General features: G+C 43.5%; 1 protein-coding gene across 1 annotated transcript; it reads right to left on the bottom strand.

Annotated features, from left to right (window-relative positions):
- On the bottom strand, positions 35,992-137,239 carry TPH2 (tryptophan hydroxylase 2). The gene is made up of 11 exons (XM_005679722.3): positions 137,135-137,239; positions 134,528-134,680; positions 131,711-131,894; positions 131,514-131,614; positions 126,184-126,251; positions 104,261-104,457; positions 98,607-98,742; positions 82,421-82,547; positions 48,323-48,418; positions 37,480-37,613; positions 35,992-37,350 (listed from the first exon to the last, which is right to left on the bottom strand). Exons 1-11 carry the CDS (start codon positions 137,237-137,239, stop codon positions 37,176-37,178), a joined length of 1,476 nt encoding a protein of 491 aa, XP_005679779.2. The 3' UTR covers positions 35,992-37,175.

The following is a 144,179-nucleotide window of genomic DNA, read 5'->3' as shown; positions in this document are numbered from 1 at the left end:
CTCCCACATGGCATGTGGAGTCTTCCCAGACCAGGAATCAAACCCACGTCTCCTACACTGGCAGGCCAATTCTTAACCACTAGACCATCAGGGAAGTCCCAGGAGCACTTGCCTAATCCACCTCCCCCAGAATAATCTACTGCATTACCTGTGCTCCCCCACCTCCCTGTAAAGCTTTTAGCCTGTTGAAGCCCAGCGCAGAGACCCCTGACCTGTCTCTTCACTCAGTTCTCCTCCCATCAGTTGAGTGCTTGCCAAGACTCCGTTGTTTGTTCTCAACTCTGTTTATGTCTCTTATGCTTGTTTATTTAGTTGCATAATTGCATGATTTAACAAAATATCCTTCCAGGCAATGATATGTGATTGCACAAAGAGAGTAGTGGCTTCTTCAAAACCCGTATTGAATGCTTGAGAAAAATGTTATAAAGGTGAGTCACTAAAACATACACTATCAGATTAGATGTGAGTGAGACCATTGTAAAACATTTTTAAACTATCATAGAAATGTCGAGAAGACTCTTGACAGTCCCTTGAACTGCAAGGAGATCAACTCAGTCAATCCTAAAGGAAATCAATCCTGAATATTCATTGGAAGGACTGATGCTGAAGCTGAAGCTCCAATACTTTGGCCACCTGATGCGAAGAACCGACTCATTGGAAAAGACCCTGGTGCTGGGAAAGGTTGAAGGCAGGAGGAGAGGGGGACAGCAGAGGATGAAATGGTTGGATGGCATCACCGACTCAATGGACATGAGTTTGAGCAAGGTCTGGAAGTTGGTGATGGACAGGGAAGCCCGGCGTGCTTCAATCCATGGGGTCGCAAAGAGTCAGACACGACTGAGCGACTGAACAGAAAAATGTGGAGGATGTCAGCACTTGGGTGGCTGTGCTCATGTCTTCAGGCTATTATTCCACTTGAAAAAGGCATACCAGAACTTACAATGAATTACAGGTGTGGTTGGTACAAAAAAGATGCAAAACTCCAGCAAGGGAACCATACGAAAAATGAAACAGGGGGTCTACACTAAAAATATTGGTTGCTGTGGTTCAGTTGCTCAGTTGTGTCAACTCTTTGTGACTCCATGAACTGCAGCATGCCAGGCTTCCCTGTCCGTCACCATCTCTCAGAGCTTGCTCAAACCCATGTCCTTGAGTCGGTGATGCCATCCAATCATCTCATCCTCTGTCGTCCCCTTATTGGTGAATGAGCATAAGTTTATGTTTTTTGAGGTAAGCAAAATCCTTAAGATGTTTTTTCAAAATAATTCCCTGCTTTAATCAACTTTTCCTATTAAACATTTTAACTACTGCCCTGATGTCATTAGATTAAAAGGCTTCTGATGTTATTTTAAACTAGACCAGAAAGCAAACCATAGAGATCAAATGATTCATTCCTAAAGTAAGTCCTTTATATACACAGAAAAAAAATTACCTGGTTGAACTGGACAATGACTTTGATTTTCGTTGTTATTTTTGTCATCTTATCATTACTGGAATGGGAACAGTGTTACGAAAGTATTGAGGCCACTGCCTTTAAGGCAGGCTGCTCCTGTGAATTCCTAAATAAATGAGAATCTCTGCATTGAAGTTTCCCTTTGATTCCTTTTATATCTGAATAAGAGTTTTGATGTAATAAATTATATGTTGTAACTTAACATTTACCATTCAACAGTGTGGGATGCATGCCTGTAATTATGAAGTAGGCAAATAAATAATTAAACTGACCTACTCCAGTCCAGAGGATATATGACAGTGTGACAGAGAAAGCAGAGCAGTGATTATGCCGCTGTACAGTTCGACCCAGCATTTCTATCCGAACCCAGAACATTAGATAAAACCACCATAACCAGGCAATCCACCAAACAGAGGTACTCTAAAACCAGGGCAACCACTGCTAGGGTAGTCAGGAATACCTATGGTATGGAAGAAGGGGAAAACAGTTTCATATATATTTTTTCTTGGTAATTATACCTCAATAAAGCTGGAGAATAAACAACATACTCTCTCAGAAGTTGGTGCTTTTTGCTATGGGAATAGCTTGGGTGCTATGAGAATATGGTTCAATGAGAATTTAGAGGAATATTAGCTAAATGTGAGGGATTCCCAGGTGGTGCTAGAGGTAAAGAACCTGCCTGCCAGTGTGGGAAATGTAAGAGACAACGGGTTCAATCCCTGGGGCAGGAGGAGGGCATGGCAACCCACTCCAGTATCTTGCCTGGAGAATCCCATGGACAGAGGAGCCTGGCGGCTATAGTTCATAGAGTAGCAAAGAGTTGGACAAGACTAAAGTGACTTAGCACATACGCTAAGTGAACTATATTTTTCCTTTCCTATTTACACACATAAAAAAGCAGGAAAAGGTCATTTTTCAAGGATGCAATTATAGTTAGTTTTGCCACAAGAATAGGCTCATTAGGAACTCTTAGTAGTGAAGCCGATCAGTAACAAAAACTAAAACTAAGTCCCATAAGGGTAACAAGTTAGGATGTCAACACTAAAGACATGATCTTTGACAGCAATCTCTTTTGAAGACTGAGATGGATTCTGTGTTTTGAGTAGCAGAAGGAAACTAAAAATTGGCTCCAAAGAGTAAGACATGTCCTGTTCAAAGGAAGGAGCCTTCTGATGTGCAACAGGAACATCGTGAGATACATAGAAAAAGATCCCCAAATTTCTCTGCTCCAGCAGAGAAAACTGGAGCGAAAACTGCTCTTCTCAAAAATATTTAGCGGAGGTCTGTCCTCATTCCTTAGTGAAGAGGAATTGAAATTCTAGTCTCGCTGACATCCTTTGAAGTTTGTCATCTATGATGATGCTGAGGTTATATGAATGGCAGTAAGGCATGCAACTTACAGATTGTCTGCTGCCTGAAAGATCAGCTCTTTCTCCTGCACTAGTCCTGCCCCTCACTCTCTCTTAAGAATTGGAACTCAGATATGTCCATGAACCAGCTTCAGCCAGGCAGAAAAAGACATGCTCTAGGGAACAGCAGAGCAAAAAGATGGAAGAATCCTGGATGCCACAGTGAATGCATGGGGCAGACCCGCCCCGTTACCTGGAGTGGGACATACATAACTTCATTTAAACCACTTGAATTTGGAACTCTTCAACACAGCAGTTCCCAGCCTTTCCTGAAACTTTACAAAGATCATGAACTGGAATAACCACATGCATATCCAAAGCTGAGAAAGCTGACCTTCAAGAAACACCAAAAGGAAGCGAAAATAAGAAAACTTCGTGCCTTAAAGAACTGAAGACACTAAGTGTTATTGCTGTCTTCTCAGTTACTTGTACCATTCTTTCTTAGTATTCTCAACTAATTTCATGGATGTCCTTTCAATAATCTCCATTTATGCTTGAGCTAGTTTGAGTTTCTGTTACTTATATCTCTAAACCTCTAACTAAGACTGAGTTGGAGGAAGTAAGAGGGAACATGAGTAAGAGGAAGTACATCAAAACGTCACAAGCAGTTGTGTCAACAAAGCAGGTATACATGTCATTTTTAAAAATGTATCTATTTATTTTAATTGGAGGCTAACTCTTGAGAGTCCCCTGGACTGCAAGGAGATCCAACCAGTCCATTCTAAAGGAGATCAGCCCTGGGTGTTCTTTGGAAGGAATGATGCTAAAGCTGAAACTCCAGTACTTTGGCCACCTCATGCGAAGAGTTGACTCATTGGAAAAGAGCCTGATGCTGGGAGGGATTGGGGGCAGGAGGAGAAGAGGATGACCGAGGATGAGATGGCTGGATGGCATCACCGACTTGATGGACGTGAGTTTGAGTGAACTCCAGGAGTTGGTGATGGACAGGGAGGCCTGGAGTGCTGCGATTCATGGGGTCGCAAAGAGTCGGACACGACTGAGTGACTGAACTGAACTGAACTGAATTACTTTACAATATTATAGTGGTTTTGCCATAGATTGACATGAATCAGCCACGGGTGCACATGTGTTCCCCATCCTGAACCCCCCTCCCACCTCCCCTGCCCCATCCCTCAGGGTCATCCCAGTGCACGGGCTTTGAGTGCCCTGTTTCAGGCATCAAACAACTTGGACTGGTCATCTCTTTCGCATATGGTGACATATTTTATTTACTTTTTTTTAAGTTTCCAAACTTTATATAATGGAAAGATATGACTTTTCTAATAGAGACTTTTCTGAACTTTCTAAAAGTTTATACCAAAAAATGTTTCCAGTGCAAAAGAGAACAAATCAGGAAAATAATCTTTCTAAAAGCCTTCTCTATTAGTCATATTTCATGGTTGGGTGTGCCAGGTGTTCCATTAGTAACAGTAACTTTATCAAACCTCTATCATGTGCAAGGCACTGTACTTGGAATTTCTAACATGTTATTTCTTGAATGTTTCTACCAAAGTATAAGAAAAATATTACCTCGATTTTAAGGATAAAGCAATTGAGGCTCTGAGAGGTTAAGGATCTTTCCCAAGGTCCCTAGATGAATCACGGAGAAAATTGAGACTTAGGTTTGTCTAACTCCAAAGCCCATCTCTTGTCACTAGGCAATAAATTATATATATATATATATAATATATATATATACATATACATACACGCATTCTTTGTTTTTAATTGCTTTACGATGTTGTGTCTGCCATGCAACAACATGAGTCAGCCATAGGGATGCATATCGCCCCTCCCTCTTGAACCTCCCTACCGCCCCTTACCATAGCATCCCACCCCTCTAGGTCATCACAGAGCTCCAGGTTGAGCTCCTTGCATCATACAGCAAATTCCCACTGGCTGTTTTATTTATGGAATTGTATATGAGTTTCAATGCTACTCTCTCAATTCATCCGACCCTCTCCTCCCCCCACTGTGTCCATAAGTCTGTTCTCTGTCTGTGTCTCTATTGCTGCCCTGCAAATAGGTTCATCAAGTACATTTTTCTAGATTCCATACATATGTGCTAATATACAATTAAATAAAAAATATTTTAAAGAAAGAAAATCACATGCTAAGAGCCCACCCAATTTTTTTTTTCTTTTAACAGCAAAGAACTACTTTGCTGCTATTGTGATTGACAAGGGAACTTCGATGTTACTTGCCTGAAAAGTGTTAGTTGCTCAGTCGTGCCCAACTCTTTGTGACCCCATGGACTACAGCCCACAAGGCTCCTCTGTCCATAGGATTTTCCAGGCAAAGATACTGGAGTGAGTTTCCATTTCCTTCTCCAGGGAATCTTCCTGAGCCAGGATTGAACCCAGGACTCTTGCAGGGCAGGCAGATTGTTTATGACTGAGCTACCAGGGAAAGACTCTACTTGCCTAGAGTCCTCCCATTAACATAGGGCACCTGGGAAGTGGGAAGTTGTCTTAGTTTTCTCTGAACATCAGACCTGTAGAACACACCTGGCCAAGAAGCAATGACTTTAGGAGGTGATATGGTGATAATTTGCCATTATCCACACATAGTGCTCTAGTTAATAATTTGGGGGCATGTAGTACTCCTTTCGGAGAAGGCAATGGCATCCCACTCCAGTACTCTTGACTGGGAAATCCATGGATGGAGGAGCCTGGTAGGCTGCAGTCCATGGGGTCACGAAGAGTCGGACACGACTGAGCAACTTCACTTTCACTCTCATGCATTGGAGGAGGAAATGGCAACCTACTCCAGTGTTCTTGCCTGGAGAATCCCAGGGACGGGGGAGCCTGGTGGGCTGCCGTCTATGGGGTCGCACAGAGTCGGACACGACTGAAGTGACTTAGCAGCAGCAGCAGCAGCACTCCTTTACTCAGCATTAATTACGAAGAAACTGAAGAACATCAACCTGAAAAGCCCAAGGATACTCAAATGAAGGGTTTTTTTCCATTAACTAATGAGGACTCTGCAATCTTTAAGGCTACTAAACATGAGAAACATTGCTCAACACATACAATGTGTTGTTGGCTATTCTAGAGGAGAGTGGGTGATTGAAAAACAAGGGAGTCTTACTGGAAATTTGTTCATTTTGTAAATTGTAAGAGGTATTGGGAGGGCTTTGTATCTAAACCTAACACTGCCAACCTGGATTTGTTTGTAACTCTTAGCCAGTGCACACTTGAACCCTTCAAATCTCCTCACTATTTGACCTTGTGAGGAAGGACACAGTGTGGATTGTGTAGAAAGTCTGGATGGTGGTGCTACAATGTGCAAAAATTTCTTCTTGTGGTAAGCAAAAGAATGCCCCCCAGGGACTTCCCTGGTGGTTCAGTGGCTAAGACTCCATCCTCTCAATTCAGGGGGCTCAGGTTTGATCCCTAGTCAAGGAACTAGATCCCCCACGCCGCAACTAAGTATTCACATGCTGCTACTAGACCTGGCGCAGCCAAATACAAACAAACAGACAATATTTTTTAAAAATAATAATGCCCCTCAAAATGTCCTTGTTCTAATCTGCAGAATCTGTAAATATTTGGAGTTACATGACAAAGAACTAAGGTGGTAGATGGAATGAAGGTGGCTAATCAGCTGGCCTCAAATTATGGAGATTATCCTGAATTGTCCAGGTGGACCTAGTGTGTTCACAAGAGTCCATAAAGTGGGGAAATGAAAACAGATGGGAAAGAGAAGCAGATGCAATCGTAGAAGCATGGTCAGAGCCATGCAGGATAGGACTCAGCCTGCCATTGTTGGCTTTGAAGACAGAGTAGCCACAAGCCAAAAATGCCACAGTCTTTAGAAGCTGGAAAAGGCAACGAAGCAGATTCTCCCCTGGAGCCAGCAGAAAGGACACAACCCTGTCAACACCTTGATTTTAGCAGTTAGAGTGGTGTCAGACTTCTAGCCTAGAGAACTTTAAAAATTTGGGTTGCCTTAGCCACTAAGTTTGAAATGATATATTACAGCAGCAATAGAAAAAGACTGTACTACTAGTGTGAGAGAGCTGCTTGTGGACATGGGTAGATTAAAAAGCAGAAATTGAAAAGAGGCTGAGGTGAAGAAAATCTGTCTGCCTCTCTGGCTCAAACTGGCCTCTGGAACGGTTTTCTGAAAGTGATTAGAGGGAACTACGATTAGTAATTGCGATGTGAAAGAGAAACAATTGCTATGATATGGTGGCAGGATGCTGAGAACTGTCCAGTACACTTTCTGCCAGATTAATCAGATCTGAAAACCCTCAGAAACCTTTAATAACATAACAGAGGGGTAGACAAGTCTTATGGAATCTGGGGAAAATCTGCCCTGTGGTCACTGACCCAGAATCAGAAGCACAGAATCATATGTTAAATGAATTTTGGAAATGGATGAGTTAGAAATTATATAATCCAGTCCTCCTTTTTTTCTATTTATTTTTCATTTGTGAACAATGTTATTGAGGTATACTTGATACACAAAAAACTGCACAAATTTAATATACATAATTCATGAGTTTGTAGATGCACAAACACCCATGAAACCATCACCACAATCAAGGTGATGAAGATATCCATCACCTCTCAAAGTTTTCTATGCCCCTTTGTTTTCGAGGCTTTTTTCTGATAACGCTTAATATGAGATCCACCCTCTTAACAAATTTTTTAATTGCACGATACAGTACTGTTAAATATAGGCAGTATCTTATACTCAGACTTTTGGAAGTTATTCACCTGACATAACTGAAACATTATACCCACTGAGAAGCTCCCTATTTTCCCTCCCCTGGCCCCTGGTAACCACCATTCTACTGTCTGCTTCTACGAATTTGATTATTTTAAACACCTCGTGTAAGTAGAAATAGGTAGTATTTGTCTTTCTGCAACTGGTTTATTTCACTTAATATAAGTCCTTCAGGTTCAAACTTGTTGTTGCTGAAGACAAGATTTCCTTCTTTTTACTGCTGGACCATATTTTCTTTATCCATTCATTCATCAGTTGACATTTAGGTTGTTTCCATACCTTGGTTATTGTGAATAGTGCTGTAGTGAACACAGGAGTGCAAGTATCTTTTTGATATCCTGACTCCAAATCTTTTGAATATATATACAAAAGTAGAATTGCTGGATCATATGATAGTTCTATTTTTAATTTTCTGAGGAAACATAGTGTTTTCCATATGTATGGAAATATTTCAGTAAATATATTACATGAATGAGTTCAATTGCATCTTTGAATCTTAAAACAATGGTCCATAGTGGCTGCATTACTTTACACTGGGCTTCCCAGGTGGTTGTTCATAGTAAAGAACCCACCTGCAATGCAGGAGACACAAGAGACTCGGGTTCAGTCCCTGGGTGGGGAAGATCCCCGGGAGGAGGGCATAGCAACCCACTCCAGTATTCTTGCCTGGAGAATTCCATGGACAGAGGAGCCTGGAGTACTACAGTGCCTGGGGTCGCAGAGAGTCAGACACGACTGAAGCGACTTAGCACTCAGTTTACATTCCCACCAATGGTGTATGTACAGGGGTTCCAATTTCCCCACATCCTCACCAACCCATTCAATCCTCTTTTTATACTGGAAAGAAACTAAGGCTCATGAGATGAAATGGCTTGCCCAAAGTAGTTAATGTCACAGCCAATACAAGAACACAGCCATCCTAATCAGAACATTTGCCTAAAAAGTATAGAAGCTGGCCACAGCTCCAGCTTCTATACTCTATTTCTTGATAAGCTGTAAAAGTAAACTATAGAAGCAAAATAGTTGTCTTTTAGTAGTGAGAAAATATAAATTATTCTAAATCCCAGCCAAAATTAAATATTAATATTGGCCAGGAAAGAGATACTCTAAAATTAAAAAGCACCACACCTTCAGGAAAAAAACAATTTTTTCAGAATCTTGGTAGCAAAGTACCCTGGAAACACCAAGTAATACTCCCAAACAAAGTCCCTTCATCTAACCACATTTTGGGAAGCATGGAGAGCCTCTTTGAGACCCCAGAACTAATCTTTTTCCTTCAGTGTGTGTTACGGCCCAGTCTTAACCAACCTCAATGATAATGATAAAGAAAGTGAAACTGTTAGTCGCTCAGTCGTGTCTGACTCTGCAATGCCATGGGCTGTAGCCCACCACTCTCCTCTGTCCACGGAATTCTCCAGGCAAGAATACTAGAATGGGTTGCCATTCCCTTCTCCAAGGGATCTTCCTGATCCAGGGATGGAGGCTGGGTCTCCTGCATTGCAGGCAGATTCTTTACCATCTGAGCCCCCAGGAAGCCCAATAATGATAAGAGGAAGAAGAATAACAGCTCACATCACTGAGCACTCACTGCATGCCAAGGACTACTCCAGTGCTTCACAAGGATCACCTCATTTAATTTTCACAGTAACGAGATCTTGTTATCCTCGTTTTACACACAAGAAAACCAAGGCACAGGAAAGTTAAGTCACTTGGCAAAAGTCATTCAGCAACTGAATCTGAACCAAGCTAGCCTGTGGCCCGTGGTTTAGCTCTTGTTTAAACAAAGGGTTACAGAGGGGAAAGAATCAGATCTTTATCGGTGCATTTCAGGTGCCTGGCACAGCTTCAGCACAAACAGGGCAGAGGAGCCCTAAAGTTCAGAGCCTGGGCTATGAGGTCAGACACTCCAGGTTTTAAATGACACCAACACTCAACATGTTCTACGGTAAGTTATTTATTTTCTCTCAATTTTCAGATTATTTAGCTAAAAAAAGAAAAGAGTATAATAAACATATCTGCCTCATGAGATTGTTATAAAGATTAATGAGGGCTTAGCCCTCATTGAAAGGGCTTAGCCTAGCACCTGTATTTGATAAATAATAAGCAAGACGGCATAACTGGGAGTTATTTTGTTATCTCTCTTTGCCTTTCAAAAAAATCTTTTAAATCTTCCAAAAACCTGAATGTTTCCAAAATTCTCTCCCAAGTATGGTGAAAAGTCCATTTAAAGAAGAATAAAAATTTTTTTTTACTTAAAAATCATACAAAAACACTCAAAAGAGGTTTGACTCAACACTCAGAAGGGAAGCCAGGCTAAAATTTGGTAAACATGGCAATGGCAGTGGGAAAGAACTAGTAAAACACAGAATTTTGTGAATAGATACAGGAGTATATTCAGGTCAGCAAACCTTAGAATTCACTCGGACAGTTTTCCAGTTACTCACCGGTAGGTATTCTTTTGGATAATTCTCCCTTTTCCATCTAGTACTGCTTCTGTGACATCGGTTTCCAAACCTACTTTTCTTGGCCTTCCATCAACAAATATTAATTTTTTTATTAAAAGAATTTTTATGGTGGTAAAAATCACATAATGTAAAACATACTATTTTAACCATATTTACATTTCAATGGCATTAAGTACATTCGCATTGTGGTACAGCTCTCACCATTATCTATTTCCTGAATTTTTTACTTTCCTAAACTTAAACTCTGTCCCCATTTAAAAAAAGAGGGGAGGGGAGTATCACTGAGCTCCAAGCTGTGTTTGCTTAGAACTTTGCATAAACTGAAAAAATAGAAAGTGTCACTGTCAAAGTATGGCATGGAGGATTGCTAGAGATTATGGGAGGACTGTAATCTCCCTAAACAAAAGCTTGATGATTGAGTTTGTGGAGGGCAGGGATGGGGTGACTTACAAAGGGGAATCGTTATAATTTGTTCTTTGTTTTTTTGTGTTCTACACTCTTAACCAAAATTTTAATATACTGATGTATTTGTTGTATAATAAAAGACAGGTTATGAAGGTAGAACCAGGTGGTTAAAAAAAAACAATGTATTCCCTGGTGGCTCAGACAGTAAAGCGTCTGCCCACAATGCAGGAGACCAGGGTTCGATCCCTGGGTTGGGAAGGTCCCCTGGAGAAGGAAATGGCAACCCACTCCAATACTCTCTCCTAGAGAATTCCATGGATGGAGGAGCCTGGTGGGCTACAGTTCTTGGGGTCACAAAGAGTCGGACATGACTGAGCGACATCACTCACTTATAAAATAATAAAGCTTCCATTTATTAGGTGTCAACAAATGTCATGGGGCAGGCATTGAGCCAAATACCTTTTATATATTTTTCAATTTCGAAGAACTCTGAGATGGGTGAGAGCCGCTCTTCTGTGGACTTTAACTGCATCATTTCATATAATGTCCACAACCACGCTATGAGATCACTACTATTACTATGTCCCATTTCACAGGCACAAGAGACTGATTAAGCCAATTATCCTCATTAGTAGCAAAACTGGGCTCTCTGACCCCAGCCTCTACACTCTGAGTACTACATTTTAGAGAAAAGAAAAATCTATATAGCTGCTAGGCCTATGCATCCACATTTTGAAGAATACCAACTGTATTACAAACTCTCACCCTGATTCAGGGAGAAGAACAAGGAATGAGTCTGTAAAGTGAAAGAGAGATGTTTTAAATTTTCTCACATGCATGCCTCTAAAAAATAGGGCAATGTGATGTCACATTTAGACAAATCCACCATTATGTTCTCTTTGGTTTCACTGTGAGAGTCAGTTCCTAGGCAGGTTGATAAGAAGTCCTGGGGTCCCCAAGGAGAGAGGGGTCTGGAATTCTCACGGAGGAGGGAAGGACAAACCCTCTACATTCCTTAGGATTATATAACAATAATGTATCCTGCATGAGGACAGTTTCTGGAAAAAACCTTCTGGCTAATCCTGTTATCTTAAAATGTAAATTATGGGAGTGGGTCTAGTAAGGTCTTTACAACCTCTAGACATTCTTGAGATGGATAGCGCAGAAGCATGACCGAGAGGAGCTACCCCTCACCCAATGTCAGGGGCGGCGACTGAGAGTGCCAGGCTGCATCAGCACAGGAGTGGCCAAGAGGAGCTACCCCAAGTCCAAGGTCAGGGGCGGCGGCCGGGAGGAACAACCCCACATCCAAGGAGTGGAGGCTGCACGGGCAAAGGAGGGCCGAGAGGAGCTACTCCACCTTCAAGGTCAGGAGGAGCGGCGGTGAGGAGATACCCCTCATCCAAGGTAAGGAGCAGTGGCTGCGCTTTGCTGGAACAGCTGTGAAGAGATACCCCATGTCCAAGGTAAGAGAAATCCAAGCAAGACAGTAGGTGTTGCAAGAGGGCATCAGAGGGCAGACACACTGAAACCATAATCACAGAAATCTAGCCAATCTGATCACACGGACCACAGCCTTGTCTAACTCAATGAAACTAAGCCATGCCATGTGGGGCCACCCCAGACGGGAGGGTCATGGTGGAGAGGTCTGACAGAATGTGGTCCACTGGAGAAGGGAATGGCAAACCACTTCAGTATTCTTGCCTTGAGAACCTCATGAACAGTATGAAAAGGCAAAATGATAGGACACTGAGAGGGGAACTCCCCAGGTCGCTAGGTGCCCAATATACTACTGGAGATCAGTGGAGAAATAACTCCAGAATGAATGAAGGGATGGAGCCAAAGCAAAAACAATACACAGCTGTGGATGTGACTGATGATAGCAGCAAGGTCTGATACTGTAAGAGCAGTATTGCATAGGAACCTGGAATGTCTGGTCCATGAATCAAGGCAAATTGGAAGTGGTCAAACAGGAGATGGCAAGGGTGAACATCGACATTCTAGGAATCAGCAAACTAAAATGGACTGGAATGGGTGAATTTAACTCAGATGACCATTATATCTACTACTGCGGGCAGGAATCCCTTAGAAGAAATGGAGTAGCCATCATGGTCAACGAAAGAGTCCAGAATGCAGTACTTGGATACAATCTCAAAAATGACAAGATGATCACCGTTCTTTTCCAAGGCAAACCATTCAATATCACGGTAATCCAAGCCTATGCCCCAACCAGTAACACTGAAGAAGCTGAAGTTGAACTGTTCTATGAAGACCTACAAGACCTTCTAGAACTAACACTCCCAAAAGATGTCCTTTTCATTATAGGGGACTGGAATGCAAAAATAGGAAGTCAAGAAACACCTGGAGTAACAGGCAAATTTGGCCTTGGAATATGGAATGAAGCAGGGTAATGGCTAATAGAGTTTTGCCAAGAGAATGCACTGGTCATAGCAAACACCCTTTTCCAACAACACAAGAGAAGACTCTACACATGGACATCACCAGATGGTCAACACCAAAATCAGATTGATCATATTCTTTGCAAGCCAAAGATGGAGAAGCTCTATACAGTCAGCAAAACAAGACTGGGAGCTGCCTGTGGCTCAGATCATGAACTCCTTATTACCAAATTCAGACTTAAATTGAAGAAAGTAGGGAAAACCACTAGACCATTCAAGTATGACCTAAATCAAATCCCTTATGATTATACAATGGAAGTGAGAAATAGATTTAAGGGACTAGTTCTGATAGACAGGAGTGCCTGATGAACTATGAAATGAGGTTCATGACATTGTACAGGAGACAGGGATCAAGACCATCCCTATGGAAAAGAAATGCAGAAAAGCAAAATGGCTGTCTGGGGAGGCATTACAAATAGTTGTGAAAAGAAGAGGAGCAAAAACCAAAGGAGAAAAGGAAAGATATAAGCATCTGAATGCAGAGTTCCAAAGAATAGCAAGGAGAGATAAGAAAGCCTTCCTCAGCAATCAATGAAAAGAAATAGAGGGAAACAACAGGATGGGAAAGACTAGAGATCTCTTCAAGAAAATTAGAGATACCAAGGGAAGATTTCATGTAAAGATGGGCTCAATAAAGGACAGAAATAGTATGGACCTAACAGAAGATATTAAGAAGCAGAAGATAGTAACAAGAGGTGGCAAGAATACACAGAAGAACTGTGCAAAAAAGAGCTTCACAACCAAGATAATCATGGTGGTGTGACCACTCACCTAGAGCCAGACATCCTAGAATGTGAAGTCAAGTGGGCCTTAGAAAGCATCACTATGAACAAAGCTAGTGGAGGTGATGGAATTCCAGTTGAGCTATTTCAAATCCTGAAAGATGATGCTGTGAAAATGTTGCACTTAATATGCCAGCACATTTGGAAAACTCAGCAGTAGCCACAGGACTGGAAATGGTCAGTTTTCATTTCAATCCCAAAGAAAGGCAATGCCAAAAAATACTCAAACTACCACACAATTGCACTCATCTCACACACTAGTAAACTAATGCTCAAAGTTCTCCAAGCCATGCTTCAGTATGTGAACCGTGAACTTTCAGATGTTCAAGCTGGATTTAGTAAAGGCAGAGGATCCAGAGATCAAATTGCCAACATCCATTGGCTCATTGAAAAGACGAAAGAGTTCCAGAAAAACATTTACTTCTGCCTTATTGACTATGCCAAAGCTTTTGACTGTGTGGATCACAACTAACTGTGGGAAATTCTTCAAGAGATGGGAACACCAGACCACCTGACCTGCCTCTTGAGAAACCTATATGCAGGTCAGGAAGCAACAGTTAGAACTGGACATGGAACAGCAGACTGGTTCCAAATAGGGAAAGGAGTACATCAAGGCTGTGTATTGTCACCCTGCTTATTTAACTTCTATGCAGAGTACATCATGAGAAATGCTGGACTGGAAGAAGCACAAGCTGGAATCAAGATTGTCGGGAGAAACATCAATAACCTCAGATATGCAGATGAGGTTATGGCACCACCCTTATGGCAGAAAGTGAAGAGGAACTAAAGAGCCTCTTGATGAAAGTGAAAGAGGAGAGTGAAAAAGTTGGCTTAAAGCTCAACATTCAGAAAACAAAGATCATGGCATCTGGTCCCATCACTTCATGGCAGATAGATGGGGAAAGAGTGGAAACAGTGTCAGACTTTATTTGGGGGGGCTCAAAAATCACTGCAGATAGTGATTGCAGCCATGAAATTAAAAGACGTTTACTCCTTGGAAGGAAAGTTATGACCAACCTAGATAGCATATTGAAAAGCAGAGACATTACTTTGCCAACAAAGGTCCGTCTAGTCAAGGCTATGGTTTTTCCAGTAGTCATGTATGGATGTGAGATTTGGACTATGAAGAAAGTTGAGCACCAAAGAATTGATGCTTTTGAGCTGTGGTGTTGGAGAAGACTCTTGAGAGTCCCTTGGACTGCAAGGAGATCCAACCAGTCCATCCTGAAGGAGATCAGTCCTGGGTGTTCACTGAAAGAACTGATGCTGAAGCTGAAACTCCAATACTTTGGCCATCTGATGCAAAGAGTTGACTCATTGGAAAACAGCCTGATGCTGGGAGGGATTGGGGGCAGGAGGAGAAGGGGACAACAGAGGATGAGATGGCTGGATGGCATCACCAACTCAATGCACATGAGTTTGAGTGAACTCCAGGAGTTGGTGATGGACAGGGAGGCCTGGTGTGCTGTGATTCACGGGGTCGCAGAGTCAGACATGACTGAGTGATTGAACTGAACTGAATAAGTAGTTAAAAAGTATATAACTCCATTGCTAACACTAGCAAGGGGGCAGTCTTTCTGCCCCCCTTTCTGATGTCTATGTCAGAAGCTTTGTTTATCTCTTTATACTTATAAAACTTTATTACACAAAAGCTCTGAGCAATCAAGCCTCATCAGTGGCCCCAAGTTGAATTCTTCTCCCCCGGAGGCCAAGAATCCCAGCATCTTTCATGGTTCAGCAACAACCTTTCAATTGTATGTATAGCAATTATACTAAATATAATGGATATTAAACTAAACCTGACAAAAGAATCTAATTAATAACAATGCTCAGTTGTCTAATTTTCCCTAGATTGAGGAAGGTAATTCTAAAGGATAAACTATGATTAGCTAGTGGAACACTAATTCATTTTTAAAATCTACATCTCAAAAGAAAGCGAAGGAAGCTATAAATAATGTTAAAAATAAAGTGTGGTCATTCAAAAGCAACATTTTTAGTGAAGGGAAAGTCTTCTACTCTGAAGTGTTAGTGAAACTAAATAGGCAAGTTTCTTCTACAGTTAAGGGAGGCATTTGACACTGTATACACCTCTTAGTGGAGAAGGCAATAGCACCCCACTCCAGTGCTCTTGCCTGGAGAATCCCATTGGCAGAGGAGCCTGGTAGGCTGCAGTCCATGGGGTGGCTAAGAGTCGGACACGACTGAGCGACTTCACTTTCACTTTTCACTTTCATGCATTGGAGAAGGAAATGGCAACCCACTCCAGTGTTCTTGCCTGGAGAATCCCAGGGGGGAGCCTGGTGGGCTGCCATCTATGGGGTCGCACAGAGTCGGACACGACTGAAGCTACTTAGCAGCAGCAGCAGACCTCTTAGACTTCACATTCTGCCTTTATTTTTCTAGGTTCAGTTCAGTTCAGTTCAGTCGCTCAGTCCTGTCTGACTCTTTGTGACCCCATGAATCGCAGCACGCCAGGCCTCCCTGTCCATCACCATCTCCCGGAGTTCACTCAGACTCACGTCCATTGAGTCCGTGATGCCACCCAGCCATCTCATTCTCGGTCGTCCCCTTCTTCTCCTGCCCCCAATCCCTCCCAGCATCAGAGTCTTTTCCAATGAGTCAACTCTTCGCATCAGGTGGCCAAAGTACTGGAGCTTCAGCTTTAGCATCATTCCTTCCAAAGAAATCCCAGGACTGATCTCCTTCAGAATGGACTGGTTGGATCTCCTTGCAGTCCAAGGGGCTCTCAAGAGTCTTCTCCAACACCACAGTTCAAAAGCATCAATTCTTCGGTGCTCAGCCTTCTTCACAGTCCAACTCTCACATCCATACATGACCACAGGAAAAACCATAGCCTTGACTAGACGGAGGACCTTAGTCGGCAAAATAATGTCTCTGCTTTTGAATATACTTTCTAGGTTATATACCCCAGATCATCACAGGTCACAGCATATCAAGAAAAAATATCCTGGGAAAGTTTGAGGCAGAAAAAAAGGAAGCAGGCCCCATTTTCCCATAGTAGGGACCACAGCATCTCACATATGTGTCATCTCGGTAGTTAAATGAGATTTGATTCACTGTATCAGCCTGCCTTTCCATTAGTATCTTGATACTTGATAGAAAGTAAGTCACAATAAAATTTACCTTACTTTCCAAAGAAAGATTTCACAATCTAGGCTTTGCCAGTGATACGGCTCTGTGCTCAGGGGCTCTACTCATACCTGAGGACTACGGATGGGGGTTGGGGGGGGGGGCGGGTAGGGGTGTTGAGGCTCAGCCCTTTGGAGTCCACAGGTCCTCAGCCCTTAAAGCTCTTCTCCTTCAGCTTCTGAAACCACACATCCCTGACCCTTCTATCACTCTTGACCCTCCTCTTCCATTTCCACCAGGGTGCCTCCTCTCTGCCCACCACTTTACCATAAGAGCTCCTCACAAGGCCTTCCAGCCTGCATGTGAGATGATGTCAAGTGCAAAGTGATTACAGAGCAGAGGTGGGCAGAAGAATGGGTTGATCCAAGGTGGTGTTTACCACTCGCATGGGTAGCAAGAAACAGGATGTTAACAAGTCCAAAAAAAAAAAAAAAAAAAACCCACAAACTGATAAAAACAGAACACAGTGGATAAAAACCCACCACAAGTCTGATCATTTAGGATCCAAGGACAAGCTCCATTAGCATGATGATTTCTTTAAACAAGACGACAGTGTAGTCTGGAGTATCATTTGGATTTCTGCCCACCTATCGTTTCCCAAAACTGCCTCCCTACCCACAAGACAGGGTGTCTGCAGCCGTATTTAAACTGCCTTTCCCTTCCACTCTGACCTCAGTCAATCGGACCAGGTAGGAACAGCTGACCCACACTGGATCAATCAGCTTCTCTTTCCCAAAAGTTTGAAATTTCAACTCAGAGGCAGTGCGTCTATCTTTGGCTAAAACTACAAGATATAAACTCAGGAGTTTTAGAGCCAACCATATATCCACCATGCAGATGGGTACATAGATAAATCCCATCTGCAGAGAAAGGGGAAGAATAAAACAGAGTCCCAGAGAGCAGAATGAATGGATGTGCAGAGAAAGCAGAGGTGACAACAGAAACGTCCAGAAGCCCTTCAGGTGATCAGCTCCGATCTCTTCTGAAAGCTCCCTACATCCCCACCCATTGGTTCATGCTCATGCTGTGCTCAGTCCCTCAGTTGTGATTCCATGGACTGTACCCATCAGGCACCTCTGTCCATGGGACTTTTTCAGGCAGGAATACTGGAGTGGATTGCCTTTCCACTTCAATGGGATCTCCCCAGCCCAGGGATCAAACCCACACCTCCTGCATTTCTGCACTGCAAGAAGACTCTTTACTGCCGAGCCATCATGAGTCCTGGGCTTCCCTGGTAGTTCAGTTGGCAAACAGTCAGCCTACAATGTGGGAAAACAGGGTTCGCTCCCTGGGTGGGATAGATCCTCTGGAGAAGGAAATGGCAACCCACTCCAGTATTCTTGCCTGGAGAATTCCATGGACAGAGGAGCCTGGTGGGCTACAGTCCATGGGGTCACAAAGAGTCGGACACGACTGAGTGACTAACACCCATCCATCTTAAGTCCTATGTAATAAAGCTCCTGTGTGTGTTAGTCATGACTCGAGGGTGACTGGCCCTTGTTTCTAGGCTGGTGATTAGAATCAGCCCTCCATTCAAGATTGTTCAATTTACAAGAACGACAAAAAGGAGGCAAGAATAAAGCTCAAAGTAAAACTGAACCCAGCTACTGTTTTCCTTCCCATATTAGAATATTTCTCTAAAAGTGGATTCTCCAGGGAAGAGAACATCACAAAGGAAACAGATGGCTAGTTTAAGGCAAGCAGGAGATACTCCATATTGCCTTTAGCAGGAAGGGCTTGATCAGTTGTGGTTATTCCTCACGTATATTCCAACCTCCCTGTTTATGCAGTGCAATAGATAAGCAGATAATTGTACTCCTGAACTATCAAACCAGCAGCTGAATGCGGAAAGGGACTCAGAAATGGAAACTTTGTCAGTTAGTTAGTGAATTATCACATGAAACAAATTGTGCACTTTTTGTTCAGTCCATTAGCTGCAAGGATGAAAGGAATTGCTCTCCCAACACATAATATTCCAATTTCATATTTTCAGTTAGCACTTCGCTTTCCTGCTCTGCAGATAAAATGTATTTATATTCTGCACGAAATTGTTCCCTCTGACCAGGACGTTATTTTCATCAGAGACAACTGTAAACTCAATTGCTCTCTGAAAGGGAGCCTTGGGAGTGCAGTACCTCCGACACGAGAGCAGGTTGGCTGGGCCTGCCTTTTAGTAGCTGGATGGTGACTGGAATGTACACCCACCAGCCACTCTGCCTCCTATTTCTGTGCTTCTGAGATAGACAGTGGCAGAATGGCTCAGAGTCAACTTGCCACAATTCAATGAACTATGAATAATAGTTCAATTTGCTCAGTTTCGTTCTTTCAGGAAACTCCAACCTTTATATTGTTTCATTAATTTGAACAGGGTTTTATATTTTTATTCCCATTTCATAGATATAAATTTTGATGTCCAGAGAGAAATGCAAACCATCTCTGAGGTCACTGAATCAGTTAGTGTCCATTGCTTTTGAATTTCTAGGTAATGATTTAAGACTATCATGTAAATGACCGCAAGCCTACAGATTCACGTCTCAGTGAGATGCAATCAGTTCTACTAAAGCCTGGTCAAATACAAGTATGAAAAGTCATTGAAATAAAAACAATGACCCATAACAATGGGGCCATTAAGGTACAAACATTTTTATCATTTAGAAGTGTGGGGAAAGCTGGGGATGGTTAAGGGCATTTAAATTTAAAAACAGGAAGAGAAGGAAATTAACATTTGCTAAGTAATCTTTATGGTTAGACATGTATAATATTTAATTTTCATAACAATTATATAAATGAAGTATTTTTATTCCCATTTTACAGAAAACTAAACTCTCAAGCTCAGAAAATGTCTCCAGTAAATCTGTAAACATCACCTGGCTTGTAAGTAGAAAAATGAGCATTTGTACCTCTGTGAAGAACTGACTCATTTGAAAAGACTCTGATGCTGGGAAAGATTGAAGGTGGGAGGAAAAGGGGATGACAGAGGATGAGATAGTTAGATGGCATCAGTGACTCAATGGACATGAATTTGAGTAAACACTGGGAGCTGGTGATGGACAGGGAGGCCTTGTGTGCTGCGGTCCATGGGGTTGCAAAGAGTCGGACATGACAGAGCCACTGAACTGAACTGACCTCCATTTACCTGATTTCAAAGCCCATGTTCTTTGCTAGAGTCCGAGAGAGAATTTTTGTTTCAGAGAGCCTAATTCTAATGAAAATCAGATCCTCCTAATACTAGTCTCAGTAAAAAACTGGAACAGAAAACATTTTATATAGTTATCTTAAGTTTAATTTGCTTTGATATTCCTTTCTCAAGGATGAAATCAGTGGCCTACAGCTTGAGTCTCCGTCTCCTAGAACCCAGTTAAACCCTTCTATTGAGCAGTTATGCTGGCCACATCTCACCAGAAGAAGCCATACCATTACCAGCATTAGGGGAAGGTAAAGGGGTCAGGTATCCTGAACTTCTATGGCAAAGACTAAGCCAAAAAGAAATACATAGTACTTCTTCAAGAAGTTGAAATTGCTAAAACCAAGAGGAAAAATGTGAGGGAAAAAAAGGCAAATATAAAATCTCCTGTCTCTCCTCTTGTGCTTTTATCCTGGGTATCAGCACTTTTTTGGTGCTGGTGACACTAAAAGAAAATGACAGTGGGGAAGGGAGAACCATGTATTAGCTCCCAGACCTGGAGAATCCAAAGTTACATAGAGCATCAGCACAGCACATCCATGAGTTTACAATGAGACACTGTCCCACCTCTTACTCTTGGCCCTGCATCCCCTCTACAGATGCCCCCTGACAGCTCCAGACTTACACGCTACCATTTTCCAACCACAGAAGAAAGCACCCCTCTCTCCTCAGTGGTTCCAGAAAAGTCCAGGTGCTGACCTTCTTCAGCCCAGCTCAGAACATGGCCCAGCCTTGCACAAGTCATTTAGGGCAGGGAGACACAACATCTCATCAAAGTCTTGGTCAGAAGTCCAGCCCTTGGAACTGGGAGGGAGAGTCAGCCTCACCCCAGGTATAGACTGAAAGTAGGAGCATATTCACAAAAGAAAATTGGGGGTGTAGTTATTGGCCCAGAAAAAGGTGTACATGCTGGGCAAACAGCACTGTATGCAGAGAGACAACCATCCTCCAAGACATATTTCCAACGTGGGAAAAACACCTCCACCAGGCTAGGTAGGAGCCATGGTGATTTTTCCTCTCTGTTCCCACGCAGAAGCTCAAGAGGCACACTCGCTCTGGCAATTAGCTGTCAGCTGATCACCAATTCAAATGTGCTGGGGTGAGCCACGCTGATGATCTGTACTTGCAGCAATCACTTGGCCGGGTGAATCAAATTATGCTTTCCAATGCCACTTCAAATCAGGATTGCTATATCTGAACTCATTTTTAGCAGTAAGGATTAACCTGCAAGTTATTTTCTTTGATATTGACTATACGTGGGCAAGGGAGGAATTTAGGCTTCTTTTAAGTTCTGCTCAACAGGCAAGACCAAAAAGTCTTAGAGATTTGTAAGGTGGCTAATTAGAATCTATTCCAACTTAATGGATATGTTTTCACACTGAAATGGATAGGGGACATGTTCTGCCCTAGCAAGGTAGAGATTTTTCTTCCAAGTAAGTATCTGAATTAGGAACCTCATTCTCTCATAATGCCAGGTTCAGTGATCAATCAGATGTAATGATCAGAAAGACGTTTGCCTCAGTCAATCCCAATAAACAAATAACTGCTATTGTGGCAAACCTCACGTGCTCTTCACTTCAAATTCACTTGCCAATAATTGGCCTCATTAACGTCTGTGAACTTAGTTGTTCACTAAAATTGGGCAAGCTGTACATTAGATGTGTTCAGTGGTTTGCCAGCCTTTGGGAATAATAGACATACTGAATCAGCATCCAGCAAGTTCCATGAAAATGAACAAACTAAAAAAGTTAGGAGACTGTAAGAGAACTGGAAGGAGTGAAGGAGACGTTAGGAAAGTCCTACACCCTTCCTATAATTAATATTAACGCTTCTCTGGTGGCTCAGACGATAAAGCATCTCCCGCAATGCGGGAGACCCAGCTTTGATCCCTGGGTGGGGAAGATCCCCTGGAGAAGGAAATGGTAACCCATTCCAGTATTCTTTATCTTTTTTTTTTTAAATATAATTGGAGGTTAATTTTAAATTTAATTGGAGGTTAATTACTGTACAATATTGTATTGGTTTTGCCATACATCAACATGAATCTGCCACAGGTATACACATGTTCCCCATCCTGAACTTCCCTCCCTCCTCCCTCCCCATACCATCCCTCTGGGTCGTCTCAGTGCACCAGCCCCAAGCATCCTGTATCCGGCATTGAATCTGGACTGGCTATTCGTTTCATATATGATATTATACATGTTTCAATGCCATTCTCCCAAATCATCCCACCCTCTCCCTCTCCCACAGAGTCCAAAAGACTGTCCTAGACATCTGTGTCTCTTTTGCTTTCTCGCATATAGGGTTATCGTTACCATCTTTCTAAATTCCATATATATACATTAGTATACTGTATTGGTGTTTTTCGTTCTGGCTTACTTCACTCTGTATAATAGGCTCCAGTTTCATCCACCTCATTAGAACTGATTCAAATGTATTCTTTTTAATGGCTGAGTAACACTCCATTGTGTATATGTACCACAGCTTTCTTATCCATTCATCTGCTGATGGACATCTAGGTTGCTTCCATATCCTGGCTATTATAAACAGTGCTGCAATGAACATTGGGGTACATGTGTCTCTTTCAATTCTGGTTTCCTTGGTGTCTATGCCCAGCAGTGGGATTGCTGTGTCATATGGCAGTCCTATTTCCAGTTTTTTAAGGAATCTCCACACTGTTCTCCATAGTGGCTGTACTAGTTTGCATTCCCACCAACAGTGTAAGAGGGTTCCCTTTTCTCCACACCCTCTCCAGCATTTATTGCTTGTAGACTTTTAGATCGCAGCCATTCTGACTGGCGTGAAATGGTACCTCATTGTGGTTTTGATTTGCATTTCTCTGATAATGAGTGATGTTGAGCATCTTTTCATGTGTTTGTTAGCCATCTGTATGTCTTCTTTGGAGAAATGTCTATTTGTTTTCTTTGGCCCATTTTCTGATTGGGTCATTTATTTTTCTGGAATTGAGCTGCATAAGTTGCTTGTATATTTTTGAGATTAGTTGTTTGTCAGTTGCTTCATTTGCTATTATTTTCTCCCATTCTGAAGACTGTCTTTTCACCTTGGTTATAGTTTCCTTTGTTGTGCAGAAGCTTTTAAGTTTAATTAAGTCCCATTTATTTATTTTTGCTTTTATTTCCAATATTCTGGGAGGTGGGTCTTAGAGGATCCTGCTGTGATGTATGTCAGAGAGTGTTTTGCCTATGTTCTCCTCTAGGAGTTTTATAGTTTCTGGTCTTGCATTTAGATCTTTAATCCATTTTGAGTTTATTTTTGTGTATGGTGTTAGAAAGTGTTCTAGTTTCATTCTTTTACAAGTGGTTGACCAGTTTTAGCATCACCACTTGTTAAAGAGATTGTCTTTAATCCATTGTATATTCTTGCCTCCTTTGTCAAAGATAAGGTGTCCATAGGTGCATGGATTTATCTCTGGGCTTTCTATTTTGTTCCATTGATCTATATTTCTGTCTTTATGCCAGTACCATACTGTCTTGATGACTGTGGCTTTGTAGTAGAGCCTGAAGTCAGGCAGGTTGATTCCTCCAGTTCCATTCTTCTTTCTCAAGATTGCTTTGGCTATTCGAGGTTTTTTTGTATTTCCATACAAATTGTGAAATTATTTGTTCTAGTTCTGTGAAAAATACCGTTGGTAGCTTGATAGGGATTGCATTGAATCTATAGATTGCTTTGGGTAGTATACTCATTTCACTATATTGATTCTTCCAATCCATGAACATGGTATATTTCTCCATCTATTAGTGTCCTCTTTGATTTCTTTCACCAGTGTTTTATAGTTTTCTTTAGTTTATTTAGGTAGATATATCCCTAAGTATTTTATTATTTTCGTTGCAATGGTGAATGGAATTGTTTCCTTAATTTCTCTATTTTCTCATTATTAATGTATAGGAATGCAAGGGATTTCTGTGTGTTGATTTTATATCCTGCAACTTTACTATATTCATTGATTAGTTCTAGTAATTTTCTGGTGGCGTATTTAGCATTTTCTATGTAGAGAATCATGTCATCTGCAAACAGTGAGAGTTTTACTTCTTCTTCTCCAATTTGGATTCCTTTTATTTCTTTTTCTGCTCTGATTGCTGTGGCCAAAACTTCCAAAACTATGTTGAATAGTAGTGGTGAAAGTGGGCACCCTTGTCTTGTTCCTGACTTTAGGGGAAATGCTTTCAATTTTTCACCATTGAGGATAATGTTTGCTGTGGGTTTGTCATATATAGCTTTTATTATGTGAGGTATCTTCCTTCTATTCCTGCTTTCTGGAGAGTTTTTATCATAAATGGATGTTGAATTTTGTCAATGGCTTTCTCTGCATCTATTGAGATAATCATACGGCTTTTATTTTTCAATTTGTTAATGTGGTGTATTATATTGATTGATTTGCGGATATTGAAGAATCCTTGCATCCCTGGGATAAAGCCCACTTGGTCATGGTGTATGATCTTTTTAATGCGTTGTTGGATTCTGATTGCTAGAATTTGTTAGGGATTTTTGCATCTATGTTCATCAATGATATTGGCCTGTAGTTTTCTTTTTTTGTGGCATCTTTGTCACGTTTTGGTATTAGAGTTATGGTGGTCTCATACAATGAGTTTGGAAGTTTACCTTCCTCTGCAATTTTCTGGAAGAGTTTGAGTAGGATAGGTGTTAGCTCTTCTTGAAATTTTTGGTAGAATTCAGCTGTGAAGCCATCTGGACCTGGGCTTTTGTTTGCTGGAAGACTTCTGATTACAGTTTCAATTTCCGTGCTTGTGATGGGTCTGTTAAGATTTTCTATTGCTTCCTGGTTCAGTTTTGGAAAGTTGTACTTTTCTAAGAATTTGTCCATTTCTTCCACCTTGTCCATTTTATTGGCATATAATTGCTGATAGTAGTCTCTTATGATCCTTTGTATTTCTGTGTTGTCTGTTGTGATCTCTCCATTTTCATTTCTAATTTTATTGATTTGATTTTTCTCCCTTTGTTTCTTGATGAGTCTGGCTAATGTTTTGTAAATTTTATTTATCCTTTCAAAGAACCAGCTTTTGGCTTTGTTAATTTTTGCTATGGTCTCTTCTGTTTCTTTTGCATTTATTTCTCCCTAATTTTTAAGATTTCTTTCCTTCTACTAACCCTGGGGTTCTTCGTGTCTTCCTTTTCTAGTTGCTTTAGGTGTAGAGTTAGGTTATTTATTTGACTTTTTTCTTGTTTCTTGAGGTGTGCCTGTATTGCTATGGACCTTCCCCTTAGCACTGCTTTTACAGTGTCCCACAGGTGGGGTTGTTGTGTTTTCATTTTCATGTTTCTATGCATATTTTGATTTCTTTTTTGATTTCTTCTGTGATTAGTTGGTTATTCAGCAGCGTGTTGTTCAGCCTCCATGTGTTGGAATTTTTAATAGTTTTTCTCCTGTAACTGAGATCTAATCTTTCTGCAATGTGGTCAGAAAAGATGCTTGGAATGATTTCAATTTTTTTGAATTTACCAAGGCTAGATTTATGGCCCAGGATATGATCTATCTTGGAGAAGGTTCTGAGTGCACTTGAGAAAAAGATGAAATTCATTGCTTTGGGGTGAAATGTCCTATAGATATCAATTAGGTCTAACTGGTCTATTGTATCATTTAAAGTTTGTGTTTCCTTGTTAATTTTCTGTTTATTTGATCTATCCATAGGTGTGAGTGGGGTATTAAAGTCTCCCAATATTATTGTGTTATTGTTAATTTCCCCTTTCATGCTTGTTAGCATTTGTCTTACATATTGCGGTGCTCCTATGTTGGGTGCATATATATTTATAATTGTTATATCTTGTTCTCGGATTGATCCTTTGATCATTAGGTAGTGTCCTACTTTGTCTCTTTTCACAGCCTTTGTTTTAGAGTCTATTTTATCTGATATGAGTATTGCTCCTCCTGCTTTCTTTTGGTCTCTATTTACATGGAATATCTTTTTCCAGCCCTTCACTTTCAGTCTGTATGTGTCCCCTGTTTTGAGGTGGGTCTCTTGTAGACAACATATATAGGGATCTTGTTTTTGTATCCATTCAGCCAGTTTTTGTCCTTTCGTGGGGGCATTCAACCCATTTACGTTTAAGGCAATTATTCAAAATTCTCCAAGCCAGACTTCAGCAATACGTGAACCGTGAACTCACTGATGTTCAAGCTGGTTTTAGAAAAGGCAGAGGAACCAGAGATCAAATTGCCAACATCTGCTGGATCATGGAAAAAGCAAGAGAGTTCCAGAAAAACATCTATTTCTGCTTGATTGACTATGCCAAAGCCTTTGACTGTGTGGATCACAATAAACTGTGGGAAATTTTTAAAGAGATGGGAATACCAGACCACCTGACCTGCCTCTTGAGAAATCTGTATGCAGGTCAGGAAGCAATAGTTAGAACTGGACATGGAACAACAGACTGGTTCCAAATAGGAAAAGGAGTACCTCAAGGCTGTATATTGTCACCCTGCTTATTTAACTTCTATGCAGAGTACATCATGAGAAACGCTGGACTGGAAGAAACACAAGCTGGAATCAAGATTGCCAGGAGAAATATCAATAACCTCAGATATGCAGATGATACCACCCTTATGGCAGAAAGTGAAGAGGAGCTAAAAAGCCTCTTGATGAAAGTGAAAGAGGAGAGTGAAAAAGTTGGCTTAAAGCTCAACATTCAGAAAACGAAGATCATGGCATTCGGTCCCATCACTTCATGGGAAATAGATGGGGAAACAGTGGAAACAGTGGCAGACTTTATTTTGGGGGGCTCCAAAATCACTGCAGATAGTGACTGCAGCCATGAAATTAAAAGACGCTTACTCCTTGGATGGAAAGTTATGACCAACCTAGATAGTATATTCAAAAGCAGAGACATTACTTTGCCGACTAAGGTCCGTCTAGTCAAGGCTATGGTTTTTCCTGTGGTCATGTATGGATGTGAGAGTTGGACTGTGAAGAAGGCTGAGCGCTGAAGAATTGATGCTTTTGAACTGTGGTGTTGGAGAAGACTCTTGAGGGTCCCTTGGACTGCAAGGAGATCCAACCAGTCCATACTGAAGGAGATCAACCCTGGGATTTCTTTGGAAGGAATGATGCTAAAGCTGAAGCTCCAGTACTTTGGCCACCTCATGTGAAGAGTTAACTCATTGGAAAAGACTCTGATGCTGGGAGGGATTGGGGGCAGGAGGAGAAGGGGATGACTGAGGATGAGATGGCTGGATGGCATCACAGATTCGATGGACATGAGTCTGAGTGAACTCCAGGAGATGGTGATGGACAGGGAGGCCTGGCGTGCTGCGATTCATGGGGTTGCAAAGAGTCGGACACGACTGAGCGACTGAACTGAACTGAACTGATGATCCCATTGCCATTTACTTTATTGTTTTGGGTTCGAGTTTATACACTCTTTTTGTTTTTCCTGTCTAGAGAATATCCTTTAGCATTTGTTGGAGAGCTGGTTTGGTGGTGTTGAATTCCCTCAGCTTTTGCTTGTCTGTAAAGCTTTTGATTTCTCCTTCATATTTGAATGAGATCCTTGCTGGGTACAGTAATCTGGGCTGTAGGTTATTTTCTTTCATCACTTTAAGTATGTCTTGCCATTCCCTCCTGGCCTGAAGAGTTTCTATTGAAAGATCAACTGTTATCCTTATGGGAATCCCCTTGTGTGTTATTTGTTGTTTTTCCCTCCTGCTTTTAATATTTGTTCTTTGTGTTTGATCTTTGTTAATTTGATTAATATGTGTCTTGGGGTGTTTTGCCTTGGGTTTATCCTGTTTGGGACTCTCTGGGTTTCTTGGACTTGGGTGATTATTTCCTTCCCCATTTTAGGGAATTTTTCAACTATTATCTCCTCAAGCATTTTCTCATGGTCTTTCTTATCTTCTTCTTCTGGGACTCCTTGATTCGAATGTCGGGGCGTTTAACACTGTCCTGGAGGTCTCTAAGATTGTCCTCATTTCTTTTAATTCATTTTCCTTTTTTCCTCTCTGATTCATTTATTTCTACCATTCTATCTTCTAATTCACTAATCCTACCTTCTGCCTCTGTTATTCTACTATTTGTTGCCTCCAGAGTGTTTCTGATCTCATTTATTGCATTATTCATTATAGAATGACTCTTTTTTATTTCTTCTTGGTCCTTGTTAAACCTTTCTTGCATCTTCTCAGTCCTTGTCTCCAGGCTATTTGTCTGTGATTCCATTTTGATTTCAAGATTTTGGATCATTTTCACTATCATTATTTGGAATTCTTTATCAGGTAGATTCCCTATTTCTTCCTCTTTTGTTTGGTTTGGTTGGCATTTATCCTGTTCCTTTACCTGCTGGGTATTCCTCTGTCTCTTCATCTTGGTTATATTGCTGTGTTTGAGGTGTCCTTTCTGTATTCTGGCAGTTTGTGGAGTTCTCTTTATTGTGGAGTTTCCTCGCTGTGGGTGGGGTTGTGTACCACCCCTGCAGGTGGCTTGTCAAGGCTTCTTGGTTAGGGAAGCTTGTGTCGGTGTTCTGGTGGGTGGAGCTGGATTTCTTCTCTCTGGAGTGCAATGAAGTGTCCAGTAATGAGTTATGAGTTGTCAGTGGTTTTGGAGTAACTTTGGGCAGCATGTATATTGGAGCTCAGGGCTGTGTTCCTGTGTTGCTGGAGAATTTGTGTAGTATGTCTTGCTCTGGAACTTGTTGGCCCTTGGGTGGTGCTTGGTTTCAGTGTAGGTATGGAGGCGTTTGATGAGCTCCTGTCAATTAATGTTCCCTGGAGTCAGTAGTTCTCTGGTGTTCTCAGGGTTTGTACTTAAGCCTCCTGCTTCTGGTTTTCAGTCTTATTTTTACAGTAGTCTCAAGACTTCTCCTTCTATTGATAAAACATTGATAAAAACATTGATAAAACACCTAGCACCATTGATAAAACATCTAGGTTAAAGATGAAAAGTTTCTCCATGGTGAGGGACACCCAGAGAGGTTCACAGAGTTACATGGAGAAGAGAAGAGGGAGAAGGGAGTTAGAGGTGATCCGAATGAGATGAGGTGGAATCAATAGAGGAGAGAGCAAGCTAGCCAGTAATCACTTCCTTATGTGCAGTCCACAACTGGACCACTCAGAGATGTTCAGGAAGTTATACAGAGAAGAGAAGAGGGAGGAAGGAGACAGAGGTGGCCAGGAGGATAAAAGGGGGGAATCAAAAGGAGCGAGACAGATCCAGCCAGTAATCCATTCCCTAAGTGTTCACCACCGTCTGGAACACACAGAAATTCACAGAGTTGGGTAGAGAAGAGAGGGGATAGGGAGGAGACACAGGTGACCTGGTGGAGAAAAAGGAGAGTCCAAAGGGGGAGAGAGCAGTCAAGCCAGTAATCTCGCTCCCAAGTAAAAATGTGTACTGAAGATTGGGTTCTTAAAGGTACAAAATTGATAACAAATACCAAAAAGCAAAGATTAAAAATCTAGAGTAGAGTTTGGAATTTCAAAAATACAATGTTAAAGAAAAGAAGAAAAAAATAAAGAGAAAAAAAGTCACAAAAATTATAAAATATATATATATATGAAGTTTGCTTTTATAAAAATAGGGTCTTCTTTTTGCAAAGTAATAGTAGGTTATAAAAGTGAAAATTAAAGGAGTAATAGAGGACTTAAATTTTTTTAATTAAAAAAAAAGAATGATCCTAAAAATAGTAAAAATATATCTAGAACTTTCTCTGGTATTGTTGTGGGTATTGTGGGGTCAGTTCATTTTCGGATAGTTCCTTGGTCTGGTTTATATTTCTCAATATCTATAGGCCCCTTCCTATGTAGTCAGTACTAATGACAGGGTTTTAATCTATTGCACCTGTCACTTCCAAGGCGGTTCCCTCTGTTTTAGCTTCTTCTGTTTGCTGGTCTCTTCAGTGTCTGATTTCAGCCCTGACACAAAGTGGGCAGTGGTGGACACTTTTTTTAGGCTCCCTTGTTCAGTCGCGCTGTGGAGTGGGAGGGACACTGCAAACAAATAACACTGGTGTGTGCTTGCAGTGCCTCAGCCACACTGGCCTGCCCCCGCTCACGGCGTGCGTACCCTCCCTGCCCACACTGCTCAGGCTCTAGGTTGCTCCACTGGGAACCATCCGAGGCCAGCCCTGGGCTGCATGCACCTCCCAGGTGTAAGCCGCTCAGGCTCAGGCACTCGGGTAGTCCTCAGAGGTGCAGACTCGGTTGGGCCTGTGTTTTGTGCCCTTGCCAGGTCCGAGCAGCTCAGGTGATGAGGTGTCTGGCGAGCGCGGTCGCTGCGACTTCTTGCCTCCCCTGTCCCTGCTGCCCAGTCTTCTGGGTGTACCACCGGCGCCCCTTCTCAGGCGGATGGTGACCGTCCAGGACCCAAGAAGTCTTAGTTAGCAAAGAAGCCTGCTTGCAGATTGGTAGATAATGTCTCTCTGGGGCTGAGATTGCCCCCTTCCAGCTCTGGCTGCCTGTCACCGGAGGGGTATGGTCTGCAGCAGGCTAGTTCTGTTCAGTCCTTTGTTCTGTGCGTGGGCCTGGCAGTGTCTTTGGGCTTTTCGCGTGGTAGCTATCCCACAGTCTGGTTTGCTAGCCCAAGTTAGTTCGCTCAGATTGCCCTCGGGGCATTCAGGCCAGATCCTCACTCTAAGCAATGCAGCCCGGGCCTCCCTGCCCAGCCCCCGCTTGCTAGTGGTGGGTGCAGGCGTCTGTGCTGCTTCTCCACTGGGGGAGTTACCGTTGGGCTTGTAGTCTGTGGGGTTTTAATTGTTTATTTATTTTTCCTCCCTGTTATGTTGCCCTCTGTGCTTCCAAGGCTCGCCACAGACTCAGCAGTGAGAGTGTTTCCTGGTGTTTGGAAACGTCTCTCTTTTTAAGACTCCCTTCCCAGGACGGAGCTCCGTCCCTACTTCTTTTGTCTCTTTGTCTTTTTTTTTTTCCTACCTGTTTTCGAAGACAATGGGCTGCTTTTCTGGGTGCCTGATGTACTCTGCCGGCATTCAGAAGTTGTTTTGTGGAATTTACTCAGTGTTTAAATGTTCTTTTGATTAATTTGTGGGGGAAAAAGTGGTCTCCCCATCCTATTCCTCTGCCATCTTAGGACCTCCCCCCCCCACTCCCCGCCACTCCAGTATTCTTGCCTGGAAAATCCCATGGACAGAGGACCCTGGTAGGCTACAGTCCATGGGGTCGCAAAAAGTCAGACACGACTGAATGACTTCACTTTCACTTTCAACCTATAAAATGAGGGTTAGCTTTGCATCTTTTTTTAAAGATTTGATCTTGACAGAAAATGAACTTGATTTCTTTTGCCACTAGTTTTCAAATTACCCTGCCCGCATCTATCAGTTCGTTCTGTTGTTCAGTTATAAAAACTGTATCCAGACTGGATTATGAAAAAGCTGTTTGCTTGCACCATCACCATAGATGCCCTTGGGTTGAACATCAGGCTCACTACAATCCTCCCCTTCAGCTGCTGCACCAGACCCATCCTTCTTAGAGAGAGGAAGACGCCTCAGCAAGTGAAACACTCAGGGGCATTTCAGATACATGTTGGGCAGATGGACAGCAGCGAGAAGAGTTAAAGCAGACTTAATTAACTCCCTTGAACCTATATGATCTACTCCTATAGAAATGACCAGGGGACCGTGAATATGACTATTTCAGTTTGCCCAGGGGCGAGGTTGCTGTTTTGTCTTGAATTATCCCATATACCAGCACCTCAATAATCCCCATTCCTTACTTCATTTCTGCTTATGCAGTGACTATGAATCTCTAGAGAAAAAAAAAAAAAATGTGTTTGCTCTCCAGTCTGCTTTCTTACCCTTAAAAGCTATCCAGGGAAAACTAAATATGAGGTGATATTTTGTTAAAGGAAGCGTTAATTATTTGCATAAGACACAGGATATCATTGGACATCTGCTTTTCCAGTCAGATGATAATCCACCCAGGTACTGGTTATTCCAGTTTCCCCTGGCGTTTCAGTTGACAGTTCTGAGTCACTTAGTAATTTATTTAATTATAACTATTTTTAATGATGTCCACCATGACCCAGTAAGATATTGATTTTTTAGAGTCTCAGTATTGCAACGGTCTCCTAATTGGTTTTCCAGCACTCTCCAATCCCCCGACAATTCATTTCCACACAGCAGCCTGAGTCACCTTTAAAAATGTAACTCAGATCTTGTTTACAACCCTCCAGTGACTCCACTGCATTGAGAGTCCACCCGACCTGCTCTGGAACCCTGTATTATCTCATCCTTGCTTCCCAGGCTGTCATTTTATCCTTCCTCTCCAGCCCACTGGCAATCTGTCTTCCGTGAACACATCCATTTCTGCCTATGATCTTGCTGTTCCCTCTTTCAGAGGACACTCTTTCCATGGCTCTCTTCATGCCTGGCTTCTGCTTATCCCATGGTTCTTAGTCAAATGCCATCTGCTCAGAAATGCTTTCCCTGGCCGGCTTATTCCCTCCCCATTCCATTGCTCTGTATCACATCACTCCAACTATTTTCTTCATAAAATCTGTCATGATCTCAATCTGGTTTTTTGCTGATATCTCTCTATTAGAATATAAGTTTGAAGTGGGCATAAACCTCTCTGCCTAATTCATCACTATATACTCAGTGTTGAGAACAGTGCCTGATGCAGCCCCTGATATGGTCTAAGCCATATCTGAACATTTTGAGACCATGAGTGACATTATATAGACTCACCATTTCATGTTTCAGAACTGGTTTATTTTGAACACGTGCAAATCTAATATGAGAAGAGCAATATATTACTATTAATTCCCTTGCCTCTTCCCAGAAAATGGCAATCTGCATAAGAATAATTTTCCCAAATAAGAGAATGTCTTTGGAAATTGAAGAAGAAGGGGGGGGGGGGGGAAAAAACACTCAGACACACTAGAAAACTCTGGACTGCTTTCTTTTTCATTATAAGTAAGACAAGGTTCACGAGAGTAAGCATCAGGGCTTGATTCTTTAGAAGTTGAAAATTAGATCAAATGAATTAGAGGACAACTACATCTTGTGTTAATGTTTTCCTTCTCAAATGAAGAAAATGAGATGATGTGAGCCATGACTGCATTTGAAAATGAAACTTTGTATTTCTATTTGCTTTCACGTTAAAGCACACTGTTTTTCATTTTCAAACTTTTCATGTTGGAAAATGTTGCAATACATTACATTCATTAGGCGCAGGCCCATTTACCATGTGCAAGAAAGACAGGCATGAATATATCATTCCCATAAAGCATCATCTCTAAATTACACAGTAAATAAATGAGACTAAGCCAGACACTCGTTTCACAATTCTTAACACTAATGTAAAAAAAAATTTTTTTAACCAGCCTGGGTCACAGTTACCCACTCTTAAAACCAGCAATTTATGGAGAGGGAGATGGGATGGAGGTTCAAGAGAGAGGGGACATATGTATACCTATGGCTGATTGATGCTGATATTTGGCAGAAGCTAACACAATTTTGTAAAGCAATTATCCTTCAACTAAAAAATATTTTTTTAAAAAAACCTGCAATTTACGAACAATCTATTAGGGCAAATAAACTGATCATCCAGGAATACACTGGTTGACTGACCCCAACTCATAACAGATAAGAACGCTTTAAGGAAAAACTGAACTAATCAGATTCTGGCTGGTTTTTGCAAAGGATGATACATAAGAAACCTGGTCTTACTAGGAACCTTGGGCTGATTTCTGATTAGCTGATTACAGAAGACAGCAGCAAAGCCACAATAAAGTAGCGATTCACAGCGAGATGACAGTGAGCAAGTATCTTTAAATTTATAATTGCCCTTGGATCTATATAATTTAGCTTTAAGTCAGGAGGCATAATTGAGACAAATGGTTGCACTGAGCAGGTATCAGATATGACAAGAATCTGGCTGTGATTATTTTGTTGTACTATTTCCATTTGGGGACTTTTTCTGCCAACACTTCTCCTCTGATGGCTATTAAACTTTACAGGACTTTTCCCATTATTAGTTGTAGTGGCATTTGCATGTTAAATGCTCACAACAAATGAAAACCACGATTCCATTGTTTCACATGCCGAGAACCATGGTTACTGCTATTCCAAATGGAGAACAAATCTAAAAAGAATCAAGTAATTCCTCCTCCTTTGTATGATACCCCTATAAGCCTGTGGGAAAGCCTTGCAACTCTTCTATTTTTGAAACAACATAGGTTTTTGCCCATGTAAGAAAACTAAGGATGCCACTATAGCTGGTCAGAAGACAGATCAACTGTTATTTTTGTTGAGGGAGTTTCTCTATAATTAAGTACAGTTCTTCCTTCAGTACATTTAACTAAGAAACTCCCCTTTCACTGGGGCTAGAAGGGAAAAGCTTGATGGCTACTTTTGGGTTTTTGGTCTTTTACTGAATTACAGTGACTGTAATATAAGTGTAGGTATATAGTATTCACAACTTTTAAAGATTACGCTCCCTTTATAGGTAATGTAAAATATTGCCTATATTCCCCTTGTTGCACAGTATATCCTTGCAGCTTATTTTGAACTTACTGCTCTGTACCTCTTAATCCTCTACCCCTATCTTGCCCCTCCCATCTTGCCCTCTCCCCTGGTAACCACTATTTTGTTCTCTATGTAAGTCTGCTCCTTTGTTGTCATATTTACTAGTTGATTGCATTTTCTCATTTCACATATAAGTGATATCACACAGCATTTGTTTTTCTCTGGCTGGCTGATTTCACTTAACATAATGCCCTCCAAGTCATCCCTATTGCCACAAAAGGTAAAATATTATCTAAAGCAACACCAAATTATGGGAACAACAGGAAAAGCAGAGATTAAGAGTGCCTTAGCCAATTTTCTCCTTTGAGAAAATTCAGCAACCAGTTCCGGAAATTTCTTACTGTTCCTAGTCTCTCTTAACTGTTTATGGGAAATTTCTGGATTCATTGATCTGGGTTATCATTCTAGATTAGTATTTATAAGTAATTATTCAGGGTCATCTAGATCTAACAAAACAAGATGTAAGAAACTAGGTCTTTATGGATTTAGAAAATGATTGGAATTTACAACTACTTGATCATTTCAGATTTTATTTGGGTTCAGCTTGCTCATCATTTCTCTACCACTGATAATTTTTCAAGGCACTACTCTTTCAGCTCAGATAGCATTTAAACTGCATGATTCTCACATTCTAACCATCAAATCCCTTCTCAAAAACTTCATTGTTTTGAGAATCCTTCAAAAATGAAAGAGCCTCAATCATCAAGATAACCAAGAGTCAAACGTCTGATTTCTCATTGTAATTTTACCTCACTCTGATGTATATTTTAATTTTCTCACATTCTTCTTGAATATATTTATTCCCAAAATTTCTGACTTGTAACAGGCCATGCAACAGTATGAATTAGTCTAAAATTTTATGAAATTTCCTATTTAAAGAACATACTTGCTGCTAAGTCGCTTCAGTCGTGTCCGACTCTGTGCGACCCCATAGACGGCAGCCCACCAGGCTCCCCCATCCCTGGGATTCTCCAGGCAAGAACACTGGAGTGGGTTGCCATTTCCTTCTCCAATGCATAAAAGTGAAGAGTGAAAGGGAGGTCGCTCAGTCATGTCCGACTCTTTGCGACCCCATGGACCGCAGCCTACCAGGATCCTCTGTCCACGGGATTTTCCAGGCACGAGTACTGGAGTGGGGTGCCATCACCTTAGAAGTAAATATTTTAGAATTGCTAACTTAAAAGTTATTCTGTAGCCTTATTCTTCTCTACTTTTTCTCATCCTCTCTCTCCTCAACCCAGTATTCTGCGCTCCTAACGCAGATTAGAGGAACAATGGCTGCATTTGTTAAGGGAATCAGAAGCTAAAATTCATTCACTCATTCAGCAATTATTTGTTCACTTAATCACCTCTTATAGCAAGAGATGACTGAAATTTACAGTGCATCATTATTTTTTTTCATTATTGGAGTATAGCTGCTTTACAATGTTGTATCAGTTTCTGCTGTACAGGAAAGTGAATCAGTTGTAGGTATACATATATCCCCTCTTCCTTAGATTTCCTTCCTGTGGTATATCACTATCACTTACCTAAATTTGCCCAAACTTTGGGCCAGTGGCCAGACTCCCAGAGACCTAGCATGATTTGGGGTTGTGAGAGGAAACATCTGTACTGTGGTCAACCCTTGATAACAAGCCAAGTCCTATTTACTGATAAACATTAGTTCTGATAAGCATTACTTTCCCTTCTATGACTACACATCCTAGGTACATACATACACCAAGCTGAATGTCTTAGCAATCCAAAAGTGAGATGTGATGGGCTGTTAACATTGATGCTCGACTAACCGTGCTACTCCGAGCAAATCACTTAACTCTCTGTGACTCAATTTCTACACCACTGAAATCAAAGCTCTATGAATATTATTATTCTACAAGAGAAATGGGTTAAACACCTGAGCAGAGTAATCACTTTATTTCAGCATAAAATTCACACTTCCAAGATTTATTCTCTACTGTTTAGTCTTTCCTAATGTCCATTCTGGAAGTATTTTCTTCCAAAATATTTTGGGAAGCATGCCACAACTCAGTTTCTATAAGGTCAATGCAATCTATATATTCTATGTGTGAAAAGTTTACTTTTCTTACATTGTATAAATAATCATCCTGAAAACCATTCCAACTAGTGTGTTCACTATCCATTTTTGAAAGAGAATACTGAATCTTTTAGTAATGTGATAGGAAGTTTCATACAATTCTGAGTTTATCTCAAATAGTGCTGTGAAAACACTCACACTGGAGAAAATAGAAACAGTTTACTGCTATTTTCATTTTATCTAATGAACACAAGGAAAGGCTCTGATCTCAGAAAGAAAAAGTCACAAGCTAGAGTCAGAAGAGGGCTATTTGTTACTAATTTTCAATAGCTACAGTTTAGCTAAGGACACTAAGCTGGAATGTCAAATTTATTTAAGACATTTAAACCTGCTCCATACGAGTGGCTATCTGCCATTGGGTTCTTTATGGTGTTTCGCACATTATCACAGTAAGTTACAAGTAGGTAGGAATACACAGAATTTCGTGCTTACTAGCCAAGCCATGACACAGAAAGCTATTGGTGTTATATGACACTGAATTGTTGTTAATTCCCCAAAAGATCATGCTGGCAGTGACACGGGTCCCAGGCATCAAATCCCCAGATACTGGTTCATTTTGTTCAAGGCATCACACACGGTGTTCAAATCGCTGCGGAGGTCCTGCACGACATTTTCAATACTCCTGGTGTCCTTCAGAATTTCAATACTCTGAGTGTAGGGATTGAAGTAGACTGAGAAGGGACGGGTAATTGACTTTGCAAAGTCCCTGCAAAATAAACAGAACAGAGGAGAATATGAGATCAACCCTAACAGGTTCAGGAGACAGATATAAGGAAGGAACAGAACCAGCAAAATAAAAAGGCATGTTCTCTAGATGGAAGCAAAAGAAATTTACCTCATCTTTTCTTTGGCTTCTTCAAAACTTTCTGAAACAAAGTAGGCTTCCTGGAAGGTGGTGATAAGGCATTCCTGCAAGCAGGTTGTTTTGGGGTCAAAGGCTTTCACACACGCCTTGTCAGAAAGAGCATGCTGCAAAACACACCGTGAAGCCTGTTAAAGTCCCTGATGAGACTGCCGAAGGGCCACCAGCTCACACTCCTCCAGAGCAGCTCCATCCTGCCACAGAACTGCCCAGTTACTCATCCACCATGGCACGGGGGACTCTCCCCAAGGCAGGGGAAACGGACTGTGAAGGGTTTGGAAGTCTGTTAGTAGCTGAGGGGGCAAAAAGGAGATAATGGCATTATTTTATTTACTATTAACCAAATTCACACTGAAGGACCGTTCAGAGCTGGAACCCCACAGAATGTGCATGCGTGCATGGTCATGTCAGGCTCTGTGACCCCACAGTCTGTGGCCCACCAGGCTCCTCTGTCCGTGGGATTTCCCAAGCAAGAACACTGGAGTGGGTTGCCATTTCCTTCTCCAGGGGATCTTCCCGACCCGGGGCCAGAACTGCCTCTCCTGCATCTCCTGTGCTGGCAGGCGGATTCTTTACCTCCACATCACCTGGGGAGCCCAAGTCCACAGAAATGGAATTTTAAATCTGTGCTATGAATAGAAGCAGGAGAGAGAACAAATACGGTCTTAAATTTATTGCTATAAGCAATGGACTGGAATTTCCCTTAAATGGCAGAAGTAATAATTACCTGCGTGGAGAGGTAATTGGGACTCTTGACTGAACTATTTGTGGACTCATTGTGAGACATTTTGAGGCCAGGTACTACGTATCAGCAGAGGCTGGAGTGGGCCTGTATATTTGAGGATACATGCAAAGCATTCATTTACCTTCCCTCAAGCACAGCAGAGCAATATACACCAGATAAATATTGCCAGGTGGGGAAAAAAAAAAAAAGCTAATATTAATAGCTATACTTATGCTCAGAGCAGACATGACGGACACAGGAAAGCTAATGCAGGTACCCTGTGAACCATCATTAGCCCTGTTCAGTTCACTCCATGACTGGCACTAAGAACAGCAAGCAACAATGAATGATTGTATTCAAGATAAATCCAGTGATGCTAAAAGTCAGCACTCATTTCCTGCCACCTGCCTATTTATAGACCCTGGATCTGTGGTTCTCACACAGAATGTGCCTAAGAGTCACTGAGGAGCTTGTAGAAAATGCAGAAACCCAGGCCTCAATTTTATTTGGAAGGTCTGGATAAATCCCAGAAGTCAGCATTTTAAAGGCATCCAAGGTGATTCAGACAGGTGGATATAAATTATATTTTGAGAAACACCCCTTTAGATTCCTTCCTTCTTAATTTAAATGATAAACTGGTTGGGAGAGAGAGGCAGAGAGAGAAAAGGTAGCAGAAACAGCCTTGAACCGAGAGTTAGAAAACCTATTTGCAGGGCAGGAACAGAGACGTAGACATGGAGATTGGACTTGTGGACACAGAGCGGGCAGAAAGGGTGGGATGACTTGGGAGGTTAGGATCAGCGTGTATACACCACCATGTGTGAAATAAATAGCTAGTGGGCAGCTGCTGGGTAGCACAGGGGCCTCAGCTTGATGCTCTGTGCTGACTCGGAGGGGTAGCATAGGGTGGGGAGATGCGAGGGATGCTCAGGAGGGAGGGGTGTGTGTGTGTGTGTGTGTGTGTGTGTGTGTGTGTGTCTGTGTGTGTGTGTGTAGTGTAGTGTAGTGTGAGAGAGCTGATTCACATTGTTGTACAGCAGAAATCAACTCAACACTGTAAAGCATTTACACTCCAATAAAATGGGCTTCCCTTGTAGCTCAGGTGGTAAAGAATCTGCCTGCAGTCCAGGAGACCCGGGTTCGATCCCTGGGTTGGGAAGATCCCCTGGAGAAGGAAATGGCAACCCACTCCAGTATCCTTGCCTGGAAAATCTCATGGACAGAGGGGCCTGGAGTGCTGCAGTCCATGGGATCGCAAAGAGTCAGGCATGACTTAGCAACTAACACTTACTACTTAAAATAAATAAATAAGAATAAGTGGTAAATTACAGAAAAGAAGGAAAGAAAAGAAAACGTGGACTCTAGTCCAGGTGTTGCTGCTAACTGGATAAACTTGGCAGATGATTTCACCTCTCTGGACCCCCGTTTCCTGAGTGTCCATGAGAAGTCTGGGCTGGCTGATTTCTGAAGGCACTCTATTCCAGCCTCTGGTCCACCCAAAGCACTTCTCAATCTCTAACTGCTAAGGTTTTCCCGGAGAAACACAGAAAAACCTTTCCTGTTCAATACTCCTGCTGCATTCCCCCAACAATTTCACACTGCTTGGAATGATTTGTAGCCTTCTGTGAAGAAGGCTGTGGTTCCCTAAGTGTGAAAATACAATAGTGAACGCAAGGACTGACGGGTGAGAGAAAGGGCACACAGTCCGACCCGGGGTGAGATTTGCTTTCCCGCCAAGGCCCATTGTCCAGATCAATGCGGGTGTGAATCAGGGAATGCAGAGGGCCCCATAGAGTGAACTAACTTTTTCTTGGCCCACAGAACCACTTCATCATATGTGCAAGGTCACTACACCAGCACACGCATTTGTGCTATACTCAGTGCAGTGCAGTAAACATCAGGGGATTCAGGGCTCCACATGACTAACAATTCTGTCCACATTTTCAAAACAACTTCACAGTTTCAAGAAACAAAATGTGCTTTGATGAGAGCTGTTGCTCCTCTTGGGGATGGTCTTGATCCGTGTCTCCTGTACAATATCATGAACCTTCGTCCATAGTTCATCAGGCACTCTGTCTATCAGATCTAGTCCCTTAAATCTATTTCTCACTTCCACTGTATAGTCATAAGGGATTTGATTTAGGTCATACCTAACCTAAATCACTTTTCTCCACTTTCTTCAATTTAAGTCTGAATTTGGCAATAAGGAGTTCATGATCTGAGCCACAGTCAGCTCCTGGTCTTGTTTTTGCTGACTGTATAGAGCTTCTCCATCTTTGGCTGCAAAGAATATAATCAGTCTGATTTTGGTGTTGACCATCTGGTGATGTCCATGTGTAGAGTCTTCTCTTGTGTTGCTGGAAGAGGGTGTTTTCTGTGACCAATGCGTTCTCTTGGCAAAACTCTATTAGCCTTTTCCCTGCTTCATTCTGTACTCCAAGGCCAAATTTGCCTGTTACTCCAGGTGTTTCTTGACTTCCTACTTTTGCATTCCAGTCCCTTATAATGAAAAGGAGATCTTTTTTGGGTGTTAGTTCTAGAAGCTCTTGTAGGTCTTCATAGAACCGTTCAACTTCAGCTTCTTCAGTGTTACTGGTCAGGGTATAGGCTTGGATTACCATGATATTGAATGGTTTGACTTGGAAACGAACAGAAATCATCCTGTCATTTTTGAGACTGCATCCAAGTACTGCATTCTGGACTCTTTTGTTGACTATGATGGCCACTCCATTTCTTCTAAGGGATTCCTGCCCACAGTAGTAGATATAATGGTCATCTGAGTTAAATTCACCCATTCCAGTCCATTTTAGTTCGCTGATTCCTAGAATGTTGATGTTCACTCTTGCCATCTCCTGTTTGACCACTTCCAATTTGCCTTGATTCATGGACCAGACATTCCAGGTTCCTATGCAATACTGCTCTTTACAGCATTGGACCTTGCTTCTCACCAGTCCCATCCACAACTCGGTGTTGTTTTTGCTTTGGCTGCATCCCTTCATTCTTTATGGAGCTATTTCTCCACTGATCTCCATCCTAAAGGAGATCAGTCCTGGGTGTTCATTGGTAGGACTGATTTTGAAGCTGAAACTCCAATAGTTTGGCCACCTGATGCAAAGAGCTGACTCATTTGAAAAGACCCTGGTGCTGGGAAAGATTGAGGGCAGGAGGAGAAGGGGATGACAGAGAATGAAATGGTTGGATGGCATCACCGACTCAATGGACATGGGTTTGGGTGGACTCCGGGAGTTGGTGATGCACAGGGATGCCTGGCATGCTGCGGTTCATGGGGTCGCAGAGTCAGACATGACTGAGCAACTGAACTGAACTGAACTGTTGCTCCTCTGCAAAGAATAGGCCTCCTATTGGTTCCCCATGACTTTTGGAACTAGAAGTTGCTTCCTTTGCAGCCATACACTCTGCGTGCATTTTATTTAGTATGTTGCTCTATCTGTCCATTTATCCATCTGTACATACAAACAGGAAGACGGTGCCTGACTTAGTGTCCCTGATGTCTGCATGTTCTCACTCTCTCCCTGAGGGGCACAGGCAGAGAGGGGGCAGAACAGGCTGTATGAACGTTCAGGGCACGGCTCCCTCAGGGCTCCCTGCTGAGCCAGACTTCTCACCGGGCCAAGGACAAGCAAGGGAAGAGGAGAAAACTTATCCACCTAGGTCCGCAATGTGACAGACCTCGGCTGCGACAGGACAGTAGCACCTTTAGCAGTCACCATGTGTAGAGGATGCCTCTGGTATATAATAACAGAAACCAAAATTAGTGTAGCTTTAGAAAAATGTATCATATGATGATTCTACTAGATACGCAAATGAGCTCATTTTGTCATTTTAACAGATAAATGAGATAAGAGTGGACCAAGAAAAAACCCAGAGGGCAAAGTGCTCTGCCTTTAAGAAAAGTCAGTGTATTCACAGCATATGATGTGAAGCAAAGACCATTAGATAATATATCTCACACTTGACTAATGCAATCATCAAAAGGACAGTTGGAAGTCCATTGTTCTAAGCTCTCAACAATGTAGTCTATCCTCAAGATCCTGCTGCATCCAACAGCTGGTTATATGCTGGCGACCGCTCCATCCATGGAGTATGAGACCAGTGCTACCCCTTGGCTGTTAAAAATATAGGAATGATAATGGTACCCAAGGATTAGCCTGGAGAATGAAGAGTCTAGAGTTGGGGGAATAGCCACTGAGTGAGGCCAACACAGGAGGTTGCGATCACACCAGTAAGCGTCTCATTTACTGATGGGAAGTTCTGCGCGATGACGGCCAGGAACATCCATGCAGCCCATGAAGGAGCCCTGCTTCTGAAAACTAAAGCACAGCTCAAGGGTTATAGAATATCGCTCATATCTCCACTGGTTCCACTGCTCAGCGGAGCAAAGCCCTACTGAGTTTGCTTCTCAACTCCCACCCATGTCTCTCTGTAAGCCACCTTGGTTTTAGGGAACAAGTTTCACACTCTCTCCTCTGTGTCCAGAGTCGATTCTCTGTAAACATACAACCAAACTGCTTGATGTCCCCAGGGAGCTCTGTGGTGAATCCTTTCCAAAGTGTTAAGAGTCTGATATCCTGAAGTCTGCAAAAATTAATCCAATTTCCTGCAGAGAGAGGCTTTCTAATGCTGAGAGAATCTGGCTGAGAGCTTTTTACTCTGAAGCCATTTTTAAAGTGCAGGAATGCTTGAGAATCACCTGCTCTCATCTACATACTCTCTAAAAGGGCTGTTTTGGATTTATCCACAGGGCAAAAGGCAAGGACACAGGACTAGGAACCAGGAGACCTGGATTCTAAACATAGCTGTTCCAAAGGTTTACCAGATGAGTGAAAATTCCCCAGGTTAGGATGCAATTTCCTCTTTGAGAAACTGCAAAGATTATATATCTACCTGAACTCTAAAGCTCTTCTTGTAATACAGTTCTAACAGGGCCTGCAATACACAGGACTTCCCTACTGGTTCAGATGGTAAAGAAACTGACTGCAATGTGAGGAAACTGGGTTCCATCTCTGGGTCAGGTAAATACACAGCCCTCAGTCCACGGTTCCCTCCCTCCACCCCAACCTGCATAAATTCACCATAGCAATCTTTCCCACTGGGCCTGGGTATGGTCTTCCCTCCCTCCCCAACAGAGATGGCCATTACCAATTAATTGACTTTTTAGTGCACGAATTTAAGGCTTTTTTTTGCCTGTTCCAGTCTTTTAAATAGAAATTTCTGTTCAGCATCAAAATTTCTCAGAGTTGTTCCACCTCTGTAAGCCTATTCCAGTGTTCATCTGGAAAACGGGAATAGTTACAGTGTCTATAACCCAGGAATGTGGTAAGGATTAAACGAGAAAATGCATGCAAAGTGTCGGGCAAGTGGGAAGCGCTCTGTAAATCTGGTTATCATGGCTGCTTCAGGCTCCCAGTGATGCCTGGTGTACACATCCACTGAGCCACGCCTTCCTTCACTGGGGCAACTCTGCTGGAACCATCGAGAAAGAAGGATGGCCCTAGCTATGAGACTGCCAGTTCCTAGACTGCAACAGCGCCGGGCCTGGATTTATCAGTTTAAAATCTTCCTTCCTCCCAGCCACCTGCACCTGCCTTTGCAATAACACGGAGTTATTATCTCAGCTCTTCTAGATGTCAACCTGTGATCCTCACCCTCTATATTAGGACTGGTTAAACTTGGGGAAAAACTCAAGTGTGAAGTCTAGGTAGTTTGGGCCCTAGATCCTAAATAAAAACTTACAAACACCCTTACATTCACACTACAATCATCTTTTCCTGCATCAGAACAATAAACACATATGTTTGTATAATAAGTATGTATGCATATCTATATTTTTTGAACCTCCCTCAAATGTTTTTCCTTCTAACTGAGCACAGGATGGTCACAACATCCCTGTTGCCAAACTGGGTGATGATGGTATCACACATTTTTCATCAGTGATGTTGAAAGTTTCAACAGTTTGAACAAGATTCTGGGGCAGGAGGGGGCATTGGGACAAACTCCCTCAACAAGAAATCCCTGTGCAAAAGCCAAAGACCCTTCTCCAGCACCCATTGTCTGATCTTTGCTCTGTTCTTACTAACAGTGCTGCTTCGGGAAAGGAAGGGGTGGGAAGAAGGGAGCTGGGAGCCATCTGAACACAGTACAGGTGGAGCAGCTCAGAGGCTGTCGGAGTCCTAACTGCAGCCACCCTGCCGACACACTGGAAGACCTCAGGGAACACGCGGGGGCCCTGGGCCGCCTCCATAGCCTGGCCGTAATGGCCAGCCTCTGACCACCTCACAGAGCCACTGCAAGTGGCTGTAAACACAAATGATTGTAGTAAATATAAAGCTGTTATAGAAATGCTGATAAACGGCTACGTAAAAGCAGAGCCATAAATTCACCATGCAAGGATATCCTAAAACTAAAGCCAAAATATAATAATCAGTAAATTTTCAAAAACCACCAGCTTTATCAAAACCTGAAAAGCAGAACAAATGTATTTGTTTGTAATATTCCAGCGACTCTTATGAGGTAGATGCTAAGGCCATTTGCCAAAAAAAGTATAATCTCTGCCCTTAAGGAAACAAAGAACTAGATTATGCTCTTACCTATAAAAGGCAAGGAGAAATTACCTTTCATTTTTGAGATGGATTAAGATGGTTGGATGGTATCACAACTCAGTGGACATGATTTTGAGCAAATTTCAGGGGATAGTGAAGGACAGGGAAGCCTGGCGCGCTGCAGTTCATGGGGTCGCAAAGAGTCAGACATGACTTAACGACGAAACAATAGCAAACTTTCTGAGATAAGACTCAGCCAATTCATCAACTAGCAAGCAGTCCTTTACCAGCTAACAAGAACAAACCGCGCTGTTGCTTCTCCAGGAGGACTGGATTCAGCAAAAACCCATATCCATCCCTTTGTTAGATTTTACCCCCTTTAGGCACAAACTTTCTTGGAAACTGAGACTTTCAGTTTTGAGTTTTCTGAGTAAAATAAGTGAAGGAATGAATGAATAATAAATTTTCTAAATGACAGTCATACAGTTAAGTCAACTCTGATAGAAAAAGACTAGAAAAAGGACAGAAACAGGCTAGACTGTGAGTGAATAGCAAGAATTATCCCATTTTCAACCTTTGGTAAAGTCAGTTTTCCAGATGATCTAGCTCATTATTAACTGCTCCCCACAGTGATGAAGGTTTAGAAAGGTCCTTCCCAAACACACTTCTGGAATTCCAAAAAGCACATCACAGAAAAAATGATTCAAACAAGAGAGGGAGAGCAGTCATTGCTGAGATGTTTTTGATATTCTTTATAGTTAGCAGATGTATGGTAGTTTTTATAAGCATTTCTGTATTTATTTCCTTTATATCTTCAAAGACAAAAAATAAGAAGGAAAAATGAAAGATATCCTTCAAACTATAGAGACACTGCTTGGAAGTACTTGGGCAACTCTAAAGTGCAACATTTATTCCTGAAAACTGAGCCTCTTGGAGCACACATTCTAAAATGTGCTCAGTTCAAGAAAAGACGAATCGTGGAGAGTTCTGTAAAAGTTAGAAGGACTACACCAGAACTTCTGACAACTTATCCGGAACCTACAAATGGACTGTAATCGGAACAGCAAAAGCAGAGTTTACCGCAAAAGGTAGCCACATTCAAAACTGCAGCAATAGGCGGGTTTATACAGAAATTATTATAATGCTGTTAATAAAGTTATCCCCACCTGGGCTCAAAACTATCATCTGTTCATTCAAATAAAAGTTGAACAGATGTATTCACAAGAGCTGTGAAAGGGCCCCAGACACTCAGGCCAAGGTGAGCCGGGATGGGGTAAAGGGTAGGGCAAAGCTAAGACGCTAGGGAAAGCTCTTGTGTTATGTATTCTCTGCGAACAGTCAGAAGACATTTCAGAGAGAAAGAATTTCTGAGTTGTAAAAATGGTCCAAAGTAGCAATCATTGGGATGTTGGAGTGTTGAAATATGGGAATGGAAGAATGCTAATGATCAGAGCTGATGGACCAGAACAAGAAGATTCACGGCAGACAATGCCCTTCAGTGTCCATGTTTCTGGCTGATTTCCATTTCCAGATGACTCGATCCGTACCAACAGGAACAAAAACAACAGATTCACCCCAGTGCTGCCTACACATGCCTCATTAACCAGACCAGAGGACCCTGTCAAAAGTTGGGGCAATAAGAGATTGGTTTCCTTTTTTCATTCTGGTGTCATTTGTAAGCCCTCTGAGAAGAATGCAAATAGATATAACTCAAGAGCTACATCATTTTCTGACTAATTCGTTTTTCTAGGAAATCAAGAAAGAGTTTATAGGAGGCATGGGTCACACAGGGAGATGACGTCACGCTATGGCTGTGAGCTTTGAGATTAACCCCAAATGGACTTTTTTGGTGTTGAAAACTTAGAAAAACAAAATTTTCACCACATCACATCAGGCCTTTGTTATGTTGAATATTATCATCTGTTGCAGAGAGGCCTAGCCTCACAGCTCGCGTAACGGGCCAGGCTCCGAGGAGGGGACGCTCACGCCGTGGTCAGCGGGCTGATCCAGCATCTCACCTCTCTTCCCACTCCTCGCGAGCCACCCTTCGCTCTCCTCCAGAGTCCGCGTGGGCAGCAGCACCTCGTCAGGAAGGCCTCCCAGGCGCGGCCGAAAATGTGACGGGTCTCGCCACTGTCTGTGTTACCTCGGTCGTTCGCCTCCTGTGCCAGAATGTCACCTGCCTTTAACAGGGATCCCAGGCAGCGGGCTCAGGTCCTGGAGCTCACACCGCCTGGACTCGGGACCACCTCCGACACTTACTGGCTGTGGGACCATAGACACGCTCCTACTGTCCTTCACACCTCAGTTCCTTACCTGTGAGGACGATGTTACTTATCCTACTGGGTTGCTAGGAGAATTAAGTGGGTTAATGTGTTGCACCTAAAATTCTAAGGTTTACTGAACTGTCTTTTGAGAGAGCTGTTATCTTCTTCATACTCTTATTCTTCATCATGACTATTTGTCTTTGTACCCTCAGTGCCTGGCACAAGTACGTGGTGCATAGTAGGTGCTCAACTAAATATCTGAGAATTGAATGAAGTCATAAAGTGAGTGGACTCAATAAAACTACAGCTAAATTGCATCTTTCAAAAGTACAAACATCTGAAAAGCTCTAGTAAACATATATATCCCAGGATAATAAATATCCTGTAAGGATAATGAATATCAATATTCAAAATAAAAACCCTAGGACTGTCCATAATCCTGACCTCAGTCTGAGTAATCAAAGAAAGATTAAATTATTTTCAGTACCATTTCCAGATTAGATATCACAATGCATTCTAAACTCATCAAAACTTGCTATCCCCCAGTGGTATACAGATAGAAATTCTTAATTAACCAGAATAGTTAAATGATCAGAATGTCCCAGACCTCAACATTTCTGAACAAATCATTCTACTGTATTTTAAAGCAAAAAAAAAAAAAATATATATATATATATATATATACACACACATATACACACACCATCCATTAGACATCACTGCTTGTGTTAGATACCTCTCTGAACACATGCACATTTAAGTGTGTTTTTCTTAATTGTACATGCCCATAACTATTTTAATTTACATCAGTTGTGAAGAAGCTAAAATAAGCTCAAATTCCCCTTTGGAAAGTAGATGGTAGGGAATCCATGGGTGCTATGGGGGTGACAGATTTGAGAGTAGCCAAGCCACCCTCACAAAGACATTTTATATCAGTAGGGTCCCTGCTAGCTCAGTGCGCACTTTACAGCACCAGACTGAGGCTGGTCATTTGTTACCCAACATCTGAGCATACGCTTGTCACTCCTGTTGGTTCAGGCACATGGCTGCTCATCCATTTGAGTCACACCACAAACCCAGAAAGGCATGACCCATTTTCCAAAGTGTAAAAAGTTAGGTCAGCACCCACATACGAGGTGCCAAGTCCTCTGTACTAAATATTTATGGGGTATCTGTGAGTAGAGAGGCTCAGACAGATGAATCAATATTTTCTGTGACCTTGAACCAGTTTGCTTGGGAAGGATATTTTGCTCACAGCTTCATACCTTTAATTCTCCAATGGAGGAAAGCAGTCCAGCGCCATATGCCCGCAGCTGCCCTTCTTGTTTGCAAAGGCCAAACTCAATCGTGAAGAAATAGCACTGCAAAAAAAAATTTTTTAATGGACACACATCCAGTGAACTGGGCAACAAATTCTTCTGTAAAATAAAAGGGCACCAAAATAAAATGGTGCACTGTGCATAATTTCTTCAGCACTGTCAATGTAAATGAATTTGAATCAAGATTTATTGACATCATTCTCTTGCCTAATAATCCCTCCCTAGGTTAAAGGTATACGGGAAAAGCATTAACTGCTAAGAGTCTTATTTTTCCTAGATTCAGAAACTCTATGAGTCAAATCATATCCCTTGCAATGATTTAAAATTTTTTTTAAACAGATTTATAAAAAATGAATCTGTCACAGTGATAATGTCATAAGAACATGCTACTATATTTCCTAAGTTGTGGTTCAGTAACATAAATAAATCTGTGTAAATGTGGAAAAATAACTTGAAATTCAATAATCCCAAACTGATTTTTACAGTTGGTTTACTCATTTAGCAAACGTTTACTGAGTTCCTACTATGTGCCAGTGCTTGTAAAGAATTGTGGTGAAGACACCAGCCGAGTCCAAGAAAACAAGTGTGTGCCTACCAAATTACCATTTTCTTAGCAAAAGCTTAAACGGATGCCAACGTGTGCACTTCTATGTGTGTGTGCACGCATGTTAAATCACTTCAGTCGTGTCTGACTCTTTGCGACCACGTGGAATGTAGCCCGCCAGGCTCCTCTGTCCATGGAATTTCCCAGGCAAGAATCCTGGAGTGGGCTGCCATTTCCTTCTCCAGAGGATCTTCCCGATCCAGGGATCAAACCCATGTCTCCTGTACTGGCAGGCGGATTCTTTACCACTGAGCCACCTGGGAAGCCCACATATTTACACACGGATACATTAAACATATATAGTAAGGACCATTTCATTGACCAATGTTTTAACTTCATCAACTACTGCAGTTTCCCCAAGATACTAAAATCTACACTTACTTCTGTTAAGTTCCTACAAAATCAACCTAGATAAACAGAAATCTCTGTACAACCAAATGACTCACCATGCTCTTGAGAGGAGCTGCAGTTACATTATTTTTGCTCTGAAAGTAAAGTAAGAGGCTGACAATGAGCAATAAAAAAATGCATCAAATTAACGCTGTCCTGTATCATTAATGATGGAGCAATGAAGGTGCTGAGAAAGAGAATTTAAACCCCCTGAAAGGGGGCAGAAAATCATCATTATTTCTAGCCTATGGCAGTTTGCTGTATTTTTATTTGGAGGTTAAGATGTCCCTTGGCTCCCAAGCATTTTATATTTTTATTACATGTGGATGACCTCTGAATTTGAATGGCTAATATGCTGGAGCCCTGGACTGCACCTAAAGGACTGGTCATTCCAGGTCACAGTGCTGAACCTCTGGAGGCAAAACTTACTTTCCTGACTTATCTCCCCAAGAAGCTAAAATCACAGCCCTTCCTACCTCTTCACCACCCACAGCACCTACCAGCCTCCTTACCCTGTTCTGACTGGGCTTTCTTTTCAATCACATCACTTTTTGACATGGATTTTCATTTGTGTATGAAGCGTACTATTTGTCGTCTGTTTCCCCCGTGACATTATCAGCTCCATGAGAGCAGTATCTCTGTCTGTTCATCTAGAGCAGAGGTTCCCAATCTCAGCAGGATTGATGCATTAGGATGGCTAGCTCTGTGTTCTGGGGGGGCTGTTCTGTACATTGCAGGATGCTCAGCAGCGTCCCTGGCCTCTGTCCCCAGTGGTCCTCTGACGCCAGTAGCACCCCCACCCCATTTGTAACAACCAATAATGTCTCTAGACATTGAGTAATGTTCCCAGAAGGTCAAAATTGCTCCTGGTTGAGAACAACTGACATAGAATAGTGTCAGAAACATGAATAGTTGGTGAATAAATAAACAAATAGTGACTGAATTACGTCTAAATTAGGCTTATTGTAAGGCAGCAGAATCTAAAGGAAAGAAACACACGAGGAGACCCGAGTCTTATACTCATTTCTAATTGGCTATGTGGCCACAACCTCTCTGGGCTGTAGTTTTCCTGCCTGTGACATCCATCCATTCATTCATCTACTTATTCTACAAACACTCGGACAAACCTGCGTATGCCAAACTCTGCTCCAGCAGGGAACAAGGGAACAAGGTACCCCATCCCACAAAGCAGGTATGCTACATGGGTGAGAAAAAGAAAACAAAATCAACATACAGGGGACTTCCCTGATGGTCCAGTGGTTAAGAACCCTCCTTGCAATTCAGGGGATATAGGTTCGATTCCTGGTTGGGGACCTAATATCCCACGTGGAGCACTAAGCTCATGCACTATAACTGTTGAGCCCACTCACCACAACTAGAGAATCCACTTGCCACCAATGAAAGATCTCACATGAGGTGACTGAGACCAAATGCAGAATATAAATAAATAAATAAAATATTAAAAATATGTTAGAGGATAATGTCGGGTGAAATCTGCTATATAAATCATAAAATCATGTAACATCAGATATCAAGCAGAGGTTATGGCTGTTTTAGATGGAGGGGTCAGGAAAGGCCTCCTTGCAGGAGGGATGTTTAAGCTGCAACTTGCTTGCAAGTGGCCCTTTCTTTAGGATATGAAAAAGCCAGTTGTATAAAGACCTAGGAGAAAGAGTATTCCCAATAAACAGCCAGTGCAAAGGGCCTGAGGCAGAGATATATCTGTATTTCCAAGAGTGTCAGGAAGCTATTGGAAGGTCTGAGGCAGGAGAAAGATGTGTTCTGATTTCCTTTTCCAAAGATCATGTTGGTGTTGGGTAAAGAACGGACTGTAGGGAGGCAACAGTGGAAGCAGAGAGACTAGTTGGAAGGCAGTTGCAGCCAAGAGACAAAGGTGGTAAGCCACTTAGAACCTGACTTCGGCCAGGGGTAGCAGGAGGTTGGGAGAAGTCAGTGTCACAGAGGCCTCAGGAGAAGATCCCAAACAAGAGATGTTAAGATGCGTCATGAGAAGAATCAAAATAAAAGGATGTAATGTACAGCATAGGAAATACAGTCAATAATACTGTAATAACTTTATATGCTGGCATATGGTAATTAGACTTGTGATGCATAGAAACACTGAACCATTACATTGTATATATGAAACTAATATAAAACTGTAAGTCAAATACACTTCAATTGCAAAGGAGAAAGAATAGTTAAAATACAGTCCTCAAGTGAGTCCTCAAAAATCTTTGTACAACCCTGGGCACAATGGCGATGCGATCACACAGTCATAGAATGGGAGGACTGGAAGTTCAGCCTCTTTAACAAAAGGAAAACTCAAGTTTAAGGAGATGAAGTGATTTATCCTGGATCAGTCTAGATGATGATATTTAACAGATCCAGAGCTCAGTGTTTTACGAGCTCAACATCTGTCACATTTTAAAGTTTCCAGGTAAAAGATTAATAGATGCATGATTTTCCCTTACAACCAGAAAAAAAAATAATAAATGGGGAAATGAAAGGCTAAATCAGGAAAACTAGAATCTCATGACATCTTCTTAGTATGTTTTTGGCTTATTTCTCTAATTTATGCTGCATCTATAGCGCATGATGTGAAATCCTTGGAGTCTTAACACTAACTACAGAAGAGTTTGTGAAAACAAAATAAAAATGTGGAGCCAGCTACAGGAGCACTGAGGTCGGCCTGCAACAAGCATTTTTAATTTTCTGCACACTACATCAGTGCATACATAATCCATCGTCATGATCATGGTTTACCAAACCATGATTATGGTTTACTCTGGTTTACCAAAGTAGACTGAGAGCGCCCCTGAGAAAATCTGGTCCACCATCCACATGGTTTTCACATAGACCTGGCATCCCAGTCTAGCACGAGGCAGGAACTGAAAGGTCTGCATCAACTCACCTAAAAATTCTAAGCTACGTCTATCAGTGTGTCTTTGGTCCCTGTGCTTCTAGAATTGGGGTAGCCTCAGAGGAAAGAACCCCTGAGTTTCTTCCTCCTTGTTGCTTAGAACGCTGTCTGGCCCCATCCCTTATCTGGGAATCCTTCCAGAAACTCTGACCTTACACAGTTCCATCTGCTCATTCCCCATCTGCCTTTTCCTCTGGCTTCCTGCTCTCCTCGACCAAGGAATGAGCCTAGATGCTGCTTCTGCAGCCTTTGCTCGCTAGCTTTCCGTCTGCAGCTCCATGTTGGCTAACAGATAAAGAGGAAGGGTAAAATGGACCTGAAGCTGAGATGTTGGTAACATCTGAATTATGGACTTGCTCACGGTAATTTTTCTCTTTCTGTTTCTAAGGCCTCACAATTCATTAGGTGGAGATCTCAAAATGCAGAAGACCCTGAGCACATCACCAGTGAGGAGAAGAGGGCAACGACGCATGTCTTCTGCCTAGTGGTTTTTTCCTTTTTTGTGGCCAAGCCATACGGCACATGGGATCTTAGTTCCCCTACCAGGAATCGAACCTGCTCCCCTGCGTTGGAAGCGTGTAGTCTGAACCGCTGGACCACCGGGGAAGCCCCTGCTTGTGTTTTAAATGCAAAGCTGATTTAGAGTTGGACTGGATGACCCCTGGGGACCCTTCAGAATTCAAGGGTAGCTAATTGCTTCTTGAAACTTAAGGAACTAGAATTTGTTTTCCTCAGCGCACTCACCAGATGAGGATCTGTAACATATTCCCTAGAGACTTACCAAATAAATATCCTACCTATTATTAAAAAAACAAAAACTGCGCCCTGAAAGAACTCCTGTAAAAGAGAGAATGGCAGAGTCTTGGCCACTAATGCCTTTTAAACAGAAACAAATAATAATACTAAGACTAACACCTCCCAAATTGAAGGGTACCTTTCATCAACGAATTCAAGTTTTACATACCACTAATTATACGTAATTATTTATAAATATTTTATTTGAATATAATTACACATAATCATTAACTGAAAACCAAAACAAGAATGATAGATCGGGCCTCTTCCCTAAAAGAAAAGCAGAGTCATTTACACACACATAGTCATTAAGCAGAAGAGGGTCTGAGTGACAGTGTGAAGTCCAAACGCAGCCAGGGGATGAGCTAGCAGCGAGGCGCTTTGGAATATGAGATAGGTCGCCCAATGCTGCCATCTTCAGATCACGACTGGTAGGACACCATTCTGGCAAATGTTCTGGCCTCAAACAAAGAGCTGCAGTGAGAGCAGGAAGCAGCAAAGCCCACTGACACGGAACACATCGGCAAAACCCACCTGATCCCACACGTGCGTGTGTGCTCATGCTCGGCCATGCCCGACTCTTTGTGACCCCACGGACTGCAGCCCGCCAGGCTCCTCTGCTCGTGGGATCCTCCAGGCAAGGATACTGGAGTGGGTTTCCAATTCCTCCTCCAGGGGACCTTCCCAACCCAGGGATCAAACCCATGCTTCCCTGTGTTTCCTGCGTTGGCAAATGGGTTCCTTACCACCAAGCCGCCTGGAGAGCCCTGATCCCACACGATGATTTACAAAAGGACACGCCGCAATAGCCTTCTTATGTTTGGTGTTAGACATCTGAAGCTCTCGCTAAGGCACATGCTCCAATTAAAGAGTCTACATCTGTGCAAGCTCGATCGTTTCTGACTCTTTGTGACCCCATGGACTGTAGCCCACCAGGCTCCTCTGTCCATGGAATTTTCCAAGCAAGAATACTGGAGTGTGTTGCCATTTCCTGCTTTAGGGGATTAAAGAGATGTACACCTTTTTCAAGGGGCTTCCCAGGTGGTGCAGTGGTAAAGAATCTGCCTGCTGATTCAGGAGACCCTAGAGATGTAGGTTGAAGAGACATTTCCTGGGTCAAGAAGATCCCCTGGAGGAGGAAATGGCAACCCATTCTGGTATTCTTGCCTGGAAAATTCCATGGACAGAGGAGCCTGGCATGCTACAGTCCATGGAGTCACAAAGAGTCAGACATGACAGAGCATGCATGCACACGTTTCTCTTTTGAAAAAGAAATTTATTGTTCTGATCTTTCTCTGGAAGAGTTCTTTTGCCTCCTACTTTCCCATCTCTCTGCATCTCTTGAAATAGTTATATAACCTCTTCCTGAGACTCAGTCTGCATTCTTAGATTTAAATGGTGCACAAAGTCATAGAAAGATGCCCAAATATCCTACTTCTTTCGTTTTGTTCAGGAAATGTGTTTATACACATCATTTAATAAATGCTTGAGAGGGCTTCCCTGGTAGCTCAACGGTGAAGACCTTGCCAATGCACCCGTGCACAGGTTCGATCCCTGGTCCAGGAAGATCCCACATGCTGAGCAACTAAGCCCACGCACCACAACTACTGAGCCTGTACTCTGAAGCCCAGGGAGCCGCAACTACTGAACGCCAAGCACCTAGAGGCCATGCCGCAACGAGAAAAGTCACCACCGTGAGAACATGTGCACTGCAACTAGCGGAAAGTCCATGCAGGAAGGAAGACCTGGCACAGCCGAGAAATTGTTAAATAACTGCCCAAGTGAGTGATGTACATTCTCTACCACCTTCACTGAAAATCGGGGGCGTTTATTGAGCTGGTAGCACATACTTCTAAGTAATCACATACATCATTTCACGCCTGGATTCCATCATCCACATATACAGCACAGACAAGAAGCAGGAGGCAAGCAAAGAAGGTCTAAAACAGCCCTAACTGAGATGTGCTAAACGTAACAAAAAGTTACGTGCTAAATTTGATTTGCTTTACATATAAAAGAATCCCTCAGGCCCTCACTCAGATGCCATTTATCCATATCTAGTACACAGTTCAAACAAACTGCAGATATGTAGCTTCTAAGTCCACACCCTGACATGAGAGGGGAACAAGAATATACAAAATGCAGATCTGACACAGAACACAATATTTGGTGCTTGGATAAACAACCCTAAACACTTTCGTAATCGAAGTTTCACCTAACAGCAGAGTTCAATCATGACAGTAACAGCGGGAGAAGAGAGTGGAATGAATTGAGACAGCGGCATTAGAACATGTACATCCCCATGTGTAAAGCAGATAGCCAAGAGGAAGCTGCTGTGTAACACGGGGAGCGCAACACGTGCTCTGTGACAGCCTGGGGGGAGGGAGGGGGAGGGAGGGGGAGGGGGAGGGAGGCTCAAGAGGGAGAGGATATGTTTTCCCTTGTGGCTGATCCACGTTGCTGTATGGCAGAAGCCAACACAACATTGTAAAGCAATTATCCTCCAATTAAAGATAAATTTTTTAAAAGAAAAAGATAATAGGGAAACTTAGCCAGTGGACCTCCCGTTTAACAACGTGTCCACACATACGTCATCTTGCTACAAATCTGCTACCTTACTACTAACTGAATAGAGTAGCTATTATTATTTCCATGGTACAGAGGGGAAAGCTGAGTCTCAGTGATCCAGGAATCTTCCCAGATTCCTGAACCCACGGCTGGCAGAGCTAGGAGTCACGCTCAAGCTTCCTAACTTCAGATCCCACATTCTTTCCTCATCAACAAGTGCACCCACAGAGGCAGGGCCACTACCAGTACACCACACTAGCACAGCAGTCCTTGTTGAGATACTGAGACACGTCCAGAACAGGTATAAACACCTGTGAACACTCTCCAAGTGCCCCCCGCCAGCCACGCTGCCCCAGCCCTCTTTCGAGCTCTGACCCCCCACCCTTCCCCTCACTACCGCTTCTTCATGATCTGGAAAATAAGGTCTCAATACCTATGAAGCTTGAACCTACTGTACCCTGATCCCACACAAGTCTGATGAGCGTCATTCTCTTTGGTACCTACGTCATCACAAAAAGATCAGTCCCAGAAAGGAAGGCCACACAAAGATGCTCTTATACCGGGGGTCTGCACCTCTGTAAGTGCAGATGAAAATGCAGAAAAAGAGCCCTGTGTTTCACAGCCTCCCTTTCTCTAACATCTTTCCATCGAACAACTAGCACGTCAAAGAAGACATTTGAAAAACTGCTGAAAAAGTGAAGAGGATCCAGGTCCCAGTCACTCCTCTGCCCCTTGTTGCCAGCTGCTAGAGTCTGGATTTTAACCACATTGAATTTCAGTCTACAGGCAGCAAGTACCTGCACACCTATACCCCAAATTCCCTTAATCTTGAATAAATTGCAAATAATAATAGGATTGGGACAGGAATGAGGTTTGATAGATAAGGGGGAAGCTTTGAGATGGACATACGAAAGCAATACAAATCCACACTGGGGAACAAAAGCAGAAGTGGAGGCTTCCCTGCTTAAGCCGTACGGGTCATCTGTCAAATGCCACAAGGTAGAAAACTCCCCAGACATCCATTTTTATTGCAGTTTCTTTGACCACTTAAACTGTCAACACTCCAAGAGTCACATATAAAGTCAAATCACACTAGGGTGCAATGATTATTACCCCCAGGCTTTGTTTGCAGAGCAAGTGTTCCTGGCTGGGCACAATCTCTGGAACTGAGCTTCAGAAAAGCAGAAAGTGGGGGAAGTGGTGGTTTGCTGTCCTCATTAGCTGACCCTGGGCTACTCCTGTGTGAAACAAAAGTGTAAGAAATGCTAGACACTTAGAGCTGGAAGACACTGGTCTTTTGCAGTCCCAGGCTACAGCCACTCTGTAACCACAAGCCATCCGCACCCCATCTCAAAGCCTCCTGGTGGTAAAAGGAGTGTTTTGGCAAAAGTCTTCCACCCTGTGTTCACAGATTTGAGGGCCAGCTGCTAGATTCTAATATCATCATCCAGATGACTGCAGGATTATAACCACCCTTAGATCTCCACACTCATATTTAACCACAAGCCCCTTAATGAAAACTTCTATAGCAGATCACAACTTAATACATTTTTTAAATTTACATTTGCCCAGTTCTACTGTGTCAAGCTCTACTGGAGATTACAAAAGTAGTTAAAGATATGGTCTCGAGAAAGGTACAACACAAACAGGTAGACAAGACCTATAATAAAAACAACAACAATAATAATAAAGTTCTGCTGTTTCAATGCCATCACAAATTTCTGTCTTGAAACTGCAGCGTGGCTTATCTGTCTCAGAAGACGAGGAACATGAAGCTTCTGCTGGACTTTGAAGGATAAATGGGATCTCAGACGAGCTTCAGGAAAAGAAGAAACTGCTGGAAAGAGCAACTAACATCAAGGGCCTGGGGGCTGGTGATATTTGGGAACCCAAAATGTGAATAACAGGAAGTTAAAGGTAAATCAGATCATGGAAAGGATCGGCTCACGGGCTCCACTGAAGTAGTAGAGACTGCCTCTTTTGCCAGTGGTTCCCCTCAAACCAAGACAGACAAAAAGAAATTGAGAAAAAGAGGAAGGTTGGGGTTTGAGTCTCATCTTGTCAGCTAGAAAAGAGTGACCCTGAATTGTGAAAACAGCATACTCTGTCTTAGGTTAACAGCAGCCACAGAATGAATTAAAATGTAAACCCTAAGCTCTGAGGAAACATTATGGCAAACCTTGTGGAAAATTGATCATCAAATATAAGAGGCACATCCATAGGGAGGATTAAAAAAACGTCAGCAGAAAACAACTTCTATTGAAAACTACATTGACATGGGCGATTTTCAAGCAGCTCTGTTTGCGGCAAGATTTTTCTGTCTGTTTAACTACCCTTGCCTCTGTCTCTTGGGTTGCTTATAACAAATGGATGCTTTGTTTAAGTGCCCTCTGACCGTTTCAGTCTTATGGCCCCTTGTTCAGCTTATCTGAGAGCATTTTCAACTTCAAATACCACGTGACTTAGTATCGTTTTACATTTACAAGTTTTTATATCAGGCTTTAATGGTATTTTTTAATTAGAAAAAGAAAAAAAAAAATCTCTCATCCTCTGCCTCCTGCTCATGGACTAACAGGAATGAGAAGCATTCACCCAACATCTGGGCCACCTGAGCCACTGGTCCATGCCTAAACTCCAACAGGATCCACTCCACAGCCTCCACCCCCAGGGCTCAATATCAGGTCACAAGGGCCACGTGGTGACCCAGTTTCAAATCAGCACCGTCCCCACCAGCCTAGCGTACAGGTCATACTTCATATGGCATAAAAGACCCTTGGGACTTCCCTGCTGGGCCAGTGGTTAAGAATCCACCTGTCAGTGCAGGGGACACAGGTTTAACCCCGGTCCGGAAACTAAGATCCCACATGCCCTGGGGCAACTAAGCCCACGCATGTGCCACAAATATACCATCCAGGCCCCAGAGCCCACCAACATCAACTACTGGCCCTCAAATAGCAACTACTGAAGTCTGAGCGCCCCAGAACCCACGCTCTGCAATAGGAGAAGCCACCACGATGAGCAGTCCACATGCCATTAGCAGAGAAAGCCCACCCAGCAAGAAGGTCCAGCACAGCCCAAAACAAATAAAGACAGAAGAAAAGACCCTCAAGGACTTAGGGCCCTGCCTCACGCAGCCTCTTCTGCAGCCTGCCCTCACTCCCTGCCGCCCACCCTGCTACCACTCTGGGCCCCAAAAACTATTTGCAGCTGTGTGGATGGATGTGCTCTTTCCAGCTTGCCACCTAAGCCTTAGAAGACTGCCCTCCCTCTGCCAGGGATGCTCTCGTCATGTTCAGCCCCTCTGCCTACTTCCTGTTGGTCTGCCCGAAGAAGATGCGCTTACAGAGCCAGACAGAAACTTCCAGTCTTCCTGCGGCTCCCTCCTCCAGACTCAGGGCAAGGCTAGTCTGCCTTGTGTTTGGCGTTGCTGCCGTTTCACGGCTGGTCTCCTGCCCCCCACCTGACATGTAGCGGGTGCCTGGCAAATACTGAAGGCAGGGAGGAAAAGTGAATGGAGAAGAATTTCCCAGCAGACAGGGTCCACACCAATCCCCCAGATCAGTAAGTACTCCCCTCAGCACCCTTTCCAACATTACAGACTCTTTGAAAAGATGAAAATCCCACGACTGTAGCCATCGAGTCATTTTTAACCTATACCTTCAGAAATGCATCGGCCCCTTGACCTCTCTCTACACCTCATTCACCAAAAGCCGAGGGTCCCCCGAGCCAGTGAGGAAGGAGGGGGCCTTCGGGACCCGGCATGCAGGCTGATTGGCAGGTGTCTCCTTCTGGAAGCTGAACAGTCCTGTGGCTATGTGGCTTCTGGCCTCCGTGATGACTAGGAACAATTCACTGATTCTGACATCTGAGAGGAAAGCTTTTCAGTTTACTGTTTCTAAGACTGGCCAACTGGAAAGAAGCCAAGAAAAACACTGACTGTGCTTGGTGAGAGTATGGAGGGGTTTGTGCTCAATCCAGCCCCTGAAGTACCCTCAGCACCCGCGAGGAGCGTCTATCAGCACCCCTGCCTGGACCTTCACTGACCAGCTGAAACACACAAGATCAGACACTATTTTCTTCTGGAAATAAACTTGTGAGATGATCATCCGTCCAATTCTGCTTTACAAAATTCTGTAACACTTTGAAAGGGGCATGAGGAATACACATAGGCTCCTTTTCAGTGTCTTCTGAACCTTCAGGGCTTTGGGTTCACAAATGAAAAGCTGGTCTTACATTCAGTATTACTGCTTGGACCCTAGATTACTGCGTGAGCCTCAGTGAACCATCTCCAAAATAAAGTGATCCACAGAGTTTGGCTCTCCTCTTTTAGGGCAATTCCATCTTTTTTCCAAATGACCCTTTTTGAACTTACTATATCACTGTGCGTCCATGCTCAGTGGCTCACTCATGTCCGACTCCTTGTGACCACACGGACCAGAGCCTGCCAGGCTTCTCTGTCCATGGGATTTCCCAGGCAAGAATACTGGAGTGGGTTGTCATTTCCTTCTCCAGGGGATCTTCCCGGCCCAGGGATCGAACTAGTGTCTCTTACGTCTTCTGCACTGTCAGGCGTATTCTTCACCACTGAGCCACCTGGGAAGCACTGCTACATAACTAGCCACCTTGAAACGGCTAAACGTCGCTCTGAGTTTAGCCACCACACACCCACCATTTCATACCAGGTGGAGGATCAACACTCCATTTATGTATGCGCTTAATCTACTGTGCACGGAAGACCTACTTAAGCAAAAGCTATAGGTTTGGAAGTGCCGAAGAACTGACTTTTATAACCTAAGCAATTCTGAGCTCCTTGAAGGAGAAGAAAACTGATGAGCACATTATCAGCCACACATCCTTCTGCATGCCCGAGAACGTTCTGCCTCAGATCACACATTCTCCCAAGACGTGGCGATTCTGAGATAGGCTCTCAGATGCTCGTAGGAGAATAAGCTTTTTACTGCCTCCCAAGTAAGCTGAGGGTAGTCACCACCACCTTTAAAGGGTCACTTTATTTTTATCCGTGTGTTAGGAAAAGCAACACCCTCCCAGACATCACGACTAGAGAGCTGGCATTTTCTCACCTATTTTTTTCCAGGCAAGGCCAAGGATCCTGGGAAATGATTATGTGTCTGAAAACTGAAGAGAAAAGTACATTGAGTGGAGAGAGCCATTTTCACTGCCCCGTTGCACCGAGCTGTCCTCTATATTAAGTTTTTATTAATGAAGTCATGTTTCTTTTCCAGTCACTAACCAAGACCATGACCATCATCATCGCTCACACTCAGAGTCGACACTAACCATCTCTATGTGCAAATGGGGTTGAAAAGATTTACCTATGAATTGGGGTCCCTGCCACAATGAAGGTCTATAGGTAACTGAACCTCTAAGTAGAATTTCAGCTTAGCTGAGCTCCCCTACCTCTAATAACAATCACTGCCACCCTTGCAGCTCAGACGGTAAAGCGTCTGCCTACAATGCAGAAGACCCAGGTTCGAGCCCTGGGTCAGGAAGTTCCCCTGGAGAAGGAAATGGCAACCCACTCCAGTATTCTTGTCTGGAAAATCCCACAGATGGAGGAGCCCAGTAGGCTACAGTCCATGGGATCGCAAAGAGTCGGACATGACTGAGCGACTTCACTTCACTTCACTTCACTTCACACCCTACCACCATACTAAACGCATTACATGGCGCTCACCGCAACCCGCAGAGGCAGGCAATGTGACAGTAACATGACAGGGCGGTTTGAGGGTTTAACTTTGGAGCGAAAGGCCAAAGTTCAAAGGCAGGCGCTGCCATTTCCTTGACTTTAGGAAAGTTATGTAGCCTCTCTGAGTCTTAGGTTTCTTGTCTGTAAAATGGAGAAAAATAAATGAATAACATTTACTGAACTCTTACTATGTACCAGTGCTAATTCACTGGAAGGACGGATGCTGAAACTGAAGCTCCAATACTTTGGCCACCTGATGCAAAGAGCTGACTCACTGGAAAAGACCCTGATGGAAGGCAGGAGGAGAAGGGGACGATAGAGGATGAGATGGTTGGATGGCATCATCAACTCAACGGACACGAGTTTGAGCAAACTCTGGGAGATGGTGAAGGACAGGGAAGCCTGGCGTGCTGCAGTCCATCCATGGGGTTACAGAGTTGGGCACAACTGAGTGACTGAACTGAACAGCCACCAGAGCTAAATCCCCCCATTTTAAAGACAGGAAACAGGTGGCATTACTCGGGCGAGGTCAGGGGTAACAGAACTGGCTGGACAAGTTGTGCCTGACCCCCACTGTCCGCGCTGTTTGTGCTACACCATACTGCTCGCCTCTGTTCCTGGTGGCGGCAGGCCCTAGAGTTGATGTGTATGTCACCTTGGTGGCACTTGAGCTTAGTGGGTTCCTGGAAAGATGGATGCCCGTCCAGCTTGCCTACAGATATCCTGGCCTGGCTTGCAGTGGGTCTCACTGACGCGCACCACAGACATATCCGGAGCCAGTAGGAGCACACGCTAGAAACCGGCCATGTCAGGAAGCCCAGGCTTTTGAGTCTTGCCAAGAAACAAAAGCACTACAGCTAAGCTCAGGAGAGCCGAGACTACGACAAGACAGGCTGCGTTGGAAATGAAATATATCATGTTTATGTTAAAAAATCATATTACAAAGCCCCAAACCAAATACTACATTGTATTGCTTTAAACTACAGCAATCTATTTACACTGGATATAGATGCGTTATTTCATGGGCACAAAATAGATCTGCCAAAGGATCATCAAAAAAGCACGAGAGTTCCAGAAAAACATCTATTTCTGCTTTATTGACTATGCTAAAGCCTTTGAATGTGTGGATCACAATAAACTGTGGGAAGTTCTGAAAGAGATGGGAATACCAGACCACCTGACCTGCCTCTTGAGAAACCTATATGCAGGTCAGGAAGCAATAGTTAGAACTGGACATGGAACAACAGATTGGTTCCAAATAGGAAAAGGAGTACGTCAAGGCTGTATATTGTCACCTGCTTATTTAACTTCTATGCACAGTAGTACATCATGAGAAACGCTGGGCTGAAAGAAGTACGAGCTGGAATCAAGATTGCCAGGAGAAATATCTATAACCTCAGATATGCAGATGACACCACCTTAAGGCAGAAAGTGAAGAGGAACTAAAAAGCCTCTTGATGAAAGTGGAAGAGGAGAGTGAAAAAGTTGGCTTAAAGCTCAACATTCAGAAAACAAAGATCATGGCATCTGGTCCCATCACTTCATGGGAAATAGATGGGGAAACAGCGGAAACAGTGTCAGACTTTATTTCTGGGGGCTCCAAAATCACTGCAGATGGTGACTGCAGCCATGAAATTAAAAGACGCTTACTCCTTGGATGGAAAGTTATGACCAACCTAGATAGCATATTGAAAAGCAGGGACATTACTTTGCCAACAAAGGTCTGTCTAGTCAAAGCTATGGTTTTTCCAGTGGTCACGTATGGATGTGAGAGTTGGACTGTGAAGAAAGCTAAGCACCAAAGAATTGATGCTTTTGAACTGTGGTGTTGGAGAAGACTATTGAGAGTCCCTTGGACTGCAAGGAGATCCAAACAGTTTATCCTAAAGGATATCAGTCCTGGGTGTTCATTGGAAGGACTGATGCTGAGGCTGAAACTCCAATACTTTGGCCACTTCATACAAAGAGTTGACTCACTAGAAAAGACCCTGATGCTGGGAGGGATTGGGGGCAGGAGGAGAAGGGGACGACGGAGAATGAGATGGCTAGATGGCATCACCGACACAAAGCACATGAGTTTGGGTGAACTCCAGGAGTTGGTGATGGACAGGGAGGCCTGGCCTGCTGCAATTCATGGGGTCGCAAAGTTGGACACGACTGAGTGACTGAACTGAACTGAATGAGAATTCATGAGACAGTAAAGAAAGTGTGACCTGAAATACTTTGATGCCTCATGACAAGCTATTAAACCAAACTTATCCTCTGGCTCTGGCTACCAAGAGAACTGGCATGTTTGCTGCTGCCTAGAATATCGATCCTTCTCTTCTCTCTCCATTCCCCTGACCAATAAAGGATGGACAGGCAGGTGACTGGAAACGAAATTTCATTTCTCAACTCAGGATCATGTACCCCATCTAATGGGGACAGCAACTCAAGTATGGCCACGTGCATCCTTGGATAAAGACAGTCCGACAGCCAGAGGCACTGGTCTTTTCAAGAGCAGGTGGCAATCTGGATTTCCATGTGATGGCCTCTGAAGTGGAAACACAGGGCATTTTTTAAAGCTTCATCAAGGTGTAGACTATATTTTTTCCCACTGACATTAACCAGAAGACTCTGACTTGTAACCCCGTTAGAGAAGAGCATGATTTAACCCTGTATGCGAGACTGCAAAAGAGACACAGATGTATAGAACAGTCTTTTGGACTCTGTGGGAGAGGGAGAGGGTGGGATGATTTGGGAGAATGGCATTGAAACATGTATAATATCATATATGAAACGAGTCACCAACCCAGGTTCAGTGCATGATACTGGATGCTCGGGGCTGGTGCGTTGGGGATGACCCAGAGGGATGGTACGGGGAGGGAGGAGGAAGGGGGGTTCAGGATGGGGAACACGTGTACACCCGTGGCGGATTCCTGTTGCTGTATGACAAAACCAATACAATATTGTAAAGTAATTAACCTCCAATTAAAATAAATAAATTTTAAAAAAAAATAAAGAGCCCAAATCCCACTTCCGTACCCATAACTTGCCTCCAGGACACCAGGCACATGGCCCTGCTGTCTCAGCCGGTCACACCTTGCCTTGACATCTAAACTCTTGAGAAGTGGGCTGGCACACCAGATCAGGACACAGAAAGCCCAGAAGCTCAGCCTCTGCCATTACTGTGATGCGTGATCTTGGACGAGTCATTTCCCTTGTTTCAGTCTCATTTACAAATGGGGACTCCTTTCCTTGCCAAATTGTTATTAGGCACCAATTGTATTTATAGCAACATGTGAATACCAGGAAGTGTGCCAGCAGGTAATAACATGAGTCCCATCTGTCTCAAAGTACTACTGCGACTCAAATGAATAAATACATGTCAAATGCTAAATAAATGAAGAGTTTAAGTTTAGGTGAAGGTTCCCTGCTCTGAGGTTATTAAGACCATAGTCATATTCACATTGACTCATCCCTTGTCCCAGGACTCTGATTCTACAGAGAATCCCCTCTGGATAGGTGACAGCAGATTTAACTACAGGTCAACAGTTCCTGAAACCCAGTCTAAGGAGCTCTGCAATATGAAGATAGCCTGTTGAGAAGCAAAAGTTCCCTGAAGTATTAACATTTATTCTGTCAGTAAGTATATATCACAGCAAATTAAAAAATAACAATTAGACTGCTAAGAAAGTCTTCCTCAGAAAACCACTTCTGATCATCCATTCCCCTTCCCGAACCTGATCCAAGCACCTTCCTTTCCATATCTTTGCACTTGTTATATTCGAATCTTTATCTGTATCCCTCAGTAGACTGTAAGGCCCCAAGAAACAGGACCATGGCTGCCTGTTTCACAGTTGAATTCCTGATGCTTGACATGTCGTAGAGGACCAATCACTGAATGAATATGTGAATGGGCCACAGTTGATTCCATCAGAGCTAGGGAAAAGATGCCGTAGGAATCCAGCAAGGTCATCCCTTTACTAAACATCTTTGCAAAGAAGCAGAGTCCAGTGCCCCTTTCCTAGCCAGTTATAGCCTTGACTTTTATCTTGGAGGAACTCTTCTTAATTAGAGTTGAGAGAGGAAAAGGTGAACAGCCCCCAAAAAAGTGTTTGTGAGAGCTAAACATTTAAACGCTTCTAAAGCATGTCATTTAAGGGCATCTCCCCTGGTTCTATTACAGAGAACTTTCATGCCTTGCTTTTTCGTTGTTCAGTCGCTCAGTGGTGTCCCACCCCGCAGCCCTAAGGACTGCACCACACCAGTCCTCCCTGTCCTTCACCATCTCCCAGAGCTTGCTCAAACTCCTGCCCATTGAGTCAGTGATGCCATCCAACCATCTCATCCTCCATCGTCCCCTTCTCCTCCTGTCTTCAGTCTTTCCCAGCATCAGGCTCTTTTCTAATGAGTCTTGCTAGTTAGACACTACATAGGCTCTCTGTGTATAAGTATGGAGACACATCCAAAATGCATCAAAACTAGAGCAAACCCCTTTTGGAATTCTTCCAATGGCATACTTTTCTGTTAATACAGCCATCTTACAGCCAAACTGCAAACACCTGGCTTAAATTCTCAGGAACGTGAACTCAAGGAGGGAGCAATCAAGATTAGAAACCCCAAATTTATTGCTTTCTTGAGTTATTAAGAAAGCGATAAATTGGATGCAATCTCAAACAAGACAGAATGATCTCTGTTCATTTCCAAGGCAAACCATTCAATATCACAGTAATCCAAGTCTATGCCCCGACCAGTAATGCTGAAGAACCTGAAGTTGAACAGTTCTATGAAAACCTACAAGACCTTCTAGAACTAATGCCCAAAAAAGATGTCCTTTTCATTATAAGGGACTGGAATGCAAAAGTAGGAAGTCAAGAAACACCTAGAGTAACAGGCAAATTTGGCCTTGGAGTACAGAATGAAGCAGGGCAAAGGCTAACAAAATTTTGCCAAGAGAATGCACTGGACACAGCAAACATCCTCTTCCAACAACACAAGAAAAGGCTCTACACATGGACATCACCAGATGGTCAACACTGAAATCAGACTGATTATATTCTTTGCAGCCAAAGATGGAGAAGCTCTATACAGCCAGCAAAAACAAGACCAGGAGCAGACTGTGGCTCAGATCGTGAACTCCTTATTGCTAAATTCAGATTGAAATTGAAGAAAGTGGGGAAAACCACTAGACCATTCAGGTAAGATCTAAATCAAATCCCTTACAGTAGAAGTGACAAATAGATTCAAGGGATTAGATCTGATAGACAGAGTGCCTGAAGAACTATGGCAGAGGTGTGACGTTGTACAGGAGGCAATGATCAAGACCACCCCCAATAAAAGAAATGCAACAAGGCAAAATGGTTGTCCGAAGAGGCCTTACAAATAGCTGAGAAAAGAAAAGACGTGAAAGGCAAAGGAGAAAAGGAAAGAATTACCCAAAGAATAGCAAGGAAGGATAAGAAAGCCTTCCTCAGCTATCAATGCAAAGAAATAGAGGAAAACAATAGAATCGGAAAGACTGGAGATCTCTTCAAGAAAATTAGAGATACCAAGGGAACATTTCATGCAAAGATGGGAAGAAACTGTATGGACCTAACAGAAGCAGAAGATATTAAGAAGAGGTGGCAAGAATATACAGAAGAACTATACAAAAAAGATTTTCAAGAGTCAGATAACCACAATGGTGTGATCACTCACCTAGAGCCAGTGAGCCTTAGGAAACATCACTACGAACAAAGCTAGTGGAGGTGACGGAATTCCAGTTGAGCTATTTCAAATCCTGAAAGATGATGCTGTGAAAGTGCTGCACCCAATATGCCAGCGAATTTGGAAAACTCAGCAGTGGCCACAGGACTGGAAATGGTCAGTTTTCATTCCAATCTCAAAGAAAGGTAATGCCAAAGGATGCTCAAACTACTGCACAATTGCACTCATCTCACACGCTAGTAAAGTAATCCTCAAAATTCTCGAACCCAGGCTTCAACAGTACATGAACCATGAACTTCCAGATGTTCAAGCTGAATTTAGTAAAGGCAGAGGATCCAGAGATCAAATTGCCACCATCTGTTTGATCATTGAAAAGGCAAGAGACTCCCAGTAAAACATCTACTTCTGCTTTATTGATTATGCCAAAGCCTTTGACTGTGCGGATCACAACAAACTGTGGAAAATTCTGAAAGAGATAGGAATACCAGACCACCTGACCTGCCTCCTGAGAAATCTGTATGCAGGTCAAGAAGTAACAGTTAGAACTGAACATAGAACAACAGACTGGTTCCAAATCAGGAAAGGAATACATCAAGGATGTATATTGTCACCCTGCTTATTTAACTTATATGCAGAGTACATCATGAGAAATGCTGGGCTGGATGAAGCACAAGCTGGAATCAAGATTGCCAGGAGAAATATCAATAACTTCAGATATGCAGATGACACCACCCTTATGGCAGAAAGCGAAGAAGAACTAAAGAGCCTCTTGATGAAAGTGAAAGAGGAAAGTGAAAAAGTTGGCTTAAAACTCAACATTCAGAAAACTAAGATCATGGCATCCAGTCCCATCACTTCATGGGAAATAGATAGGGAAACAACGGAAACAGTAAGAGACTTTATTTGGGGGGGCTTAAAAATCACTGCAGAAGGTGACTGCAGCCATGAAATTAAAAGACACTTGTTCCTTGGAAGAAAAGTTATGACCAACCTAGATAGCATATTGAAAAGCAGAGACATTACTTTGCCAACAAAGGTCCGTCTAGTCAAAGCTATGGTTTTTCCAGTATTCATGTATACATGTGAGAGTTAGACTCTCACTGAGCACCAAAGAACTGATGCTCTTGAACTGTGGTGTTGGAGAAGACTCTTGAGAGTCCCTTGGACTGCAAGGAGATACAATCAGTCCATCCTAAAGGAAATCAGTCCTGAATTTTCATTGGCAGGACTGATGCTGAAGCTGAAACTCCAATACTTTGGTCATCTGATGCAAAGAGTTGATTCATTTGAAAAGATCCTGATGCTGGCAAAGATTGAGGGCAGGACGAGAAGGTGACAACAGAGGATGAGATGGTTGGATGGCATCACCAACTCGATGGACGTGAGTTTGAGGAAACTCCAGGAGGTGGTGATGGACAGGGAAGCCTGACTTGCTACAGTCCACGGGGTCGCAGAGTCAGAGACGACTGAATGGCTGAATTGAACTGAGCTATTAAGGGAGTGCTGCATGCACCAATGAACAGCATCGCTCCTAATCTGCTTGAGAAGGTCAAGTCAGGAATTCATTATTTCATGTGCTCTCATTGGCACAGACAGTATTTATTCACTTGTTCTCCCCAGCTGTTCCCTGCAACTTGCCTTTCTCTACGCTCACTCAGGGGAGGTGTGCTATTAGCTCCGTGGAGGCCTCTTCCATCTCCAGGGAGAAGTTTGACATAATTTGGAGGAGGCCTTCCCTTTATTATTTATGGTTAAAATACCTTACATTGCCAAGCAGCATGCTGGTCCATCTACACCCCTTTGTAATATAAACTGCACAGCCTGCATTTCAGAAGGGAAAACCTGAGTTCAGTTGAAAGTTAGAGAACTAACCAAGATCACCAGAAGAGTCACAGTTCTCTCCAGGGGTCTTTCCTGCACTTGAGTTTGACTGACTTGACCACCTAGCGCAATTTGAGTGCAATTTGTCAAATACTCTAGCTGGTATTTATCGAATATCTAGCTCTGTGCTAAGCAGCTTTACAATGCCTTATCTTGTGAATCCCCAATAGCGCTGCAAGACTTGATAGTATTACTATTCTCATTTTAATGTTGAAGAAACTAGGGCACAGAGAGGTAACTAATTTATCCAAGGTTATCCAACCAGTAAGCAATACAGCCAGACGTGAAGTCACATAATTTGACCTTGAAGCCTGCAGTCCGAATACCTACTACACTATACTGCCTTGCTAGCAAGTCCCTAAAGTACTCAAGAAAAACCCTCATATATAGGAACGTTCACTCTATTTCATTCCAGCTTTCTGTTTCCGCCTTACCTGTATGATTATCTGAGATTAAGGGCTCTGGGTAAAGATGTTCATGATCTTATCAAAAAACAAAAACAGTGGGAGGGGTGAATATTGGTTAGATAAAAGTAGCAATCACTAATTTGGGGACAAGAATAATGCAAATTTTGAAGACTGAAGTTTAAAAGATATATGAAAACCAATTTTCTTATTTTAAAAAGTGCTAACTTTTTTCATGAGCTGCATCTGATGTTCACTAAGGCACTTTGCAAATTAGCTGAGTGAAAAATCACAATCTCTAATTTCTAGAGTACTTCCAATTTACTTTTTCTTCTGTTGATGTAAAAGGTAAAGTCTCTCCTGACAGCACAAGTGTTTGATCAATGGATCAACATCTTGCTGCTTCTTTTTCCAAGGCCAGGACTCCCCTTTACCAAGTTCTTATTTGCCGTGGCTAAATAACTTTTCAGAAAAACTAGGAGGTTATACGCCAAATTGTTAACACTGGTTATTGCTGCTGTGATATTACAAATGATCTTTAAATTATTTTCCTTGCTTATCCATTTTTTAAAATTTTCTACAGTGAATATGTGTCACTTGTATAATAAGAAAGAGAAACAAAGGTTTTTGTAAAGACTTCTCAATAGAGGAGTCCCTAATTCACACCCCCCCCTTCATTGTTGAGGGAATGGGTGTTTTTCCCAGTTTTATTGAGACGTAATCAACATATTTAACTGTATACATTTAAGGGGTACAGCCAAACGGTTTGACTTACATATATTGTGAATGATTACTATAAGAAGTTAGTTAGCATCTCATCTATCTTCTCATTCGTATGTATGTATGTGAAAGTTGCTCAGTCACGTGTGACTCCTTGCAACCCCATCTCATATAGACACAATAAAAAGAAAAAAGAAAAAAGTGTTTTTCCTTGTGATGAGAATTCTTAGGGTTTGCCATCTTAGCAATTTTCATGATGTTTTATAGACACTGTAAAGGACAGACTTTAAGACTGTTTAAAGAAGGATGAGGGCCCGCTGTGATTTATTCCTTCCCAGCCTCCTGGCAATTCTTACGTGACACCTACCCCGCCCTCAAATGATAGTATTTCCATTTTCTGGGAGCCTTCTCCCCAGGATGAAATCCACCCATCAGAAATGTTCCAGAAATGCCCACTCTCACAGTGACAAATATATAAAATTCTAAGCCAATTACAATATTTCTACAAAGGGCTCAAAGAGACTTTTAATCACCATGTGTTCAGTCTCACGTCGCGTTTCTTATTATGCTTTCTTTCACCATGGATCATAATGTACAGTAATGCATTTTACATCTACTAAATGCATTCTGGGTTTTTATATCACTGTTCAGAAGAATAGCTCTGGAAAATCTTTTGACTCCTTTATTTGGAAACTACATTTGTGGAATGGGGTAATTAAATTCCTATAGTTCAATATAACATTACTTTTGCTATTCTTCTTCATAAAAAAAAAATCCCAATCACCTCTCTCTGCTTTTGCTGGAAATGGAATTACACCACCAATATTTCTGTTAATATAAGCCTAAGATTTTGAAAACCTACTTTATTGTTGTTAAACTAGAAAATTCCTTCTTCTCTACATCTTTATGGGAATTAAAATGACTGTACAAATCTGTGCCGAAGAACGCATTCCAGCTTACTTTGAGCAGAAAAAGTAAGACGGACTCAATGTCAGAGCTTTTGAATCACAGGAAGACGTTAGCTCTGTGTGAGGAACTAGAGGATTTAGGGGCTTGAAATGACTTTGAAATTAATCAACAATATAACTCCTCTGGTGCAGTTTGGATTTGGGGAGTGACCTGGTGGGCTGCCATCTATGGGGTCGCACAGAGTTGGACACGACTGAAGCGACTTAGCAGCAGCTGCAGTGAGATTAATATATGTCGATATACTATATTAGACAATACAGCATACATCACAGAAGTATTTCATCTCATATGATCTTCATTCGGCATAGAGTGGTAGAAGAATATCTCCATTTTAAAGGAGACATTTGAGGTACAAATAGGGAACATAGTTGGCCCCTGAGTATAAGATCAAGAAGTAACAGAGCTGGTACTCAGGTCACCAAAAGATAAGACCCAGGTGTTCACAAGGACGTGGAGAAAAGAGAACCATTCTGCGCTCCTGGTGGAAATGTAAACTGGTGCAGACACTGTGAAAAACATTATGAAGTTACCTCAAAAAACTGAAAACAGAACTACTATATGATCCAGACGTTCTTCTGGGCATATTATCAAAGGAAATGAAAGCAAGATTTCAAGAGGTATCTGCACTCCATGTTTATCACAGCATTATTTGAAATAGCCAAAATAGGAAAACAATCTAAATGTCCATTTGTGGACTAATGGATAAAAATGTGAGATGTATATATATATTTACAGTAAGTCACTTCAGTCATGTCTAACTCTCTACGACCCTATGGACTGTAGCCCACTAGGCTCCTCTGTCCATGGGATTCTTCAGGCAAGAATACTGAAATGGGCTGCCATGCCCTCCTCCAGGGGATCTTTCCAACCCAGGGATCTGCATCTCTTACATGTCCTGCATTGTCAGGCAGGTTCTTTATCACTAGTGCCACCTGGGAAGTCACACACACACACACACACACACACACACACACACAGTGAAATACTATTCAGCCGTGAGAAAGGAGGAAATCCTGCCATTTGCAACAACATCGATGGACCATGAAGGTATCACATTAAGTAAAATAACTCAGAGAAAGACAAATATCTATAATGTCACTTATATGTGGATTTTAAAAAAGCTGAACTCACCAAAACACAAATTAGAATGGTAGTTGCTTCCCTGGTGGCTCAGCTGATAAAGAATCCACATGCAATCAGGGAGACCCAGGTTCAATCTCCAGGTTGGGAAGATCCCCTGGAGAAGGGAATGGCTACCTACTCCAGTGTTCTGGCCTGGAGAATTCCATGGACAGTATAGTCCTATAGTCCATGGGGTCGCAAAGAGTCAGACACAACTGAGCGACTTGCACTTTTTCACTTCACTTTACCAGAAGATGGGAATTGGGGGAAAGGGAGATATAGATCAAAGGATAGAAACCTCCAGCCGTAAGACAAGCAAGTCCTGGGGATCTAATGCATAGAATAGTGATAATAGTTAATAATACTGTGTTATGTACTTGAAAGTTGCTAAGAGAGTAGATCTTAAACATTCTCATCACAAAAAAGAAATGGCAATTATATGAAGAGATTCAGGTGTTAGCCATCACTATCGTGGACACCATTTTGCAACAGATAAGTATATCACTTATGCAAGGTTGTAAGTCAATTACATCTCAATATAGTTAGAAAAAAACAAAGCTGGCACCCAAACCCCATCAGGCTCACTTCAGGTTCAGACCCTTCCCACAACATTACCCCACACCATGCACTGCCCATCAAACCATCCATCTAGTAACTTCATCAAGTTCTGAGACCCCCAACTGCTGGCTTGCAGTGATCCTTGAGGGTAAAGTCAAGTGGGCACAGAGCTTAACACACAAACAGGATGAACAGTTATTGAAGCAGCTCTAACTTTATGAGCTTCCAAATATCTAAAATAAGACGTTGGGTTGGTTTTTTTTTATTTTTTTCCTCATCTGCAGTTATATGATGGCTCTCTGAGGCCCCTAGGATACAGTTATAAAATGATGAACAAAGATTTGAGTTGCAAAAATGGATGACTATTCCGAACTGCAAATAGATTTGTTTCTAAACATAGTGAGCAATGTAGAGCTCACTTTTTAATTCCCAGTAACAATGGTGTTCTCATCATAATATAAATAGATGACGAACACCTATAATAGCAACCATGAAAATTATAAGTGAAATATATACAGATAGTGCAGAATAGCCTTAGCTCCAGTATCAACAATCTCAGGAGAGAGTACAGTCAGAAGAAAGAATGGCCTTGGAGCACTCAGGTAAGAAAAAGACCAAGGGCAGGGGTGGAAAAAAAAAAACAAAAACAAAGACAAATGACAGAAGTGAAGCTCTAAGGGGCTGGTTAAAGAAATATAGAGCTCCTTGCAGGGCAAGACCACTCTTCTCTGCACAGAATACATAAAAGTGAAAGTAATGAGTTGGAATAGATATTATTAATTTTTAATTAAGTTACTCTCAGAAATAGCACACTAACTTATCATCCACCCAAACATCTCAATTAAGAACATGCAAATGTGCATTCCTTCCAGCTTTTTGTCAGCTTTGTATCAAATGATCCAAATGCCTAAACTAGCTCAAAGACTCTACATGGAATAAATAAGCCTGGGGCTTATCTCAAGCTTTCTGTAGAGCTATTAAATGGTCATTTTTAATGTAATACATTTCAGAAAGAAGTAGAACTGGGCATAAGCTTTTTAAAAGCTGCAAGTTCCCATGCCCAGCCAGGTAGGCAAACTCATAAGAGATGGGGTAACAAGCTAATGTCCTCCATAGACAGGAAAATATTCATTAGCAATTCATAAACTAATGTTCCCTTTACGATTATACTTCTAATGTGAATTACAGTCAGTTGTTAGTTTAAAGCTGACCGTACATTTCATTACCACTCTCAGCAAGAGAAAGTCCTAGATATACCTGGAAATTCAAACACACTTCATTTACAGCCATCAAAAGCCCCAAATAATGCAAACTTTTTACTTGGAACAAATAAATTATTTGTTTTTATAAAGTATAAACAGCACCCTATATTGTTCATTTTTTGACAGTCCTTTCTTACAAAAAAAAATTAGCTGGTGATTTTTTTTTCATTCAGAGATTCTGCTGACAATGAATCACATCCTTTCAAAAGAACATCTAGACTTGTATCTCCTAAACTGTGCTCCTTGGAATGTTAATAGCTTGGGATGCTAATATGTCTTCCATGAAAAGAGACTTTAGCAACCATCTAATTACTGGGTTGGCCAAAAAGTTTGTTCAGGTTTTTCTGTAAAATGGAGAAAACCCAAATGAATTTTTTGGTCAACCCAGTACTTTCTTAATTTTCAAGTTCACATTTTAACATTTCTAAAATAGAGCTTCTTACCAAAAATATTTTAAATTTTGCTAACTGAATCTTCTTTCCCCTTTAAAAAAAAAAGCTATTTATGATATGTCTTACTACCAATGTCATCTTAAGATGGAAGAAACTTCAGTTTGTAAAAATAAAATTTTTATCACTTATAAGATTCACTCTGCACATTATTTTGGGAAAGGCCCTGAAAACTCAATACTTTGAAAACAAAGTTGTTTATTTCATTTAATCTAGTTTTCCCCAAATATATTTGTCTATGGATCCCTTCTGTCACAGAGCTCATAATAACATTTCATGAGACTAATATTCTGGGAACGCATTATGGAAACAACTGGCTGTTCCTTCCTTACCCTTGGCCAAGACTCTGTGCTCACCAGCCTCACCAAGACTCAGGGACAGAAGCTCTTCATCAGGAAATGAAGGGAAACATGTTTTGGAGTTGACAGAACTGAATGGATGACCTAAAACTCTCTGTAAAGGGAAAATTCTAACTGGGCCAGAGGCCGATTTATTCTGCTTGGGAAACATCTGTGGTGCGTTTCTGCTGATTGCTTTCTCCAACAAATGATGCAGAGCTTCGCCTGTTTGAAATGCCCTTATGACGTGAGAAATGAACAGACTGAACTGAAGCCGTCTGCACCGCGGGCTGCGATGCACTGCATGGTGCAGCATCCCTTTACACTTCCTAACAGGTGGGGAAAGAGAAGTCAGTAATCCTTCTGGGACTGGCTCCTCAGTTTACCTGCTCAGCAAGTTTCTGTGTGTGCATTCCTGTAAAACTGAACGGCATAAGTCATATGGCAAGCGAGCACGTGGCAGAAGAGTGTGAGAGCAGACACACAAAATGGGACCGGTGACAGGCACTCAGAGACACAAGGCTCCATTTTCAGGCTCAGGAGAAGTCCTAAATAAACTCAGGTCACACTGCACAGTATTTATCTGGCAATACCCTGTGAACCCAGTTTTTAGGAAAAGTATTGAATCTGGAACTAAGGCTAAAGGATTGCCATATGCCTTCTGAAAAACATACCCGAGCCTTGCCTAACAGGCAGACCTGTGTACCAGGTCACCTGCTTCTCTGGACCACCAGTGTATCAGCAGCACCTGGGATCTCATCAGAAATGCCAGATTTCAGGCCCCATTCCAGACCTAGTTGCCCAGAGTCTGCCTTGTAATGAGATCTCTAGGTTATTTTATACACATTACCATTTGAAAAGCACTGACATAGGGAATATACCCTCTGTCTGTCTTCCTATTTATATTGATTGAGGCCCAGATGCCAGGAAGTCAGGTGTCAATTTTGTGAGGATTGATAAATTTCAAGTTATTTTTGTCCACTAGACATGCAAATGATTTCTGCCTTGTAGAAAAGATAACTTCAAGGTTACTGTTCTTTGCTCCACAGAACATAAAACATGTTGCACCTTGTTTCAGAATTCCTTCTTCCAGGGACTAGACAGTCTCAGTCTGTGAAATTCTTCTCTGAGCGAAATTTACCATTTTGCTTTTACCTCATGAGTGAGTTAAATAAATCGTCAACACATGCTGAGCACATATGTATGACAGTCATGCCTGTGACTGTTTAAAGTTGTAATTCAAAACCAGCCACCTCTCAACGGCAATAAGATATGCATTTCTAGTGAACACAGTAATAGCCGTCTTTCCTTGGGAAAAATAGCCAGTTGTCCAGTAAGTGGTAATTCAGTATGTCCAATATGAAATAGAAGTGAATCCAGCATGGGCTGGTCCCTCTGCATGGTATAATACAATCCAACTTTCAATACAAGGGCTGGCAATTGAGAGCCTATAGTTCTGTTTTAGCTTGCAAACAAAGATTTGTAGTTAAAGAATATTTTGTTTTATTTTTATTTTTGGATGTGAAGGCTTTTAGGTATAAGATGTATTCTCTGGTTCTCCACAGGCTCCAATACTCCTTATTATCCTATATCAGGCTATTTCAGACATCCTTGCTACTATCTGGCTCCTGAAGGCATTTAAGTTTACAGCCCTTAAAGAAGACACTAATCTATTAAACCCATGTAAGCCAGCACTACTGTGGGAGACGGCTGGTCTGAAAATTACAGCACATGCTAGGCAGGCATTATTGGGAATATTTTTGCATATCTATCATGCACAGACCCTGGACAGCTATGATGAGTATGAAGAGTACTGCTGCCAAATCCAGTGACCTTATTCATTATCCACCAGAGGGCAAATTATTTACATGTATAACAGTGCATTTCAAACACAGTTACTGAGCATCATCAATTTATTCAGATACAAAAGAGTTTCATTTAAACAGTTCTCAGGGAGCTGCAACCATTGCCCACATAAAACAGCAGAGATAGCTTCATTCTCAAAAATGAGCGTTATTAAAATGTCAAAATAAATATCATGCAGAAATATAGCAAAAAGAGGCAGTAGCTATAGGCAATAACCTGGTCCCTCTGAAATCATACCCAGAATTTCAGAAGCAGCTTGTTTTAAACAAAACAAGAGTTTGGTGGCGTCCACCAGGCTTAGCAGAGGTTGCTTTCTTCCTTAGACAATTTGTTGATGGCACATCACGGAAAGTTATTAAGTATCTGCTTTTACCAGGTGTGACTCTCCTTTTCCTAAGTGCTTAAATTCACTAAACCAGGAAAGGGAGGCAGTATATAAACAGAGTCATTAATAATATAAATCTTACCTAGAGTAAAAGAATAATAAGGGCTGTCTCATTTTTCTGCATAAATAGTGATTTCTGTGCTTTTCCATTTGTCCTCTCTATGGATTTTTCTCCTTTGGTACATCTCATCTCTCATTTTGCTCTAATACTTTTTCAGGAGACTTAATGGAAACTACTTGGAGGAAATCGGCTAATAATACCTCCGTTTCTCATCTGGACAGCTAAGAGGCCTCACTAACCACCACTCTTCCTCCACTATTGGTCTTTTTACCCTTCTCATTGAGGCTTTACCTCTTAATCTCTTAGTCCTTGCAACAGAGTCATTAAATTGAGCTTCTAGCTTCAGCATATGGCTTGATAGTCCTTAATACGTGTGCCATCCAATAGGTTATTTATTCCCAGGTTTACTATGAACTTGCCTAGCTGGAATCTGTTTTCTTTCAAGCCAAATTCCAGCAGTTTTTGATTCATTTTGTTTTAACTGAGGGATAAGATGTGGTGTTGGAAGTCAATGGAAGTACAGTATTATTTCGGCACAAAACCTTGCTAGTCTCCTCACACTGGGAGTCTGTCTTCCTCTATATTCTCCCCATTATGTGGGTAAAACTTTCCAAATTTTTCCTTGGTCCACAAAATACTTTTCAACGTAAGTGGGCAGTCTATAAAATTGAGAAAAATGGAACTGCAAGGCTTGTGAGAGACAGAAAATCAAAGAGAATTGCTCATGCAAGATCTGCTCCAGCAAGGTCAGGAAAAGAGGAGCTCAGGCTCCATCTCTCCACTGTGTTTAAAGAAATGCATAATCTTTAAGTTGAAGTCTTTTGAAAGTTAATGGTCTCCTTGGTTTTTATAACCGTCAAAGCCACTATGAGGTTCCAGACTTATTCTCTCCCTTGAGAGGCTTTTGATCCTCCACAACCTGACTCTGCATCCTAGTCTCCAACAATGAGCTCAGAACTCAGACACACTTAAAGGACTTAAATGTACTTCTACTATGTATCTGCTTATGCATATAAATGAAAGCTAACACTGACTCGGGGGTTGCTGTATTTTTGTGTACTGGATTGTGAGTTTTTTGAAGTAAGTACTACTTCATTGCCTTTCCCCTATTCCCACCCATGGAACCTGGGATTCTTTAGCCACTTAAAGACTGTCTGTTGACTTGAATTGGCTCCTGCAGAAAAGTGGTATCTTCTAGGCAAAGAACAATTGAAAAAGAGGAAGAAAGAGAACAAGAGAAACATGATTAGTGATCTCTAATAGATGGAATTGTTTCCAGCCACTGGAACTAAAGCAATCCATGGCCAAGGGTATTGGAACCATGCAAAGGAATACAAGTTCCAAAGGAAAACTTATTCTACAAATTCACTGGCCCGAGTGAAAAAGGTTTCAAGCTTCAATTGTTGGTCTTACCTTGCAAGCATAAAAACAGAAACAAAGAAGAATGCCCTCTCAAAGATATCCAGAACCTACGAATATGCTATCTATGCAGACGTGGCGTTTGAATGGGGAAATTCGTGAATTATCAGGTAGGCCCCACATTGGCCCTTAAAAGCAACAGTGGATGAGAGACAGAGAGAGATGTGACAACAGCAGGAAGGCCAGAGAGATGCACCATGGCCATGTTGCTGGCGGATGAAGGGGGCCACGAGCCAAGCTATGCAGGCAGCCTTTAACAGCGGGAAAACGGCCAGAAGACAGAGTCTCCCCCAGGGCCTCCAGAGAGGGACACAGCCCAGCAAGATGTGTGTCAGACTTCTAACTCTATGAAACTGCATTTACCCTGTTTTAGATGAGGAGTAATTTGTTCACTGTAATGACAGAAAAGGTGATCCTTGGTTTCAGCATGGTCCTCTAAACTGGTGAGCAGGCCTTCCCTGTCGAGCCTCCAAACCAGAGGGATTTCTTCTAAATGAAACCATCCTTCAGCTCTTCCTTCCCCACTCCCACCTTTCAAGACTCAACACAAAGTCTCTCTCCTCTGACAAGCCTTAGTTTTATCTATATAGCCTATGACTTTCGGAAAGGTGAGGATCCTGTCATATTGTTTGTAAATGTTAGTTTGAAAGATGGAATTAATTGATCATCGCTCAATGGAAGAGAGAATAAAACTGGTTTATTGTCACTGCTTTTAAAAGAGAAATTAGATCACTCACTAGGACCCACCTACATTCACATCCGTGAAGTCCTGCCTCAGTCCTCTCCTCCTCTCTTTGGACACAGACACACACACACACACACACAGAACCTGGCAGGGTGGACTCCTAGTTTGCAGCTGTTCCGAGTAAGACAAGCAAGCAAACCGTCCATCTCTGATCCAGAGTATAAGCTACAGGGGTCAAAGGAAATTTCAGGAATTTTCAGACAATTTCAAGGAATTTGCAGGGCACAATAAAGTTCTGAAATGCAGCATTTAAAGCCAGAGCTAAGGTTTGAGAATTAACTAACAGGACTTACGGTGCGGGGGTTTTAAAATACATCTACAGGGCTTCCCTGGTGCCTCAGCGGTAAAGAATCACCAGCCAGTACTGGAGACATGAATTCAACCCCTGATCTTGGAAGACTCCACATGTTGCCGAGCAACTAACCCCATGCGTCACAACTACTGAGCGCGTGCTCGAGCCCATGCGTCACAACTACTGTTCCCACGTGACTTAGAGCCCATGCTCCACAACAAGAAAAGCCACCACAATGAGAAGCCCATGGACCGCAACGAGCAGGCAGCCCCTGCTCGCTGCCACTAGAGAAAGTCCACGCAACAGCAAAGACCCAGCACAACTATAAATAAATAAAAGAAAATACACCAACAAACACTCTGATGCTCCTTTCTCCAAACAATAGAGGTGAATTGTCCTCCCCTTGAGTGTGCACTGGAGTGAGTCCCTTCTAATGAACAGAACGTGGCTGAGGTGATTAGCACATGATCAAGTCACAAAAGGCATTACAACTTCCTCAATACCCACCTCTGAACTGACTTGCGGACACAGCGGGGGAAGGAAAGGGTGGGATGAATGGAGAAAGTAGCGCTGACGTATATACAGTATCCTGTGTATACATGTCATCACGTGCGATCTCGTGTAAAATGGAGAAAGTAGCGCTGACGTATATACAGTATCCTGTGTATACATGTCATCACGTGCGATCACGTGTAAAATGGAGAGCTAGTGGGGAGCTGCTGTATAACATAGGGAGCTCTGTGATGACCGAGAGGGCGGGGCTGAGGGGAGGGGACATATGTATAATTATGACCGATTTGTATTGTTGTACTGCAGAAACCAACACACCATGGTAAAGCAATTTTCCTCCAATTAAAAACTAAATTCAAAAATTAGCTATCTCTATCTCTTCCCTTTTCTCTCTTTCTTCCCCTCTCTCTCTCCTCTTCCTCTCTCCCTCTCTCTCTTCTGAAGGAAGCCAGTTGCCAATATCCACATGGCTGAGCCATCTTGGGAGAACTTTCCCAAATCTGAAGACATCTATAGGTCTAGCCCACATCTTAATAGCAACAACAGAGATTCCCTGAGACAAAACCACTCAGCTAAGCTGCTCCCAAATCTCCAAACAGAGAAACTATGAGATAACAAATGTTCATTGTTTTAAGCCACCAAGTTTTGGGATTACTTGTTACATAGTAATAGATAACCAAAACACATGAGATACAATTCCTAGAGCAGAGGTTACAAATTGGAAGAACAGATCCTAATTCAGTCTACAAATATATTTTCCTCAGCTCATAATGGTAGATTTTTTTTCATGAGCTAAAATTTTTAAATCATTAAATTTCACTTAGAAATCCAGATTTCCAATCTCTCTCAAATTTAGAAGATCCAGCAACACAAAGGCCTACATTCCCATCTGGCAGCCTTCTGCTGTAAAAGACACACACTCTCCCGAGCTCATGGCAGCCCCCACCAACCCCTGTTCATCGCCACACTGACACCAGCAGCATGGCTATTCCACTATTTCTCTTCAAGCAGAATAATATTTCTCAGTTTCTATGTCTCTATCAAAATTAGGAAACAAAAGATATACTGAAAGGGCTTTGCATCTTAAGAAATCTAGGAGACCGTTTATTTCCTGGTGGGAGTGAAGAATATTCCTGCATGCCTAATATTTCACCAATGTATGTCTGTCAAACACACAATCTAGGATCCTATTTTTCCTTCCTCCAATAGCTTTGCTCATTGTTGTCAACAGACTGTCTCCTGTAGGTAAGTGAGTCTGTTACTCTGGCTTCTTCATACGGGGCTAGGATAAAGCATATGAGTTTGCTGGATTGGGCTCTTCAGCAGCTTAAAGGTAGCTGCAACATTACACCTTTCTTCTCATATGACTTGTTTTGCAAAGAACCTTGCTGAGATTATAGTATCTATTCAACCCTTCTCTGGTTTTGTACTTATAATAATTGTTTAGCATGAGCTGCTTAATGCTGGCTCAAATTGAGTCTGAAAAACCCATACTGACTAGTCAGAAATGATCCCAAGTACAGCTCCTGCATGCATGCTAAGTCACTTCAGTCCTGTCCAACTCTGTGTGACCCCATGTGGCCCACCAGGCTCCTCTGTCCACGGGATTCTCCAGGCAAGAGTACTGGAGGGGGTTGCCATGCCCTCCTCCAGGGGATTTTCCTGACCCAGGGACCAAACCCATGTCTCACGTCTCCTGAGCACAACTCCTACTTAAATGCATACTTTTCACTATTACAGACAATTCTAGAAAACAAACATTGAACTGGAACAAGGGGCTCCCAGGTGGTGCTGGTGGTAAAGAATCTGCCTGCCAATGCAGGAGATGTAAGAGATGAGGGCTCAGTCCCGGGGTCGGGAAGATCCCCTGGAGAAGGACATGACAACCCACTCCAGCATTCTTGCCTGAAGAAATCCCATGGACAGGGGAGCCTGGAGAGCTACAGCTCACGGGGTCACAAGGAGCTGGACACGACTGAAGCACCTGAGCAGCAGCAGCAGCACGAGAGCCAGCAAACGGGCCAAGTCCGGCCACTGCCAGCTTTCATACACAGTCTTCCTGAAATCCAACCACGCGTTCACTTGCATGCTGTCTGTGGCTGCGTTTACATCACCCTAGCTGAGCTAAGCAGTTATGAAAGAGACCTCCGGACCTACAAGCCTAAACGGGTACTAGCTAGCTAGCCCCTGAATGAGAAGGATGAAATACAAAGATTTTGGCAGTTAATAAACCAAGTACCCATTGTGCTACAGAGGAACCCACGTGGGGGAAATAAAGTTGCCATGTCTTCTCCAGAATGTGCCCTATTATTCACAGTACCTCCAAAGCTTTCCTCATCTTACAAATGGACATAAACAGAAAGGGTTTCGGGTTGAAAAGGAACTCACTGTGGCTAGTTTCTGAACATCTTCATCCGATGCTCCCAGAGATGCCAGGCCTATTTCTTGCGAAAACTGAGCAAACTTAGGATCTGCCAGCAGAGGGACATGTCCCAGGAGTTCATGACATGTGTCTCTGACAAGAAAAACATCACAGAGAAATGTCAGATGAGTTAAATTATCACTGGTAAAAAAAGACCTAAATTCTAAATATAACTTTGTTACTATAATTAATTACTGTTACTAAGTTTTATCAACCCTAAGATTTTTTTTATCACATTTTAACAACTGAAATCCATATGCATGCTACAACAAATGGCATCTTAAAGTACATGATATACAGCACTTAAATATTTTTCTATTAATATTAAAATATCTACTATTTTCAAGTAGTAGATATTTGGCAGTAGTAGATACTTGGCATTTTGTCATATGCCAAGCATGCGTTAAGTGTTTTGTTAACATACATTGTCTCTTTTAATATTCAGAAGAAACTTGAATTAAAGTAATTTATAGTGCAACATTCTCTAGATCATGGGTGGGCAAACTGCAGCTGTTGGCCAAATCTCGTCTATTGGCTATTTCTGTAAAGAAAGTTTTATTGGAACACAGCCACGCCTAGTCATTAATGTACTGTGTGTGGCTCCTTTTCACTAAAACAGCAGAGTTGAGTAGTTGTCACTGAGATCATATGGCCCGCAAAGCCTAAAATATTTACTGTCTGGCCCTTTACTGAAAAAAGGTTGACTTGCTACAAACAGTCATAAAGCCAAAATCTGAATCCAGCTTATGGTGATTTCTAAGCGCTTGCTCTCAACCCTTAGGTCACACTGCATCTCATGTCACCCTTTTCCAGCCCTGGGAAAGGGCAGAGGATCATAGCGTCATCGAGAGGCTCTTCCCATAGACAAAGTTTTATGTCTATAACACAGGCAACTTCCTGGAGCCTGCACATTGGAAGACCCCCAGTCCTCTGCCTTGTCCAGCCTGAACTGGGTCATAACAGAACTTTGGATCCTCTCTCATTTGCGTGGGCTTCCACTTGGAGCCAGATGACCAGGGAAAGGCAGGTAGGTGCCGCAATGAAACAAACTGTTTCCTGATACCAAACAACACTGCAATGCTTTCCCCTATGATTCTCCGAAAATGAGTCAAAAGGCAGACCATATTTCATTTTCTTGACAAAACTAATGAGCCAGGTAGTAATTGAAAGATGTTTCCTGATATCGCCTGGCCTTCTCTTAAGTGTTACTACTTCAAACAGATGCTACAAAATAAATGCCAGGTACTGCCACCATCAATACAGGTATAAAGTAAGCCAGAGGGTTATGAGGTTGAGGCAAGGGAATGGTGGTCAAGGGGAGATGATGGATACCAACGTAAAACAGACAGCACTCCTCAGTCAAAAAACCTCATTCCCACAACTCAAAGCACACGTCCAGCCCCGGCCAGCCACTTCCCAGATATATCAGGTTGAGAGGACAGCCAAACGAGAACGTGTAGACATGATACTAAAAGAAAATCCAAACTCATTCCCCATCAACTATGTGCCGAGAGTCTCCTTTTTTTGCACAGAAATTGAATTTGTGGGAAAGACTATGGCGGTTACTCTCCAATCACACTGCTTAAGGCAGACAATCAGACTCACTGGACTTGAGTGCATAAGAGGAATTTAAATGTTATTAGAACCCCTCATTTTACCTGCAAAGAAGTCAGAGACAGAAGGAGGAAATAAAGAAAGCTAACATATAGTAGGCTCCTGTTATGTGCTGAGTATGATGCTAAATGTTTTCATATCCCATTAGTAATTTCATCTTCACTTCCAAAGAAGTCTTACTAATGCGAGAAGAAGTCTTTGTAACGTGAGACCAGGGTAGGTCATGGTTGCTGTGGTGGTGGATTTTTGGTGCAAAACTGGGTTCACTTTTGAGCTTGTTAAACGCTTGATGAGGACAGTCTTCTATTAATATCTGCCGAGGTACCAATGGAGTCCAAACACTTATAGGCAGCAGGGAAAGTGAAAAGCAGCAGTTAAAAAGGAATGAAGGAACATGTGAGAGGTCCAAAGTCTTTAAGGAGCCAATTCCCTGTGGTAGAAAAGGAGCTCTCACCTGGGTTTCAAGTTAAGGTGTCATTATCAGAAACCTATAACTCAGAGTCAACGTTACAATGATAAGGTAATCCAACCATACATAGAAGAGAAAAGAAATTAAAGTTTGAAAGAAAAAAATCATACAACACAGCAGAATAAGTTATATTGTTTCATTAAGAATGCAGGCCTGAAGCGAGAAGTCTCACAGATTCACTGATGACACACTCTGAATGCCTTTCTGTTCTGAGCAGAAATGATTGCTCTGTGCTCTGCTGGTCTAACCCTTCTTCACTGCTCAGTTTCCACATAGAGACCCCTGAAGAAACTGCTGTTCAGATCAAGCAGAGATGCAGCTTACATAGTGACCCACTTCTCACCGAGTCAAGGCTCTAAGCAACGAAATTCCAAGACCATAAATAGAGCTGTTATCTTTTATGACTTTGGTGGAATATTCTCAGAAATAAACACTGGATTGGTCTCATTCCAGGCTCTTTGGCTAAGGCACATTGTGTAGAGAAAGGTAACTAAAGTGCCTGGAAACTCTTCAACCAGCAAAGAGAGATGTTCCATGTTGCTAATGTAAAAGTTGTTATTTTCTTTAGTTTCTCTGAGACCAAAGGACTTGGAAGCTGCATTGACTTCCCACTCAGAGGCTGAAAGAGGTTCCAGACTATTGGAATCTGAGGGAGAAGGCTGAGCCTTCTCTCCAAACTTTGTATCAGTTAAGTTCTGTAGGGCTGATATCATGCTATTTCACACTACTTTACAAAGCGCAATCCCTTTTATGTCCTGCAGCTGAAGTAGTTCATGGTCCCAACACTGGTTGTGTCATCCACAGCAGGATCCCTGAATATCTAATTATGAATGGATTTCCGATGCGAGTTCATAACTATTGCCTGATCGCACCACATCTCTCTTAAAACATTCAATTATCTGGCTATAATTGCACCTGTCAGCACATGCTGCCTTCAATCTCCACATCGGCAAACTTCTATCTTTTCAACTCGCATCCCTTTGATGCATTTTCGCCTGAATAATGCTTCTCAGAGCCCTTTTCACAAAAGCACTCTGTTCACTGGAAATATAGGAACTTTCAAAAGTGTTAACACTGTAAAACATCATGTCTCCTTTTGAAAAAGAGAAGAAGAAAAAGAAAAGCTAGAGCTGATAACAGACACTAAACTTTTTGCTGCTCTAAATTGGAATCTTCTCTGATAAGCCCTGTTAGGAGTCTAAAGCTTACAAAGGGACCTGGGCAAAACGCCCCCAGGGAATTCTTAAATCATTCTAAGAAGGTTGTGATCACTGCTGCTGGGAAAAAAGAAATTCAAAACAAATCTAGCTTCTTCTCCGCTTATCAGTCAGTTTTTCAGAGCTGACTCCTCCTGTCTGGTGTTGAACAACTTTTTATTTTTGCTGCAAATTAAAGCTTTTAGGAAGTGAGTGAGCATGCCGCATTTGCTTCCCATCCCCAATCAGCACATCTGTCTTTGAAACCCTATTTTGATAGGTTTTGTTTGTTCTAAATAACACAGGCGCCAACACTTCAGCTAAATCCTGAAGAGAAGGAAAGGAAGATGGGGGTGGGGGAGGGTCGCATTGACGAAAAGAGCAGGAGGATGAGCTGGGAGCCAAAATAGTGGTGGTGGTGGTGTGGTTGTTGTTGTTTTTCCGGCTTTCACACAACATTTGGTGGGTAAGTGCTAGTACTCCGGGATAACACACTGGGACACACTGAGGGAGGTGGAGGGGTGACTTTGTTTTCACTTCACTACAGAGATAATAATAGGCACTAATTTGGTATTGAGGCAATTTTTCTCCGTTCTCATTTTAGAGCCACATACAGAGTTTCTGTAGTTTTAAAATAGCAGACTGTAAAATCTGGCCCAGATCAGAGTTTAGGCAGCTCTTATGATCACTCCCTCTTATGTCCCTGTCAGAGCACAGATATATTCATATGGGGCCCTCTTTTCATGAGCCTGAGCATCTGGATATTGCCCTTGAGGAAATCTTTCCTTTTTTCCCCCTAGGAATCATTACTCTTCTTCACAACAATTCTTCTGAGACGGGCAAAAGATATTACAGATAATTTTTTTTAATTTAGTTCAAGAAGCATTTATTGTTCAGCTATTAAATATCAAGTAATATGTTAGGAACTGAGGGTTAAAAGTAAATAAGACAAAATCCTAGGATAACTCTTAGCAAAAGTCCCTTCATGGTTCCATAAACAGCAAGTACTAACTTTCCTGATCCAGTAAAAAAAATCTTTCCTAGTTCTTCAGGTAGCACAAGAGAGCTTCAGGGGGAATCTGTACTTACGTCCCCATCATCTTAAATATTTCTTAATTCCTGAATAAAAAGAGATTTCTAACTCTTCCCCTTCTGCTTCCTCTCCCCAAATTTTCACTAGATATTAGGGACGCAATGTAACATAATGGTTATCAGTTTATAACCTGGAGTTAGAACAAGCCCATGTTGCACGTTTCTGTGCTGACAAAGTGGCTTAGAGCAGCGTGGTACAACAGGGTTTCCTGCAGTGACGGAAATATTCTGTGTCTGCATCACCCTGTACGGCAGCCACTTGTTACAGGGGACTACTGAACATCCTAAACGTGACCAGCACTACTGAGGAACTAAACTCATGGTTCTATTTCATTTTAATTAATAAACTTAGATAGTGACATCTCTACCACGTTGGACAGCACAGATGTATTGTTTTTTCATCTATAAACTGGAGGTTATAAGGGTCCTTATCTCCTGGAGTTCTTAGGTTTTGTCCTTATTGAATCTATTTTATCACCTCGACAAGCAGCAGTAAGTTTCTCCAGGACAGAGGTCACGCCATGTTCATTTTTGGGTTCCTGGTGCGTAGGAAAGCCAGGCACATATTAGATGTTCAGCAACTGCTTTCTGACCTTAACAGAATAAAGCAAAGCTGGTGGGGCCCTATTGCACCACAGAGAGGTAAATCCACAGGAACCCCAAGCATAGTTTTCCTAATCTCCAAGGTATCATAAGGATTCTGGACTTAATCTTGGTTTTGCTATTTTCTAGTCAACTGTCCTGATGCTGAAGCTTTAATACTTTGGCCACCTGATGCAAAGAGCTGACTCATTGGAAAAGACCCTGATGCTGGGAAAGACTGAGGGCAGGAGGAGAAGGGGACGACAGAGGATGAGATGGTTGGATGGCATCACTGACTCAATGGACATGAGTTTGAGCAACTCTGGGAGACAGAAAGGATAGGGAAGCCTAGCATGCTGCAGTCCATGGGGTCACAAAGAGCTGGACACGTCTTAGCAAGCAAACAGCAAGTTGTGCGTACATAGGGGAATGACCTGACCTCACTGATCTCTGGAATTACCACCTGTAAAACGGCGACAATCCTGCCTACCTCACAGCCACAAGCAGAATGACGCAAGCTGACAGGAGAAATGTCAGATCTCTCTTTCCCTCTGGGGCTTCTCCACCTGTTTCTCTACACGGTCGTGAAGAGGTGCAACTAGTGAAGAGGTACACGGTTACCTCTTCCTTGCCTAAAATTCACTCACTTTGAATTTGTTCTGAATGTGCAATCTTAAAAAGCAAATATTCCTTAAAAATTTTTTCCCAGATCATCTCCATCTTCCACGCCGGAGGTAAATAAATGAGCTTCTCCCTGTGACCCGGCACTGAGGGAGTATGACTTCTGAGTCTGCTGTGGGTGCTTTATGAGCGCTAATTTCGGATGACACACACCACACAAGGAAGGCAAACCTTGGTCGGGGTGGAGTGATGGGGAAAAAAGAAATCCCGCTTTGAATCTGCTAAAATATATACATTCTTACAACTGAAAGCTTTACCCCCAAAAGTCACTACCATTAATAGCCTAAGAGACCAAGAGCGTTCTAGCAGGCACTCAGGCACAAGCTTGGTTTCAGAACGCACAGGTTTTGAATAATGTACAGGGTTGTGTGGGGTGGTGGTGGAGTTCATAGGATGTCTATTGTTAGAATTCTCAGAGCTTTCGAGACAAAAGGCTTGCATAAAGATTCCTGGGGCTTATTTTTTGCTTTGAGGCACCTCACAAAATCAGACAAAATACAATGACTGAGAACTTGGGAGGCTGGGTCTAGGAACATGTCCTTGTAACTAAGAGTGACTGGAATGTTGCAGAACACATCAGTCTCCACGTGAATTTAAGAGGTGCCAAGGGAAGAGTGGACCTATTTGGTACTTTCTATAAAGCCTTTTTCTCTGCGAAGATCAAAGCCTTACTTCATCAGCCCTCATACAGGGGGGTTAAGTGGTTTCCCAACAGTCACACTGAGAGCTGACCGTGGGGCCTGGATTGCGGGCACGTGGTCCGTAGGCCCTTCTGCCTCAGGATGTACACAGCGTTGTCCCATCTGCAACACTGCTCTGGAGTGAGGCAATTCCCCTCCTGCTTCCTCGTGAAATAAAAGATGCCCCCCTGGATAAAGGGGTGGGCTAACTGGCCCCGTGAAGATCAAAGGAGAGAGTGGGCTCCTGACAAAGCCTGCTAGCTGGGTCCCCACTGGATGAAAGAGCAAGGCACAGACCATCCAGTAGACACAGCCAGCACTTAGGGTCCCAGCACAGCAGGGCCTCCAGAGCAAAGAAAGAAAGCGTCACTCTCAACTAGCTATATGAAACCTGTAACTGGAAAATCGAGAGAGAAACTACTCAACTTTAGTACACATACAAGTTTTGAGTTTTCTTCCGGGCTTGTGTGCTAAGTCGCCTCAGTCGTGTCCGACTCTTTGTGACCCTGTGGACTGTAGTCCACCAGCTCCTCTGTCCATGGGATTCTCCAGGCAAGAATGCTGGAGTGGATTGCCATGCTCTCCTCCAGGGGATCTTCCCGACCGAGGGATCAAAGCCACGTCTCTTATGTCTCCTGACATAAGAACCCGTATTGGCAGGTGGGTTCTTTAACAGTAGTGCCCCCTCTTGTGGGGTTAGCTTAATACAGAATGGTGGTTATTCCCACAGATGCTGGCACTACTCCCTGAGTTCAAATCCTGACTCCCCTACTTACCAGCTGTGTGACCTTGAACAAGTTACTTAACCTTTCTGTGCCTCAATTGCCTCATCCCTACATTCAGAGTAATAAAAGTAACTCAGAACTTAGAGGGTGGTTGTGAGTACTGAGTTCATCCACTTACAATGCTTAAAATAGTGCCTGGCATATAATAGTTGATATACACATGTTTGCTGTCAGTAATAATATACACATACATATATATATGTGTATATATATATATTTAATTGCTTCTGCTGCTATTGCGTTTGAACTTGTCTATGTTGGAGAATGGAAGGGGCCAGGTTTTAGGGCCTCTAACATTCTACCTGACCCCGACTGTGTGTTAGTTGCTCAGTCATGTCCAGCTCTTTGCGACCCCATGAACTATAGCCCATCAGGCTCCTCTGTCCATAGAACGCTCCAGGCAAGAACACTGGAGTGGGTTGCCATGCCCTCCTCCAGGGGATCTTCCCGACCCAGGGACTGAACCCAGGTCTCCCGCACTGCAGGCAGATTCTTTACCATCTGAGCCCCCAGGGAAGCCTTGTGTATAGCCCAAACCAAATTTCTTCTGAGGGAGGAGATGGTTGCTAAGCTCGGAGTGTGAGCTCCTGGTTAAAACTCAGGGAAGGAAGGCCAGATGGGCTCAGCTTTCTGAGAACGAGCCGTTCTCTGAGAATCACTGGTGCGATGCTGCTCGACTATCCTGGACAGCAAAAACGATGACAGAACTGTGGAGGGAGCCAGTTGGCGGGGCAGGAAGCTTGGCATCACACTTGGCAGAGATGAGGCTGATCTGTGGGGGAGGGCAATTGGAAGCTAAACAAGAGCTCACAGGCATGAAGGTTCAGTCCTATAAAGCTCTGGCTCATCTTCCCAGCTCACCAGGAAGACCATGCCCAGACTTGACTTCAGCAAGCCCCGATATTAAACACACCCAGGACAGTCAGGCCTTAAATCAGACAAACTCACAGACCCAGGATGTCTCAGACAGCAAGGAGGGAAAGCTGGGAAAGGAAAGGTCCAATGAAAGGAAGCTGTTTGATCCAGAGAGGGGTGGTCAAGTTTCCTGTCAGTGTGAAAGCCTATGTCTTCAGCTGCTGATACCGTTAGTTAACAAATGAGGATTGACGTCTGAGCCACAAGAACAGAGATGAATGCCATCTGCCCGTGTGCCCGTGTTAGAGAGGGTTCTGTTGTAACACACAAGGGCTAAGCATAAAGTTCACTGACTCGGCTTGGAAACAGATGAAAACCAGCATTAGAAATAATTCACTTTTATTTTTCTTATAAAATTAAAACACAGTAGCAATTATAAGAAAAATCACCTGACTGCAAAACCTTTTTTAAACTTTAAAACAGTTATATTTTAAAACAACATTAACTGCCCCTGATATGTTCAACTGTGACAAGAAATATTTTTCTGAATGCAAATGCGTTGAGCAATATTATGACAATAAACGCTGCAGTGTGAGTCCATGGTGTCATGAATTATTTCCTAGCAGGGAAGGTTTGCTCTCTGATTTGAAAAGGGACACACGGGGAAAGAGCAGGACAGACTCACGTCAGCATGTGCTGACTCATCAGTCATCAACGCAGCCCTGAATGGGGGCTCCCTGACTGAATAAGCTTATACTATGCTGTGCCAAGGATATTTTTGTTACTAGTATATTCAGCACAACATTTGAAAACAAAATAGAAGAAATCTTTTTAAATGTCTTCATTAAAACATTTTTTAAAGGGATTTCTGGTGCAAAAACTGCACTATTACTTTGGCAAGACAGACACTGTACTGGTTCGACCTCTAAGAACTGACAATGAAGAACGTATGTTATGCTGAAAACGCTGATCTTCTCCCTGAGCAAAGGAGAAGGGGTCAGAGTGCTGTGCTATGGATCTGCGCTTCAGCATTGCTCTGGGCAACACTTTAGGTTTCTAACATACAGAGCCTTGAATTATCGGGCCACCTCTGGTCTCCATCCAGAAATGCAGATGGGTGGGTTTGGCCTATACTGGAGAAAACAGGACTAAGTCATAATACTTTAGAAAATAGGACCTTCTTGGGCCTTACCTGGTGGCCCAGTCATTAAGAGTCCACCTTGCAATACAGGGGACACAGGCTTGATCCCTAGTTGGGGAACTAAGATTCCACCTGCCATGGGGAAACTAAGCCCTCTCAGGGCAACTACAGAGCCCACGAGCCTCAAGAAAGATCTCACACGATGTAATGATCCCACATAACAAAGCCAAATAAATATTTTGTAAAAAACAAACAAAAAAATAGGCCCTTCTTGCTTTTCCTTCCTTCATTTCCTAGACCTCAGTCAGTCCACACAGTTTCATGAGATATGGCCCCACGAGAATATGGTTTTATTAAACCATATTTCTCATTAAAGAGCTCTACATTTCTGAGATACCACTGGCCATCAGGACTACAGATAAAATTGAAGATCATATAGACAAGTATAGATGCACAAGCAAATTCAGTGAGCAAGAACTCAACATCACCTGGCATAAGACACAGTCAAGAAGTCTGTTTCAACTATGAAGAACAGAAGCCACAGATCCCCCAAAAGGAAGTGACTGGGGAAGAAAAACCAAATGCACTGAGGCAGAGCTAGGAAGAAGGGCGAGACATACAGCAGCTGAAAACCCACAACGCCTCTGAAAGCTGCCATCAGAGACGCGACCAGGGCCAGATCCCTCCCTCCAGCTCGCTTCTCCCTGCAGCGTGCCCTAGACTTTCCTGCACTGCGTCTCCACCGCCCCTCTCCAGCAAGAATCTTCTAGAGACAAATGCAGAGATGCTCCTCCACTCACTTCAAACGCGGCCAGCACTACCCAAGACTTTCCTGCACTGAACCTTCAGTGTCCCTCTCCAGCAAGAATCTTCTAGAAACAAGTCCAGAGATGTCTCTAATGCTCTATCCAGTCACTTAGACGTAGACAACACGTCCACACGCAGGACAGTCCTGCTGGGACCTACACCGACACTTGCAGACACAATCTCAGAGCATCTCTTCCTCATGTCACATTTCAGATGTTCATAGAGAACTCAGAGCCCTTCACAGACTGACGCTGTTTTTTAAAGGAGGGCAGTGAGCTTTCCTGCCTTAAGGTGAAACTAAATTCGGGGTTTTTTTTACCCAAAGGGGGAAATATCTTCTTAGCACATGTGGTTGGGTCTCCTTTTCTTTCTCTTCCTCTCTCTCTGTCCCATTTTCATGAAGGGGAGATGGGAACAACCTTCACATCTCCTTTACCTCCACTCCAGCTGCGCAGTGAACAACCAGTGTTGTCATGTGAAACAATGTACATTCTCAAAGCAAAACTGATGAACAGAGCAAGCTGCCCATCCTGGGTGTGATTTAGAGAGAAGGCTCTTCCAAATGGTCCAAATGGGCTACCTTCAAAGCTTCAAGTGATGTCTAAAATTCCCTCATTAATGGTTCATGAGCTTACCCGAAGACACTGACTATATAAAAATGACTTATTGAGGGAGGGGAGTCCAGCTACAGTTCCTGAAATCAGAGTGAAGCTGCGGGAGGGGGTGGAGGATCTGCAGCCTTGCAGAGGGGGGCGCTCTCAGCACACGGGGCACCGCCAGGCCTGCCCTGGGCCCCTCTCTCCACAGATCTTGGACGGAGCCTGGCATTCTGCATATGTCTGCCTAATCGGGCACCTCCTGGTAGCAGCGGCACTCATGGCTCCAGCCCACTTTGGCCTCAGCTTTCACTCTACATGCCAGGTTTGGGGATCTACTCCAAACTCAGTCTGGATCTCTTGTTCCTCTGTTGCCTTTGCCAGCTGGCCTTGAGTTAATTACAGTCTGATGAAGGAGACCAACACATGAACAAATAATTCCCATGCAGTGCTGTGAGCGCTAGAACAGAAGTAAGGCAAAACGCTACAGGAATACCCAGTGCTGCCTGGGAAAGTCTTCACAGAAAAGCGTGCAATCGAGTCTTAATCCTGAGACCTAAAATGATCTCGCAAGAATCATTCCAGGGCTAATGAACCACCTGTGCAAAGAGATGGAGGCAAGAGCCAGCAGGGCCCCAGGATGGTGAGAAGTCTAGTGCGGCTGGAGCATAAGGTTTTAGAAGGGGCAGAAAGAGAGACAGAAGATGTGATTTGATGATCACAGACATTTTCCCCCTGAATGTAACAGGGAACCAACAGAGGTTAAACATGAGAATGCTCTACTCACATTGGTGTTTTAGAAAGGGAACAAAGCATACAGTAATTGTCAGACAGAGTAGCCATGTTAACATGACCTGTCAAATATCTCCTTCTCAAACAGTGGCTCCCACTGGGCAAGATGTTGCCCCCTGGGGACATTTGGCAATGTCTGGAGACAACTGTGGTTGTCACATCTGGCAGGGGTGGGAGCCTACGCTTGACATTTAGCGGGCAGAGGCAAGGGATGTTGCTAAACATTCTACAATACACAGGACAGCCGCCCACAACAAAGCATTATTCAGCTCAAAATATCAATACTGCCAAGGTCAAGAAACCCTCTTCTAAAAGATGAGATGGCCAGAGGGTGCAAGGTGACACAGCCCACAGGGACTCCTCAGAGAGGCAAAGAGGAGGCCAGGTGATCGTGGGGCTTCTCACATTTTGTCCTGCCCCCACCCGCAGGTGTGATGCTCACACACCCATGCAACTTGGAGCTCGGCTTCTTTCACTCGTTCCATGGAGTGAGAAGGGCACTATTACTGCAATAACCTTGAATTTGACCCAACTGATTTTTTTAAGGAAATCGTTTGTAAACATCAATACTAGATTAGTGACAAAGGTGCTTGCTGATCAAAATAGGCTGATCAAGGAGGTGCAGAATCCCTGCCTGGGGCAGTGCTCCAAGGGAGAAAGAGCCAGAACACTGCCTCCCTTCAGGTAGAATCAGTGGCCTTTCAGTCCAGGTAGAAATGCATGGAAAAGCAGCTCCTCCCTCCTCTTCCTGAACTGGAATCGCTGATTCTCCAGGCCCCTCTCCTCTACTGTCCCCCAGGCCAGAACACTCCCCAAGGGACAAACCCAAATTGCTGTTGCCATTTTAAATTCAAGTCCCAGTTCCTGGTGGGCTTAGAGCCACTGGAGTTTTAAAATGTAAAATGGTAAAAACAAGCCATGCTTGAAGCCCAATAATGTGCTGGGAGTGGGGATATCAAAGTACAGTCTACCCAGACCAAAAAGGAAAACAAAGCTTTTTTTCAGATACCGTATTTTTGCTGCTTTCATTCTCTTTGCTAGCTGTGTCTTCCGGGCTCACCTTCATCTCATTAGCGCTGCCTCCACCACAACAGTTCAGCAGCTAGAAGCAGTTATTTGGAAGCAGGGTACAAGCACCAAACACAGAAGTCACGCTGAACTCCGCAAATTGGAAAACTGCCCTCTTGTCGGTTCTCAACTGAGGAAATGGGATTGTATTTAAAAGACAATGCCTGTGAAAGTGCTTGGGCAGTGTTAGGTAGGTGGAATAGGAAACAGGAGTCCAAAATGGTGGTGGCTAAAAGACAAGGAAGGGAAAAGCTCGCAAAAATAGAACAAAAGAAGGTCCGGGGACTGGAGTGAGGACTTCAGGTAGATCAGCACTCCTGGCCAAGCCCATTTGCATAGGGCAGGCCCAGGGGAAGGGAAAAACATAAAAAGAGGAGCCAAAGGGCTCTCTCCCCCTCTCCCTCCTTCCCACTTCCCCAAAACCCCAACCCCCCCCCCACACACACCCATGTGCTGGCACGCTCTCCCGCTCTCTTCTCTTCGCATCTTTGAGTCGGCATGCCCTCACACCTCAAGGATGGATTCTCTTGCTATTATCCAAATAAAACAGAGCTGTAACACTGATTTGTCTAAGAGCTGTAACACAGTCTGTCCAAGACCCGAGAGCTGTGACACGCCAAGGGCTTCAATGTCCGTCACTCCAAATCTTTGTTGTGGCAAGACAGAACCAAGGAACATACATTCTCTTGACAGGCAGGAAATAGAATTTCATAGATTCAAACTACAGCATGTGGCTGGGAAGAGCTCTGGGACTCTGCAAGACGTGAGGATTGAAGGGATCTTTGCAGAGCACTGTGTCTGCACAGTGTATTCCTGGAAGGATGCAGTGGAAAGAGGCAGCAGTGGCTGCTGCTGGGGAGGACGCAGCGGGGGTCAAGGAGCAGGGGAAGGGAAACAGTCACTGTTCACACTGGGCCCTTCTGTAAGCTCTGAATGCTGGATTGTGGACATGCACCACCTACACATAAATCATCATCGTCATCTAAGAGACAAATGCATGATATAAAACCCACGAAATAGGGGACTTCCCTGGTGGGCCAGTGGTTAAGACCGTGAGCTTCCAATGCAAGTGTGCAGGTTCGATCCCTGCTCAGGGAACTAAGATCCACATGCTATGTGGCTTGGCTAAAAAAAAAAAAAAAAATTAAAAATACGAGTAACTTAAAAAATAAATAAAACTCACAAAAATGAGCCTGTACAAACAATCCCACGTTAGCGAATCTCAAGCGTCCATGCTTTCATTTAGCAGTTGTGAAAGAGGAGAACACCGAGATCAACAGCGGGAATTAAATTCACTTCTGACCTCTCAGCTCTGACTCCCAACCACCAGGAGCTCCTCTGTCTGGAGGTCCCTTCCAAGGGCCTCTCCAAGAGAGGACGCTCCAAATTCAAATCTCCCTCTTGTTTTCCTCTTTCCTCCCCTCTTTCCTCCAAGCCTAAGCCCCTTCTGATATTTTCCAGTATTAGTAGAAACAACTACCCACCCAGCTTCCCAATCGAAAAGCCTGAGCAGTGCCTTAGGGACCGTCTCACCCTCATTACAGTCGCAAATACTGTAAATTCCATCTTAACGATGCGTTCCACGCAGCTGTCCTCTCCTGCTGTCCTACTGCTGCCTTCCACACGTGCTCCTTCCCTGCAACGGGACCTCCCGCCAGTCTCCCAGCGAGTTCATGCTCCATGTGTCCCAGCCCTCACCCCCGTCAGCTTCTTTAAACACGATGACTTCATCAGGCTGAGGAGCCTTGGATAGCTCCCTGCTGCCTACAGAATTAAGTCCAAATGCCCTATTTTGACAAATGACTGTTTACATTGTGGACCAGTTGATCCTATCCATCCTAAAGGAAAGCAACCCTGAATATTCATTGAAAGGACTGATGTTGAAGCTGAAACTCCAATACTCTGGCCACCTGATGTGAAGAGCCGAATCATTGGAAAAGACCCTGATGCTGGGAAAGACTGAAGGTAAAAGGAGAAGAGGGTGGCAGAGGATGAGATGTTGGATGGCATCATCCAATAAGAGGACATGAGTTTGGGCAAACCCTGGGAGATGATGAAGTACAGGGAAGCCTGGTGTGCTGCAGTCCATGGGGTCGCAAAGAAACACAGGACCACCCTGGTGCACTGCTCTGTGGGGGTCAGCCGCTCCGCCACGCCCTGTATCACGTACCTGATGAAATTTCACAACGTGTGCCTGCTGGAGGCCTACAACTGGGTGAAAGCCCAGAGGCCTGTCATCAGGCCCAACATCGGCTTCTGGAGGCAGCTGATAGACTACGAGCGCCAGCTTTTTGGGAAGTCGACAGTTAAAATGGTACGGACACCGTACAGCATAGTGCCAGACATTTTTAAGGAGTCCCGACACCTGATGCCTTACTGGGGGATCTGAGCCACCAGCGCCCGCAGCAGCAGCCCCTCGAGCAGGGCCAGCATCTGCTACACGCTGTCTGCTCCCCTCTTCACCTTTCTCTCCAAATGGTGGACAAATGCTCCTCCCTGAAGTTTTTTTTTTTTTTTTACACTCGGTGTTCATGTTTTATTTTGAGAGAGAGAGAGGGGAGGGGAGGAAGACACAGGGAATGCTCACATTGCTACTAACATTTTAGGTAGTGGCTTCAGGACTGAGCGACTGAACATCAAAATTGTGAACAGAAGACTAATTTCACCCCTAACACATGCCTGCGCTGTGACCACTCTGAAGGAATCAGCCTTGCTCATTTCTGCCTCTTCCTGCCTCCACATCAAGGAAAAGGCAGCTGTTTCCTGACTTGAAAGCTTCCCCCTCACCCCTCTTTGCTTATCCAAAGAGAAATTCCTGTCCACTCTTCTGGACCCCTACTCATCTCACATTTCCTCTGAAAAGCCTCTCAGGATGGCTCCCTCCTCTTTGCTCCTCTGACACTCTCCACATATACCCCCTCACCATACTCTTTCATAATTGTTTATGTTTCTATCTCTCCTGCCAGAAAAGTCAGAGGCTTTAACAAAAAAATAAAGAAGCAGCTGCTATATTTCATTCATCTTTGAATCCACTGCACCTCCCTGCTAGCATTGCACATAAATGTTTGCTGAATGAATTGGCAGCAAGTACTTTGGTAAAAATATAACACATTATTCCCCCAATTCTATAGACGTCTGTGGCTAAAATCTCATTTCTTTGGCCTCTCTCTGCATACCTATTGGCACGCTACCGCAGGTCTCAGGAGGGCCGGTTATTCAAACAGAGCTAACAAAGTGCCTGCTATTTGTAAACAGGGCCATTTGTAAACCCTCTGGGCTAGATTTAGAGATTGCCTATCCAACTCGAACAGCAATTCTTTGAGCACTTACCCACTCTAACAAGTGTTTCTTTCCCAAATGTCTGGAGTCCTATAAGTAACCTTTGTTTACCCTGAAAACATTTTCAGGGAAGCTGAAAGGAGCTAAAAATAAAACATAAAAATAAACACCATGTAGTGACCCTAGAGGGACCCACCCGTCAGTGAGCGGCAGGCCCCCTGCGGGGCGGGGCGCTTCAGAGGCTCAGCGCTGACCCCTGGCACTTCCGCTGTCATCAGCCGCTTTAGTGCCTGAACCTCCGAGGCCCTCTGCTCCCTAGCCAAGACCTTGACAGTCCGTTAATCACAAGACTATTCAGGTAAAACAGCATCAAAAGCAAAGTGATAAGCTTGGTGGCCCGAGGAACAGTGGTCTGTAGGGTTCCTGGACCCAGCCCTCTCAGATAGAGTGGGCGCTGCCCGCCGTCCCAGCGCGGTGGTGTCCGCCCCGCCCGGGCGTCCCGCGCGAGTACTCACGGCTCCGGGGTGTAGAGCGGGTCCGAGCCGTGGCGGACGTACTGCGTGCAGTGGAACACTCTGTAGGCCAGTCCCGCCAGGAAGTCCCGAGGACTCAGGTACCCGGCCACGGGCCTCACCGTGAAGCCTGATCTTTCTAAAGAGGTAACAGAAAGAGTCAACTAAGTATTAAGGCGACAGGACTTTTCAGCCCAAGCAGGGCTTCCTTTTATTTTTAAGGACGTTCCAGAAACAATGGAATCAAGGTTCTAAAACTCTTGACAATTGAATGACAGACACTGTTAACAGCGATCACATTTGTGGCTTCTGATAACTAGAATATACTCATGAATGATGGTTTCCAGGGGAACAAGACATTCATTAAAATGGAAAGAAAGGTGAACAAACTTTAAGGGTTTAAATTCAGAGCCCAAATTAGGATAAGAAAGTTCAAATGCACGGAAGACTACAATGTAAACTTTTGGTGGTGAGCACACCAGACTGCATACAGAAATAGAAATGTAAGGTTGTACACACAAAACTTACCTAATATTCCAAACCAAATGTGGCCTTGATAAGAAAGAAACCCTTTTAAAAGACATCAGACTGTGAAAGACTGTTACACATTTTGTGCTTCTATTTACGTGAAGCCCAAAGAAGGGAAACCTATAGACAGAAAGCGAATCAGTGGCTTCCCAGCGCTAAGGATAGGAATAAGGATTGATTATAAAGGAGCAAAAAAAAAGCTTTCTGTAGTGATAGAAATGTTGTCAAACTGAATTGTTGTGATGGTTACACAATTCTATAAATTTACTAACATCACTGACTTGTACAGTTACAAAGGGTAAATTTTATTTTATGTAAACTATACCTCAATGAAGCTGCTAAAAAATATAAAAATATAGTGATGCTTACCATGTATCACTTGATATCTTTCTAAAGACACACCTAGATAAGAATACTTTCTGTGTGTATGTGGTCAGTGAACACACTGCCAATTTAGCCTGTTGACTAGCATTATGGAATTGGTTCATACTACAGCTTTTTATTGATAGTCAAACCTATGGTTTTTCCAGAAGGTGTGTACAGATGTGAGAACCAGACCATAAAGAAGGCTGAGTGTCAAAAAATTGATGCTTTTGAACTGTGGTGCCGGAGAACTCTTGACAGTCCTTTGGACTGCAAGGAGATCAAGCTAAAGTCAATCCTAAAGGAAATCAACCCTCAATACTCATTGGAAGGACTGATGCTGAAACTGAATCCCCAAAACTTTGGCTGCCTGATGTGAAGAACTGACTCTGGAAAAGACCTTGATGCTGGAAAAGATTGAAGGCAAGAGGAAAAGGGGGCGACAGAGGATGAGATGGTTGGATGGCACCAATGACTCAATAGACATGTTTGGACAGGCTCCGGGAGATGGTGATGGACAGGGAAGCCTGGCATGCCGCAGTCCATGGTGTCACAAAGAGTTGGACACGATCAAGCTACTGAACAACAACAACCCCCTAACCCCTTCGTTCTACATTGCCTATCCCATTTCTTTGATATTATGAAAACAATTATATTAATTATGACAATTTGAAAGATACACTAAAGCTCTCCATGCTCTATTGGTTTGTGGTAAGAGGACAGAAACAAAAAAGCAGAATACAATAAAATCTATGAAAATCACACTAGATGGCTAACCCAGTTAAAGACTGCCTTGCTTCCTGCTCATCAGGGCGCACAAAAAAACGACAGGAGGGCTCTCCTCTCTGATACCAGCACTGTAAAGGCTCCCATTTTGAAAACCTCAGTTCATTCGGAAAGCACCTCTGAATGGTTAGAAATAGTTTTTAAAGATAAAAACCAATTAAGTGTATAAAGCAAGTCCACCCTGGGATCCTGGGTACCTACAGGGAAATAACCCTATTCTCAGATATCCTCATGCCTATGATTCTAACAGTATTAAGGTCATTCCAAAAGTTTCCAGGTAGATTCATTATTCCCCACTGAAAATCAAAAAGATACGTGTATTTTCTTCTTTTTGTATTCTATGCCAGTATCCCACATGTGGGGTACAAGGGGACATTCTTTAATAGCTGTATATTTTATTTTCTTATAAATTTAAAAATGTGTATCTATCACATCAAGAACTTTGACTTTGTGAATGCCATTGCTTAAGAAGTTTCTTTTTAAAATAAAGTTGGCATTTTAAAAGTGAGTCAACTAAAAGAAATAAAAATACACACAACTTATATTGTGCTTGCTGTTTACCAATGAATGATGCACACTGAGTACCCAGGACACCCAGTTCACCAAGGGTGGTGAAAACAACAGCAAGAACAGTAGTGATCATAACTGACACTCTGGTACGCTCAAAGTGTGCCCAGCAAACTTTAGGCACACATTGTTACTTTCCCCTCCCAACCGTGTAAAGTAGATAAAATTATGATCTCTGTTTGCAGAGAGGAAATGGAGGCAAAGAGAAGTTAAGGCAATTCATCCATCTAAGGTCACATAAGCAGGAACTGGTGGAGCCGGGCCTCAACCCCAGGCATTCTGCATGCAGAATCTGTTCTGTACCATACTGCACCTCATAAAAATATTAAACTGGGTGACAGATATGAAAAATATTGAGATGGTAATGTAATTACTGGGGTTTGAGAAGCAAAGAAGTAAAAAGCAATCCTCATATAGGAGTAATCAAGCCCATGGTAAATATATAATACATAACTCCATGGAAAAGCAAGAGAGGCAAGCCAGAGGCGGGGCCATCAGGGAGCATGGAATCTAGTCAAAACCAGCATAAGGTATCACACAATTAGGGGCTAACTGAGTGATACTGATCAGCAGTTCTTAATCTTTTTCAGTAACAAATCCATGGATGGCAACCATCCACAGGGCCCTCCCATCACGCTAAGGGTGGTTCTCAGGGGACCTGCTGTCGGGCCATGCCTGCCTTTCCCCTGATACACACATGATCTGGGATGAAATCGGGAAAAGGAGAGGTCATGGTAGCTATTACGATCAGGATTCAGAGAGAATCCAGGGCTTGCTCCACGTCCTGAGGAACACAAAGAATTTGAGTAGGTGGAGGGATGACTGTGGTGCTGGAGAAGACTCTTGAGGGTCCCTGGGGCAACAAGGAGGTCAAACAGTCTGTCCTAAAGGAAAGCAACCCTGAATACTCATTGGAAGGACTGATTCTGAAGCTCCAATACTTTGGTCACAAGATGCGAAGAGCTGACTCATTGGAACAGACCTTGATGCTGGGAAGGCAGAAGAAGAAGAGGGTGACAGAGGATGAGATGGTGGGATGGCACCACTGATTCAATGGACATGAATTTAGGCAAACTCCAAGAGATGGTGACAGCCAGGGATGCATGGCACACCACACTCCATGGGGCTGCAAAGTCAGATACAGCTTGGCAACTGAACAACAAGGGACGACTATGCTAGCAAGTCACAGAGCCTAAGTAATGATATGAAGACCCACAGCTAGAACAGTTTGTGCAGAATGGTCACAGCAGGAGACACCCTGAGAAAACTGGGTCAGGGCCGTGAGCTGAGGATGAGCAGCTAAGAGCTTGCCTCTGTTATAAAGCAGAGGCCAGCAAACTCTGGTCTGTAGTCCAAATTCAGGTTGCTGCCTGTTCATATACACCTGTGAGCTAAGAATAGTTTCTGCATTTTCAAATGTGCATGTTTAAACAGTGATATAAGTATGTACTAATAGCCTCAATTTTGGCTCTTGGCCCACACAACCTAAAATATTTACTGTCCATCTGGACTTTTACCAAAAAAAATTAAAAGTTTGCCAACCTCAGTAAAATCAAGAGGAAGCCACTGATAGCTTCTGAGCACAGATGCCAGAAATAAAGGAACTCTCTAGGGAGCTTCGTCTGGGCGCTATGGACAGGAGAGGAGAGGGGAGGAGAGACTGCTGTCAAGGATGCAACGATGAGGCCTCAATGTGAGTGTGGCACCGGATGGAAGGAAAAGGACAGGCTTACTACGGGCGTGAAGCTAGAAGTGGCGGACCCGCAGACTAGGGTAAGCTCAGCTCCAGTTAGGCCCTTCCAATAAGCCCCTGCTCTAAAGCCCTGGGCCTGGGAATACTTTCCCTTAGATGGCAACATGAATTTTACTCATGTAATTAAGGTAAGGGTGTTGCATTGGGGCCATCAGCCCAGATTATCGCCGTGGGGCCACTCACAAGCACCCTTCTGAGAGGCAGGCAGGAGGCTCACAGAAGGAGGCAGGTGATGGAAGCAAAGGTCAGAGTGAGGCGAGGAAGGGGCTCTGTGGGAAGGCATGCGGACAGACTCTAGAAGCTGAAAAGGAAGGAAACAGAAGTCTCCAGACGGATCCAGCCTTGCCAAGACCTTGATTTTAGACTTCTAACCTTCAGAACTTTAAGATAATACATTCGCGTTAAGTCACTAAGCCTGTGGTAATTTGTTACAGCTGAATAAGAAGCTTCCACAAAGGCTGATGAAGTGTGGCGGGAAGGGGATGAGTAGGACTTCAGAGAAAGAGTGTTACCAAGCAGGACTCTCTGAGGCCTTCCCAGAATAGACCCCATCCGTGTCCTCTGCCTGCCTTTTGTCTGTGGAAAACTCTCTGCCAATGAATAAATTTAATCAGAGAAGTGAGAAGAGAAAGGAAAACAGTCAAGCAAGCCAAAATAATAAAACTGCAGCCATTAAACAAAGTCCAGGACCTTTCATTCTTCCGCAAGGAATATGGACAATATTGTGAGCTGGCCGTGTTCTTTGAGCTGTTTTGCAGAAACGGAAACCTCCACCAGGTGGAAGAAGTTAACTGTACACGCCACAAGCATTTACACCCCAGACGACTCCCAATCACCTCCCCACCAACCACCCAGAAAAACGTCCACGAGCTGCTCACAGCCTGCTCCTGGAACACTCTCAGATTCCTCAGGAGGCCCCCAGGGCGGGACACATAGTTTGGAGGGCATTGACCTGCTCTGGCCCGCTTTGCCTGGAGCAATAAAACTACTCTTTAGGCACCAGGAGTCCTTAGTACCTGAGCCTAAAGAATCGATCACCCACGATAGAAACGGGGAAGGCAGGCGAGGAAGCTCCAGGAAGGGAAGCAGGCAGCAAGATTTCAGCTTTTAGAGCCGGCGTGCTTGAAACAGGGGGGAGAGAGACGAGCAGACCCCGAGGACTCAGCCACAGTGAAGGACAGAGCAAGCAGCAGGACCACGCTGAAGCTTCACCTCCGCCTCCAGCCCTGCGAGAGCCCAGAGTGTTCCCGTCGCCACCCCAGCAGGGCCAGCGAGGAGAGCGGCCACACAGGGACTGCGCGCGGGGTGACTGCGCTTCCCCGCGTTCACTGCCACCACCCGGAGCGTGACTCAGGCCAGCACTTTAGACCAGTGATCTGACTCCCTGCCAGAGGAAAGTCACTGTGCTCAACATTATCCCTGATATGTCTTCATCCAGTATAAAACTTGTTTGTTTCACTAGTGAGCACTAGGGTAATAAATTGCTCGGTTGTTCACCTGCTTCCCACAGGTGGCCCAGGTACTGTCGGAGCAGCCCTCTCTTTTTAAGCCAGGGGGAGTCCTACCTTGTTTGGGAAAAGGGCAATCACTACCCGCTGTGTCCCTGGCAGGCCCGCGAGGACGAGGACGCTTAGCCTGAAAGAGCCCGTGCGGAGCGCACCTTTCAGAAACGCCGCGACGTCTTCCAGCTGGGGCACGTTGTCCTCCCTGTAGCCGCAGTGTTTCGTCAGCAGAGGGAAGTTTTTCAAGTACTCCCGGCAAGCGTGCGTGGGATAGAGTTTGGAGAGCTCCCGGAACACGACTCCCCACGTCTTGGTCTCTTCCTCCGTGTACTCCACCCTGGGGATGGGCTGACCGCTAGGCAGCAGAGAGGAGAAAAGCGTGACTCTAGCTCTGCGCCGCTGTGCGCGTGTCCCCGCCCTCGCACCCACGCAAGCCAGCTTGCTGCAGAGTGCGATGCCTGGGCATCTCAAACGCTCCCACTAAGTGTTCTTTCCTTGAAGTAAATGCTAACATTCTAAGTTTGTGTTTAAACTTTCACATAAGTGATTTGTTATGTCTTCACACATCCTTCTGGACACTGGAAATTTTTGTTCTGATGCTGGGACCAGTAACAAGGTAAGAGTTCTGGGTTGAAGGAACTGGTTTACGTATAAAACTGTGCTCTGCGGACTTTGCAATCCCCTGACAACAGTAAAACATGGATATTGCCTTTTGAAAATAAAATTGCCCATAGATCCTCTGTCCTTTGGGGGAGCTCGCCCCAATCTCCAAGGATAATTTTGAGGTTATTTGTTCACTTTGCAATACCCTGGGAAACACTAAAGGACTGTGGAATTTAAGAGTTTTGCAAACTGCAAAATGGGAGCATTTATTAGACATCATGCCAGGAGGTGCACACATTAAGCCCTGTCTGTTAGGAGAAAGGACAGCAAACTTTTTCTGTAAAAAGCAAAAAAGTAAGTATTTTAGGCTTATATGCCATACAGTCTCTATCAAAACTGCTCAGTTCTGCCATCATATCTTGAAGACAGCCACAGATAAGATGTAAACACAAGAATGTAGCTATGTTCTAACAGAACTTGGGTTACAAAAACAGGCAATGGTCTGGATTCAGCCCATAAGTCACAGGGAGCTGATGTCTGGTTTGGAATACTGAGAGGCAGCCCTGGACTGGAGTGGTCAGGGAGAGCTTCCTGGAAGAAGCGCAGCTGAAGCTGAGACTGTTGGCCAAGCAGGATGTGCAGGTTCCCTGACAGAAAGAAAGCTGAGTTTAAAAATGCTCTTCTAATAACAGAAGGAGAAGGGGCAGCAGAGGATGAGATGGGTTAGATAGCATCACTAACTCAAGGGACATGAATTTGAGCAAATTCCAGGCAACAGTGGAGGACAGAGGAGCCTGGCGTGCTGCAGTCCATGAGGTCGCAAGGAGTCGGACTCGACTTCTCAAATGAAACAACAAGAAAAACAGCAGATGGCAGCCACGAGCAGAGACCAGAGCTCCTGAGGCCACATGAGCCAGGAGGAAGTGGAGAATATGGACGTGTACTTTCGAAAACTATTGCTTGAGGAAGCAGAATCTGAATTTAGCCTCTGATTCCGAAACCTATTCTGAAAGCGAAGTTGGACTTGGAGAAAACTCCTCATGACATGTTCGACAGTTATCAGCCACATCCCCTGACTGCCATCCCCAGCCACTTGTCACAGGTTCTACCCCGCAGTCAGCAAAGACACACACAGCATGTGGAAGCCCAGCACACACACACATAAGGTAGGGAGTCTCTCTCTGTGAGCTCATAAACCAGCCTGCACAGCAGGCCCCCAGGAGCCCAGGCACAGGCAGCCACTGCCCCTCAAGCTGCTCCAGCCTCCAGGCACTGTCAACACGCCGTGGTCACTCAGAAGGACCCCTGGGGCAGGGCCGAGGGGTGGGGAACAGTAATCAGAGCAGGCTCACAGCAGATCCCAGCTCCCACTCTGCAGACTTCAAAAGTTCTTACCAAAATGCTTTCTAACGTTCAGGTTCAAATGTGGTTCCCATCATCCCAAATTATTTTTATTTTTAAAAAACTAGTGGCAGTACATGAAGGGTGAATGAATAACACATACTGAAGAAAAACCCAGAAATTAACATTTATTTTCTCTAAGTACCAGGACAAGGGCTTATGACAAACCAAATTAGAACAAGATTAGCCTTGTTTGAATTTGATTGTTGATAATAAATAACAAATTACAACCTGGCAAATATTTGCTGTGAACAGTAAGACTGCTAAAAATTAGCATCAAGATAAATTAGAAGAAAGCTTGAAATTAGTAAAAATAGAAAGGATGTAAGGAAATAAAAATATAAGCAATATTCTCTGGTACTAGAAAATTCAACACAATCAATCTAAGGCAGGGAAGACGATAAAGCTACTAAGGGCTAGGCAAATCAGAAGGTAGAAAGCAATGAGGCTGAAACAACACATGAGATATTGAGAAGCCATTTGAAAAGAATCGTGAGGTCAAAATTTTCCCTTCGACATCAATCTGCAAACATGCAGGGTTTCAAAGGGAAACTGACTGTAGCCAACAGGAAGTAGAAGAAAGACAAGTGTGAGCTGGGGTAGAGAGAAAGGGTGATACAGACCCTCCTCCACTTACAGTGGTTTAATCATGATAAATCAAAAATATCGCTGTCAAAAACCCCTTTAAGACACCTAACCTACCCCACGTGATGGCTTAGCCTAGCCTATGTTAAATGTGCTCAGAACACTTACATTGGCCTACAGGTGGGCAAAATCATCTAACACAAAATCTGTTTTATAATAAAGTGGTGAGTATCTCATGTAACTTATGGAATACGGTACTGAAAGCGAAAAACAGAATGGTACCTGGCTTTGGAATCGGGTGGCTGACTGTGGCTCCCTGCCACAGCCCAACATCATGAGAACTTCTCTGCATACCACACTGAGAAAAAAGATCAAAATTCAAAGGACAGTTTCTCCTGAATGCATTTCACTTTCATACCATATTGAGGTGGAATCATTATCAAGTTGAGGACTGTCTGTATTACTATCTGTTACTTACTAATGAATTTCCAGCATCACAATCTTGGGGGTACAGACGGTCACACAGAGTCTCATTTGTCCCCACTTGTCTGTCCTGCCTGGGTAAATAATGAGGCTGCTCTCTGAGTGAATGGTTAGTGGAGTGCTCTGCTGCTTCCCCGAACAGGTAATTCTGACTGATCATAGAAAGAAATTTCTTACCCTACTCTGACCCCCTCATCCTGGGTAACTATTTAAGGTAAATTTTTAAATATCAGCTTCACACCAAGTGAAGGCTAGTTTTACCCATTTATTTTTTGTTAAAAATATCCCTAAAACAGACAAAATAAGACATTTCCCATTTTTCTATGTAGTTAATACAGGTATATAATAATAGCTCATTTTTGAGAGCTTCCTATGGCCAGACAGTTTTTTTAAGTTCAGCCTTTTTATTTAACTTAGTCCATTTGATTCTCACAACTTCTTTGAAGTAGACCCCCTCACACACACTTTACAGATAAGGATACTAAGGCTCAGAGAAGCTAAGTCATTTGACTAAAATCATGGCGCCAAGCTTAAAACTCAGTCTGGCAGGTTCAAGACTGGCTGTGGTCTTAACCAATTAGCATACACCTATGAAATAAAGAATTTATTCCAGGTACCAGATTATTTCCACACACCAAATTAAAATAAGGCTTATAGGTATTCATACTTAAATACAGAAAGTCTCGGGTATAATATGTTATCACAGTAGCAGCATGTGTCTGTGGATTCCACAAAGTCCTGTCGTATTTATTCACTCCTCTAACCTTCTCAGGGAGGCTGCCAGCTAGTGCTGGGGGCACCAGGAATGCAGGAGCACCCACACAGTTTTTTTTAAACTTTGAGATTTGACATTTAGAAAAATAAAAGTTATAGTCATGAGAAAAATCGGAATGTGCTACACTTCTCTGCACTTGCCATGGGATTGTAGGCCTTTTGGGAATCATGTATGAGAATGAGAGAGTCGTGTCCCGATCTTTCTGGGGCCTAGGACATATACCCACATATCATTATGCATCTATCCTTGGGTACATGTCATAACACGCATGTAATAGGCATCACATCCCAGCATCCTAAAACTCTGCTCTCCCACAGCTGAAGTCCTGAAGCAGTCCACATTCTAGAGAAAGCTCCCAGCAACTGGCGCCTACCACCTCCCTGCAGGGCTTGGTAGGAGGAGCGGAAATGGCTCTCCCACCAGCAAACCCCTCTCATACCAACCTTCCCGCCTCACCAAACCTCACCCACCAGTCTAACAGGGAGTCAGACACGCAGGACCGCAAAAGAGGCCAGTGTTGGAGGGGAAATCCCTGCTCTTTCTCCTTCAGGGGAGAGGGCAGCCTGGGCCACAGAATCATTTATAAGGCCTGCAGAGCCCTCGAGAGGTAGGCTCTGGCCTCTCTTTTCCCATCTGGACACTTGCGGAGCAGAATATCCATGCCCTCCCTCGTGCTATCACCAGAATGGAACAGTAGAGGGCTTCCCTGGTGGCCAGTGGTTAAGAACCCAACTCGCAGTGCAGGACACACTGGTTTGATCCTTGGTCTGGGAAGATCCCACGTGCCGTAGAATAACAAGCCCCACGCGCCACGAGTGAACCCATGAGCTGCAACAACTAAAGCCAGTGTGCCCAGGGCCCATGCTCTGGACAGAAAAAGCCTCTGCAGAGAGAAGCCTGCGCGACTGGAGAGGAGCTCCTGCCGGCCACAGCTGGAGAAGGCCCCTGTGCAGCAGGAAGACCAGCACAGCCAAAACATAAATAGTAACATTTTAAAACAGAAGAAACAAAAGGACGGAGCGGTAGAGATGGCCCCGGAGAGTGTCTGGAGGCCCTGGAATGTGGTGTGCTCCGGGGAGGATGAGCGCACCCTGGACAGGCGTCCTCTAAACCTGAGGTTCACGGGAACGTGGGTGTGATGCCCGGTGATGGCTAGAAGCCTCCACGGGCCCCACGTGCTGTGCCCGTCAGGAAGATGGCCCCACTGCAGCAGTGCTGCTCAGCTCTCAGGGGACAGAGGAGGGCTCCAGGGGCACCCCTCAGCCCCGACGAGGAGGCACTAACGGCCAGGTGCGTGCGGCAGGGGTGCCCAAACTCGGACGCAGTAGAGACCACCTCATCAGAAAGAACGTTTCCAAACCAGGGTGCAAGAGGCCGGTGGCCTGCCCACCCCAACATTCAAACAACCCTACAAAACGCCCTCAGCTTCCTCTCTCCCTCCTCCCAATGCCCAACTCCAGAGAGAAGAGAAGGAAAAATATCTCCAAACCATGCACGCGCACACACACACACACACACACACACACACACACACACACACTCCAAAGAACTGAGGAGGAGAATACACTTTGAACCACATTTGAGATTAAGCTCTTTTTAAATGAATGGGCCTAGGTCTTAAATACCCTGCTGAGACTATTCTAATAATTGAAAATGACAGGAAATTAGATGTTGCTAAGGAACTTGCTTCCCAGTAGGAAAGTAGGATTCAACACGATACAGTTGAAAGCAGTGAGCGGGGAAAATAAAATCATTTTACATTTACATCGGTACAAACCCCAACAAAATGAGACACCTCAACAAACTAATTACAAGTGAATATTATAATTAGAGCTCTAGGGAGTCTCCTCCACTTCTATGGAATTAGTTGCGATTCCAGAATTCTAAACAACCATCAAAATTATTGCTCATAGATTCCTAAGTCACTGGAGAAACACAGACGTGACTTTCAGTAATTACCACTCACCGCAGATTCTGCCCTCTTGCCAAAGAATGTCCAACTAAGATGTTACAAACACGATAGGGAACCATCGCTCAGCCAGGACAGTGCGAGGAAAGGGACCAGAACCTTCACCGTCAGGATTTAGCTTGACAACATGAAAAACTTCCTGGTACCATATGTGACTCAGAGATGACTGAGAACTTCCTTGGGAAATACTGAAGGCTGTGAGAGGCATCCTTCTGCCTGGACAGTAAAATCCCACTTTTTCTAGAGGCAGGGTGATGATTCTGAAAAACTGTTCCATACAGAGAGGAGAGGGTGGAAAGTACATAGACAAACCTAACTGGAGGCAGGTACAGACAGAGCTAGGGTTTCCCAGGGGGCGTTAGTGGTAGAGAACCCACCTGCCAGTGCAGGAGGCATAAGAGACGTAGGTTCGATGCCTGGGTCAGGAAGATCCCCTGGAGGCGGGCACGGCAGCCTCCAGTATCCCTGCCTGGAGAATCCCATGGACAGAGGTGCCTGGACTCCAGCCCACAGGGTCACAGAGTCAGACACAACTGAAGCGACTTAGCACACGCGCACAGGGTTATTCTCTGTAAGTCCTGAGCTTGTTAAAACAATGCTGCTTAACAACCACACTTTTACACTGAAATCCAGGAACATCGACCCCCACTGAGGCTGAAGTTACAGAAGTTCTCCCTATAGCCAGATGAATAAGCTTTTGTTTTAACTATTTGTCTGGTCTCCTCTACCAGGTCCAGTAGCAAGCTCCTTTTCTTATACATATGTATATTTTTTTTAATTTGGGGGATTGGAAAACATTTGATTATGGTGGTCCAGCCTGGCTACCTCCTGGAGTCCCTGCTGCTAAAATTCCCAACAGGAGATGCAGTTTCTCTGCTTGTGTTACCTTTAGAGGAACTCTGGGGTCAAGAGGCAGTTCCCCTACTCAGTGGAGGAAGCTGTGACAGGCTGTAGCCGAGAGTATTCACATCAAGATGGCAAGGCTGGCTGAATCACGATGCAGGCTGTATTCTTGGGAAACAGATGGATTTCCTCTGTGGCAAGGACTAGCAGCAGAAGAGAAACTGAGAATTGTTTACGGGGGGACGGGTGAATCTGGTATTGACAGAAACAGGGATGGACTCATTTTCTATTTTATGTCATTACATATTCCTCGTGGCCGGGGTGCCTCACTTACTCAAGCACTACCCCTTTTATCTCTGCCTCATCTTTCCTCTCCTTTCCCATCTTAGGCATTTCTCTTGGGGTGGACACTTCCACCTGGGACTGCTGAAGGGAAACGAGAAGAGGTGACAGGTAAAAACCCGTAAATTTTGCAACTCGTTAGCAATTAGCAGCTCCTCTGAGGGGCTGGTCAAAGGCTTTGGAGAAAGATTATTGGACCAGGAAGGCATGAGGTTTCTGCGCCTCCTCAAATCAAGACGTGTGTGCTGAGCTTCTTACTAGGCATACCCTGAATTCTGCCTCATTCCCAGGGAGCCATCTGCAATTCACCTTCTCTCCTTCTCATCCAGAGCTCGTAGGAATATGGCAAACTGAGACTGACATGATTCCAACATTATGCTAAGAATAACCTTGATTTTGATCTAATGTAATTTTAAAAAGCAAAAACTACTTTTCTGACAAAGGTCCGTATATTCAAAGCTATGGTTTTTCCAGTAGTCATGTGCGGATGTGAGAGTTGGATCATAAAGAAGGCTGAGGACCAAAGAACTGATGCTTTTGAACTGTGGTGCTAGAGAAGTCCCTTCAGAATCCCCTGGACAGCAAGGAGATCAAACCAGTCCATCCTAAAGGAAATCAACTCTGAATATTCATGGGAAGGACTGATGCTGAAGCTCTAATACTTTGGCCACGTGATGCAAAGAGCCGACTGAGTGAGTGGAAAAGACCCTGATGCTAGGAAAGATTGAGGGCAGGAGGAGAAGGGGACAACAGAGGAGAAGCAGGTGACAGAGGATGAGACGACTGGACGGCATCATCGGCTCGATGGACATGAGTTTGAACAAACTCTGGGAGAGAGTGAAGGATACAGTGAAAGCGGAGAAATTGAAAGAGGTAGTGAAGGACAGGGAAGACGGGAGTTCATGGGGTCACAAAGAGTTGGACACAGCTTGCAATATTTAAAAAGGGAAATACTCATTATTTTCAAAGCTTGTTAATATTGCCAGCATTTGTCATACTGCTAAAAATTAGGGGACACACCAACATGTAGAAATCAGTACTGGATGACTCTCCCCCACAGCCAATGACAATCATGGCACCTAATACTGTGCTGGCTGACACCACTTTCACGAATAGCATCCCCTGCAGCCCGGCGTCACCAGAGTAGAACCGTATAGTCAGTAAATGTTCCACAAGATGATGGCTCATGTCTTTGAGACTGGGAAAAAAAAATGTTGCTACAAATAAGAAAAAAAGAAAGAAATTCTCAGTAAAGTAGATAAAGTCCATTAAAGTTTAACCAGAAGGCAAATGCCATTTTTATCTACTAATTTTTAAGAGTCAGTGAGAAAAGTCTATGGCTCTTGAATTTGATAAAATCATCCTTCAAAAGACACTCAATAACTTTATGATAAATTACCATCAGTAGTACTCAGGGGGAAAACAAGTAAAATATCCAAATTATTTAAAAACAAGTAAAAACCCAAATTATTATTCTGCTCAATCTATGCCCCATTACCATGGGTATTCCTTGAAGATAGGGACTTTTGTTTGCTTTGTTCATTTTTATAGCCTTGTCCACCCTCAGAACAAAGCCTGGAACAGACTGGTGTTCAATAAATAATATTTCTTAATAAGTAAATCAATCAATCAGAATAAAACAAGCCACACATTTAATGGTTGAAAAAAAGTACAGTTTTTATCCAAAAGTCTGGCAGACAGGAATTTGTCTTACCTCATCCCTGTCTCATGGATTTTAATTGCTATGGAAAAAGCAGCTCCAAAGACTTTGAGATTTCTATACGTTTTCTGGAAACTTCCAGTTAATTTTATGTCCTGCTTACTTTACAGGCAGAGGTTTCACTCTTCTAGTTTTCTCACGTGGGTCTCCTAGGCATTGTCACCCCTCACGCTTGTAGCCGAAATCTTCACCAGGAAAGCAAGCAGCCTGTGCAGGCCCAAAGTGAAGTGAAGTCGCTCAGTCGTGTCTGACTCTTTGCGACCCCATGGACTGCAGCCTACTGGGCTCCCCAGTCCTTGGGACTCTCCAGGCAAGAGTACTGGAGTGGGTGCCACTGCCTTCTCCAGGGGATCCTCCCGACCCAGGGATCGAACCCAGGTCTCCTGCACTGCAGGCAGACGCTTTACCGCCTGAGCCACCAGGGAATCCCAAAGGGACATAACTAAACCCAAAGGACATAACTAAATACAGAGATGTTTCCTTGGCTCGACATCTTTTTTAAAATCTATTTATTTTTAATTGCTTTACAATATTGTGTTGGTTTCTGCCACACGCCAGTATGAATCAGCCACAGCTACACACGTGTCCCCTCCTTCGTGAATTTCCCTCCCATCTCCTACCCCATCCCCGCCCCGCCCCAGGTTGTCAAAGTTGGCTAGGTATCTTAATGAATGAACTTCCAAAGGTAGCTTCAAAGCCACAGGCATAATGATTAAATTATATTTTTCAAAAAGGAAACTCACAGATCAGTATAGTGACTTAAATCTTGAGTTATACCAAGATTTGCAACCATTCAAGTCATCTGACCTTAAGTGGCTCGATGAGGGGTTCATTTGATGAGGAGTTGGGTGGATGGGGACTGCTAAACTACACCAGAGAGAAAAGTGTAAAGGCACAAACTCATTTTCAGCAAGCCCCCTAGGCCAGTCAGGTAAAGAGCACTTATGATCACATATTTTATTTGCTTTTGCAAATGAGTTTTGCACACATGAATTTTCGTAAATGAGTCTATAGGCCCTAAGGAACTTTCAGATGGTAGCAAACAAAAACGTTAGTGTGTTTTGCTCACATTGTTAATACTGGTGCTGCCTGTACAAGAGACATAATGAAAATAAACTACCACACCTAGGGAGCCTCGAGGAGAGAGATTTAACTCCTGGAAATTATGTTTTTATTTGTCCTGTGCACCCCAGGATAGGGTTTCCCACCATTTTCTTACCTTGCAGAAAGCCCTCACCACATTCTAGAGGAGTGATTTTCTTCTGTCAAAACTACCATGAAATTAAATGTCAGCAGCAGCAACAGTGGGCCTAACATCCACTGATACAGGCTCAGCATACACAGGGAAGGGGGAGCTCAGAGAATGTAGTCCAGAAAAGAGCTAAAAGTTAAGAGCAGCCAACAAGCTCAGGTCGACTTTAGGATGAAGAGACTCAGGCTAGGGTCTCCCAGAACCGCAAGTTCAATCCCCTATTTCCTGCATCTTGATCAGCAGGGACCAAATGTTGCTGACTGCTGGGCCCCAACCTGCCTCCTTCAGGAGTAGATGACCCTACAGCTCATAGGCCTAATAGCAGCATCCACTTGTCCACCGTCCACTGAACTGTAACAATAACAATAATCTCATAGCACATGACATGGATTTTCTTCTGTACCACCACCCTTATACAGTGATTAGATGACTATTTATAGTTAAGGAGGTTAAGGCTTACAGACATAGTAATCTAGCCAAGATCAAACAGTAAGTGGCATAGCAGGTGCTGGGATTCAGAAACAGCAGCTCTGGAGACCCCACTCTAAACCAACATGCCTCAGTGCAAAATCTAGACTACCTGGCACTGAGTTTGGCCTCTGTTTCCTCGTTTGAAACTGAGGGAAGAAATACAACTGCACAACACAGAGTATGAAATGGGACATCTTTGCAAAGCTCCAGGGCCAACGCCTAGTATCTAAAGGTACTCAACATAGTTGATTCACTTCCTCCAGGTATATAGAAATGAAAAAGATTTCATCACTTCCCTGCAGGGTTGGAAATAGGTCTGGAGATGAAAAACCACATCCTTCCTTATAAATCCATTCACCTCTCAGACAGCACTTGTGGAAGTAATTTTAATCCTTCATGTTTGTGGAAATCATTTCAAAGTAAAAGCACTCACACCTCACTCCCCACGAAAGATGTTAGAGTTTGGTGCAGAGGTCCCCGCAGTAAGTCACCCGGTGGCACTGCTTTCCTCTTCCCCAGCTGCGGGAGCCGTGCTATAACCAGACAGCGTCCTACTAAAGCATTGACACACACCTGAAAAACCCACCAAGCCCCAAAACTGGAACGGAGAAAACGTTTCCAAATCAATTTTCCCTTTCGTCTTTCTTAGGAATCCTCAGGCTCCCTTCCTTTCAGCCATTGAGTTGAACTTCAGGTAGAGAGAAACATTTAGCATGAAAATGATTCTCCATAAAGCCTGATGTCTTTTAAATACATACAAGAGTTGTGCATTTAAAATATACTGAGAACTCTATACAGAGTATAACTTTTTAAAAACCCATGTTATTTAATTCTGTTGCTTTTGTTTTCAACTTGTGTATGATACCACCTATGTCAAATGGAAGCGGCTATGCAGATATGTTCTAAGACAACAAAAAGCATTGCCTCTTGGCAGAAATAAAAAGAATATTTAGATTCTCCAAGATGGAGAGACTCTTGAAATCTGTAATGTGACCTTCCTCAGAAACTATTCAAGTCATCTGGGAAATGACCCCATTATGACAAATATTTGGTTTTGTTCTACTTTTCAATTTACCGCTCCATTTCAAAGAAATTAAAGCATCAACAACTGGTGTTTATGCAGGAGTCACAAAGTACCCAAACAGCCACCTACATCTCAGTTTCATTCAAAAGCTGGGAAAGCAAATCAATGGAGGATAATGGAATGGGATAAAATTAGCTCAGTCAGGAAGAAAACATATTTGCCTTCTCAGGTGCCTCTTCTCAAATGGGCAGAGAGGGGGAAAAATTAAAACCCAGTCCCCCATCACCATAGACCCCATAATTCATCTAGGTGGCCATCTGCCAATGAAACTGATGAGAAAAATGTTGTGAAGGAAAAAAAGTGGCAACCCCCGTTAAGTTTTTTTTCTGTTAAGAAAGCATAACTTTTCTCTTTCCTTCTTGCTTCACCTTCTATTTGTTACATTTCCAATTAAGATTTGGCTATCTAAAAATAGGTAAGTTGGCACTCACGAGTCCTGTTAGTAATGCAGTCCTTTAAGCTATATTCTGAAACCATGCAGGGTCCATAAATCATGGCTCTTCTCACATGAAATGAGAAATGCTAAGGTCAACTGAAATTTCTGGAAGGGTGGAAAGGTAGAGTCACCCCAGTTATTTTTCTGCAAGTTGCAATAATTGCAAATGCCTCCGAGGAACAACTCAGCATCAGCAATTCTCCAGCTCAAACATAAGCTGAATCATCGAAGCTACCTGTGACCAGGTAAACCCCAAAATGCACAGTACTGGGTAAGACACCCGGAAGAGCTTTTGTCTCTGATCATCCATCTCCTTCCTCTTCTTTACAAGCCTTTGGCTGACTCCTGATGAATTATCTGGCGAAGGGAAAACTAAGACCTCCTAAGAGGTGAGAAGCTGGCTTGGAAATCCAATATGTTTATTCCAAGGAAAACCCAGTCCACAATTATGTATCTATTCAACATCTTTGGAAACATGTGTTCTATCCCTGGGTTGGGAAGATCCCCTGGAGGAGGAAATGGCAGCCCACTCCAATATTCTTGCCTAGAGAATCCCATGGACAGAGAAGCCCGGTAGGCTACAGTCCAGGGGGCTGCAGAGTCAGAAACAACTGAGCCACTGAGCACAACAGCTTAGAACGCACACTGCATAGCTGAACCTTAGTCCCAGGGTGCCTTATCTTGACGACTCGCGGTATTTGGGGCTGTGGGTGGGAGGAAGGAAAATGGTAAGAAAATGCCCGTCTCTATTTTGATAGGAAGAGGAGCTAGAGTCATCATAGTTCCATGCTGAATGAAAGCATTCTCTCTCTTTCTCCCTCTGATGGTACTGAATAGAATATTCACAAGCTCACCCAAATTTAATAAGCCTACTGGGCTGGGTGATTGCACTTTTCAAATATGCTAGTTCCCATTTGGGGCTATTTTGTTTAGAATCTCTGTTTAGCTGTGTACTTACACTTTGAGCAAATGAATCACAAAAGGTGCAATTTTGTAAATCAAAAAAATCAAGAAATAGTCTAGCAACTAGAAAAAGCCAGAGAGGGACAAATCCCTGGCAATTGTTTTTCAAGCCTCAACCCAGCCATGTTTATTTCCAGCCGTTATATATCCCCCAAGGGTCAGGCTCTGGGCAGGAGGAGAGGAGCTCAGGGCCTGAGAGAGAGTGAAGTCGACTGCTCGGGACAAGGATGCAGCTCTGCCGTGCCAGGGCCAGACAGATGTCTCAGGCACCCAGGAGAGATAACATGGCCTTGCAGTCAGACAGGGCCGGTCAAAGTCCTGGCTTTGTAAAGTCTGAAGTGTATTAAGTACACACAAGGACTGTGCATTTCAAACATCTGAGAATTCTGTAAAGAGAAGAATGACTTTTGAAAATGCCAAGTCCCTTCCTTCTGTCACTATTATATTCAGCTTATCTCAAGGGAAATGCTACAGACCAAAGAGAAGGAGAAGATGTGCCTTCTTGAGCAAAGAAAGACATTTAGATTCTATAAGAGAGGCACACTTGAAAGTGGTCTTTTTCAGAAACCATTCTGGTCATCTGGGAAACAAACCTAGGATTACAAATATTTGTTTTCATTCTACTTTCCCATTTACTACTCAGCTTCAGAGAAATTAAAGCATCAACCATGGGTGCTTATCCAGGTGATACTATCAGCTCTGTCACCTTGAGTACGCTTCCTGATGTCTCTGAGCTTCAGTTTCCTTATCTTCAAAATGAGATCACATACCTATCTCAAAGGCTCATTGAGAGTTTACTGGAAAAACATAAGCAACATGCTTAATTAATACCATGTCCAGCAGATGGCAGGAATTTAACAAAAGGAAGCTAAAGCCCTCTGTGCATTACAGCTGAGAAGTCCAACTTTGGTGAACATTTCTATCACCATCAGTTACTCAGAAATGAGTCCAACACAGCCTAGCCCCTATCTGCTCCCTCTGACCTTAGCTGAGACCCACTGGCCTGCAAAGGTATTGCAGAGAGTCAATTTTCCAGACTGAAGAAGCAAGCTGTGTACATGAGTTACAGGACACTATAGGGTACACACACACAGATATACACACACCACACACATTTGCTTTTTAAGCTTCTTTAACCCAGTCTATTATAGGGCCTGAAATTCCCTAATTCATTCATTCTTTAAGGTACTTTGTTCATGTTAAAGCTTAACAGATGATTACATGGAATCAAGGAACCATCAGCTACTCAGCACATGATAATAATAATCATATCTATCACAGAATCAACCCCAGCTTGTACCAGTCAGCATCTGAGCCCTGAAGCACTGACAATCCTCCCAAACATACAAGGCGGACACTGTGCCCATTTTGAGACATGGGCTCTGAGACTAGGAGACTAGGTCAGTGCTCATGGCCACAGAGCTTGTAAGTGATGGAACGGGAATTCAAACCCAGTTCTGTTCAGCACCAAAGCCTATGCATTCGGTCACGTTTCGCCACACCATGCTGCCTCTGCTCTCGCAACAATTAGTTCTGCAGATAATGCATTCACACTCACCGTGCCACAGTTAGGGAGGGTCTGGAAGAGATAAAGGTAAACACTAGTTAAATGTATTTGGTAGCCAACCTCCAAGACAGTAGCCAATGAACCCCACCTCCTGGCTCCAGGAGTGTGCAGTCCCCTCTCACAGGGTATCACAGTTGGGCCCCCCGGCACCAGGAGTGTGCAGTCCCCTCTCACAGGGTATCACAGTTGGGCCCCCCGGCACCAGGAGTGTGCAGTCCCCTCTCACAGGGTATCACAGTTGGGGCCCCCCCCACCGGGGGGCACCAGGAGTGTGCAGTCCCCTCTCACAGGGTATCACAGTTGGGCCCCCCGGCACCAGGAGTGTGCAGTCCCCTCTCACAGGGTATCACAGTTGGGCCCCCCCCCCCAGCCCCCCCACAGGTCACAGGGGCACCAGGAGTCTGCAGTCCCCTCTCACAGGGTATCACAGTTGGGCCCCCCGGCACCAGGAGTCTGCAGTCCCCTCTCACAGGGTATCACAGTTGGGCCCCCCGGCACCAGGAGTGTGCAGTCCCCTCTCACAGGGTATCACAGTTGGGCCCCCCGGCACCAGGAGTGTGCAGTCCCCTCTCACAGGGTATCACAGTTGGGGGCCCGGGGCAGCCCAGGGTAAGTGGGGGCCAGGGTGCGCCCTCTCACAGGGTATCACAGTTGGGCCCCCCGGGCACCAGGAGTGTGCAGTCCCCTCTCACAGGGTATCACAGTTGGGCTCTGAAGCCAATAGAACGCATTAGGAGGACTGGTGAGTCACTTCCGAGGCTAAGTTATTAAAAGCATGGTAGATTCTGCCTTGGTCTCCTTTGGAAACTTGACTTGGACAAAGCCAGCTACCATATCCGGAGGACTCTCAGGCAGCGAATTGAAGAGGCCCATGTTGCAAGAAACTGTGGCCTCCAGCCAACAGCCATGTGAGCAACCATACTGGGAGCAAGGCCTCTCGGCCCCGGCCCAGCCGTCAGGTGACTGCCTCCCTGATCAACTAGAGCATCACGAGACATCCTAATCCAGATCCACCCAACTGAGCTGCTCTTAACCCTTGTTCCACAGAAACTTCGTGAGATAATAACTTTGCTGTTTAAAGCTGCCCAAGTTGGGGGGGGGGGGCGGTTACTCAGCAATGAATAAAACAGTATAAAAATCTGACAGAAGTCAGGGCTTGAAGCAACTGTTGGCCAAGGGGAATGAAGAACGGTGCTCACCAAAGTGTAATAAAAATATTTAGGTCATGAGGGCAGACAAAAGGGAGACATGGACTGAAGTGAGAAAAATACTGTAACGATATCGGCAAATACTTATATCGCAGTCCACGGATTAGCTCATTTCCTCCTTACAGCAATCCCACAGAGCAGGGGTAGAGTTATCTCCATTTCACAGATACAGAAACTGAGGCCCAGAAAACAAACAGTTTGCAGGGGTCACTCAGCTGGTAAGCGGCAAAGCTGGAATTCGCCCAGGCAGTCCAGCTCCAATTCCTACACCCTTAGCCGACCCACACACTGCCTCTCAGATCAACAGAGAAACTGAAGGCAGCAACCAAGGCCCTGCCAGGGGTCAGGGGTCAAAGCGAGCCCCAGAGCTTTCTGGCCTAGACTCTTTCAGTGTTGTTTGGCAAAGGTAATAGGAAAGTCCAAAGTGCAGCAGTGCTCCATTGATTTCATTTAATCTTTGAAACACTCCTGGGGGAGAGATGGGAGAAATACTGTCATCCCCATTTCGCGGGTGAGAAAGCGGAAGCTGAGTGACGTAAGGCGATCACTTGGACTCCTGTATTTAGAATCAGAGGTTTCTTGGCAAATTATGGAATTTTCAACTTTGAGCAAATTCTGATATGTTGAAACTCTCGTTCGCCTTATCTATTGACATTTGCGTTTGCCTGTTTACATTTCCGTTTCCATGGACTTAAAAAATAGAAAAGAAAATCAAAGAGGAAACAGCCGCGTAAGAAGAACATGAGATTCCTCAGTTCAGTTCAGTTCAGTCGCTCAGTCGTGTCCGACTCTGAGTTGCAGCACGCCAGGCCTCCCTGTCCATCACCAACTCCCGGAGTTCACCAAGACTCACGCCCATCGAGTCCGTGATGCCATCCAGCCATCTCATCCTCTGTTGTCCCCTTCTCCTCCTGCCCCCAACCCCTCCCAGCATCAGAGTCTTTTCTAATGAGTCAACTCTTCGCATGAGGTGGCCAAAGTACTGGAGTTTCAGCTTCAGCATCATTCCCTCCAAAGAACACCCTGGACTGACCTCCTTCAGAATGGACTGGTTGGATCTCCTTGCAGTCCAAGGGACTCTCAGGAGTCTTCTCCAACACCACAGTTCAAAAGCATCAATTCTTCGACACTCAGCTTTCTTCACAGTCCAACTCTCACATCCACACATGACTACTGGAAAAACCATAGCCTTGACTAGATGGACTTTTGTTGGCAAAGTAATGTCTCTGCTTTTGAATATACCATCTAGGTTAGTCATAACTTCCTTCCAGGGAGTAAGCATCTTTTACTTTCATGGCTGCAATCACCATCTGCAATGATTTTGGAGCCCAAAAAAATCATATACCTCCTCAATTTCAACCAGAAGAAAGTACATTCACAACAAAGCACAATCACAGTCATATTAAATTAAAGCAAACAGGAGTGGCATGATTAAAGTCAGAGCTCAGAGCCTCTTCTCCAAGAGAATAAGATGGATTGAAAAAAGCACAGCTCTCCCCCACCAAAATTATAATTAAATATACATGCCTATTGTTGAGGAATAATCATTAAAATAGCTCCCAAAGAAAGATGTGTTTATATCTAGTCAATTAAATATATATATTACTGACTTCTCTTCCCCACAGTGTAACAGTCGTAAAGCCTACAGACACATAGCAGCAAAACACAAGGGTTAAATACGAAGGTGCTGATGACACAGAACTGAAGAGTTTCAGACCTGACAGCCCCAGCTCCACAGTCAAAACTTTCTCTTCCTCCACATACCATCTGCCACACACACCACCCCCTCCCCCCAGCCATGCTTCCATTTCCTCTGAAGTGCATGTCCATGTAATGTGAACATTATCTAAGCAGGAGGTTTCTTTTTCTGTTTATGCCAGGATTTCTTTTATTTGGGTGGAAGAGATCAGGGTTTGGGGACAGGGTGTCTCACAGATGATTTCAGAAACAGTGCATCCTTCCCCAGCCACCGCCTTCCATCTCAGGTCGGCTATGGCGAGTGATATTTGCACTGATGAAGGCTTCCTCTGCTGTTACTGGCCAGGCAATCAGGCCCTCCAGACCCTCGCGGCCCACCACTCAGGCATGTCTGCAGCAGGCCTCCAGGTAATCAGTACTGTTTCCCGGCAGCTCTGCCAACCAGACACCCCCTGAGTGGCCCCTTTGCACAGCTCTCAGCATGCCGCGCGGCCACACTCCCTTTCCGCTTTACGTCTCATGGCAACACAGACTTTGAGCCTGCTGTTTTTCCATCATCAAGTGGAATTTTTTCATTTCTCTCTGCTTGTGTTGATTCTTTCCCCCTGCTTTATCCTTTCAGGACTATCATAGAAAATATGGTATTCAACACGGACTCCCCAGAGGGCTTCTTGGCTGCGGCTTCAATATGCCTTATTCTGTACTTCGCTTCTCCTTCTCTTCATCTTTTGACACCTCAGACTCCGTCCTGCCAATTGCTAGGACACCACTAAAATATCTGTGCTCCATCTCCATCTATATTTCTGACCTTCTCAGTGTCTATAAAGCCTGAACGAACTATCGACAGGGAACGGAATTATTTTCCCCATGTTCAAATAGTCCCTAATTTTATTATTACCAAACTATATTTGCAGAAACCTCACTTGCTGAACTTTTTCAGGACCACTCCAATTTCAAATAATCCGGCTCCTCAGGCCAGTGGTTCCAAGCTTTGGCTTGGAAAAATGCAGTCACAGCATGCTGTCAGAAGCCACTCAAGCGAACTTAGGTAATTATTGTATTGACATCTTTCCCCTTTGCTCACTTGGAAAGCCAAGCTAGAAAATACATATTGCAATTAGAAATTGCATCTTTTTTTTTTCCGTTAAACCAAAAGGAAACCTTCCTTACCACATGGCACACTGGAGACCACGGCTCAGGCCCACTTGTAAGAACTTGTACCCCAACCCACCAGCACCAGCGCGTGAGCTTGCACACCTGCAGCCACCTGCATAACAGCTGGCCCACATCCATCCCAGAGTCACAGTCAGAGAAGCCACATGGTGACGACAGGAAGGGCATGAGGGACGATCCTTTTCTCTCCACCTCCCTCAAGTCCGAGGCTTGAGCTTCCCACCACTCCCACCAGGCACTCCCCTCACGCTATCCACTTACAAGAAGCACCTGAGGCAACGGGTGATCTTTCTCAGCATCTTGGCAGCTTCCCACACATACCCAAATGGGAATATGACTGTTTGCTATGAAATTTCTCCATAAAGAGGGAGGCTGTTCAGCATGAAGAGTTATCAGTCTAGGAGCAGCCTTTTAAATGAGAGACTGGTGAGATTTTCTTTCAAGCATTGCTTCTCAGGATGTTCAAGCTATAGCATTTCCTAAGATGGTGCATAAATGGTGCTATTAAGATAGCTAAAGAATGGAAGCAGAAGCCAGCCTGAGGAAAGGGAGGGGGTGGATGTAAAAGAAGTAACTGACACCGATGATCACAAACCGCGTGCCACCTTCGTGCTCAACACAGCGTACACACTCTCTCGTAGCCCTTACAGCCCCGAGACGGGGCCTCCTGTCAGACACACTTGCCAGAAGGAGGGCCTGAGGCGCTCACCGACTAGGGAGCAGGGAGGCTGGAACTCCAACTCCACCCTGTCTGACTCCAAAACTCCAGCTTCGAACCACTTTCTTATTCTTTGTGGTCAGCACTGTCCAGGAGGAGAGGGTTACAAGGCCCCTGGATTTCAAACTCTCTCATCCAAACACCCTTTGCTTTGATGCTGTATCCACTGACTAGTGTAATCTGACCTCCCTGGCATCAGGACCACAGGAAGAGTGGTTTCTGTCTAGGCAATGATGAAGAGGCAGTGCCCTGCCTATCTCAGCCTCCTGAACATTCTGCTGCTAGGAGTCAGTCCCCTCCAAACGGGAACCAGATCCTGGACTGCTCCACCTGCACGCAGCCCTCCTTTGTATAAAACCTCCACCACGTCCAACCTCCAGTTTTTATTTTCATTCTCTGGAGACACCAGGCCTCAGTTTCACACTTTAGCTAATGGGAAATGGCAACTGCAAGCTCTTGTTAACACTTTGAGGGCCTCACCCTACATCATTGTACCTATATGCTCTTTTCCACTCCTCTCCAGACAAATATGCTTTCTTTAAAACCAAATAACTACCCATCATCAGTGCTCCTTGAAACGGGTGGACTCATGTATACCAGTTTCTACTAGTGGCACTACATTATAAGCCTGTCTTGGTCCAATTTCTGGGCTCCACAAGAAGAAACAATATTTGAGGTAGTCCCTTGATCATAACTACAGGCTTCCTGGGTGGCTCAGTGGTAAAGAATCCACCTGCCAATGCAGGAGACACAGCAGGAGCTGTGGGTTCAATCCCTGGGTTGAGAACATCCCCTGGAGAAGGAAATGGTAACCCACTCCAGAGACAGAAGAGCCTGGTGGGCTGCAACCCATGGGGCCACAAAGAGTCAGACATTGACTCAGTACGCACACACGCACTTGATCCCTATGCTGGCAAAATCCTTTATATATATATATATATATATATATATATATATATATATACACACACACATACATACATACATACATATTGTTCTTATATATATAATACATTCCATAGAGCATCTGTGTATTAAATACATTTTTGTCTATCTGCTTTATCTAAAGAAAAAGGCTCTGCCAAGAACTGAGCTTTTACCATGTCCTGGGCAGCTCGTGCCCAAAGGCCTGTCCTGCCTACCCTCTGTCTATGCAGACATGATCAGATTTCACAGGGAGGGTCTGTGAACCAAGGGGGCCGATATTAAGGTTACGGCCATCTACCGGGGCCTGATGTGAAAAGGTGCACATGGCCCATCAGAGTCCTCACTGGGCACCCTGACTGGGCACCCTGACTGGGCACCCTGGGAGACGGAGCTTCCAGTGACGGCGCTGAGGGTGCGAGGGCCGTGGGGCCAGGCCCGGGCCGGGGTAAGCCGTGAGCACGCTGCCGCTGCGAGGCGACAGAAAGTCACCGTTGTCTAAAGAGGGTCAAGAACCTGCTTGGAACAGAGGAGTCAGGATGAGAGGAGACACACAAGGAAAAGTGTGCCGAAGAGTCCCCGTTTCTCATGCTTATAAGAAAGAGTGAGGGGTGCCAGCGCTTGGGAGGAGGGAGGGAAGAGCATCCAAAGCATCAGAGGAGGTCAGAAACGAGCACAGGACCGCCAGCCAGAGGTGAGGGGGGATCGGCTCACTTCGCTCTAAGGACCTGTGTGTCAGATTCTTTAAATAAAAAAAAGGAAACACGGGTACCCTCTAGAACACACGTAACGTCAACACAACAGTCAAGCCTCTCACCAGTCTCAGTGAGAGGAAGAAAGATACTGTCCTACCAGGTATGGATTTACAGCGTGTTCTCTTCAGAGGATTCATGCAGCTGATCGAGCACCATACCAGGTATGGATTTACAGCGTGTTCTCTTCAGAAGATTCATGCAGCTGATCGAGCACCAGAGGAAACCCGCGACAGCGCTGTGATGGCCCATGCGTGATTGGTACTAGTGTGAGCAGAAGAAAGAGAGGCCTGACGTCCGCTCCATCTTTCCAGGCATGGCCTGCGGCCACGGCCACTCACCATTGCCAGTCACAAACCTCCCGCCACTGCCACCTGGCCCCGTCCCAAGGCTCTCCAGTTTCACCTCAAGCCTAATCCCCGACTGGGGAAGAAACTCTTCCAGTCTAGGGAGTTCCCTGGTGCTCCAGTGACTAAGACTGTGTGATCCCACAGCAGAGAGCCTGGGTTTGACCCCTGGTCAGGGAAGCAGATCCCACATACCACAACTAAAGATCCCCGGTCTGCACACCGCTGTGAAGAAGGAAGATCCTGAGTGCCGCAACTAGGACCTCCTGCGGCCAAATAATAAATAATTTTTTTTTAACCCTCCAGTTTATAGGAAGTTTCCTTTCCTACAAAACAACCACGTCTCTCCTCTGATGGCTGCTTACATGAGCCTTTTCGTCATTCTTGTAGGGTCCTCTCTCACTGGGGGAGCTGAACATGGAAGGGAGTCACTAAAAAGCCAAGTCAAGAGTAAAATTAAAGCACAGTTCCCAGGCCCTGCAGAGTGTACAGAAACAGCTCCCTGCCTTAGCTGAGCTCTGAGTGCCGTGGTGAAAATGTAGCACTCGGCATTTGGCCCACAGCACACATTATTTTGCAATTACACCCGCATGTCAAACATCCGTGTTGGCATTTAAAGCCTACAGAGTTGCTGAGTGTATAAAATGGTTGATGTCCACCTTCTGCAAAAGTTAAAACGGACGAGAAGACAAATCTGTTTAGCCCAGCATGTGTTTTACCTAACCCGCCAGCAGCAAGTCACAGGAAAGAGCCACACAGGTACTTACTATTTGTAACCCATGGCTACATCCACAAAATACTTCCTTCTCTGCCGATAGACATTGTCTTTAAATCCCTTAAACAGAAAAGAGATGAGGTTATTTAACAGACTGCCAAAAAAGTTAGTTGCAGAAGGCCTAAAAGAAAATTGCTGTGATGTTTATTGAATGTCCAATTCAAACGTAAGTTTTCCCCTTGGATGACCACCTTAATGACACAGGCAGAAGCAAACTGTACGTACAGTAAAACCTCATTAAATTTGGGCTATCCTAATTTGGGATGCATGGGAATTCAGACTAAAGTTAACCTTGCCGTAAGTAGGCAGAATGGCTTAGTTAAGCAAATTGATATCGTGAACAATATCCTTTGGTTTTTAAGTATCATTTACATGTAACTGATCTTAATTACAAATTAATCTTATCTGTTCAATAAAACAGATCCCTTTAACATGGCTATTCAGTGAGTTAACCTAAATTTAATTGCTTTGTGCAAATAACCAGTAAATGTTCATGAATTAAAATTCTATCACTCAGAATAATCATCAAAATCCCAAATTAGGATGAATTAAAGAGGTTTTGCTGTATGTTATGAGGATAGCCACATAATGCAAAATCGATTACAAGGGATCCAGACACAGGATAGCAAGCTAGCTCCATTTCCTTCTGAGTCCCTATAATTCTGACCAGTTTTCAGCCTCATTCAAGATTTTACCCATCATCACGCTCTTGGGAAATTAACCATCCTGTCTGTCATTCTCCTGTGAAGTGGAATCCTTCTAAGGGGACTCCCTGGTTTACTCAAGAGTCTCTCCTCTTGTCAACAGACTTTCAATTTCCCTTTCTTTCAGGTACTTTCAGACAATCGGTTCTTCCCAGGGGTGTTTCTTCAAACAGCTGGAAGCCCAGATGGTATGGTTTCAGTTTAACTTCTTACCTCTGCACCCCCTGGAACCCTGAAGGAAGCCCAAGACGCGAGGGCCCCCCCTGGGAAAGAAGGTCGGGCAAGAGGACAGGCTGCCGGGACCACAGCTCCGGGAGGAGAACCGGGACAGGCCCGCAAAGGCCTGAGCCCCCTCTGCCCAATCGGCATCCACTCAGACACGTTCAAGGGGAACCTTAGCTCGTTTTGCTCTCTCTTCCGGCTGAAGGAGAACTGGCCTTGAGGTCAGAAATCTTCACAGGACTGAATGCCTAACGGAAACAAAGAAGGTCCACTGCCAAGAGCCTCTCTCTCAGCAATGGCCAAAGGTCAGTAACAGAGGGAGACAGTGAGTGCCCTGAGGTCACCTGAAGGCCCTGCAGAAGGGAAGTGCGCCCACCCTCAAGGCTAGCACTCTCTTTTTCTGCTGTGAATTGGAGGTCTTTAAACTGGAGTTCAAAAGCAGGCTGAAGGAGCCTTCAAATGTCTGTATACAAGATTTGTGATTACAGTTACAAAATTTGTGACCACTTTTACAAATGGGTCTGTGACCTAAGAAAAAGGTCTTATGCCACAGAGGTAGAAAGTGCTAGAAAGCGCGGATTTCAACACTCACTAGTCACCCGCAGCAACCTGGGATGGTGAAACTGAAGAACTCCAAGCACCCTTAATACTCAAAGAGAAAGCAGGCCGCGACGAAAGGAAAAGAGTTATGTGAAAATCTGAGCATCTGTTCCCTGATTCCTGCCAAACCAGACACCATGGTAACAGCATTGCAATCTGCTGGGCTTCCCAAAGAATCTTGACTATCTCCTTGGCAAACACCTGCACCTTTTCCAGGCACAGAAGAGAGTGATTTACTACTCATCATGGCTCATCAGCCTAGCGTGGTGGTAATTACACAAGCGTTATGGGCGAACCAGAAATTTCAGCACTGAAACGTGCATGGACTGGCAAAATAGAACAGAGATGCTAGCTACACTAGCGGTTACAGAGATACAGAATTCCTTGGCCATCCTTTCCAAACTGATGCCAGGGATAAGGTGACCAGATAAAAAATAAGACACTCAGGCAATATTTGGGACATTACTGATGCTAAAAAATGTTATTGTTTATATGAAACTGCTGGGTAGGTAGAATAGGGAAAAGGAGTCCAGAATGGCGGTGGCTAGAAGACAAGGAAGGGAAAAGCCCGCGGAAATAGAACCAAGGAAGGTCCGAGGACCAGAGTGAGGACCGCAGGTAAAACAAACAGCACTCCTGGCTGGCCCAGTTTGCACAGGACAGGCCCAGGGAGAGAGGAACAGATAAACAGAGGAGCCAGAGCCAGCTCGCTCTCTCGCTCGCTCTCTCTCCCGCGTGCTGGGGCGCTCTGCTTCTCGTGTCTTTGGATCGATGTGCCCTCACGCCTCGAAGATGGGTTTTCCTGCTATCTTCTAAATAAAATAGAGCTGTAACACTGAGCTGTAACACTGATTTGTCTAAGAGCTATAACGTGGTCCATTCGAGGCCTGAGAGCTATAACACGGTCTATCCAAGACCTGAGAGCTGTGACACGCCAAGGGGGCTTTAATGTCCATCACTCCAAATCTTTGTTGTGACGAGACAAAGAACCGAGGAGCACACACTCGCGTGACAGAATGAAGATGTAACTGGGCACCCTATACTTGTATTTGCTAAATCTGGCAACACAAGCACTTAGAGAGTGTCTGCTAGACATGACCCTTCCTCTCTCAGTTTAAATCAAAGGGAACCGCAGACCCAACCAGCACCCAAACGTGCTCGGCTGAATGTACACAGGCAAGCAGAGCTACCCAAAGCGGCCAACCCTGGCAGAATTCTGGAATCATTTGCCAAGGCTGAAATAATACTCCAGACCTCGACACATTCCCAGAGGTTTTGATGTAAGCACACTGAGATGCGATGCTGGCGTGAGTATATCTTTCTAATTTCCTGGAGATTATCTAAACAGAAAGCTTGAGAATCGCTGAGTTAGGACACCAGTTCTCAAACTGTAGAGCTCACTGGACTCTCTGGGAAATCCACTTAAAGGCAGATTGCAGGGCCCATCCCTGGAAGCTCTGATTCAGTAGGCTTCAGATGAGCCCCCAGGTACTGCATGGTTAATGAAAGCCTTATGCAGGGGACCTTGAATCCCACTGTGAAAGACCCTCCCAGGCTAGATCCTTGCTATTCAAAGTGTGGTTCCCAGACCTCCAGAGTACGCCTCAACTGGGAGCTCCCTAGAAAGGCAGAATCTCAAGACCTCCACCTGCATTTTGAAAAGATCTATGTGATGTGTATGTCCTTAAATGTTTGAGATGGACTCACCTACATATTTAACCCTTTCTTGAGAACCTCAGCAGCATGACTTATATTCCAAGCCCCTTGTGAGCCATCTCAGCACAAGAACGTGATCCTAACATAATAATCCCTGCCTTGGGACTGAAATTATTCCCAGGCACAAAAATTTCTTAGAAACTTTTATCTATCTTCATCAAATAATAATTTTTAAAACACCAACTTACCAATATTAAATTTTGCATAATGAAAATTTGGTGTGCTTATGTAAAAGAAATATATGTGGTAAAAACTGATTCAGGTAGGAGATTGCTAAGTACTTGAAATTATTTCAAGTGGCTGCATAGACAATAAGAGAAAGTATCTTAAGATGGGTGCAATTAGGAATAATGGAACAAAATCAAGCATATAAAAATTTATGCTGGGTATTAGAATAAATTTTTTCACAGCAAGGTCAGTGGTTCCTGTGGTTGTTCTGCCCCGCTTTCTCTAGCTTGAGTAATTTCCAAACTAGACTAAGGGGAGCATTTGGAAATAAGAGGTTAGCAAAAAAACCCTTTACTGTCCAGGCATTGATCTGCATGATTTAATATAGCATTTCCTTTCCCGGAATTAAGCATTTACTCTTGCCAAAATGCTTTCCAGTTGTTTTATTAACTAGGCCTTTCAAACGCCCCTTTGAGCTCAATAAGCATTTTATGTCCACTTTTTATGTAAGGAATTTGAGTTGCAGAAGTAGAGGGACTTGCCCAAGGTCATCCTGCAAATTAACAGCTGGTGTCTGAGCCGTCCTGTTACTGCTAAGATCTTAAATCAGGCTTCTGCGCTAATTCTGACTCCTCTGAAGTGGAAGGGGAAGATAAACAAATGGATGATTATTAAAGACAATTTTGAGTATTTCTCTAAAGTTCAGGAGCCTTTCATGTGAACTACTGTGAATTATTTTGAATTTTTAAGCTATACTGGCAAATGTAACAGAATGTGTCTTTGAGCAAACTCAGTTTTTTGAATCATGGAATTGAATTAGGTTTGTTTGACCACTAAATGGCATGCTATGAATTGGTTTGAATTTGCATTTTATGCCAAAAGACTGGTCTGACTGAATAGCTCGCTCTTGCTGGAGTTGTCCTGGTTTCCTTTAAAGCAGGGGCTCTCACACTTGAGTGTGGGCTTAGTGAGACAAGCTCCTGGGTGACACCGAGGCAGCTGGTCCCAGGACCACACTTAGAGAACCACTGCGCAGTCCGTCAAATCTGCAGACTTCCCCCATTTAAATAAAATGGGTGTCTGAAAACCATTGCCCTCAGTCCACAAAAGGCTCCTATAAGCATGACCAATCTGCTCGGGCTTCACCCTTTAACCCACCACTTTTAGACACGGGGCACTGGGGGGAAATTGTTTGTAATGAAGGAGTACATTGCTTGCTTCTCCCAGACTACTAACTGTACTTCATTCTGACCATAAAGAAGTTTCAGGCCTCTTGCGTTAAATAAAAACTGATGTAAAGGGGAAGAGAGGGAATAATGGGAAATGCTTACTACATATCATATTTCTTTAAAGGTGGTCATTTTTACAGCTGTAGAGCTGAGATGGCGGTAAATAGATTCAGGAAGGAGAGATGCATCTTCCATTATAGTCTGATTCTATCACCTTCTGCCTTTCCATTGAGACTGAAGTCCACCACATTGCTCTGCTCCTAACTACTTCCAGTCGAGGAAAATAGCAAGGAGAATTTCACTCTCTCACTGAGTCCCATAACACCAAGTCCTCCCTAGTTTCCCAAAGAAGTGATCAATTTCAGTTCCTCCTGTCTTCCCAGGGCCACCATCTGCAAGTATATTTCAGGCTGTCTAATTCTACAGAAATGTTCTCCAAAGTTTATACTCTCCTCCTCTTTTATCCAACCCTTTTAAAAATAAAAGCAAGGTGGAACTACCATCCTTCTAACCTGCTTCCGGCCAGCTTACACGTACAGAGAAGCTTTATCATTTAAGAGCCTGCTCTCAGTTACAGGGAATAAATAATAAATTGCTCTATGATAAAGCATCATGGCACAGAATAGGGCACACTGCCATATGCTGGAAGAGCACATGTGGGATGGATTTGACTGGGCACTTACTGGGTGGTCGGCATCCAGCTCCGAACCATACATGAGAACTCGGTGAGAACACCTGTCTAACTCCGAGATCTTCCGGGGAAACCAGGGCACGTCCTCCAACTCTGTTGGAAACACAGTGCAGGTTCAAAAATATTAGCTTCCCCTTTGGCACACGTGTCAGCTTGCAAAATCACCCAACAGACCAAAGCTGGCCTTGCCTTCTTCCTCCGTCCAAATGTTCTCTGGTGGATTCAGCGTCACAATCGTGGTTTGAAATTTCAGTGACTGAATGAGCTCATTGAATTCCGTTTTGCCACACTCACAGTCCACAAAGATTTCAACTTCCGAACTTCGCCGCCGGGATTTCCGGGACTCAATATGAATCATGTTGACGTGTTTTTCCTGTGAAAGTATAAACAACATATCTAAATCACCTTCAGGGCACAACAAAAGAGATGCCACAGATTGTCCTTGTTTAACATGTAAGCAGAAAGGCGCCAAGTGCCCACAAAAGGGGAGAAGACAACTATCTCACTCTTTGGTTGATGAAAACATGGAAATGTTTTCCAACCATTGGAAATACTGTTCTATGAATAAGAACAGTAACTGTGTGTAGGTTTTCCTGTCTCTTCTTCAACAAGGGACATTATGGTAAATACAGGGCCCCATAAAATGTATAATAATGTTCTCTTCCAGCAATCTCCAGGCTAACTAACTTCATCCAAGAATGTGTTGCTGCAACAATCATGATGGATTTCATGAGCAAAATCTCCTTACAATAAGATGTTCAAAGCAGGGCTGCAATTTCATACTTAAGTCTCAGGTTTAAATTTCCCCAGTGATGTAGTCTTCCTTTGTCCTCAGTTAACTGAAGACTAAGTTCTCTCCATCCTAACAGCCCCCAGACAAGCAGATCCCTCCCCATCAGTCCACTAGCCTCTGATTATCAGCATAGCTCCTAGTACAGTCCGGGAGGCCTCCGGCCTCTCAGCACAGCAGCAGGACAGGCAGTTTCCAGCGCCAGACCAGGATGAAATCATAGCATCCTTCTCCGTATAAAGAAACTCATCCTGTGACCAGGCTGCTAATTGCTCTACTTATGTTTTTAATAAGTTTTGCAATAATGCCATATTTTCTAAATTGGGAGGTAATAAAGGCAAGATTAACATTAGGTTCAAAGTTCAAGCGTCTTCACACAACTGGGTCACTGCGTGGACTGTGGTTGAAGCAGAGTGGATATTTTTAGACAAGAAAACTGGGGTCCAGATGCGTTAAGTGATGTAACTGAGACCCCAGCACCAGCTGATGGCCAAGTAAAAACTCGGAGCTAAGGAGCCTGTCTCCAGGGGTTTTCCCACTGCACCCAGCTTGGAATTGAATTGGCCTGCCTTTGGGCACTGTATGGAGACAGCACTGGATGATATCATTGTGTATAAAATATTTCTCCAAACTTCCATTACCACTCTTTATGGTACCTGATCCTTTCTTCAAGGTCAGAAGGGAACAAGGAAATATTTGCCAAATCAGGCTGCTAATTCCCCCTCTATGGTCATCAAAGAGGCATCACAATAATGCCTAATGTCTGCACACTTTACAAAGCACTTACACTCCTGTTATTTCAGCAGAACAACCTTGTTAGGTAGGAATTATTACTGCTATTTTACAAATGAAGCTATTGAATCTAGGAAGCAGCTAGGGATTAGCTGAGCCAAGAGAACAAGGTCTGAAACCTCTGCCTGCAATTCAGTCTCTCCGTGGCACCAGCAGCCCAAGGCACCAAACGGTGCTAGGCCCCCCTGTTACAGCTCTAACCATGGCTGGCGTCCCCAGACAAAACCCACTGGTAAAAGGCATGTCCTGAAGGAGAGGGAAACCATCAAGTGTACCCTGGCAAGAAGTCAAGAGTTCTTCTGAGTTTTTATAACCGTCCCCTCAACTACGCTCTTTCTTGAGGTTTCAACCCACCCATTTGGATGACTATATTTCTATAAGAGAAAGCTAGGCCAAGCTCCCAGGCTTCCCAGGTGGCGCTAGTGGTAAAGAACCCGCCTGCCGATGCAGGAGATGTAAGAGAAGCGGGTTCAATCCCTGGGTTGGGAGGATTCCCTGGAGGAGGGCATGGGAACCGACTCCAGTGTTCTTGCCTGGAGAATCCCATGGTCAGAGGAGCCTGGTGGGCTACGGTCCATAGGGTTGCAAAGAGTTGGACACAACTGAGGCGAATTAGCACACACACAGTCCTAGGTCCTATATAAGGAGAATGACGCATCTTTACAAAAGACATGTTAGGTTCTTGAAACAATGAGGCTTAGGGGAATCACAAGTGCCTATACTAACATATGGGGAAGGCAATGGCACCCCATTCCAGTGCTCTTGCCTGGAGAATCCCATGGATGGGGGAGCCTGGTGGGCTGCAGTCCATGGGGGCACTAAGAGTCAGACATGACTGAGTGGCTTCACTTTCACTTTTCACTTTCATGCATTGGAGAAGGCAATGGCACCCCACTCCAGTGTTCTTGCCTGGAGAATCCCAGGGATGGGGGAGCCTGGTGGGCTGGCGTCCATGGGGTCGCACAGAGTCGGACACGACTGGAGCGACTCAGCAGCAGCAGCAGCTTACTAACATATCGCATTTCATGCCATCAGTGTGCTCTGGGACATATGCATGGTTCAAATGTGAACACACTGAATCAGGCTGCAAGCTCTTAATACTTAAAGATACCTTCTTTGGCTTCTTTTGTGTTTGCCTTTCCAGGTGTGAGGCTCACACTTTTACAGTACCGACTTCCTCACCTGACAACAGTATGCAGAATTACTCATCGGCTGACTCTGAGTTAATAGACCATGATTTCCACGAATGTTTATTTTATTGTTTGACAGACCAACCCCTCTTATAGAGCTTCATGAAGTTTGGTCTCTTTGAAGCTTTCAACACATTATCTAGATATGGATTCAGTGATACTTCATAACAGATGACAGGTTTGTAAACAGCACACAGACGCTGTTAAAGGTAGATAGTGATATTTCACGTTCACCTGGAAGAGCTTCAGCGCTTTGACCAATCCACCAACTTCATTTTTCAAGGAGAACACGACCGCCGTCTTGCCGCTCTCGGTGGCCGTGTCATTTTTGCTGCTTCCCTTGTTGCCGTTTTTGTCCTCATTTTTGCCAGAGTTAGTTTTATTTAGCTTCAAGAAGGTAGAAACACACACCAAAGTATTAGTTAGGATTCCAGAGTTCTCTGTAACCAGATTCTTTTTCAGATGTTCCATTCATATGCTGGAATCCTTAGCAAGCATACAAACTCAAGGAGAAGTTGCCAAGTCACTTATGACTGTCGATCGTAAGTACTGGTCTAATTTACTCATGGGTACTATTTTGCAGTGCTCAAATATATCATCCAATGGTTGAAATTAAAGGGAAATCATATTTGCTTCATTTTAATAGCAACAAAAATCTGACCATCATAAAGTCTCTTGTGTGAATAACTCCTTTCTTTCTAATAGATTTTATAGCATGAAGTTTGATCTGTTAGCCTAGTTGAATTATATCAAAGCTATACTAATTACTAAACATAAAATTAAGCTATATTACTAAATATATTTTTTCACATTAATTTTTTCAATTAATCTTAAAAACAAAATATTAATTTTGTTCTGAAATATGTCAGAACAAGAACCGAAACTGATCAGCTTACATTCTGCAATTAGATCCACATGGCCAGTGTGAGTCTGTCTGCAAAAGTTCAGCACACAGGAGTGTGTTCAGTGGAGACTGCCTGTGTCAGCAGGTGATATCTGAAAAGTGGCCATAAAAATTCAGCTACATGAAGAAACTGAAGAAGAGAAAGAAAGATGAAGGAGGGGAGGGAGGGGGAGAGAGAGAAAGGAAGGCAGGAAGGAAGAGGAGGGTAAAAAGAAATCAAGAAACAAAGAGGCTAGCTCACCATTAGGAGCCAAGAGAAGAACCTGAGAAATTGAAAACCATTAGCACTTCATTGGCCAACCAAGATACCATAATAGTAACACAACTAGGTAACGACTACTAGTCCTATTGGCTAAAGACAAAAACGACAGATTCCAGACACTTGGATCCCATTGTCAGAAATACGCAATTATAAAGCTGGAGACTCATTCAGCAGAGTGCTAACTGGAGTTCACCTTCCCATGCTCTTTGTATACAGACGGGGAACTGGGCAAACAGAACTTTCTCCCTGCAGACAGTGACATCCTACAGGCATGCCAATCTATTACTTGCTCATGAAACTGAGAAGTGCACATTTGATACGGAACCCAGTGAACAGTTCTTTGTCATTTTCTTCCTCTGATTTCTCTACTGGCTTTCTTTTCACATGTTACTATTGCCTCACTCACTAGATACATATATCACAGAAATAAATATTTTATAATTTATGACTTGAGGGAAAAAGAAGTTTATGCCGGCATTGGCATTTGGCAGTATGTTCCATCATTAAAGGCTCAAATGTTGTAGTGCTCTCAACATCTGCCACAGATCTTATATATTCAAGTATTATTTTCTATATGAAAGGGTGATTATACATTAACCATAACTCTGAGTTTTCCTTGTTTTCCTCCCAGAAGGTCACTATGGCTTCAGAATTCTTCATTGCAATATCTCATTCAAATATTCATTTCTAACATTTAAATGTTAGAAAACTTATTTATGTTTTAGACTCATTTTTGCAAATTGATTTAAACAGTTCTTCAAAACTTGCCCTGATTACTTTTCAACATTTTTAGGAGTAATAATATACTAGTACAATACAACCCTCTGGCACACAGTCAGAGCTACAATACTGAAACAGATTTTTCTATGATACACACTGAATTGTAATTGGCTGATTAACTCTGGTAGTATGGTAATGAAATATCATTTAATATTTTTAATAACTAGAAATCTGAATACATTTTTCACGCACTGTCTTCCTTATTAAATCCTATGATTATTACCCCATATCAGGATCTAAATCGTGCAAAATGTTACTTTTTTATTGTTACTGTTTTTTTAATAAAACTGCCTTAAATATTGAAACAACTGGTATATTGCTTTCATTACCCCATCAATTAAACTGAAAAATAATAGAATAATGAGGAACACAGGAAAACTTTTGAAAGGAATCTGATCTTTCTCTTATTCAAATAAACAGCACCTATAGACAAAAACAGAAAATATTACTTTGTGTTTAAAGACCAGGTTTTGTAGATGGAAGAGGGTACAGAAGACACAATAATCTTGCAGGAACCATAGAAATCCATTTAATTTCTTCTCCCTGTTCCAACTCACAATGAACGGTCCTTTCAAAAATTCTGCACACTTATTTTGGTTGTTGATACAAGATATTGTTTCACAGAACTTCTCATTCTTAATGTTCGGGAACGTTTTTACTTTCAACTCAAAAACTTTGAGGGAAGAAAGTTTTGCCCCATAGAAATCAGGGCATCTGCTTTACTTTATGGAGAGAGAAGGAAAGATGGAGAGAGGCAGGAGGGAGGCAGGTTAGACAGATGACAGAGGAAGGAATTAAGGGTGTGTGTTTAGAGTACGTGTCCCAGTGGCAAGAATAAGACTATCCCAAGCCTGGAAAACACTCTTCTAGAGAGTGCCAGCTGCTCAGTACTCACTGTTAAGCTGGCGAGCAGCTGATGCTCTTCGGGCACTGCTGAATCCAGGGAAAGCCCTCTCCTTGCCCAGTATTTACTGGAAAACATCATCATTGCTGGCTGCATGGGTCCCGATGTAATTTGCTTCCTCTGCCGCAGAGGGGCTAGCAGGGCCGCAGCCGCGGCGAGGTGAGAGGGGCTGGCAGGCAGCGGGCCTCTTGGGGCGCTGCCCAGAACCCTGCTGCTGAAGAAAACGCGACGCAAATCTTCCCCTTCCAGGCCCCTTTATATGAGTGACTGGGGACTGATGGAAGGCTGATTAGAAAGAAACTCATTTCTGGCTGCCGATGGCCACAGTCAGATTACAAACCTGAAGCCTGGGGTTATCTGTGTTCCCCTGCTATTTGCTTGTTTCATAGGTCGAGTAGCTGCTTGGGCACGGGTGGTGGAGAACAATGCATAATGCAGTGTTATTTGTAAAAGAAAACATCTCTCCCCTGACCTTAGCTCTCTTCTCTCAAATCTGCTACTGGCAAGTTTCAATGTTTTCCAAAAGAAGGAAAATAATTCGAGAAAGATCAGTATTGCAGAGCCCCTAAGCCATTTTACTTTATGTTAATAAATTTTTTCTGATCTGATGCGTTATGACTGTGTGAGTGGAATTGTGTGTGTGATGGCATTCATAAACTGCACTGCTTCCCGGCATGTGATACCACTATGCAGTGATGTTTAAGCAATTGTAAAGGAAATGTGAGGCTGTGATTTAGCCACATATATGCATAGTTGGAAAAGACTCTGATGCTGGGAGGGATTGGGGGCAGGAGGAGAAGGGGACAACAGAGGATGAGATGGCTGGAGGGCATCACTGACTCGATGGACGTGAGTCTGAATGAACTCTGGGGGCTGGTGATGGACAGGGAGGCCTGGCGTGCTGCAGTTCATGGGGTCGCAAAGAGTCGGACACGACTGAGCAACTGAACTGAACTGAACTGATGCATGGTTGAGACACTAACCCTAGAATCTTCCTCACTACATAGGAATGAAAAGGATATGAAATGTCCATATAATCATTCCTTTGATGACTTCAAACTAGAACAACTCCAACAATTCGAAATGCATAGATCAACTGATAACTTACTATTCAAACTTTAGTAAGTCATAAAGTTACCAAGGAAAATATTAATAGCCTTCTGAAGGATTGAAGACTCTTGATCAAATGGACATGTTTATAGAGAAACAGACATAGAGAATAGATTTATGAACATGGGGAGGGGGAGGAGAGGGTGAGATGTATGGAAAGAGTAACATGGAAACTCATATTACCATATGTAAAATGGATAGCCAACGGGAATTTGCTGTATGGCTCAGGAAACTCAAACAGGGGCTCTGTATCAACCTAGAGGGGTGAGATGGGGATGGAGAAGAGAGGGAGGTTCAACAGGGAGGGGATATGTGTATACTTATGGCTGATTCATGCTGAGGTTTGACAGAAACAGCAAAATTCTGTAAAGCAATTATCCTTCAATAAAAAAATAATAGATATCTTTTTAATGGACATGCTTGACTGCCTGGTGGCTCAGAGGTTAAAGTGTCTGCCCGCAATGCAGGAGACGCGGGTTCGATCCCTAGATCAGGAAGATCCCCTGGAGAAGGAAATGGCAACCTGCCGAGGGCCAGCGTGAGGAACTCCGCCCATGGCGAAGGTCATGAGGAACGAGGCTTGGCATACGCAAAGGCATGATCAAGCCTCAGGAAACCCCCTGTTCCCGAGCATCTACCCCAAAACCAGAGTCTGTTTTATGCTCGCACCTACACCTCTGACTTTACGGGGGGCTCTCCCCCATAACCGTTTCTCTCGGAGAAGGAGTAAATGCGTAGCTCCAAGGCAATAAAAATTCTTGTGCGAGACAAGAGTGTTTCAGCTTACGGACTGCTCTGAAGGTTATCTAGCCCACCTGTATAGGTTCGTCCGGCCACATGTGATTGTTTACAGCCTCCCAACCTGAGAGGCATGAGATGTCTTAGACTTACTAAAGGCAAAATCTTTTGGAGAGTTAGAAATTATTAGTATAATGGGTTGGTTAGGAATTATATTGGTGAAGGGTTCTTCATTTGTTGTGTCAATAATTGCTGCTACTTCCCTGCTCTGGGTGGGACAAGGATGTCTCAGGTCAAACCTCTCTGCTGACAGACTAGCTTGTGTGACAGGATTATCCATGCTCCTGCCACATGATTGTTTACTACCTCTCAACCATAAACAGCACAGAGAATTTTGGAGAATTTTGAGCGTCTTAATTAGCATAGGGCTTTTTCTTCTTCTGGAGTCAATGATTGCTGCCAGGCCTCCATATCCTTAGGCACCTGGGAATATATTAATCAATGTATTTGGAATATAGCAAAGGAAATACAGTAGTTTTTGATGTTAGCAATACTAGGCTTTTTGAGTTAATGGATTTTCTCTTTTGTAATAGATCACTGTACTTTGTTATAAATCACTGTGTCCTTGCTATGTAAGAATGTAACTTTATCATATCTTAAGACTAAAAGGATTTTCATTTGTTGGGCTGATGTTTGCTGCTAAATCTCCATGTTCCCTACCCTTATAATGAATATAACTAACATATAGGAGAAATAAGTATTAACCTTTAAGCATATAGGAGAAATAAGTATTAACCTTTAAGACTAATCATGTTAACCTTGGAGTAAATAAATTCCTTTCTTGATTGTAACTCACTACAACCTCACCCTATAGGAATGTAACTTTATTTGGAGGGTGGTGCTTGGTTTAAGAAAAAACACCCTTGGAAGAAATAAGTTTTTTGGTTATCAGAAAGAAAGGATCATAAAATGTCAGCAGGTCTCACTCATGGCCAGAAGATGATGTACCTTTTTTATACATTTATGTGAGGCACCTGATTTTGATAAAGGTCAGGACTGCTGACCCCCACGTGACTCTGTATTCATCCCTATGTGTAACAAAAGTATATAAGCAAACCCAAAAATAAAGAAATTGGATCAGTTTCCGGAAAGACTGATTCCCCCATGTCGCTTCTTTCTTGCTCCCGTTTTTCTGGCTGAATTCCCATCTGGAGCATGGATGCTATTCCACGTAATCCAAGTTATTCAGCCTCTTTTTCTCCACTAATCTTCCTACTACACTATCCATTTCTAATCTCTCTATATCTGTGATTAAATATGCATTTTTCCAAAGACGCCGACTCCGTCCCCACCTTCGAATCACCCTGAATCCACTGGGGCTAGACCCCGGCAGCAACCCACTCCAGTATTCTTGCCTGGAGAATCCCATGGATGGAGGATCCTGGTAGGCTACAGTCCATGGGGTCACAAAGAGTTGGACACGACTGAGCGACTTCACTTCACTTCTTGACTGCAAAACTAACCAAGGACTGGCACTGCTTGTCTACATAGAAAACAAGATGAAAATTTTTCTAAACAGCAATGGATGAGCAAAAATTAACTGGATTTTATTGATAATTGTTTCTGGAGTCTTGAGGGGTCATAATTATTATTTGATCTAGTTTTTGAAATATTATTTGGCTTGAATTTACTCTAAAAATCAGCTCTGATAACCTAATAGGAAAGTGAATTTTAAATATACTGATAGAAGTAATAATAACAAAAACAACAAGAATAATAGTAATAGTTAATATCACTGAGTACTTAGTATTTGCCAATTCCTATTCTTCCAATCCCAAAGAAAGGCAATGCCAAAGAATGCTCAAACTACTGCACAATTGCACTCATCTCACACGCTAGTAAAGTAATGTTCAAAATTCTCCAAGCCAGGCTTCAGCAATACACGAACCGTGAACTTCCAGATGTTCAAGCTGGTTTTAGAAAAGGCAGAAGAACCAGAGATCAAATTGCCAACATCTGCTGGATCATGGAAAAAGCAAGAGAGTTCCAGAAAAACATCTATTTCTGCTTGATTGACTATGCCAAAGCCTTTGACTGTGTGGATCACAATAAACTGTGGAAAATTCTTCAAGAGATGGGAATACCAGACCACCTGACCTGCCTCTTGAGAAACCTATATGCAGGTCAGGAAGCAATAGTTAGAACTGGACATGGAACAACAGACTGGTTCCAATTAGGGAAAGGAGTACATCAAGGCTGTATATTGTCACCCTGCTTATTTAACTTATATGCAGAGTACATCATGAGAAACGCTGGGCTGGAAGAAGCACGAGCTGGAATCAAGATTGCTGGGAGAAATATCAATAACCTCAGATATGCAGATGACACCACCCTTATGGCAGAAAGTGAAGAGGAGCTAAAGAGCCTCTTGATGAAAGTGAAAGAGGAGAGTGAAAGAGTTGGCTTAAAGCTCAACATTCAGAAAACGAAGATCATGGCATCCGGTCACATCACTTCATGGGAAATAGACGGGGAAACAGCGGAAACAGTGTCAGACTTTATTTTTGGGGGCTCCAAAATCACTGCAGATGGTGACTGCAGCCATGAAATTAAAAGACCTTTACTCCTTGGAAGAAAAGTTATGACCAACCTAGATAGCATATTCAAAAGCAGAGACATTATTTTGCCAACAAAGGTCCGTCTAGTCAAGGCTATGGTTTTTCCAGTGGTCATGTATGGATGTGAGAGTTGGACTACAAAGAAAGCTGAGCGCCGAAGAATTGATGCTTTTGAACTGTGGTGTTGGAGAAGACTCTTGAGAGTCCCTTGGACTGCAAGGAGATCCAACCAGTCCATTCTGAAGGAGATCCAACCAGTCCATTCTGAAGGAGATCAACCATGGGATTTCTTTGGAGGGAATGATGCTAAAGCTGAAACTCCAGTCCTTTGGCCACGTCATGTGAAGAGTTGACTCATTGGAAAAGACTCTGATGCTGCATTGGAAAAGACTCTGGATGCTGGGAGGGGTTGGGGGCAGGAGGAGAAGGGGACGACAGAGGATGAGATGGCTGGATGGCATCACTGGACTCGATGGACGCAAGTCTGAGTGAACTCCGGGAGTTGGTGATGCCCTGGCCACTTCCATGCGGTCCAGCGCTCCAGCATCAGAGTCTGTTTCCAATGGAGTCAACACTTACATGAGTGGCCAGAAGGACCTGGAGCTGTGATCACTTTAGATCATTCATCCTCACAAAGAAATCGCATGGCTTAGACTACTCTTCAGGAATGGACTGATGGATCCTCAGGAGACTGGTTCGATCCCTTGGTCTAGAGCCCTGGAGAGCATGACACACTCAGATATTGCTCGCCTAGACAATCAGTTCAGGAGAACTGCACTGCAGTCTACATTGCAAAGAGTCAGACGTTCTATGATCAGTCAACTCCATCATGCCAATAGCATGACCACTGGAAAAACATAGCCTTGACTAGAATCAGGACGTTTGGCCAAAATAATGGTCTCTGCTTTTGAATTATCCTATCTAGTTTCAGACAGTCAATAAGCTATTTCTTCCAAGGAGTAAGAGTCTTTCAATTTGCATGGACAGTGCGATGTCAAGCATCTGCAGTGAATTTTGGAGCCCCAAAATAGAAGTCTGACACGTTTCCCACTAGTATTCGCCTGTCTAATTATCCCATGAAGTGATGGTGACCTGGAGTGCATGATCTCCAGTTTTCTGAAAGTTGAGCTTAAGACAAGTGCTTGTCACTCTCTCTGTTAGCACTTCATCAAGAGGCTCTTTAGCTCCTCTTCAGCTTTCTGCCATAAGGGTGGTGTCATCTGGCATATTGAGGTTATTGGATATTTCTGCAGCATCTGTGGATTCCAAAGACTCTGTGCATTCTTCCAAGCCAGCGTTTCATCATGATGTACTCTGCATATAAGTTAAATAAGCAGGGTGACAATATACAGCCTTGATGTACTCCTTTTCCTGAATTGGAACAGTCTGTTGTTCCATGGTCAGTTCTAACTGATTTGCTCCTGAGCCTGCATATAGGATTTCTCAAGAAGGCAGGTCAGGTGGTCTGGTATTCCATCTCTTGAAGATTTTCCACAGTTTATGTGATCCACACAGTCAAAGGCTTTGGACATAGTCAATAAGGCAGAAATAGGATGTTTTTCTGGAACTCTTGCAATGATCCAGAACAAGAGATGTTGAATGGATCTACATAGGCTAACATGTCTACTTGGATGTGGGCGAAAAAGCTTCCAGAATAACTCTCAAGTTTCTGACTGGGTGGACTGAGTAAATTATAGTCTCATTCATTGAACTAGACCCATGACTTGCAAAGTAAGAAAAAAAAAGAAACTCTTAAAAGTTAACTATATACTATGCGCATGTGAATGACCAAGTGAAACTGTCCAATAAGCATTTGGCATTGCTATATGGGATTAAAATAGTTGCAAATACTAGAGTACCTAAGCTGGATATTAGAGATTAGCTATTGTTCATAGTACTGAAAAGGTGTCATACAGCTTCACTCACAAAGTATACGTTGTTTGAAAAGAAAGTCACGAACAGAAAACCCTGGGAACATCAAATTTAAGAAGCAATTTAAAACAAAATAAAAACAGGAACATAAAAAGGAAAATAAGAAAGGAAAAATTTCAGAGAGGTAGGAAAAGCAAAGCCAAGAGAAGGTAAGTTTTTGGAAGACAAATATTAAACTTGAAAAACAGAACGAAGGACTGATTATTTGTAAATCTGATGCCAGGATTGTTGCTGTTGTTTAATTGCTAAGTCGTTATTTGACTCTCTCGCGACTCTGAGTGGGACGCAGCCTCCAGGCTCCCGTGGATCCAGTGGGATTTCCAGGTCGAAGGAATACGCGCTTGTCATTTAATCACAGATATAGAGAGATTAGAAATGGATAGTGTAGTAGGAGATGGGGGGGCGAAACTGGATTACGTGGATAGCATCCATCTCCAGATGGAATCAGCAGAAAAACGAGCAAGAAAGAAGCGACATGGGGGAATCAGCTTCCGGAAACTGATCCAATTTCTTTATTTTTGGTTTGCTATTCTTTTGTTACACATAGGAGAATACGAGTCACGTGTCCATCCTGACCTTTATCAAATCAGGTGCTCACATAAATGTAAAAAGTACATCTTCTGGCATGAGTGAGATGG

The sequence above is a fragment of the Capra hircus genome, chromosome 5, assembly GCF_001704415.2.
Source record: "Capra hircus breed San Clemente chromosome 5, ASM170441v1, whole genome shotgun sequence".
Taxonomy (NCBI): domain Eukaryota; kingdom Metazoa; phylum Chordata; class Mammalia; order Artiodactyla; family Bovidae; genus Capra; species Capra hircus.
The sequence above is the reverse complement of the archived record's forward strand: the minus strand, read 5'-3'. Positions and strand labels throughout refer to the sequence as shown.

Coding starts and splice junctions, on each gene's coding strand:
- TPH2 (XM_005679722.3), bottom strand. CDS start 137,239: ATGCAGCCAGCAATGATGATGTTTTCCAGTAAATACTGGGCAAGGAGA. Junction 104,458..126,183: donor GTAGCCATGGGTTACAAATA/GTAAGTACCTGT, acceptor TCTGCTGCCTAG/CGGTCAGCCCATCCCCAGGG. Junction 37,614..48,322: donor CCTCCATTGGAGAATTAAAG/GTATGAAGCTGT, acceptor TGTGTTTTGCAG/CATGCTCTTTCTGACAAGGC.